Genomic DNA, 139796 nt, shown 5'->3' with positions numbered 1-139796 from the left:
CCGGCACTGCAGCTGGGGGCCAAAGCTTTTTTGTCTATATTTAGTGCATTTTTCAGATAACCCTCTCATTCTATTTTTGGGCCATGTGCTGACATAGGGCCCCTTTATGCTCTTGTGCTCAGTTGTATCACAGGTTCAAAGCCTTTCCATTTTTGGGATCCTCAGGTACCCAAATGTTTGAAAGGGGTTTGAGGAGAAGGCAGGCAAATGGACTTTTTGGCTTCTTTATTAATATTCAAAAAAAGGTTTAAAAATATTTTTTTTTTTTATGGAACAGCTAATCCTGGAAACCGTGGAAGGTCTTTGCCACCACTCCCTCCTTCCAACAAGGCCTTCAGAGGAACAGAAACCTGGGCTTCACATATGAAAGAAGGGGAGAAGGTGCTGGGGGCATCTTCTGCCCTGTGTGGGTTGGGACGGTTTCGTCTCCACGTGCATCATGGCGAGAGCAGAGGGGTCTGAGAGCAGTTTCAGTGATGGGTCCTTATAAGGCCGCTGTGGCTGGGCTCGGTGAGAGGCACCCTCCCGGTGGGAGAGCTTGGCTGGCAGGACCAGGGCGCCTGCCAAGACCCGATGGAAATGCCTGAGAGCAGAACCCTTCAAAGCAGCCTGTGTTTTGCTCTTTTTAAGGTCAGATCCTTGGAAAGTGCTGTGCTTGGGCAGGCCACTGTCCGAGGAGCGAACTGAGAGGCACACGTGTCCCCAGAAGCCCATGCCGGTGCGACAGGCCCCCCTGCCTGCTCCCGTGGCAGACCAGAGCAGCGTGTTGTCCCTAGTGCTAGGGGAGTTTCACCCTCTCAGTAGCTTGCCGTGCTCTCCTTATTATGTCAGAGCTCTCTAAGATTTCAAAAAGCAGTTATGCCTCCGGAGGTCATGGGGAGCAGAGCCACCACACTTAGATGTGAGGTTGGGCGCAGCCAGTGCGGCACTCCTGCAGGTCAAACCAGACCAGTCCCACCACCATGCCTGGTCCAGGAAGGGCGAATGCTGCAGAGCCATGTGTTGCTGTGTCTCCCACCACACTCTGCACTTGATCTGCAACCGGGACACAGATGGTGTGACCCAGAGGCATGGGGTGACCAGGCGTTGTATGTATTTTAAAACTCCTGTGTCAAAGGCCTTGGGATGCTGCCCAAAGAGCAAAGGAAAAACTTTCCCCTTGTCGTCTCCTCTCCTCAAATTTGGAGTCCCATCTCCAATGTCAATGTGATCCTACCTTCTCTCCTTCAGTGAGGTGCCAAGGTACACATGGCAAGACTCTGCCTTACATCAGTTATCTGGGAGAGGATTTTTGAAATGCCACAGAGGCCTTGAAAATTTTCAGTCCTCTATTGCCGAGCTCTGTGGTGTTTATCACCACCCCAGCCTACACACAGCTGAGCTCAGCCCAGGGCTCATGGAAGGGCAGAACCACTTTCTCTTCCCTGGCTTGGGGGTGACCTCAGTCCCAGCCTGCAGCATCCAACCAGCACTGGAGAGCCCAGCCCACCCAGCACCCAACTGCATCAGGACCCTCCCAGTGACCCCCGTGCTGGGCTGCCAGAGGATGCCCTGCCAGCACAACCAGATGCTTGGCAGCACCTGGAGCAAACGTGGAGGTGGCTTGCCCTCAGGCTTTTAGGAGTCTGCTGCTCATGAAGCACAGCCCCATGCGGAGGGGCTCACTCCTGGCCACACAGAAGGCAGCACAGCTGTGAGGCAGTGGTGGTTTGGCACCTGGACACAGCCAGACCGTGGGAGACGTGCAGCAGGAGGAGAACCAGAGCCAGCATGAGACCAGGACTCAGCCTTTCTGCTGGCCCTGAACATCCTTCACTTGTCCCAATTTATCTGGGACTATAGGCACCAAAACCCAATGCCTATCAACTCATCTTGTGTCAGGCACCAGATGCACAACAGTGGGGTGGGAACTTTCTCCACGATGGCCCCAATGTGGCTGTGCACCGTGGTGCTGCCTGCCCTAGTCCCATGCACGTGGCCGCAGCTCATGACCCTGTGCACGTGGCCATAGCTCAGCCCAAGGCACTAACCAGAAATTTTGAACATCCCCAGGAACACAGAAAATGGAGCATGGGCATTTGCAGCTGGGTTTGCAGCCCCTCTCTCCAGATGCCCATCCCATGGCCAGCTGCCTGGAGCTGTAGTCCCAGATTTCACGCTGCTCTCGTTTAGGAGCCGTGCTCCTCCAGGCCGGGGCCTCGGCCGGGGCTCAGTCAGCGTGCCACCGGTGTTCCCGCCAAGCAGTGTTGCTGGCCTGGCTGAAAATAGCCCAAAGCTAATTTTAACCTCAGCAGTGTTATATTTTTCAGGTCACTGGGGGGGGTGGAGGGGAGGACAGGGCGGGGGTGTGCTAGGGGCATGGTGTGTGCAAGGATATGCACACACAGGCATCTGCATGGACATTAAAGCTGAGGGGAGTCACCCTGGGTATGATAACAGGGGATCTGTTCCTATCGTCTCAGCATAAAACCAGACCGCGGATTAAGAGAAGACTTTAGTGTTCCCTTCCTCCCCTCAATATAGCAAAACCAGCACAGGGCAGGACACTTATAGCTGCCCTCCCTTATTGGGAGTTCTCTTGGGTTTAACTCCTGGGTGACACCTGGGACCGTGCTCTGGTGCTGCTGTAGGCAGCTGAGAGGGGGTTGCAGAGTCTTCCTGCCCTGCACGTGCTGCACAGCCGCCTGGGTCCCTGTGGTCTGGAGCCGGTGTTGTGCAAAGTGAGGGGTATAGCAGTGGTGCCGGGCACCTGCAGTACCCATCTCATGCTCCTCAGAGCCGCCCCATTTCTCTGTGAGCAGCAGGCAGGGGAGGTCTCTTGGCCCGGTATCACACTCTGTTGGTATCTGAGCCATAAGACTCCAAAGACTTTCCTCAGTGCTACCATAGCCTTGACCGCAGCCAAAGGAGCTCAATAAGGAGGAAAAGCTGTCCTTTGGAGAGATGCCACATGCAAACTGGTGAACTTGCTCCAGGCTCTCCATCAGATCCCCAGGTCCCTCCTCTCCATTTTTCACACCTGGCTTTACAATCTTGCTTCAAGGAGGTAAAAAGCTGCTAACAGGGTCCTGAGAACAAGGGGCTCTCCAGGAAGAGATTCTGAGCCAAAGTGTCTCATGCAAAGTGGGCAGGGGGATCCCAAGGCAGGGGTAGGAATCCTCTCAGCATCATGGACCAGCTCATGGGCAACCCTTGGGAAAAACTGCAGGGAGCCAGTCCCTGTCCCCCAGGGAGCGCCGGGCCAGGGCTCGGGGCTGCAGCAGCAGCAGCAGGTCCCTTCCAGCCCCGGGGCAGCTGCAGAGAGCAGGTCCCCAGCTGGCTGCTCTCTAACCCCCGGGGGACAAGGAGTCGGGGGAGGTGGGGGGGCAGGGTGCTGAGACACTGTGATGGGAGCTGCCCTTTCTCCTGACTGGCACCTCGTAGTCTGAAGATACCTTAGAGTCGAGGTGACTTACCGCAAGGACAGCCATCAACACAGCTGAGACCTGCCTGGAACAGATCCTCCAAGACTTATTTAAGGCTGAGGGTCACGGTGAGTGCTGGGTAAGCCTGCCCGTGTCCCAGGAATCCTACTCCAGCTCATACTCCTTAGATTGCAGAAAACTCACTAATGAGGAAAGAGAAAGTAGAGCAGAGCTGGTGCTGGTGACCTGGCCGGGGCAGCTGAGTGTAGCGTGGCCATCCCGAAGCTGCTCCTGCCAGCCACTGCTGGCATGAGGCCCCCAGCCCCTTCCTGGGATGCTCTGGGGAGCTCTTTCTTTCCACATCAGACAAAAACAAACTATAGGACAGAAAACTCCTCCAGAGGGGATGAGGATGCCTGTGACGAGGCTTTGACCAGGCAGTTTGGATGGGAGCATGGCTGTGCAGAGATAAGCCCAAGGGAGCAACTTGGTCTCCACGCCAAAACCAAAGTCACCATGTCACCATAGTGGTGGCCAGCAGCAGTGTCTTCTGTGGACACCAGCTGCTGGGGAAGGTGTGGTGTGACCCTGTATCGTGAGGTGCAGGAACCAAAAGGGAGGGGCATGCCTGGATGGCACCAGCAAAGTGCAGGAGCCCCAATCTGTCTGGGAGATACTGCTCTGACCACTCTCTGAAAAAAACTTAGCTGAGCAAGCAAGGCTGGGCACCCACAGAACAGTGATTTTGTCCCCTATAATTTTCCCACACCCTGAAATGGGAGACTCAGACTTCATTTTATTTGCTCATAATTGTCCTGGCTTGAATTTGAGTGTAGGAAGTTCCTGCCTCTTGTCGTAGGGAGTGATTTAAAATATATTGATACAAATAAAGGGGACTGTGAGCAGATGAAGCTGATCCAGGGTAAGGACCAGCATGATGCCAATGCCCACTGTGGGCTGTAAGCACACAAGGGTGCTGCTGCTGTGTGCCTCAGCCCAGCTGGGGTCCACACTTAAGTGTGTGTTACTCCCAGGGCTCCAGCTTACACAGGCAAGTAATAAGCAAACCTGTACCGAACCTTGGGGCAGCCTGCCCAGGAGATCAAGGGGTTGCTCTTTTATTCAGCTGCAGCCCAGCATCATTTCTGACCCTTGCCTTGGGAGGGCTGAGCCTCCCCTGCCTGGAAGGATCCCTGGGGCTCAGTGCCGTTCTCCAGCGGGACTGACAGCCAAGACCTCATCTTGCACAAGACAAATATGTGGCAGGAGTCAAAAGAGCCAGAAACCCTCTTGTGCAAGAGCTGACAGCTTGCAGGTTGCTAGATGGATCCAGCCTGGACTCACACAGGGCCCCAGTGGCATCCTGGCATGACCTGCCCTGACCCAGCAGGCTGCAGCACCTCTGGTGACTGAGGTATGGCCAGGCTTGAACTTCCACTGGCCCAAGTTCAGCTTAGGCAGGATTTAACCCTGAATTAAAGAGGCCCTGAATGCTGATTCAAACATTCATCCTCCTTTTGGGACACATGGCTGAGCTTGAGGGCAACCCAGGAGCACCCTTGAGTAAAGCATCACTGGGCGGAACACTGGCCACCTCATGACACCTATCTGGAGGGGGTTACTTCCAACCTGGGAGCAGGCAGAAGAGCCAGAGACATGCATGAGCCAACCCCTGGGAAATCAAACTACCCTGATTTATAAAAGCTGCAAGCCCATGTCATCACTGAAGCCACTCAGGGATGTCAGAGGTCTGTTGCACGCCAGTGTCCCTGGCTGCCTGCACCCAGGTCAGCAAGGTTACTCCACACTGAGACACACACCCCAAAATTGCCCTGGGTCAAATTACTGGGCTCATCTCAGCAGCTGCTGTTTCCTTCTGTCCTAAAGCCAAGTGAGAAGCTTGTAGAAAACAAGAACATGTCAGTCAAAGGGCACACTGAGTCAGAGAGCTCCTGGGCTCGGGTCACGTGGGGCTGCTCATAGCAGTGGGCTCTCTGCAGCATCCCTGGCTGGGAGGGACACCTCACCCCGGCCAGGTGCTGCTGTGAAAGGCAGCCAGCTTCTCCCCTTCTCCCCTGACAAAGTATCTGCCTCCCTGCCAGCCCTCCCGATGGGACACCGCTGCCTGGCTGAAAGCCAGTTTGCAACCCTGGTTTCAAAAGATGTTTTGGTGTCTTCTGACAGAAAGCTGCTGGTGACCCAAATTCTAAATATAGAAGCAAGTCCATTCTTTTGTAACAAGTGCAAAACATCTGTACCATGTTCATCTTTGGGAAATAGGCCTTTTTGTCAGAGAAGTGTAAATATGACACCCAGATTTCTTTCAAGTGAGGTCACCTCCTGGCTGTAGTCATTCTCGGAATGCTCTCATGGTTATTTGCTCTAGGTAAACTCCTTCATGCTCCTTCACTGCTGGAAAGCCATGCCCAGAGCCTCCGGCAAATCCCAGCCCTGAGGCTGCAGCTCTTCATGTGACGGACCATCCCCATCTCAGGTGATGGGCAGTTCCTCTGGGACGAAAGTGCGGTGTGAAGCCTGCCTGCTGCTGGCTCCTTGGGCAGAGGAGCTGTGGGAGGCTGGTGAGCCAGGCCCCTGTCTCTCCCCCACACCCTCAGGTGCCATGCAGGCTGTGGGCATCTGTTGGTGGCACAAGGAGGTTTCTTGGAGCTGGAGGGCTGTGGTTGCCCTGTAGGCACGTTCAGCATCCATCCCCTCCACACCTTGCTCAGGCTGGCATCTCTTGTCCAGCCCCAGCAGCACAAAGCAGCTCCTGCCCACTGCAGAGCGTGTTGCTGTCCCTGTCCACAGGCATGTGATGTGTCCCCAAGGGAGGATCTGTCCCCAGCCTTAAAATAATCACAGGTTCCCTGAGTGCCGAGCTCCTTGAAGAACCTGAGGAGCCTCACAGCTCTTCTCTGCTTCATTGGGTCTGGATGGATGTCAGGGTTTCTGGGCACATCCCAGACCCCTGGAGTCGGTGCCCCAAGGGCTCACAGTGGAATGGGGGTGGCTGGGACAGGGTGTCATCCTTCTGGGGAAGGAGAAAGAGCAGCTTCTGCTCATTTCATTTTCCTGTGCTCTATTGTTTCACGCAGAGCATGTGTTTAAGGACTGTCTTTGTATGTCCTACCTCTGTTAACTGCTCTTACCAGCCCCAGCTGATGAGCACACAACTCACAAAATGGCAGCAAGCCACATGGCTCAAATGGATTGTGGCCTGCAGGCACCTGGGAGCTGCAAGGACTTCAGCCTGCTGTTGACCCATACCCCCAGGACATACAGAGTCATGGTTGTGAAATGCTTCTTCATGGTGCTCAGCAGTTACCTGTGTGACCCTAGCATCACCCGGAAAAATGACCGGGGCAGTGCTCCCTGGGATCGGGGAAAAACTCATGCCAGGGATGCCAGGACCAGCATCTGCTCAGGATGCAGTGAGGTGACCCCAGGAACCTGCAGGGAAACCAGAGCAGTCAGCTGGGGCTGGAGGGATGCCCTGGGACCCCCTTGCTCAGTCCATCCCAAATGCTGGAGACGTGTTCTTGGAGGGCTTTGCAAAGATCCAGTCATACTATTATTTCCTGATCTCTTATTTTTCATAAGTTTTGGGTAGCTGGACCCAGCATCTTTTTTTTTTTTTCTTTTTTTAAAGAAAAGACAGGTAAATAATGAGCACCCTGACTGATTTGCATGCCATTTGTTGGGTGAAACGAAGCATGTGCCTTACCTGACAGCCCTGCACCTTGCCACGAGCTATCAGCGCTGCTTCCCAAACCTCTCCGGTGAAGCAGCAGCCAACGTGATCACCATCCTATTTTCAACAGTCACCCAAAGACAGAGTGCTGCTGGTTACGCATCTGAGCAGCAGAGCCCAAGGCACCTGCTGGTACAGACTCATGCTGTGACACACCAAAGCTGCAGCTAACTCCCCATGACCTGCAGGCAGGTGATGTGCAGTTAGCTGCCTGCTCGCCCTCTCTGGGCACAGCCGTGTTGGGCCTTGCAGGTCAGCTCACTGCACCGTGACTTTCTTCAGTGATCTGATGGCCAGGGCCATTGGGGAGCCAAAGCCAGGCCATCCCCTTCGCTAGGATGGGTGTCCCTGCATCCTACCCCAGGATGCCACCGAGAAGTCACTATGGTTTTCTTTCCCTTATTCAGTGTCAGCAGACACTGCTGTCCCCGGGACCAAAGACAGGGCTGCTCCAGCACCTGCAGGCTCCCCCTGCTAGCCCTGTAGCACTTCCAGAAGGCAGAATGACATGGACCCCAGCTCAGAGTGGCAGCTCGGTCACTGCAGGCTCATAAGCACACGAGGGCTGAGCAACCACAGCTTCCTGACCGCTGTTCCCTGTGCTGGTGAGATTAAAGTCACCGTTTCCTGCTGCCACATAGGCATGGCTGTCAACCATCGCTTGAGCCCACCCACCACAGCACCCTGTGCCAGGCCCAGCAACTGCTCTACTGACTGCTCCAGGCTGGTGCAAAGCTCACCGTTCTGCTTTATCGTGTTTGCAGCAGCTTCTCCCCAGCAATAAACCACTGTGGCTAAAAACAGCCCTGCGAGGGAGACTGCCTCACCTTTTTTTTTTGCAGTAAAAGACCAGGGCAGGGTGCGGCAGAGACCAAAGCATTTCCCATCTCCAATGGGAGAGAGGGTCATCCCATTAAACCAACCTTTCCAGGGGCATGCTAGTGTGAATGGGACAATTTACCCTGGGGTAAGTTTAACCCTAGCAAGATTTGTTCTGATGCATTTATTTATATCCACTCCTGTATGGCAGTGGGATTAAAGGTTAATTTCTGCACTCCTGCTGCAGCCAATAAAAGCCATGTTGTACTCACTCTACGTGAAACAAGTACTAATGAAAGCAGCAACATGAAACCCCATCAGCAGCAGGAGCCGTTGTCTTCAAGCGGGGACCAGGCTGGGGGCTCAAGCACGAGTTATGCCATAATTTCTGTGTGTCTCCCGCAGACGCCTCCATCACCGTGCCCAGAGGTGCCGAGCACCTCCAGCTCTTTGTGGCACTAACTGAAACGGCCATTGCCAGCTGGAAATGCCCTTCATGGGACATCCCAAACAAGTGGATTTTTCTGCTTAGAAATGTTTCAAGCTTCACAGGCTTCTGTTCCCCTCCTGGCAAAGAGAGGTAAGAGCTCTGCCAGGTGGCAGCTCTCCTCCTGCGATGGTTTACACCCTTCTGCAAGATCCTTCAATTACAGAAGACTAAATGTTATTTAATTTGTGATTGCAAGTTGAGTAAGACTCAATTAAATTCTGCCTCTTGTGAATTTGCAATGGGGAATTCTCACCTGTGATGCCAGATGAGTCCTAACTGTACCATGCATGACTCAGACACTTAAACGGCTCCATTAACGACTGTTTTAGTAAATGTTCCAGCTTTATGCGGACAATTTCCTGCCGTATGACAAGCTTGGCATGATGTCAAACCAAACCTTGGTCCCATGGTGCTGAGGACGAAGGCGAACCCGGTGCTGCCGAGCATCCTGGGGGCTGCAACGCTCGTGGGACGCCCCCGGTTACGGCCGCTCCGCAGGTACCAGCCGTCCCTCCGAGCCCCTACCCGGTTTGAAGGCGGGGGAAAGGCTGGGGGTCCCGGCCTGGGGCTTTCAACTGCACACTTACCTCCAACCCCCCATTTGTGGCCCATCAAAGTTTCTCTGTGAATGGGGCCTCCCCGTCAGCGCCACGGGGAGATGGGAACGGGTGTTGGGCTGAGGCCGGGGGCTCCCCGGGAACTTCAGGCCTCCGTCCCACCCACTCGCTGCCCGTCCCTTTCCGTGGCAGGCCGGCCAGCGCATCTCCTCGCCCGCACCCTCCCTGCCTCCCCCCGCTTCCTCGGGGCGCTGGGCGATCCCAGGGTGGCCGGGCCTGGGACGGGCTTTATCGCTTCAGCCCTTCTTTTTTCCGTGCATTTCCTCCCTCCGGCCGCTCCCGTTGCATCCCGGCTCCGGAGCCGCCGAGGTTCCCCGGCCTCCCGCCGCCCTCCGGTTGCTGCAGCCCCCTCCCTCCCGCGGGGTTTCTGCTGCGTCCCGCGCGGGGGCGGGGGGGGGGGGCTGGGCTGGCCCAGAATGGGGCGCCCGTGTCCCCGCGGGACCGGCCCACGGCTCACGCCGAGCGGGACCCCCTTAGGCGGAGCCTCCCCGCCGGTGCCGCCGGTGCCGCCGGCTGCAGGGCTGTAACTCCCCCCGCCGGGAACCGCCGTCCCCGTTCCAGATCCCCCCCCCCCCCCGCAACGCGGGACCCCGCGCTCACGTGGGCGGTGTCCTCCCGTCCCACCGACCCCGCCCTCTCAGCGCCGCCTCCTATTGGCCGCTCCCCCGTCGGCGGGCGGGCCGCTTTGTGACGTCACGATCAGCTGTCGGAAGGTCCCGATTTGTGCGGGGGAGCGGCGGGCGCTCGGCAGAACCGCGCGATCGGCACCGGCACTACCTCAGCGCCTCCCGCCGCTCCCCTTCACGCCGCCGTCACGGGCCAGGTGAGTCCCCGCCCAGCCACGTTCGTGCGCTGCGGGGGGGGGGGGCAGCGGGCAGGTCTCGGGTGGGCCCCACGCCCCGGTGTCCTCCCGCGGGGGGGGGGGTGGGGGCGGCGGGGGGGGGGGGGGGGCCCTTTGGGCCGGGCCACCTCCCCCCACCGCCCCTGTTGTTTGTTTCTTCATCACCGGATTAAGATTCGAGGTTGGTCTCCGCTCCCATTGGCTCCGCTATAGTGACGTATGCCTCGTTTGCATATGACATTGAGACGTCATAGGCTGTCCCCGTTGTCCCCCCCCCCGGCGCGTTCCGGGCGCGCTGTCCTGCCGTGACCCGGCGGAGCGCAGCCCCCCCGCCCCGCCCCGGGATGCCCGGGGGGTGTTGTGGGGTGGGGGGGGTAACGCTGCGGGTAACGCCGGGCAGAGCCGCGTGGGCGCCCCTCCCGTGTCCCCGCCGCTCTGCGGCCGGTGTCACCCCGCGAGTCTCGGCTGTGGCGGTCCCCGGGCCAGCTGCAAACGTGGACGCGTCCCCGGCATTTATTAGAGGCTGTTTGGGAGAAAACCGTGGCTTTTTGCAAAGGGAATGTAAATATGTAACATAGAAACGTCATATAGAGGTAGCTCCAGCTACGCCTTCTATTTAACTAACTGCTTTCCAGTAAATACTTGATGCTTTTGAGTACCTCCATCTTTACACCTCGATTTACTTTTTAAGTCCCAGGGGTTTTAATGAGATTTGGTCGCGTGCTTAGACATTTTTATTGAGTTTAACTGTGATGCCCAGGAAGGAGCAGTGGGGCCACGCGTAGCAGGTGAAGGATGCTGGCAGCGCCGGGCGGAGGCGCGTGTCACAGCATCCCGCCGTGCCACTGGTGGGGCACCACCATGTGCCCCTGAGTCTGTCGGGTACCGCACACAGCGGCTACTCTTGTTATTGCTGCTCTAAGTGCACCACCTGCTTTGGACAGCTCAAAAATGGCCCGAGTCCTCAAGGGTCAACTTTCACATGGATTTCATGCCTCTCGCCTGGGGACCTCAGCAGCTTGGCTGAGCCTGGAAGGCCCTGGGCACTGAATCTGCTCCCGTCTGAGGGGCTTCTCAGCTGAAAAACTTGGACTCTGTGGAGTGTAACTGTAGAAACATGTTAAAAAGGACATTCTTGCTTTTATAATTTTTTTTTATACATATACCTATATGTTTATGTCTCTTGTGTGCAGGGGAGCTACAGCCCTGCTTAGCGAGGCTGAGCAAAGGCACCAGCACCCTGGGGTCCCAAGCTGCTGGCTTAACATGATGCTCTTGGGACCAGCAACACCCACTGCTGACAGCGGCACCAGTGAGGGCTGGGCTGGGCTGGTGCCGAGCACTGTCGCTAATTTGGCCGAGGCTTTGCCAGGCCAGAAACAGGTGTTGGGCTGTGGTATGGGACTGCGCTGTACCTTCTTTCCCCCTAGGCTTAGTCTACAAAGTGCCAAGAACATTTTTTTTTTTTCTCTAAAATAAATATTCCCTCTTCTTTTATATTCCTCCCTGTCCCCCCCAAAATAGAGACAAAAGCCTTCTGCTGTAGTCATTAGGACCCCGTTGCATCAAATTGATGCTTATCTGGCCGAACACAAAAGGAAAAATATAATTGAAGTTTTTCCCCACGAGAACAAACCAATAACATCTGCTCGTAGCAAGACTGGAAAAACCTGAGACGTCAACTCTTATCTAAGAGCTTTTTAGCGCTAATTGCACAGCGCGCCCTGCGCAGGCAAGTCTCGCCCCAACACACACGTGGCCCTGGGCAGGCTCAGGACGGAGCTGGTGGGGAGCGTGGGGCTCCTGCGGTATCAAAGTCCAACTTGCCAGTTAGCGTTCAGCCTCCTGCAATGTACGGAGGGTGTAACATGGGGCTCCTCCGCTCTTGATGCACATGCTCCTAGGGATGTTTCACCTAGCACATCCCAGGGAGGAAACTTCTAAAATTTCATAAGACAGCTCATGGCAAATCTAAATATTTCCTGCTTGCTCAGGTCCTGCCAGCCACTGACAGATTTTCCAGGGCTCTGTGTGATGACATCAAATAGAAGGTCGGGTTTGTCCTTGGGGCAAGGACCTTTCCTGCAGCAGTTACACAAGGGAGCGGTGCAGATGGGGACGCCAGCTCCAGGAGAAACATCCCCCTTTCTGCGCCCCCAAGTCTCCCTCCTTCAGGTGGGATCTGGAAGAACACATGGGGACTCCTGTCCTCACTGAGCTCCTGGGCTGGCGAGGAAAGCGCTTCCAGGACCTGGCTTGGTCTGCCGTTAATAATAAGAGTGTCATGACAAAGCGGTTTTTTTCGGAATTTTTCTAACTACTCTCTGCCTTCTCCCCCCCCTCCCTGCTTTCCTGCTCTGCAGCGGAAGAGGCTCTGGCTGTGAATCAGCATCTGGTTGGCTCGAGTCAGTCTGTCCTTGCTGGCGGCAGCCTTGGGGTCCAGCTCTGCCCGTGCAGCCAGCAGTCCCCGGGGGAACCCTATAAACAAGGCTGCTGGCGAAGCAAAGGGATCAGCAGGAGCTCTAGTGCAGTTGTTGAGTGACCAGATGTATTAATCCGGCCCTGCCAAACTGTCCTGGGCAAGCCCCTGCCAGCTCTAGTCCCTTCCTCAACAGGGGGCGGGGAACAGAGGACAGCGCAGGGATGCTTCCCTGGCCTTTTTGGGGTGATGAGCAGGGCCCCCTTCTCCTTTGCTTTGTGTTTCTGTGCTAGGTTTAGGATTTTGATACATAGAGCATAGTGAAAGCAGCTTGTGAAACTCTTGTCTAATTTAGGTAAAATGAGTTGAAAATAACATTTCCCGAGTGGTTGGAGGAAGGCACCTGATTTGTACCTCCAACGCCTGCCGTGATGACTGCACGGGGTATTCTTAGCTCTGCCGAGGAGCGACCGCTTCTGCTGCTTGACAGCAGCATCCCTCCTGCTGCCAGTATTTGTGGAAAGTTTGAGGGAGCCTGTTGCCATTTCCAAGCAGAGTTGCTGCTGTTCATGCAGGCTGTGACTTTTGGGAGCTGCCAGCCCTGTGAAGCTGTGGCTCCTGCCCCAGCAAGCTGCTGGCACATCCCAGGGCTTTGCTGCCGATCCTTTGCCTATTCTTAGCTTAGGTTATTTGCAGTGATGGTGACTCAGAAAACTAATTATTGTGTCAACGTTTCTGAAGGGGGAAAAAATAACTCAATGCATTATGGTTTCCTTACTCCTACTTTTAATATTTAATACCCTCTGGCTAGCTTTAAAAGGATTTTTGGGAAGCATTCTCATAAACTTCAGTCATGAAGAAACTCATCTGCCCAGAAATTAGTATTACCTGTGGGCTGTCCCCTTATGCTGGCAGTAGCCTGGGATGGGGTTGACATGCCCAGTAAGGGGGCTTGTGGAAGCCTGGGAAGGTGGCAGCAGTCCCCTTGTGCCCCAGCGCTGGCCAGACCTCCTCCACAGATGCGGCACGTGTGGCAGATACAGGTGGGCCGAAAAAAGGCACCAGACGTCTGACCGGCCCTGGCCACTGGAGGGGCAGAGGAGCCACCTCCTGGTCCAGACTGCTTCGGTGGGCACGGCCCCTGCCTCGTGACAAGGCAGTGCTTGGGCAGCGGTCGCCGAAATCCCCCGGCAGGGACACGTTCGGTCCCTCTCGCACTGCAGTTCCCGTGAGGTTGCCAGCCCCAATTCCCCTGGTGTAAATGGGGCAAACATTTACTGCAGGGAAAGCAGAGGCTTTCCAAAAACCTGGAGCAACTCAGGAGGTTGATCCGCCAATGGCTGTGGGCTGTTCCAGCCAGGGAGGGGCTTGGTGGAAACTGCAGGGGCTGAGGTGGTGAGTGGCCATCTCGCCATCTGGGTGCTGTTGGTAGCAGCTGGCCGAGGAGCCTTTTGTCATGTGAAGAGCCAAGAGAGTCACCCCCAACCCTCCATGATGGTGACACTGAGGAACTGATGTTCTCGGTGGCTTGTGGGGAGGGCCTGGAGTGACTCAAGGACGATGAACTGACCATGTTGGCCAGGAGCTGCTCCCTTCTAGTGTGGATAGGAGATCACAGACTCACAGATGGTCTGGGTTGGAAGGGACCTTCAAAGACCATCTAGTCCAACCCCCTGCTGTGGGCAGGGACATCTTTCACTAGAGCAGGTTGCTCAAAGCCTCGTCCAGCCTGATCTCAAACACTTCCAATAATGGGGCAGCCACAGCTTCTCTGGGTAACCTGTTCCAGTGTCTCACCACCTTAATAGTAAAATGTTTCTTCCTTTATGTCCAGTCTAGCCCTACCCTCTTTCAGTTTAAAACCATCGCCCCTTGTCCTGTCACTACAGGCCCTGGTAAAAAGTCTCTCTGTCTTATGAGCCCCCTTTATATAGCAAAAGGCTTGCAATAAGGTCTCCCTGGAGTCTTCTCTTCTTGAGGCTGAACAACCCCAGCCCTCGCTGCCCCTCTCCATAGCAGAGGTGCTCCAGCCCTCTGACCATTTCTGTGGCCGCCTCTGGACCCACTCCAACAGGTCCGTGTCTGTCTTGCACTGGGGACCCCGGAGCTGGGCACAGTGCTCCAGGTGGGGCCTCACCAGGGCGGAGCAGGGGGGCAGCATCACTTCCCTGGATCTGCTCGCCACAGTGCCAGCGATGCAGCCCAGGAGATGCTTGGCTTTCTGGGCTGCGAGCACTCATTGCGGCTCACATCCAGTTTGTCACCCACCAGTATCCCCAAGTCCTCCGCAGGGCTGCTCTCAACCCATCCATCCCCCAGTCTGTGCTGGTACTGGGATTGCAGGACCTGGTTGAGCTTCATGAGGTTCACATGGGCCCCCTTCTCCAGCGTGCCGAGGTCCCTCTGGACGGCATCCCTTCCCTCTGGTGCATCAACGCACCACTCAGCCCGGCATCGCCCGCAAACTCGCTGAGGGTCCATCTCAGAGATAAAAAGCCTCTTTAACACAGTGCTGCTGAGGATTTCAGAGCAGACAGGGTAAAGCGAGGGTGAGGATTAAAGCTCATTTTGGTCCTTGCTTGCCAGGGTTTAGCTCCTGCCTCCACCCGGCAGGTTTGATCCTAAAGGCTTTGCCCGCTGTGCTGGCAGGAGCTCCCCTGCAGCTCCCCGAGCACCACCGGGGCCAGCCCTGGCACGGCTGCTCTGATTCTCAGGAAGACTTTGCTCTCTTCCCACGAGGCCTGTCTGATCGCGCTGTCTGTCCCTCTGCCCAGCTCCTGCTCTGGCCAGGACAGGCAGCCAAGGCAGAGTCTGGCCAAGCTGCCCTGGGCAGCCCTTCTGTGAGGGTCACGGCCCAGCTCAGCACCCTGGCTTTGCTGGCTCCATCCGCGCTGCCGCTAACCTATGGCTGCTCTTGCAGGTTTTACCAGCGAACCGACCTCCCCAAGGTCCTGTTTAGGATTGTGGTGTTCCCAGGCAGTGGAAGCTTGTGGGGTGAGGCAGGCTTGATTTATCCAAGGGGCTGATCCTGCAAGCTCTGCCCTGCCCGCGTAGCCCACCTGTGCACCATGGAACACCAGCGGGAGGTTCAGGGCCACGCCGCGCTCCCCGGCATGGAGAGGGGAATAGCTGGTGGCTTATTTAAGTTCTCTGGGGAATGATCCTTTAAAATAATCCATCTCAACTTTTGCTCTCGGGGGAGCTTTTAACTCTTTCCTGCAGCCCCCGGAGTTATCACAGCTGCCTGCAAGCCCCCTTGCCCTCTGCCCCAGCCCTTCTGGTGCACCACGGGTTTGCTATGGAGCAGGATGGCCCCTGACAGCCCCTTATCATGGGGTTGGCCATGCATGATGGGAGTGTGGTTATCCCAGGGCCTTTAATTATGAAGATAAGGAAAATGAAGTTAAATTTGGGAGAGAGGGCAACTGAAACAAACAGTGTCTGCTGTCTTATGTCTTCAGGAGAGGAAAGTTATCTTCGGGTTAGGGTGGGCACCTGTGAAGTCCAGACACTTCAGCTCCTGACTTTCCCGTTGATGCACCCGGTGGTTTTTGGGGGACTAGTCTCTAGCAGGCAGGTGCTGGGGGAGTGAGTGCTGCTTGCGGGGGTGCAGAGGGGGAGACTGGCTTTGCTACTGTTCAGTGAAAGCTGCTGTCAAGTATAAAAAAAAAAAAAAAAGAGGTTTCCCGCCCTCTGTTTTGATTGTGTAATTTGTCATTTGACTTTGAACTTGCTTGAGGACGAACTCCTTGCTGGGGGTTCTCCAAGCCAAGCCTGCAGAGTGGATGGGAGCACTCTGGTGCTGGCCGGGCAAGGAGCTTTGGCAGCGCTTTGCGTGCTGAGTCCAGCACAAGTCTCATTCTAGGCTGGCTTTGCTGAGGCAGCAGGGAAAATCTCTGCCTGGCTTAGACCTTGGCCTGCAGTAGCTGCTTGGGTGCTTTTCTGGGTGACCTTCCCCTTGCAGCTGGGCTGGGGCCACCAGCTTCCTCCTGCCCCCCATGTGCCAGCTCTTGTCCCCAGCTCTCTGCTGTTGTGTGGCATGTATGTCCAGGGGGGAAAAAAAGACTGAGATTTGCATGTAGGCCACTGGCCAGGGCAGGCCAAGAGCGTTTCCCCTGTCCTCGCTGGTGAGGTGGGCTCAGGGTGCAGTACAGGGGACCTTGGTGTCCCCAGCCCCCTTTGGCTCTGTGTGTCACCCTGAGAAGCTGCACAGTGCCGCTGGGGTCGGCCTTGGCTCAGCACTTCTGCTGTCCTGGGGATGCTGCAGGCAGAGCTGCCCCAGCTCAAAAAGCACATGAACCCACTCCTGGCCTTGCACCAGGCCAGGGCCACGGTGGCCTTGGGGGATGGGGGTCCCCGGTGCCTGCCACGGGCGGCTGGGTGCTTCCTGCCCCTCTCCTTCCTGCCTGGGGACCCGGGGAAAAGCAAAGAGTGGGAAGCCCTGAGACATCACCAGCAGGTACCTGCGAGCAACGGGGTTTCTGCCACAATTAGGTATTTAATAAATTGGTTAAATAAATAATATTAATATAATATTAAAAGATATTTAATAAATAGGTAAGGTCTCCAGGCAGCTGCCCGATTTCAGACTGCAGGCAGGGAGAACTGGTGGGTAATGAAGCCATGGTTGTGTACCGCAGCCTCCAGGGCAGCCTTTGGGTGCTCTTTGCCAGCCTGGCCTGGGGGAGGATGGCTGCGCCCATGGGAGGGAAATCTCCGCTGTGCTCAGCACGGAGCAAATGAGAGAGCCCCATGGGCCAGTTTCTATTCCTTGCCCAGCTGGATATCGGCACCTCTTCATGTTGTTTTCTTAACTTATTATGCTTTAATGCTCCAGGAAAGGGAGGTATCTGGATAATTTAAATGTGAGCACGCTGGGGGGTAACAGAAAGGCCACGCCTTTGCTATGGTCGTGGTGGGATGGGGGCTGGGAGGTGCGAGCTGCCTTAGCTGAGCCTGCAGCTCTCACTGCAGTCAGAGGAAACAACTCTGTCATGTCTCAGTGCCCCAGAACCCTCTGCTCGGTGCTTCCAGGGGAAGCCAGGAACCCGATTAGGGCCCAGAGCAGGGAATCCTTGCCGACCTCTGATTCATTGTGGTGAGAGGCTCCTTGAGTCTCATCTGGGACCCAGCTCATTTAGGTGCAGCCGCTCCCTACGGATGGATCTGGGCACAGGATAGGAGTGGAAAGAATGAACCACGGCGGTGGGGGAGAGCCATCCCCGAGGGAGTAGGAAGCATGCAGTGCTGTAGGGGCCTGCGCTTCTAGGGCAACTAAAGTGACCTGGGGCTTGAGACCTGCTCAAGGGGACAGGTAGTGTCATGCTGCTGCCCTGGCTGGGCCAGGGAGGGGGAGCTGGGTGGTCTGGGGTGGCTTCATGATCCAGCAATTCCTTCTGCATCACAGGTCAGCAGAGATGCAGGATGAGCACCAGAAGCCCAGGGGATCCCACTCGTGGGGAAAGGCTCCCCTTGAGTTTTCATTTTCTGCCTTGCAGAGCAGCTGTTTTACTTCCTGAGGCACCTAAGAGAAGGCAAAAGGCACAGACATCCCACAATGGATAATAAATACAAGCGTGCCTGAGCCCCAGAACAGCAGTGAGGGGCCAGGCCAGCCGCCCTTCCCAGCAACACTGAGGCTGGAGAGACCGCTTCATTGCAGGGAGGGGTCTGAGCTAGAACCTGAGCTGTTGGAGAAGTGGCACGTGTGTAGACCAAGCCTCAGACACATCGTGCCTCCCTGCACCCTTCCCATTCCACATTGCCCAGAGCAGATGGCAATTCACCAGGGTCCAGGACCCCTTGCAGGCTCTATGTCACCTTGCTTGACAGAGCCATGAGCTGCAGGTTTGCCCTCTAGGTGCATCCACAGCAATGTGCCAAGCAAGGCAGCACACAGCTGGCCCCCCTCCCTGCATCTAGCTCTTGATGGCATTTAATGGACATCTCTGGACCAAAAAGCATTTTCTCTGCACCTTGTGGCTGCCATCTGTCTGCGCCTCTCTGAAAGCTTTGCAGTCATTAATAAAATTAGTGAGTCCTAACCTCCTCAGTGAGCTGCGGGGAATTTGTTTCCTCAGGGTTAAACCAGCGATGAGCGTAGATGGAGCAGAGGTTTGCCTGGGGCTGGGACAATGCCGCCCTTGCCCTGCCCGGCTGCGAGGGAGGCAGCATGCTGGCTGCCGCTCACTCCTGCGCACCCATGCCTGCGTGCTTGGGTCTGAGACATAACCCATAGCCAAGCGCTTTGCACCATGGCCTCTTGTAGGGTCCTCAAAGGACCAGTAATGACACATGCGACAGTGTCATCTTTTGGGGCTGGAGGGTGGCAATGGATTGCAGCCGCATCAGAGAGCATCCCTGCGGATACACGCGCACACAGAGTGACAAAAACAGTAACGACTCAAAATGAAACCACCCTCAAGCAGGCAGGCACAGGCCTGCACAGGCACGGCTCGGACAAAGCATTAGCAAGGGCTTCTTGGGACCCAGCTCGAGGAGGGGAGGGCTGCCACGCTGGTGTGGCTCTCAGTGGGCTAGTGCTGGGTTTTAGGGATGGCTCGTACCATCAGTCCTCAGATAGGGTAGCAGCTTCGCACCCTTTGCCCTGCCCTTCCAGCCAAGCTTAGTGCTGCCAGCCACACTTAATGCCATTCGGCGCCAGGCAAGGAAGGGCCCAGCCTAACTTTGGGACAGTGTCTGGCTCTGCCCCTGCCAGCCCTGGTGGATGGGTCCCCCGGGGCACACTGTCCATGAGGAAGGGGACTCAATGTGGGGCTCGGCGCAGATGCGGGGGCTGCAGGGTGCAGGCACCCAGTCCTTCACTGATGCTTCCAAACATGGTGTGTGATGCCCTTGGCGATGCCAGCAGCTGGGACAGCCCACAGCAGAGATCAGTGCCAGAGCCACCTCTTCACCAGCCCCTCTGGCCTGTCTGAGTCCCCGTGATGCAGGAGGGCCATGCTACCAACCAGTCCAAATGCATTATTCCTTTTTCTTTCCCTTTTACAGGCCTTTGCACTGAAGCCTAGTGAAGAACCTCAGAATTGCACTACACGCTATTTAACTGTGCTACTATTTCACTAGCAGAAAAAGCACCTCCACCACCACCAAGACCTTGAGTGCTGTTTTTTCCCCATCCCTGCCCATCTCTCCCATCTCCCCACCTGGAAGCCAGTGCTCAGCAGAAGCCCTAACTCACCGTCCGTTGCGCTAGACCAGTCTCCGCCATGTTTCAGCGTCTCACCAGCCTCTTCTTCAGCGACAGCAACACACCGGAAGGCCTGGAGGAGCCCAAACCCTTTGTCGAGGAGGAGGAGGAGGAAGATGGCTGGCTCATAATTGATCTTGCAGGTGAGTAAAGCAGGGGGGGCTGGTTTCCCACAGCCTCTGCTGCACCCTGTCTCTCCAGAGCTGGGCAAACCCCTTGAAAGGACAGCAGATGAGCTTCCACCATGGGTGATAAGGACTGCCCATCAGCCCTTCTGCCCTGGTCCCCCGGCCCTGCCTGCGGCACCCAGCCCTGTGATCACTGCAGCAGGCCCCAATCTGCTCCTCCTTTTTCCCTTTCCTCTCCCAGTGGTGGTTCCCAACTTTCCACTGACATGGGAGCAGCAGCGGCGGCGGCCCCAGCCGGGGCTACTGCTGCCCTGGAGCCTCCAGGTGCCTCTGCACCAGGGTGGGACTCTGGCACAGCACGAGCCCAGAGGGGTCACCCAGGGCTTTGGTGTGGTCCTGTCTGCCATGGGCTTGGTGGGGGATGCCAGCCCACGTGGGCTGTCTGCCTGCAAGCTGTGGCAGTGCCACGGCCTCGGCTGAGCTGTGCCGTGGGTGGCACTTTGACTGGAGGAGCTGGGCTTGGCTGCCCCCCGCGATGCCCCTGCTGAAAGCTAAGTGGGGGCCTGTTCACCTGGAGGAAACCCCAGTCCCTGGGTGCTGGGGGGGACACTGAAGTTTTCCACATGTGATGGCAGGCAGTGGCTGTGCCTGCCTGTCCCAGCTGGGGACGTGCTGCTGGTGATCTGGCCATGTTTGTGTCGCTTGAGTCCTTCAGAGGAGCAAATCTCAGCTCCAAAGGGCTGATCTTCCTTTCAGTCATTCCCAGTGCCCATGCCAACTGCATTCAGACAAGGCATGTTTGGCACAAGGTCCCCATACCTAGAGATCCTTCGAGGGTTCCCTGTTCCCAGAGACAGTGACAACCACCCGGACCCCCTCTTTCACACCAACCAGGCAAGCCAAATTCCTTGTGTGCCGAGAGCTTCTCCAGCTCCATTAAGACCTTGGCATTGCTATTGTAGGGTCGATGACTTAAGCAACTGCAATAATTTTATGACCTTTCGCTTGCAAATCGAGCAGTGAACTTAGACATGTTAGTGCAGGAGCTCATCGATGGCTGTGGTCTGCTTAAGCAGCCTTTGGTTAGCTGTGGTGCCCCAGCCCAGGGGATCACAAATGTATCCTGCAGGTTTGGGAGGAAGGTTTTGTCCTCCCTCTTGCAGGCATCTGTTCTCCAAGCAGATGCTCCCTGCCTGTCCCCCATCCACTGAGCCGAGCGCGTTTTCATGATGCAAGTAGTTCATTAGGGTTTTTCCCCCATGTGGGGAGCTGGAGAGGGGACCAGAGCATGGACAAGCCTGGGATAGGGGACAGGGACATCCCTGTGCCTGGTGGGAGCGCTATGGAGAGCAGTGGAGGTGGCTGGGTGGTGTAGGCACAGGCAGCCATGGAGGGTTCCCTGTCCTCTGGGCTCTCTGGTGACTGTCCTGCGGGGGTCACAGCAGTGACACAGGAGGGGGCTGGCTGCAAGGAGGTCCCTGGAGCAACAGGCATGCAGCTGGCACATGTCAGGGCCAGCTGGCAATGGCTGCAGCATGCCCAAAGCATGCCAGAAGGAGCCAGGAGTTTCCCCAGACAGAGAAATGCTCCCTTTTTTTTTTTTCCCAATCAAGCAGCCAGGCTCTCCATACAGATGCTGTTTCAGCAGTGTGTCTGCCTGGGACCCGCCACCCCACAGATAATCCCCACTAGCGCTGCCACTCCCTTTTCCCATAGCATTCCCTGACCAGCAATGGACAGATTTATTTCAGCCCTATTTCTGAGGCTGGAGTTATGCAAAGCACTTTAAACCCGCTGGCTCCAGCCCCCATTCTTCACCTTTGAGCCACGGTGACCAGCAAGCATCACACAGCCTGGCTCTCTCCCACCAGTGGGACAGCATAGCGATCCTCTGAATTCCTTCCCTCTCCGCCAGGTCTTTGACCCACATGTTGCAGAAATGCATCTGAATTAACCAGATCTCCCAGGAGTGTTTCAGATGCCCCTCTCACCCCATCACCCAGCTTGGCTCTGCTCAGCGCCCAGGGGGGGAGCAAAGAGCATTTCCCAGTGCTTGGTGATACAGCTGCAAGTCACCCAGGGATTTGGGAACCCCAAAATATTCCTTGTGACATTAAAACCCACCTTGGCAAAAGATGGAGATAGGTAGCCATGGACAGCTGGGGCAGGATGCAGCCACGCTGCGTCCCCTGTTCCCCACTCCCACAGCCCCCTTGTTGCAAGAATGCTGCTGGACCAGGAATGCTCCAGCCAGGCTCAATGGCTGTCTCCAGCCTGGCATGTCAACAACTATTAATAGCTGGATATCCACTGACCTGAAGAAAGATGCTTTCGTATTCACAAGGCTAATTGTGGCCTGCCCTAAGCCCCAGGGTGGGGCATTGGCTGCAGGAGAAGCCGGGGATATGCCAGGTGGTGAACGCTGGCCCCATGCGTCACGTGCTCTATTTCTCCACAGCAAGAACACATTCACCTCTGAGTTCTCGTGCACCCTCACCCAGCTGCGGGGTCTCATGGGTCCATATAGATACTGCACTGCATCTCCCCCTGAGACCACTTTCCTTGAATCCCCTGAGGCTGGGAACAGGTCTGGGTATCCCGGTGAGCCCAACATTAGGCACAGGCTCCCTTTCCATAACATAAGCAGCAATTCTAAGCACAGGCAGGAAAAGCACCAGCCCACAAGCTTTTGCCAGGCGGAGGTGAGGAAGGCTGGGGTGCTGGAGAGGTGTGGGAGGCAGCTCCTGGCTCAACCACCCAAAGCTTGGCTGCTAATGGACTGAAGCTGAAGGCACAGCAAAAACCTTTGTTGAAGAATTTATTCCCCTGGTTTCTTCCATAAAAAAAGGTGTGAACTGTTCTTTTTTTTTTTTTCCCTCTGAGTGTGCATGGTTTCAATGTTTGCAAAGTGCTGGGCAGTGTTTGCCAGCACAGGTGGGCCGGCATTCCTCTGGAGCGGCACAGCACGGCTCAGGTGCTGTAAGACCAGGCAAAAGCAGCATTTCTTGCCAGCTGAATTTCATCCTTCATTTTGAGAAGGAAAAAAAAAAAAGATTGCTGTGGTAAACTTTTCTGGTTTCCCCCACATTTCCGTTAAACTGCCTAACCGGAGCCATTTCCATTGCTTGCTGGCTTAGCAAAGCCAGCCCCTGCAGCACAGCAGCCGCCCCGGTGCGGAGGGCGCTGGTTGGGGTGCGGTGCAGGGCACTGCTGGCACCTCCTTCCCCACAGGGTCCCATTGACGCCGTGCCCGTCTCTAGCAGTGGTGATGGTGGTGGGGTGTCTCTTGCACTAACGATGCCCCTTTCTCTTCCCCCTCCCCTCCCCACTGTACATGGTGTGTGTGTGTCCCCGCTGCACCCCGCATGGCTCTGCACCCCCGCCACCTCCAGGCAGCCGTGCCCGCCCCGGCGCAGCCCGGCGAGTGGGTGCTGGTGGTACCGGGCGCTTGGCACGATCCCGCCCGGCACCCCCTGGTCCACCGCCGCTGCCAGCCGCTTCCCTGGCTCCGGCCGGTCCCTGCTTGATGGACGAGAGTTGGTTTGTCACCCCTCCCCCCTGTTTTACTGCAGAGGGGCCTAGCCCCGGCGGCGTGGGGAGCAGCCCCATGGAGGACCTGCTCATCGAGCACCCCAGCATGTCCGTCTATGTCACCAGCACCCTCGAGGTGGATGGGGAGGGCCCCGAGGATGATGCTGATGGGTGAGTGTGGCTTGGGGGGTGCTTGCTGGGGTCTGCCGGCCCCAGCACCCACTGGGAGACTGGGGTGGATGGTTGGTCCCGGCGTCCCAGATCACCACGTATGCCTGGGAGTGTTTCGCCCACGCTGCCCACAGGTGGAGTGGGGCTGTGGGGAACCTCAACGTCCCCACATCCCACCTTAGAGAGCACTCTGCAGGCCTGGCAGGGTGTCCCTGCTGGTGCTGTGCAAGGATGGCAGCCTCCATGGCCCATAAATACTCTGCTAAGGGGATCTCAACGCCATGTTGAGACAGCCATGGGTGCAGGACCATGACCTTGCCACTGAGCTGCAGCAGGAGAGGGCTTCGTCCCCCTCCCCTGCCCCAAGCAGCGACTCCTGGTGTGGCTGCCCATGCTGATGCTGCCTGTCACCCCTCCACCCATCCAGGGTGGGTTTGCCAGGCTGGGCTTAAACATGGGGTTTTGCACAGATATGGCACAAGCAAAGCAAACCCAATGGGACAGGGTGACCTTTGGGGACAGTGGTCCCCCTCAAGACCCCTGGCTCCCCCAGGCAGGAGGGTGCTGCATGCCCCCGATCCCCCTCCTGGCTCTGTGCTGGCCCAGCACAGGGGTGTCCTACAGCTGCAGGGGAGCAGGGTGCCACCAGCCATGGATGCAGACATTTGTCCCTGCCGCAAAGTACAGCTTAGCAGGCGGTGAGGGGGAGGAGGTTAAGTAGAAATACCCTAAATGGCCCCACTTGCCCTCTCCTCCCCTAGGAACTGTGGGCTGGAGCCTCCCCCACCTCATTCCCTGGGGCCACAGCCTCACTGCAGCCCCTGGGGGAGCTCTGCCCTCTCCCCCTCGCTGCCCCGTGGCACCCCGAAAGCCCTGACCATGCGCACACTCAGCCCTGCTGCTGCCAGCCGAGCCCCAGGTCCACGATGCCCTCCAGTCCCGGCCCTCCAGCATCTCCCCTGGGATCCCTTCACTGGGGCAAGGGACGAGGAAATGCCTCCCCCCACCCCAGCGTGGTTATTTACACACAGCACATGAATTTGGGGTGAACCTCCACCCAGGCTAGGGGACACCATTTCTCCAGGGCTTCTCTTTTTGCTAAGTCTCCCTGAGGGCCTCCGCTTGATCTCCAGAGCTTCAGAGGAACCTCAGCACTGGACGGTGCAGAAAGGGGACCAAAGAGAGCTACAGGCCAGGAGACCAAACGGGTCACAAGCAGGATGGAAGTGGGACAAGGGCTTGGCCTCCCTCCATGGGGCTCAAGGGACTTAGCCCCTGGGGGGGTCTGTGGGGACAGCCCCCTTTTGTGGTGGTGTCTGAATTTATTCTGGGTGTCCCGGGGCCTGCCTGTGCAGGCTGCTGGGGTGGGAGGGGGCTGGGTCCGTCCTGGGGGCATGGCACGATGGGGAGGGGATGGTGGGCCCTGTCCCCTTCTTGCCGGGGTGGGCGAGGGCTGGGTGAGAGAGGCTGCTGACGGCACCTTTCTCTGCAGGGAGGTGCCGGAGCCCAGGCTAGAGCGGCATGTGCCGCACCACAGCAGGTCCCTCTCCGTGAAGGCTGCTATCCTGGAGAAGGTGGGGCAGGCACGGCGGGTGCAGCGGGCCAAGCAGCTGGCGGAGAAGCACCGGCTCAGCCAGAAGGCGCTGCAGCGGCAGAACCGGGTCCGCCAGCGCCCGCTGCGCCGGGCCAAGCAGCACGCTGGAGCCTTCGTCCACCAGCCCTGCCAGCGCCACTGCAACTACTGACCTCCCTGGGACACCCACGCCGGCGATCCCCCCCCCCCGCTGCCGCTCCCCCGGCGGAGGGAGACCTCACCCCTCGCACCAACACCAGCCGCCCTGGGGAACGCCGGCCCTGATGAACACCCGTGACGCCAGGCTGCAGTTTCACTCCACACTCCCACACACACCTGCGTGCCCGGCCCCCCCCCCCCCAACTCCTCGTCTTCCTACCCCCCGCCCTCCGCTGCTCCCCTCACCCTTCATCCCTGACGCCAGCCAGGCCGGCAGCCCCCAGCGCTGCTGACGTGGAGGGCCCTGCTGCCCCCCCTTCCACCCTTGCAGCCATGCCAGCCTTCACATGGGAAATCAGTATTCCTGGTGAAATCACTCGTTTCTGAAATCCACAGCGAAGCCTGTTTGTCCTGACGAGGCTGTGACATCAGTGCCTTTCTTCATGACGTCATGACTCCACTGGGATGTCACAAGCAGCAACACTAAGCAGCAGTGAAAAGAGCAATGAAGCAGCAAGAGTTTGGATTTTTAGGAATATCTCATCAATGACACTAAATAATGCTTCCTCCCCCCAAAACCAGCAAATACCCCGCCTTGATTTCCTAATTGCATTTTTTACCATGATAGGACAAAAACCCCACTGTCGGTCCCAAAAGGGCTTGTAGTGGGGAAGAGCTGGTGGAAACCTTCATGGCAGGGTCAGCCGGGTGGCTCGTGGTGCCTCGTGGCGTTTTTTTTTTTAAAGACAACCTTAAAAGCAATCTCAGGAAACAACGCACTGTCCCAGCACCTGCCAGAGCCCTTGGCTGCCCCGCCGGGAGGGGGGGTCCAGGCCAGGGCTAGCGTAGCATCACTGTGGCTAGTGGTGCCATCGAGCTGCTGGCTGCCTCCTCCGAGCAAGCCCCCTCTTCCTGGAGCCACTCATCTGCCCAAGCCGCACATATATATACACACACACCCCTATCTATCTATCTATCTAGATAGATGTGTGTGTGTGTATATATGTCTTTATATACCTATATTCTTGGAAAAGACACTATATAAGCCAAGGAGCGTCAGCTGCCCAGCGTTAACCCCTGGGAGGGGAGCAGAGGCAGGTACCTGCACAGCTTCCCCAAGGTGGCAAAAGCACGACGAAGCTGGTGGCGAAGGGATGCCGAAGAGGAGGCCAGAGGGAAGAGGCTGAAGTAAGAAGACAGACCTGGGCACGGCTGCAAAGGGACAGGCCTGGGCAGTGGGGCTGTGCAAGAGGGTCGCTGCAGCGGACCCATAACAGGAACGCCTTCCTCCCACATTAAAAATAGCATCCTTTCATGTAAAGGGCCAAATTCCGTCTTGGGCAGCGCTGATTTGTAATGCAAATCCCTCCCCTCCCCCTGATGGACTCATTCTGCCTTTCGAAGGACACGGTCCAGACTTTTCGCCAGCTGAGATGGCGCCAAACCCAGCAGAAATTTGCCGGTGCCCCACCCTGCCTCCCTCCCTTTAGGGACTGGTTTTACACCCTGTGCTCCAAGGAAGGTCTGGCCATCGTCTCCTGCTCGTGGCTGGCTCACAGCCTGGATTCCCACCCTCTGAAAGAAATACCCCCACCCTCCCTAAAAAACCACTGATTTTGCAAGATTTCTTCCATTCACCATGTTACATCCCTTAATACCAGCTTGGGACCTCGGTTGAAGGAATCATGGTAAGGCCAACCTCAGACAGCTGATATTTATTAATTTTTTTAATTAGACTAAAACCAAAACGAACCCTCTTACGAGCACAAGCCCCCAGCTCTGTGCCTGGGAGCCTGGGCCATGGGAGAGCCAGCTGATGAGGCTTACCTGCAGTGTTTATCTTTTGCTCTGATGACATGGCATTCCCAAAAGCACAGAAAGAATGAAAAACCAATTTCAAATATCTCTTTTTAGCCTTTCCCTTTCAATTCTGCCAGGCCAGTTTCTTGTTTCAAGTCCTCCCAAGACCTGGCATCCTCATCACGTGAGTGATGGGATGCCTCCTGCCCCCCTCCCTGGCTTCAGCAGCTGGTGCCCCCCAGGGTGCGGTGCTGGCTGCTGTGCCAGCGGAGATGCTGGGGCACATTCTGCACCTGCCACACTGGTTTGGTCCACTGCTTTTTCAGCCTTGCTGGTAAACGTGGCGGCATCGGAGCTGATTTTTCACAGCTGGCGGTTCATCAGCAGAGAAAGAGCAGGCTGGGGAACCCAGCGTCACCCCCCAGCCCTTGGCATTGCCCACCACTCCTTGGGCCTCGCCGCAATCAGTGTCCCTCGCCACCGAACCTTAGGCCACGCTGGAGATCGCCCTATTTCATCTCTGGTGTCTTCTAGGCGAAGAGACTGACAATTCTTTGACTCAAGGGGAACGTTTACATCCTTTGGCTTCCTGGGCTTCACATTAATGCCTCCCCCCCTCCCCCCTGAAGAGACGCCTGGTATGTACTGGGAGGGTGGCACTTGTAGGGACCTTGACAAGCAGGGGCTGAGCCCAAGCTCTCCGATGGATGTCCGATGAGGTGCTGCCTTCCCTGTGCTGCTCTTTCCCACGTTGCTGGATGATGTGCTCTGTGGCCACCAGGCAACAGCATTCGAGGAAGCATTTTCTCTCTAGCCCAAATACACATCAAGAAGTGGACAAGCCAGGCAATGTCCTGCTTTCATTGCAAATTCTCCTCCTGTGCATCCGAGATGCCAGCAGTCCCCCTGGAGTGCACCCACAATCGGAGGCTGGCTGCGACACCGTCACCCCCTCCGCAGCTCCCAGGGGAGGACGGGCTGGAGGACAGCAAGGCTGGCTGGGAACGGCATCCCTGGGGCAGAGCCTGCCGTGTCTCACCTACCAGGCCTTCCTGTGCCCACCAGCCTGCTTGCAAATGGTACTCCAGTAGGAGAAATCCTTCATCAAAATCCTCCTCCACATCCTGCTCATCTGCCGTGGGCCAGAAGCCCTGGCCGTGCTCCCGGGGGGCTCAGCGCAGTCGTGGCTGCCGACCGCCTGCTCCCAGCACCCATTTCAAATGGCTGATGCTGTTATTCCGTCCTAGTTCATAGAAGCAAATGCAAACTGTTTTCTCTTCCTTTCTTCTTCCTGTGCCAGTCTGAGACATCTTTCATCACACTGTGCCCAGCCAGCACAGGACATGAAGCAGAACTATTATCACACTTTATATCAAGAGTATGTTTATAAAGGGTTAATAAATTATTAATAATGTTTTAATGAAGAGGTTAATCCAGACTCCTAGCATCTGCAGGTCAACAGAGCATGCTTACCACAGCATATACGGGCTCCTGCGACCCCCTCCCTCTGTTGTTTGCACACTTGCTCGTGTATTAACGTCTAATAATCACCTGTTAACCACCTGCAAAGTGACTGTCGATCCACCAGTGCGACCAACCCTTCTTATGCTGCGGCAAAGGTGTGTTCAAACTGCGCTTTGCAGAAGCCCTGCAATGCTCCTCTCCTGCCCAACGGTGAGCACAAGACCTGGCCTGATACCAAACCTCCTGCCCAGTGTTGCCAGAGCAAGAAAACTCCTTTACACTGAGGTTACGAGTCTCCTCTAATCTTAAAACAAATGAAAGGTGCTTAAAAACTGAGAACTTTTCCTGTGTGTGCACAAGTGTGCATGTGTAGATATTTCACAACACGGCATGGGTGTTTGGTAGGTTGTTTCAGGGTGCAGGTTTTAGTTTTTTAGGAGTTGGTTAGAATTTTATTTTTTTTTTTGCACCCAGTATTTTCAGTTTGTGACTAGTTGTGCTATGCCCCTGCTGGGAAGGTGACGCAAACGTGGCGCTGGCTGGCAGGGAGGCCCCACGGCTGGCATCCTGCTTGAACTGCAAGGATGAGTCTTGCTTTCTTTTCTTTACTTGTGTATGGGGAAACTACAGCATGGACTCAGGGACAAACAAATATGCTGGGGTCTTTAAAAATGTGTTTTTTTCTGGGCTTCTCTGTTCAGATGTGGGGTTTGTTTCTGTATGTGAGGCCTTTGGTTGCACGATCCTGAAGGTTGCTGCAGGGATGTGGCCGAAGCCTTTGGCACCACGTGTCGATGAGAGGCTGCACAGGCTGCTGCGTGTTGGAAGAGCTTCTGGGTTTGATGCTCCGACATAGTACCTGAATGGAAAAGGGGCTGTGGCTACTTGTGGTGAAACCATCCCTGAGCAGCAGCCCCTCTTCATTTGGCCGTGTCCCGAAAATACACCTTACAGCTGCTGGAATGTGGCTGGTCCCTCCTTGGACTTGTTTGTGAACAACCAGGTATGGATCTTAAGCAATGAGCCGCTGAGGATTTGGGAAGTGAAGCAGAGCTGTGCTTTCTGCATCAGCCACAGCTGGCCTGGCTCCCCCTGCGACCCTGGGATCAGAAGGCAGCTGGGATGGGGGAAGCCATCAGAGCAATCCTGTGGAGAAATGCTAATGCAGGTGACAGGCATATTTGTGAGAGGAAATTTTTGTATTTCTTGCAATGAAAGCATAAAAAAAGAGGAAAAATTCCCTGGTAGAGAGACCTGGGCAAATCTCTGTTCAGTAAATGCCAGCTTTGCCGGGGTGGTGTGGTAATGCTGCGGCCTTGGCTGCTGGGGCTCGGGTGGGCAAGCCGGCCCCAGCCCCGGCAGCAGCTTCCCAGCCCCGTGCTGGTATCGCAGCAAGGAGCCGGCACGGATGGGCAGGCCTGGGGGCACGGGGACACTGCGGGCAGGCTGGGGCAGTGCTGGCAGCACTGCCCGGAGCTTGGGGAAGCAGCAGACCCCGATGGTGGAAAGATCTGTTCCACCACTCCAAGTCCCCGTGGATCCTCTCTGAGCAAGGCACGAGAGATTCGCATCTCAGTTGCCGTCCTTCGGCTCGGGGCAGGGCAGCCTATCTCCGTACCAGCGCAATGGCCAAACCCCATGAAGCAAGTGGCGAGGCTCCCCCAGCCATCAGGACAAGTCTAGGAGAGGCAGCCCTCCTGGAGAAGTGCCAACTGTCGAGATGAAAACCAGATCACGCCAGGACACGTCTAAACCCACGTACCCCCGTGCAACCCACCTCCCAGGGCAGGTCCCCGTGTGGCTCTGCTTGCTGCGCTGTGCAAGGCGGGCTAGCAGCCATGGGACACACAGGACACCTCGCTGGCAGCCACGTCAGCCGCAACAAAGTCCTTTCACCAAATTTTGGCTCTTGCCTGCACTGCTAGGGGAGGTGGGGCAAAAGTCCTTCTCACCTGATGCTCTGAAACTTGCACTCACAAATGTGCTTTCCAAAAAACCCTGCTGTAAAAGCTTGATCTCGAAGAGAAATGATTCTTTCCATGGGAGTCAGCGTTTCTTTTTCATCATGGATATCATAAATGCATGGTGCATCCCAAAGATCACCTCTGTGGGAATCTCCACTCTTTCTTTAGGCATGTTTTTAATCAATAGATAATTTTACATTTACATCTTACTGATACCTTTTCCTCTTCCATCCAGCTCCACTGGGAAGAAAAAAACCCACTAGATGTCATACCAGTCATAACAAAAAAAAAAAAAAAGATGAAAAAATACTCCAGTGAGGTTCTAGACTTGAATCACACAGCTTTGCAGTCACTCCTGTGGAGGATAAATACCAGTTCCAGAGCCTTGCGTAAAGTGGAAATCAAATTTCAGGTGAATTTATTGACAAGCAAACAAGTCCCCAAGATTAAACCACGCAAAAATTAGAAAACAGCCAGTCCAAAGCAATAGGACATCTCAAGTCAAGAAAAATGGTTCTCAGCATCTGCCTGTTGCTGCCTGCCTGAAGGCAGCACCAAGCCCCGCTCTCCTGTGCTGAGGATGGGATGACGGCAGTCTCCGCATCTTCCATGAGTGTCTGGGTTTAAAACAAGAGGCCACCTGTGTCCAGCTGGTGCCACCGGGGATTGTCAACAGCCACCGTTTCCACAAGTGGCACAGATGTGCCTCCAGTTTGCTGCACCTCTTTGCTGTCTGCACTCAAAAATAGCTGCTGGGGGTGGGAGGGACGGACCAGCACCCCAGCATTCCACCCCCAGTCCTCAGAGCTTCCCCCAAGTCCTTCTCCACCACAGGACTGTGTCTGGTGAGCTCCTCAGCACAGCTGCTCACAGGGACCAGAGCCTGCGGACAGACACCCACCACACTTGCAGCCTCTCCACCGCTGGGGACTCCCACCACCAGAAAGGGGACACTAAAGGGCCTTAAATGGGGTTTTATTGCCTCAGGGCTTGTCTTCTTCAAGGTGGAGCTTTCCAACTCTGCCCATTTCTCTCAGATCCGCTCAATACAATGTCAAAGTGATGAATAATTTCCCAGCACCCTCAAGGGCTCAGTCCTCCTCCCATTAACATGCGTGGCTGTCACAGGTTGCATGAATGTGGCTGCAAAAGCTGGATGAAGTGGTGGGAGAGGTTCTGTGTGGTTGGCAAGTCCCTCTTTTGGTGAGGGGTGTCCACAAACCTGTTGGAGATGCTGCCATCTCCTCCACTCAACTCCAGGCTGCCAGTGGTGGGAGCGCTCATCAGCTGTGGGCTCTGGCCAACCAGACATGGCTTGGGCAGGAGGTATCCCCACCACCCTCTGTTTCATGCCATTCATCGATGCATCATCAAATCGCCTTCCTTTTTGCTTCTTGAAAGAGATCTGTGTCATTGACTAAATCTACAACTCTCTCCCTAAAAGCATGAGGATGACAAAGACGAGCAGCTCCATTTAATAACAAAGATGGCTCTTATGTGTACTCCTTTTATAAAGTCTTCTTCACAGAGGTGACAGGCGGGTGTCCCGCTCTTACACTCACCCTGAGCTAACACCTCCTGGGCTGGTTGGTGGGGTTGCTTTTCCAGCCCTATACCCAGAGTAAGTGCAAAGCTCTGCTAGAGGGGTGCTGCCGCGTGCCCCGGAGCATGAAAACACTGTCACGAACGTTTGGCTCTGTTATAGCTAACCACGAAAACCTCTCTACCTTCCACTCTGATTGCATTTTATCACCTGTGTGGGGGAAAGATTTTGTTCCTTGCAAACGGAGGGGGAGACCAGCAGAGTAAACTATAAGCGTAGCTTAGAAGTGGGTTGCACAGGGGAGCCCAAAGTTTCTCTGCTCTTTCACACTCACCTCACGTCTCCATGTCAGGGAAGCCGGGAGCAGCTCTGCCCAGCGCTCTCTGAAATCTTATCCTCAGCTTTGCATCGACACAATTGTGCTTTGGGAAATCTAGGGATGAGGGAACAGCACAAGGCATAGCAGTCAAATAGTAATATTTTGTCTTGTATCATAAATATAACCATACAGAGCCACTAAGCAATATTTTATTTGTATGTATGAACCCTAGGTATTCTGCTTGTAAAACCTATCCATGCGCATTATTCCTCCCCATGCTGGACTGACTGTACATGTGCCTTTCACCCTTTTTCATGGTTTGTCATCTTTTTTTAACACTACTGCAGAACTTGAATAAATCAGTGAACTATAGTTAAAAGTCCTATGCAAGAGATGACTGGGGAGTCAGTTTTCAGTATTTCTGTGATTCTATGTTGTTTTAAAAGTAGACACTGGGATTTTCAGAGAAGCCTAACAGAATTAATGTCCTAAAAAGCATTTAGCTTTTTTATTAGCTAAAAAGCAGTTAGCATTTCAGATGCTAAATCTCTTAGGCGGCTTTGAAAAGCTCAGCCTAAACCCCAGTTCCTCACTGGTTTGTGCGTGGAGAGCAAGCAGTAGCAGCAGAGTGAGCACCAGTGCTTTGCCAGGTCGGACAGCGTCTTCAGTAGCCGGTGTTTCCTTTCCATGGAATGGAGAAGAAAGTGCTATTTGGTTGGAAAAGGTTGCCTTAAGCCTTCCCTAAAATGTGTGTCAGAGAATGCCATTGTCCCTGGCCGCCAGCCCTGCGCCCACCACTGCCGGGGCAGGGCAGCCGTGCAGCTGGCGTGGTTGGGGTGTTGCAGGGGACCCACGCCACCAAGCAGAAGCCCACGCAGCAGTTCTCTATCAGCCGTGCTCTGCTGAATGCCTTAAACAGTGGGACAACTTCCACACCGGGATTTTGAGAAGAGGAAAAAAAAGCCCTGCGTTTTTTACATCACCTATGCTGTAGGACTGAAACCTTGTCCGAAACTGAAAGCTAACAAAATACGTCCTTTTTGTGTGTTATGTGTTAAATTGGTGTAAGCAAGGTTAGTAGAGAAAGGGTGTCTACTCGTAGGACATTGTTGCAACATTTGCTGTGTGTCAGCAGACTGACGGACACGACTGCCTGGAATATGTTACGTAGTGTGCCTGTGTGTATGTAACCCGGTTTTGGTTGTTAGGTTGTAATGCTGTCTTCTGGCTGAAAAAAAAAACCACCTAATATAAAGAAAAAAAAAAAAGAAATAAAAAAATATATATTTAAACTCTATCTTATGTGCATTCCTCTACTTGCAAGTAAACCTGATTGGTTTTTGAAATAAGCTTTTAAAAGTCAATGCCTTAACTATCAGAGAAAACTCCATAGAAAAACGTCTCCTTTGAAGACAAGGCTACAAAGGGGAGGGGATGGTACAGGCTGGGGTGTTTGAGGGGAATTTTTTCCTCCCCATTACCAAACCCTAAACTTCAGTAGATGACTGCAAGGGCTAACGCAGATGCTGATTGCCCTGAGAATGATGAGTCCTACATCGGCTGATCTCTACAGCATCAGCCGTTTCTCCAAGCACATACCCAACAGCCTGATATGTTCTTACCACCCACCTTATAACTGAGGGGCAGAGAGATGCTGCTGAGTAGGGGCCTGGAGCATCCAACAGATGAGGAGTGGCTGAGAGCCGGCACTGCTCAGCCTGGAGGAGAAGGCGCAGGGCGATTCCATCCGTGTGTGCAGGCACCCGAAGGAGGGTGTACAGAAGATGGACCCAGACTCTTCTCAGCCCAGGGGCAGGATGAGAGGCACAAATTGAAGTAAAAAAAAATGAGAAATTCCTCTTAAACATGAGAAAATACTGTTTTACTGCAAGGGTGGTTGACCATAGAAGCAGGTTGCCCAGTGAGGTTGAGGAGTTTCCATCCTTGGAGATACCCAAAATGAGAGCAGACACAGCCATGAGCAGCCTGCTCTGGGCAGGGGTGGGACAGGGCTTTCTGAGCCCAGCAGCCCAGTGCCTACGCCAGCATCTCCAGCAGAGGAAAGCCAAGGGGTTCTCCGGTGTTACACCTTGGATCCCCAGCTGCTGGGAGAAGCACTTCAAGGAATGATTTTCTTTTCATCAGGAATGAAAAAACAGGTAAGAGCGAGCTTTGATAAACCTTCTCATGGGAAAACCGAATTTGGCAGCAGAAGACAAAGCACAGGGTCATTCGGGCTGGGATGGACCTCAGGAGGTCTTTGGTCCAACATCCTGCTCACAGCAGGTTAAATACCAAATTAGACCACGTTGTACAGCCCAGCCAGCTCTTGAAAACCTCCAGAGAGATCCCACCACCTCTCTGAGCCCTGGTCCAGCGCCCAGCTGTCCTCAGGGAGAATTGTTTTATCCAGCCAGAACCTCCTCCTTCCATTTATTCTAGCGAGGTCCCCTCCTCCCAGCACCCACCTCCGTAAGGGCCTGGCCCCATCTTCTCCAGTACCTGAAAGGGTAATGAAGCCCATCTCCCTCCATCTCTTTGGCCAAGCGTTCCCTGCCCCGGCCATCCTGGCAGCCCTCTACCGTGTCCCCTCTGTGTTTTCAACATCTTTGTGTGCGTGTTGGGGAGGACGTGTCATGGAAATGAGGCGATACTATCCAGATGTGGTCTAACAAGTGCCAAGAAAAGGGGAACGATCACCTCCCTTCCCCCCTGGCTACGCTTCCGACAGCACAGCAGCCTCTCTCTTGCGTTAAGTCAGGCCCAGCTTACTCTCTTTGAGGGCTCTGACTGCAGAGCTGCTCCCCAGCCAGTCGCTGCCAAGCGCCTCTGTCGGCACCAGTACAAGGTCCTTGGCTCCTTCTAAGGCTCCTTCCCAGGTGTAGGATCTTGCCTTCGTCCCTTCCCAAGGTCTGTGTCCCCGTAAACGGTGACGCTGCCCTCAAGCTCGCCCACTCCCCGCCATGTGGTGTTCTTGGCAAACCCAAGTGCATCCCCTCTCCTCCCCTAGTTTATTGGGCCTTGACTGTGAGGACAACCTTCCAGTTCTGTGGACTTCGTCCAGCTCCTCATTCTCCAGAACCCGCCAGCTGACCTGGCCAGCAGCCGCAGCAGCAAGGCCAAGCACAGAGCAGGGTGAGCGCCAGGTTACCTGCACCCTCGCCCTTGCATTTCGGCAGGCTCGGTGGGTAGGACATCAACACCACCGCCACAGGAGGGCCCCTCCCACCCCACCAAAGACTTCTGACGGGTGGGGGGCAATCCTGGCTCGTCCTTAGCGCAAAAACTGACTCTTGGAATAAAACCAATTTTGTGAACTGGCCAACTAAAGATGAGGGTTAGCAAACACAACGTGGAGGATGGAAGTAGTAAAAATGGGCCGTTTCAGAAACTGCTTCCAATTGACTGTACTCGTGTGTGAGTGCATACAGAAATCTATACGTGCATACATAAAAGTGCACGTACGGATCTATAATCCTACAGGCATATATTAATGTGTATGGATGGTTCTATAATCCCAAAGGAGTAGATGCTTTTTGTGGAAACCACCTTCATAGTAACCGTCCCCACCCCCCGTCCCCCGTCCCCCCCAAAGTACGAGCAGTGTGAGGGCCCAGGGGAGAGCAGGGGTTCGGGGACCAGGGGCTCTTGGGCGCAGGAGGCGGCAGCATTCCTGTACCAGCGTCTGACTTTTTCCAAGCAAAAGACACAGAGCATCCAAACTGTGACAGCAACGAGCAGACGGTAGCCTTGCTCAGTGTCTATTACCTTGCGCACAAATAGGTAATTTCTGTCATTATAAAAGGTGACAATTTACACTTAATGACAGTTTATATTTAATCAGCCTTTGGACGTACAGATTTTAAAAATTCCACATGAAAAGAAAAAAGGCAAAAGTATCTATTTGTGCACAAAGCAACAAGCAATCGGGAAAGACTGGCCCCTCTGTTTCTCACCACGAGAGCTTCCCCGAGCAAAGAGGCTGACCTACTTTCCGCAGCAGTACGTACAAACCAGTCGCCACTGATGGCAGTAGAGTTATCCAGATAAATGTATTTCAGGCTACCGCATTTCAGAAAGTCTTCAAACCCCTTAATACGGCATTTTTCTCTGCCGTGCTTTCCTGCTGAGCAGCTTTATTTGTGGGGAGCGCTGACTTCTGGGCTTCCTCACCCCACAGTCACGGCGCATCTCCCCAGGGCGGGAGGGCAGCCTCGGCGTTTTCCTCTTGCTTTGCAAGAACAGCTGCATCAGTTAATTCGTTTGTGGTTCAACAAATTCCTTTCTAAAGCTCCATATAAGGAGCTTGCAGGCCAAGAGCTCTAAATAATCCCCCTTCAATCTTCCTGTTTGGAATGATGCCGTTGTTGCTGCTAATAATAATACAACCCAAATTATACGACAATAACATTTATTTAGAACTTGAGGGATTCCACATTATACAAACCCTTAAATTTACTTTTTTGTTTCACTGGTCCATTTCTACAACAAATACATCTGATCTACTATATAATAAAATTATTTACATTTCCAAATAAGATTGGGTTTGTTTATAAACCCTCTTACTGCTATTCACATACAGTACTTAAACAACAGCACAATACATTATTTTAATACCTAAAAATGACAACCCTGTATTCTAATTTGTTTATGAAAAGTGGAAAGAAATAAATTTACAATTGTCTTCCCCTCCCCTTCCATTTCATACAAACACATTAATCTAATGTGCTAACCCTGGACTTCACTTTGTAAATCCAGGGGGTTTTAGAAGAACCCAGTTTTTATATCTATTTATCTGTTTTTTAGAAAAAAAAAATCATTTATTGGGAACAGCATAATATTAAAATGACTTACTGTACAGAATTTTATTTAAAAAAGAAAAATCACAGCTCAAAATTGCTATTGGTAAATTCACACTCATTTACAAGTTTCATGTTTCCATGCAGTAATTTACTTGGATTTTCTTCTTTTTGACTGCATTGCACTGGCACTCGTTTCTGAAATCAAGAGAAGAAAAAAAGCATGGATACGAAGTTGGTAAGCCATTCACCAGAGGTGCACAGAATGCCCTTTTATTTTTCCAAAATCATACCAGAGTGGAAACCTCTGGAGACCAGGATTTCCACGGAACCAGGACTGACTCTTCACCAGACGTAACACAAATGGACCCTTCACCCCGATGACAGCTGTCAGCAGCGATAAACACAAGGTTCCCCCTAGCTTCTCTGAGGGCACTATTTCCGAGCGTTGCAAGTTTAGTGTTTATGAAGTCCTAATATAGCGGCCTTAAAAATGAGAGTCGTGTATTTTTAACTGGTCTTTAGCTTTAGTTCCCCACAGGCCACAGCTTGCTCAGCATCCGCGAGACAGCAGTACAGCGCCGGGCACAAACTGCGCCAACCAGACCCAAGCATCGTGGAGATGGTGTTACAAAAAAAGACTTTGGAAGATATTTTGGAGCCTGCCACGCAAGTTAAGAATCTAGCTGTTTGAGTCCTTGGAAAGTCAGGTCATTTGGAAAGAAGTCTCTTCAGTGTACATTGTGATTCACAGAAAAACAGCTTATGCAGAGACACAAAGCATTACGCGCACTGCAACCAACAACCAGAAGCACTTGCAGAAGCTACAGTGAAAGCAGACATTTTCAGTGCACTTACCAAGGCACTAAGTTTCCATTTCAAAACAAAAAAGGAAAAGAGTAAGGACCACGGGTATTTGCATCTTTAGATTTTTTTTTTTAAAATGTGATTTTAAATGTCGGCAATGTATCTTTGGCTCTTTACAATATTTTCCAAAAGCTGTTAGAGCTGTGTGTATTTTAAGAGTCAAAAGGGAAAAAATTTCCAAGACATCTAAGACTAGAAAAGCAACAGCGTAAGTCCATGGCTGTTAGATGCTGTATTAAAAAAAAAAAAAATTAAAAAAAATCAACATTTCAAAATTTAACAAACTCGAGGCTACAGTAAATGCTGAAACAGCCCTTGCTGGAAAGGTATTCCAAAAAGTGAAAATACCGATACAGTACCATTTTTCATAAGAGAAATATCTCCACAGGCATGACTTCCAGCCACCGGAGCTCCCACCGAGCAGCAATGCTGCTTTTAAGTAGCTTGGCCAGCAGCAGCATTAGCTGTAGCCACCCCTGCTGCTGCTGAAGTCTCCGTGTTCGGGGGAATGAAAGGGTCAGCGGTCAGCAGCGGTCAGTACCTGCCCTAGTCCCCAGGCCCTTGTGAGCATCACCAGCGTTTCCTTGCCCACTTCTACCCAAAACCTGCATGCAGAAGCGTGCCATGCACATATGGACACGGGCTGACTTTCGCTGTGCCCTCTTCTCTTCTGCCTCCTCCTCCCTGATGCTCAGCAAGGGAGTTCCCACACGAACTGGTCAAAGTCTGCTTCTCTCTCCCTGCTATATGTCAGTTTTTCCTAACTGCCATTTTTATAATGACCTTAATCAGCCTCTATCTCAAAAGGCAACTTCTCCAGCCCCACACTCTCTCTAACATGGATTAGCGAGTTTCTCAGGACACGGATAAGGTAACCACGGATGTGTAAGAGCAGACCAGGAGCATACAAAACACATGTGCTTTCTTAAGCTACAATTCACTGATAAATATGTAGAACAGAGTAGGCACAAGCGGCAAACCTTGTTACTCTCCTTCAGCTACCTCACTAATCCTCCAGCCTGTCCTCTTCCACAGAGAGCCTTGTCTCGCTCATTTTCTCTGCAACTTGGAAGCAGGCAGTTGCTTGCATGGAGACAAGGCAATCAAAGCCTATGCTCCTACACAGTAAGCTGGACCTGCATTTTCAAGCAAAACCCTTAAGATACTGCAGTAGTTTCAGATGCATGTTTTAAAAACAATGATTTTACTTACAGAGGTAAACGAATAACACAGTCAGTACAAAACCCCTAAGTGAGTTCTGATATTATTTAAATTGGATGCACTTTCACGTTCCCATATTTTCAGAATTTGATGTGCCACTGGTTGTCATCTTTAGGTTTATTCATTACAGTATGTGGGGCAGGTCATACGTTTCAGATCCCCTTAAACTCAGGAAGGTACCACCAAATCGATTTTACATTGGCTTCACATTTGTCAAACTTCTCTTCACAACCATGAAAGATTATTTTTACAATACAGACTTAGACTCTTCTGCACAATCCTGCCACAAGAAGTAATTTTAATTAAATTCAGCAGCCACAAAAGCTCAGAACATACAGGTCCCTCCATGTAATCTTTGAGTCAATACACAATTATGAATAGCTGGAAGTCTTCTCTGAAACTCTTAAAATGCAAATATTCTTACCATCAAACTTTGGTATCTTCAGTATGGGAAAATGGTTGCTGAATTCAACTTTATTTCCTTTTATAATAATTTTATATTAATAGCTCTTTGTTCTGTACGTTATCTTTAAAATATTGGTCAACTATTGCCTCTTGGTGGTCTCTCCCTACCCTCTCACACAACTTCCATCCACCAGAATTTTTCTGACCCTTAAACATAAGGAGCTGACAAAGCTTCAGAAACCCAGAAGGGCACCACGGACTGTGCATTCCAGTAACAACCGTGTGTATCACACAAATGCTGCATACTTTGTTAAAGACTGCAACCTGCGTAGAAATAAGGCATGTCAGCAGCTGCTAATGCCATGGGTTAATATCTGTAACATGTTCTTGGAGAGACCAGCTGAGGCTCCGTGTGCTAGCACACAGCGCTCCTGGGTGCTCCAGGCGGCGTTCTGAGCACGCCTGAACCACAGCATTTGGCTCCGCAAGAGCCGACCGTGCACTTGGGAAGACTTAAGCATTTGTCTCGTGTCTTTCAGGCTTCAGGAAATAAAAAAAGTCACTTTTTTACTTGAGTACAGTCCTTTCAATGGCAACACATTTCTGCCAAGAGAATTCAGCTTCAGCTAGGCAAGCTTGCTGAACACTACGTTGATGAGTACTGCAGAAAACAAGTTCCACAAATTTAACAACGGGAAATTCATACAAGATTTACTGCTAGTACAGGTGTCAGCAAATACTTCAACACCAACCTGTGTCTAAATCGTTGCAACTAGAGTTAAAAGCACACAACATTTACAAGCTGTAAATCATTGTTACGAGCCAGTTATTGAAAGGGTTATTATCTGGGGGAGTACGTTACTTCTTGCCCTCTCCAGAGAAATGATGGCTGTACATTTTACCTTTTGCAGTGCTGGATGCAGATGCTGGTCTGGAGGACCTCTTGCGCTGTCCATTCTCTACACTTTCTTGTGAAGCAGCAGAATCCTCTGTTCTTGAATTTCTTCTATTTGGAGTTTTAGACTTTTCACAATTCTCTTTTGTCTCATTACTAATAAAGTGGGACAAAATATTTCTGATGAAGTGTAAGAAGAATTATGTTTTTCTATGCAACTCAGACAAGCTGGAGGATGGACCAACACAGGTACCAGTTCCGGACTATTAGCACTGAAGATATGAAATGCTAGAGATACCAGAAGTTTTATCAGATGAAGAATGACCTGAGTAAGCCAGAGTATAGTCCATTTCTATTAAAAATTATCAGAGGATACAGAATTGAGAAGTCCTCAAAGAGAATATTTTCAACATTAGAAGACCAAGAAATTAGATGCATTATAAATGGTCTGCTCTGTTTTCCACAGGTGCCACCATTACTGAAGTCTAGGAAAAGCAAACAAGTTTCATTAGAGACTGCTACGATATGGGAATACAGAGTTGACATTGCAGATGAACATAAGGAAGAATTATGAACTCTTCAGTGAGTATGCCAGCTTTTGTTTTGACTACAATGACCCACTCCATTGATCCAAGTGATTTCTTTACATATTAAAAGCTTACGGTTTATTTAGAACTTTCTTCAAGCTTTAAAGCTTGAAGTTAAAATACTTTTTTCTTATAACAGAAGGCTTTTTTCTGCTGTAAAAAAAATAATTTTAGGTAGCGTGGAAATCCATGTTTCCTGTCACTGAGACAATAAATGGAGTCCTGTATTTTGTAATCAAACTCCTCTTTTATTTTACCACTCTCAACCCTGTAAACTCATCCTGAGGTTTGGGTGTTTTCTCCTTAATGCACTAACTCTAGATAATTTCTGACGACTACGTGGTTTCTGAAGATTAAGCTAAACTTATCTCTTGTGAATTCAAGGGGAAGTAATTATCAAATACATTATTCTGCTGATAATGCAAAAGGAGAAAGAAAACTCATTTCATGCCCTTTGGGGGTCCTTGCAAGACTTCATGAAAGGCTGCCTTAATCAGAGAACTGACTAAAACCACACAGAGCAGACCTGTGCGTAAACAGAGGTTCCACTACAGTGTCACTGTTTCAGAGGAAGTCCTGCTTTGAGAGGAAAAACTACTACAAATACTTATAGTTTTAAGTAACAGATAACTGAAATAAAACACAGTTTGTCAATGAAAGTAGAGACAAACATTCTCAAACAAGGGAACACACAGTAGAGGAGAATATGGAAGCACGTGGCTTGGAATGTATTTCCTTTCAAGTCAGTATTATGGGCATTCTCTAAACCAAATCCCCAGACAGGTCACAAACTGGTCCTGCGCTAAGTAACCTGGGCAGCTGAAACAGCCACCTGCTTCAGAGGATACCTGGAGGTAAGCAAACAGGCATCAGCAGCTGAAGTCCAGTTATTACAGGTATTTTTTACAGATTCTAGTGACTAATCCATAGCTTGGATTGTCTCACAGGAACCAACATACCACTTTTTTACTTTTATAATTGGCCGAGTAAAAAATACTTCTAGCGCTTTGAAGGTTGCAAGGTTCCCCTAAGGTTTATACTGCACGGCATTTAACTCCAGTTGCTCAAAGCTGACCACTGTGAGTATCAGCCACCACTAGATTCACAGTTTGCCTGAAAACTTTCTTTCTTTTCCAGTCTTGCTTGGAAAAGCACCAGTCCAGAAAAATCCAAACAGAAATGCACTTGTGGTAATTTGATGGGCTGAATGAATTGGGAGAACAGTCTCGCAAGGACACTTCATTTGGAGAATCTGTTCCTCCGCCAAGTGTTGCACTTCAGCTTTTTAGAAAAATTCTACCCTAAAAAAGCTTGAAGTGAAATTTCAGTTCATCTTTGATACAACTAGAAAGATCCCAATCCATGTGAAGGTAGATAGAGTTGAATATTCAATTCAGAGTCACTCCTGATCTGAGAAAGTACATTGCATTACCCCCCTCACAAGAGAAGGTGCTACCTTATTTGCTGCTGAGGCAAATGAGTGCACCGCACCTCCGACCCTGGCTTAGGGGTATCGCTCCACTGACGAGGACATCAAAAACCTGGCCAGTTGTGCCAGCAGAGTTATCCAAAAGCCTTACAAAGGTCGGTCACTACAGCTGCCGAGACTGAGTTTAAGAGCCCAGTGGGTTTAGGATCTAACAGAAATACATCTTGGAAACCATACTTTCTTCTGACAGAACACAATCATTTGAAATTCGATCTTTTAAATACTGCATGTCTTAATCAGAACACGATGAAGTTTCTGTGTGGCTTTCCTATCAGGTTTTGGCAAAGTGTCAACAAGCAAACACAGAGAAAATCTAGAGAAAACGGTCACAACGGCAGAATAAGAATGAACTTTAGAAAGACTTACTTCCAGAAAACAAAAATTCACATGAGATCTAAGATGCAAGCTTTGGGGGTTTTAGTTTGGATTTGCTTTCAGGAAACATCGAACAGTGGAACCATTAAGACCCTTCCAGGACAAGAAACGCTCAGGCCTGAAGGGATAAAAGGAAACACTGCCCCAGGCACAAAGACAGACTTGGGAAAAAGTTACCTTACATTCTGCAGTTCAGCAACGTTTTGAAACATTCAACCAGCCCAATCGCTTAGCAGGACAGAAAGGGTAGGGACAAGAAAATGAAAAGTAGTAGCATAAGTTGTGCAAGTGAAGCAAAGCGAAGGGGACTTCCTCCCATGAAAGCTATATCTATTCTGAATCTACTCAAACTATCTCCTTACCTTTGACCAGCAACTACTGGAGCATTTGTTTCAAGTTCTACAAGAGAAAAAGATAATTTTAAAGTCTGCTGTAGAAGTACATACCTGCTGACAAGACATGACTATCTCATTTTTTTCTCATTATGTATTAGGTCTGAAGAATAAACTTCTCTCGTTTATCGCTTCTCTCAAAGAGAAGCAAGCTAACATCAAACCAAGCACCACATCAGCCAAGCGCTCTTTCTGGTTATGGCCTGCACCAGCTAAGGCAGAGAAAAGTGAAAAGGAACCCTGCAGAAGAAACATGTAGAGAAACTTCCTGAGAAGGGCTACAGTCCTCTCCCTTTTTTAACTTCCGTTTTAGACAGTTTACTACTTCTAAAACTTCTATGTTTTATTAGTTTTAAACCTTAAAAATACTAATCTGGACCTATTATGCATGTAAAATTTTGCCATAACCCAACCAACTCCTACAGCAAATCTTCTAATGCAAAGGAAGACAGTTTTCTGAAGCTCAATTATATTTCTACTGAATTGGAAAAGAAAAAAAAAAATCTCTCGGGAGATAATGTACAGAGAAGTCTGACCTGCCCTCTTTCTGCCTCTCTCATAGTGATTTTATACATAGAGGTCAGGTTTCCTTTTGTGTCTTCAGCATAAATGAACAGCTCTCCTTTTCATTATGTAAGATTTCTAATCTTTTTACTGTCCATCTTTTAATTCTCCCCACGTCCACCAGATCCTTCGTTGAGAGGGGATATCTATACCTAAACACAGCCCCTCTTGTGAGAAACTGCCCCTGGTTTAGGGATTACCACTACATTGTAATGTATTAACGTTACATGTAAAGTTTATTTGCCACACTGCCTACGGTGTACGCCATCTCACCCTTAAATACCCTCCAGTCTTTGGGACAGTGGTGCACAAACCTGTGGCTTTGCCTTTAAGATCAATTTACTACCCCAAGTTTGCTAGAGTGTGCACAAGGAATAAAAGGTGTAAAAAAAAGTACGAAAGCAGGTAATATCTGTCCCCTTATGGTAAATACTGCTTACAATTTGTATGGTTGGAGCATCAGACTCTTCAGCGTAAGTGTATATAGCACTGTCTGGGAAAAACAGAACTCTTGGTAACAAAAGAAAAATAGACTACGCAACAAAAGGAAAGAGTTACTCTTCTTCCTACCCAAAATTTGAAAAACCGATAATGTTGGTGCTTCCCCCCCAGCAGGAACTCCTTAATACAGCCACTTCAGCACTGGGGCAATAAGTTGGATGTAAATCAACAGGGCGCATGAACGTCTTTGTTTGAGTGGAAGTTCAAAGAAAGCAATTTGGTACAATTTCTACTTTCTGAAAGCACTACTTCTAATCATATTAGAGACGGCAAATTGATGGAGTGTGGCACTTTCCATGCGCAAGGCAATGTCTATCCATCTTCCCTACTCATCTTAGAAATTACTTTTCTAAAACACCACAGAATTGATGGTGAAACAGCATGATAACGGATACTGACAACAAAAAGTCATCTGCCAGGGCTCCGTCCTTGAAACGCTGCTGAGGATTCATTAAAAGCTGAACACAAAAAATAGGATTACAACTCTAAAACTTAAGTTCCCAGCATGGCTTTTGAAAATATTTTCAGAAGCATCCCATATAAAAGAAAAACTCCTATTTGCTCTTAACAAAACTTCAAAACTCAAACACAACGTACCATTACAAATGCAGTCCCTCCAGCTTATGACTGAGTATCTAAAAACTGCCTTGGCGATTTTTCCATTTGTTTTACTTGATCCCATACTGAATCTCCAACAAGGCTCTGGAGACTTCTCAAGCACAATGTATCTAACAAAGAAAAGCAATCCCAAAAGCACAAATAATAAAAAAACCCCAACCCCCAAACTACCAAGCATATTAGTGACCATTAAATATGCATTAAAATAAGTGCATTTTCAGTTACAAACATGAAGAGTTTAGTTCACCTATATTCTGCTTTTCCAAAGTAGGATTTACCTGCTCTTTGAACAGTACTTTCTGATGCTGCAACTGAACTTTTTTTCTGTGTTAAATGTTGAGAGGACGCTAGAATAAAAGTGGAGGGAAAAAGCATTATTTTCAAACGGAGTGACAAGAATTTTCTGATTTGCAATCGGGCCGCTTTTACAAAATGCTGTCTCTTCCAGCTTACTGTGTTTTTTCATTTACAGATGCAATTTTTTTAACCTACCCTCCACTTTTCCCCCCATCACATGCACCTCCCCAGTTTAAAAAACAACAACAACAAAACCCCAAAACCAAACCAAAACACTTTGGCAAAACTATCCCAAGCAAGTTTTCTCAAACTAGAAAAATTAGAATAAGTGATGAAATTAGGTATCATAAAACACATTTTTAAAGGTAACAGTTTTTCACCAGCTAAGAATTTAAATAAAGTCCTAGAAATTAAAGAGTTTAGTCTCTCTCAGTTTAATGCTCATTTCAACACAGGTTCTGGGGAAAAACAGCATCTTTGTTCATGAATCAACGCCCTCACTCTTTCAATTAAATTGCAAGAGTGAAAAATGTGCTCCAGAGGCTCCCTTGAAGTCTTCTGGCAGTAAGATGATGTGACGTAACATGTCTTGGGTTGCCAAGTTTAAAAAAAAAAAAAAAAAAAAGGAGATGGAAAACCAATTCCTCTTGGGCTAATGCTTTCAAGTCTTCTGTTATATGTGATAATGAAATTAAGAACATGAAGACAAAAAGTTAAACATTCCTGTTTAAATAAAGAATATCCACTTCCATTTTTTTCCTAACAAACCAGAATTCCTTCAGTGAAGCTCAAAGTAAACATTTCCATTTTCTAGTGGCACAGTTACAACATGCACGTAATAGCCACGTGGAAAGTCATATTCAAGCTGAAGTTCTCAGATCCACTGTCTTCTGTGGATTTTATCTTCCATTATTTTATCTTCTGTGTCTAAAACCATGACGTAAAGCACAACTGGTATTTAGACAGCTTACCTGAAGAGCGATGGTTTTTTTCTACCACATTTTCAATAGATTAAGAATGGCATCAAGAAGTAGCAGCAATATCATAAGTCTATCAGATGCTCAAATTAAAATAGTAAAGGAGAAAATAGTTCAGATGTGAATGTATTTTGTGTTTTTGAACTGGGTGCAATTCACTTATAAGCCCTTTTTCAGGTATTTCTCTGAAATGTGCCTTTTCATTTTTCCCTAGACATAAGGGGTTTTGGTGTTTGTTTGTTTTTTCCTTCTGGAGGTTATTCAGCTATTTCCCTAGAGGGTTAAGGTTATTCAAACAGGGAACTAGTATTATTAGGATTAACTTAAAATATCTTAATTAAGTCAATAAACTAAGTTACAAAAATAATGTCTCTGGCAAGACCGGAGCGGAGTACCAGTATATCTATCAGTGTGAAAAGCACCTTAAGTATTACTTTTGTCATTACTGATACATCCACATCTTCTTCCCCCTTCTAACAGTTACGTGAAATCACTCCTCTGTTATTGCGTGTGTTCATGACAAATGCCCCATTTAAGCAGTAAATGGAAACTGAAATGAAACATCTGGAACGTGAATCTTAGTGAAGTGCAAGCCTGTGTATCACTCAAACAGAAAAGCAGCTGTCAGCCTTGGCTACAGTGTCTAGATTTCATCACGCTCATGGAAGGAGGCACCTGTAAGTTTACAAAAGCAATCCCGCTTCTTCCATTCGCGCACAGCAGCACTGGACTTACCTGCACTTTGTAGCAGTTCCTGATGTGCTCCTGCTTTTTCTTCCACCACACCAACCCCAGTTTGCTCAGCTGGTAAACTGCCATGGTTACTACCATTAGTGCTTGGTGCTGTGGGTGCGAGGTCTGGGACTGCGGGAGTGGCTACAACCGACAGTATGCTCGTAGGAGGAGTGCTTGTTGATACGCTTGGAGACGAAGAGACAGGAGCAGGAGCTGCAGTGCTGACACTCAAACTGCCAGGCCCAGAAGTGCTCTGTTTTATAAGACTGGGTGCTGGAGGTGTCACAGTTTTATTATCCAGTTCTGCTGGTGATTGCTCTGTTCCCAAAGTATTTAGGACCGACGTTTCTAGTCCCTGACCTTCTGCTTCTCCATCCAAAGCATATTGCTCTTCCCCTTTCTCAAGGGAACCAGTGACTTTCTTGCATGCTTTCGTTAGCAAGAGTTGGCCAATCTTGTCTACTTTTCCCTTTCCCTTACTCGATGAAACAGGACTGCGTCTGTTCCCAGACCCTGGACTACTGGTAAGAAGAGGTGAAACAACAGGTCCAGACTGTGTTGCTGTAACTGAGCACAGGTCACTCGACCCACCACTTTGAGAAGTCGTCTCCTCTGGGCTGAAGTCTTTGACTTGCTGAGCAGGAAGATGTGAAGGAACATTGGAAGAAGTTGTAGCGGGAGAAGGCAGCTGAACAGGAGGTGCCAAGGGATTAAGAACCAGTGGCCTGCTGGTGGGAATACTAGAAACAGGACTGCTGGACGTTGTGCTGGGAGGAGCAGGCCCGGAGGAGAACTTTATATTCTGCGGTATATGCAAAGGACCAACAACTGCGACTGACTGAGGCATTAGACTAGAGTTAGAAGTCATCGGGGCTGCTGGAATCGTACTTGATTGAGAGCCCTTCATAACCTGAATTATTGATGATGAGTTTATAAAAACAGGTGTAATAAACTGTGGCCGGGCGTTAGACTGAGCTGCTGACTGTCCCTCAGAAACCATAACTTTGTTCCCTACGTTGGGCATTGTGACAACAGTCGACACTAATGCAGGTTGCAAGTGAGATGGCAACGGTGTTGATGTATTAGCAGAAGATGTAATAGGGTTTGAAGTTACAAAAACTGTTATCTGGTTGGGGGGTAAAGGACCTGAAATAGAAGAAGAGCTGACAGGCCTTTGCATTACCGGAGGAACACTCTGTGCAACGTTTGAGTTTATTTCTCCCAGTTCCTGGTGCCCTGAATTTGAACAGGGCTCATTATTTTGAGGCAAGCTAAGGGCGTTAGATGGCTCTTTGCTTGAGGATGCATCTTGCAGCGGAGGAATGACAGCTATCTTCTTTAGCTCCTCACCAGTGGTGACTATTGGTGCCATTTCAAGACCAGGCAGCCCAGGGGGCTTAATGGTTACGTTAGGAGCTCCAGAATTATCAAGAAGTTGACTTAAAGAAGTTGGTGCCTCCCTCATAGCTGGAGATACCATGGTTTTACTTTCTTCCAAGACCGGAAGCTTACTGGTATCTAAGGCTTGCCCATCTTTTTTTGGCTGTTCTTCTGTAACCAACATTTTCATTTCTGGAGTAGGGATACCTTTTAGTTCAATACTGGGCTGGTCTTTGTTACCTTGGACACCTTGTGCACTTTGACACTCATTATCTTGGGGCACACTAAGGCTCTCTTTATTGTCTTCAGGAATGCCTGTCATAGAAGGTACAGAAATTGCAGGGTTCTGATTACTTAGCACATTATTATTTTGAAAACTTGTGGTCACGGGTGTTGGCAAAGAGGGACCAGCCATCACATTTCTTTGTAATTCCATGTTCTGCAAGAGAGATGGATTCTGCTGAGATGTCAATGACAATTTAGCTGCTTTTGAATTCTGTCTGCCGGGGCTTGGTGTAGTTTTCCTACTGGATCCAGGACTGGACCTTCGACTATTGCTTGGACTTGCTCTCTTTGTTCCTCCAGTGTTGGTCTGTTTTCCTGAATTAATGACCACGCCTTCCAATTTGTGTGACTGTGGAGCAGCAAAACTAGATTGATTGTTTATTGTGAGATTTGATGGGGCTTGTCCAATGGCCTTCAAAGTAGTCGGATTAAGACCCTGCTGATCAAATCCTCTATTGAGATTAGGCCTGGGAGGTAAAGGAATATTAATCTGGGGAGGGAACAGACCAGCTATAGAAGCATTGAGTCTCTCTGGAGACAAGCTAATTTCTGACGGCTCTGTGCTAGGTGGACGGTTATTAGGAGTCTGGGGATAGTATGGCCTTGGGCTTGCTCTGTTTGGGGTTTTAGGCCTTGAAGTTTGTGATGGGGTGGCAACATTTGGAAAATGGTGTGTAAGAGCGCTAGGCAGAGAATTAGACTGTTGCTGGGGACTTGCACCTTGGGCAGCTGAAAGTGGGGATGGGCCAGGTTTAGGTCCTGCCATCATTAATTGGTTCTGTGAAACTACTAAATGAGACGTCAAATTATTCTGAGCTCCTGATGCTGGGGGGCCTTCAGCTCCACCTCCTTCTGGAAGGGAGGATACTGCTGAAACCTCTCCAAGGGGTGAGCTGGAAGGATTCTGTACATTATCTTGATATACCATTTTTCTTGCATTATTTCCCAGAGGAGGATTGCCTGGCAAGGAAATTCTTTGTTTATCAGGAGACGGAGGCACTGAACCAGGACCTTGGAGGTTAACCATGACTGGCATGTTACCACTCTGCTGCGCTGGCATTCGTTGCGCATCTGGATTCAGAGGCCCTCTAGGTGGGTGAACTCCTTGTGGTACAGGAAGCCTGACTGATTTGGGATCCTGCTGCATCATAAGCATCATCATCATCTGCTGCTGCTGCTGCTGCTGCTGCGGTGTTTGCGGTGGTGCCTGGGCTTGCTGCGGCGGTGGCTGCGGCTGCTGTGTATGTGACATGAGTTGAGGTGGCATCTGCTGAAGTGGCCTTTGTTCCACTGGCTGAGATGGATAACCTAAGATGACAAGATGATACATTCATTAAAACCAATCAAAGATCAGAGAAAGCAGAATTTTTGTAATGAAAAGGATCAGACAGAAAGTACAGCCAGGAGCCTGTTTATCTAATGTGACAGCCACATTAACGCTTTACAAATAAGGACAAAGATTATACTTAATTCTTAAAAAAATTTTTACTTAATGTACGAATGACTAGCATGACATTTAATTGGAGATCTTAGTGTATCATAACAGCTACTAGCTATTATTCCAGATTCATGACACCTGAAAAGTCTCTGCAACTGTGCATGGGCTTGCTTTCACTTACAAATGCAGAGTTGGACTTTCACTAATTAATACTCCTTAAAACTTAAGTGCCTGACAGGCCCTGTGGGACATGGACTAGCATACCTGCTACAGATTTGACATTTTCTAGTGTACAAAGTAGAACATGCCATGTTTTACTTGGCCAAAAACAGTGCTAAGCACCACCCGCATGGCTTATAATCTAAATTCCTTTGCAGACCTCGTATTTAATCCTCCCTAGGTAAAAAGAATAATTCCAACTGCAACCTGTTTCTTAATTCTAAAAAATAAGCTATTGGTTAATGCTAAATTTTTAAGGCATCTGTCTGTGCTACAGCTAGAAGTACAGAATTTTTTATCAATTATGTTATTGCTGAATAACTCTACAGTATTCAATATGATACCTGCAGGATGATACGTGAGAATGTGGCCACATCTTAATTTTGAGATAATTAAAATAAAACATTTAAACAATGGTACCAGTTAGTTACTAGGAGGAAAAAAACACTTTGGACTTGAATGTGTGATAACACAAATAAAACAGGACTGTCACAAAGATCAGTTAAAAGTTCTTCTATAGTTATTACATTCAGATAATCCACAGAAAAATCCTACTACCTGGTGGCCTACTTGCAAACTCTGAAAGTTTAGGGCCTGAATTATCTAAGTTCATTCCTTGTTCTCCAGATGTTGAAGACTGATCACTCTCCTCCAGGCCAGCTGGACGTGGTTCTGAAGAACTGAAAGAAAAATAACTGCAATTAAGATCCAGTCCTCTCATCAGTGTTTGACTTCTGCTTCCATAACTAAGTATTCAAGTAATTAATTCCTAGCACTTTTCAGAGTCCTGCAAGTAACTCACCAAAATGCACCACTACCTCCAGCATGACATGACAAACTTGAACACAGAAGCCAGGTCTGCTGACAGTCACTCCTGTGCCTTAAATACAACTAAAAAGGAAGCAAGTTGCCTAGTACTCTATTCGTCTTAAACATTTCTTTCCTTTGTTTCTATCTTGAATCTGAGAATGAGAATCTAAGAGAATGCCAATGGATATTCCAAATTATACAGATATATGTATTTAAACTAAATATGCTTCCCTCTAGTACTGCTGTGACATCTGTATAGATAAGTAGCATGGGTAGAGGCATAGAAATTTATTTTAATGGTAGCACCATTTCATCCAGTATCATACCCAGAAGCTCATGGTATCAGAGCCTCTCTCTGTTAACATCACAGCAAAAATGCACTGACATATCAGACATTGTAAGTCATCCCCCAGAGCACAGACGTCTGTGGGATACTGAGGCTCTGCAAATGATCATAGAATGGTTTGGGTTGGAAGGGACATTGAAGATCATTTAGTTCCAACCCCCTGCCATGGGCAGGGGCACCTTCCACTAGACCAGGTTGCTCAAAGCCCCGTCCAACCTGGCCTTGAACACTGCCAGGGATGTGGCATCCACAACTTCTCTGGGAAACCTGTTCCAGTGCCTCACCACCCTCACAGTGAAGAATTTCCTCCTGATGTCTAATCTAAATCTATCCCCTTTCAGTTTAAAACCATTACCCCATATCCTATCACTACACTCCCTGATAAAGAGACCCTCCCCTTCTTTCCTGTAGGCCCCCTTTAAGTACTAGAAGGCTGCTATAAGGTCTCCCTTGAGCCTTCTCTTCTCAAGGCTGAACAACCCCAACATCTTTCAGCCTGACCTCATACAGGAGGGGCTCCAGCCCCCTGGATCATCTTTGCGACCCTCCTCTGGACCTGCTTGACCAGGTCGATACCTTTCTTATGTTGGGGGCCCCAGAGCTGGACGCAGTGCTCCAGGTGGGGCCTCACAAGGGTGGAGCAGAGGGGCAGCATCACCTCCCTCAACCTGCTGGCCATGCCGCCTGGGATGCTACCCAGGAGACGCTTGGCTTTCTGGGCTGTGAGCGCACATTGCCAGCTCATATTCAGTTTTTCATCCACCAGTACCCCCCCAAGTCCTTCTTCCAGGGGTACTTGATGCTCCAGGAGACTTTCGAGGACAACTTAAAACTGTTCTGATTCAGTGCCCAATACTTCCACTGAATCAAGACAGCTTTTGCAGACTTAGAAAAAAACAAGTTTATATAGCTATCAATGTATATCGTCAGAGAATAGAAGACAGAGATGAAGAGTAAGAGACCTTAACTGCTTATCAGCTTCATGAATATATGAAGGCTGTAGGGAGATCTACACAATAAACGCTCTTAGTTAAAGGCATCAAAATAAGGCCACTGCCAACAGAGAGAGGCAGAATCATGCAGAAATACCAACGACAAAAGAAATTTTCAGCAAAATAAGAATTTGAAGTACATAAAGGCAGAGAGATCTGTCATTTAATTTTACTTGAGAGTAATACTTTCTGGCATCTGAAGAGCTGACATGGAGAGACCCAGGCCTAATGTCCCATTAACTACCTAACCAATGTTCAACAAACAGTGTGTGCCTTGAAAATCCCTAACTCTTGCGGGTCAAAACTGGGGAGAACATAAACCAAGGGAGATGAAAGGTAAGAAATGGGGCAAACACAGAACTGTTCCAAGCACTGCTGCTGAGCAGGCAGGTGTTGCCAAGGGAAGCATTTGGAATGGAATCTTTTATATAATCCACCAATTTTTGTGATGCAGTTGTTGCAGGCTTACATGCCTCTACCAATAAATTTTATGAAAATTGCAAAATGCATACATGTGCCCCAGAAGCATTACACTAGCAGCCACAAATGAACAAAAATTCTGGCAGCAAGATCACCCAAAGCAGCTGCAGACTTTCAGTCAGGTGGCAGCAACATAAACTGAAATAACTGCCTAAAATTGTGAACACATTGCCATTTATGATTTCTATATAATGGTGGGAGATTAGATAAAAAGCTGATGCAGAGCATCTATGCACAAAGAGGTTTAACCTAGAAAACAATCGTGGTGCAAAACTGATTCTTAGAAAACATCATCTGGGTCTAAACAGGCAAGCTGTACAAACCTTGCAAAACAGGCGCGAGTTTTGCTTGCTAGCAAAGAAAAGCCGTTATTGTAGGAAAGACTGCTGCTGTAATTGCTGGAAAATGTAAACATACCTTGAGTTTTGAATGTAGCTGGAATTCACTAGGCATATTTAGCAACAAGCACACATCAAAAAAAACCACAACAAATTCTGAATACAAATAACAAGCAAGATAAGAAGTTTGAGTGAGAGGGACAAATATTCCATATTTGTTCTTCTTTTGTATTGCTCTAGATGTAAACAAAAAAGCAAAACACCAAAAAACCCAAACTGTACATTAGGTACAGTATGGATTGTCAGAAGTGAACCCTTTGCTCCACCAGCTGCATTCTCCAGCAGAACCTTTGGATGCAAAATCCCTTATCAGAGTAGAAAGAGAACTCCAGAAGACAAACAAAAGAACCCCAAAACCAACAACCCCAAGAATAAAAAACCAAAAACAAACCAAAAACAAGCCTAAAAAACAAACCCAAAAAGGGCTGCAGATGCTGAAATAAGGTGTGAAAAAGTAAAATCACAGTACACAGCAAGCCCTGCCAACACGGTGCAGCGCTCTGCAACAGCTTTTGCTTTTATAGAAAGGCACTTAGAATCACAGAATCATGAAGGTCGGAAAAGACCTTTTAGATTGAAGTCTGACTGTCAACCCAACACCCCCATGCCTCCTAAACCACATCCAAACATCTACATGTTTGTTGAACACCTCCAGGGATGGAGACTCCACCACCTCTCTGGGCAGCCTGTGCCAGTGCCTGACCGCTCTTTCAGTAAATAAATTTTTCCTAAAAGCCAATCTAAACCTCCATGACAGAGCTTGAGGCCGTTTCCTCTCACCCTACGGATAGTTACCTGGGAGCAGAGACCAACCCCCGCCTCGCTACAGCCTCCTTTCAGGGAGTTGCAGAGAGCGAGAAGGGCTCCCCTCAGCCCCCCCTTCTCCAGGCTAAACCCCCCCAGCCCCCTCAGCCGCCCCCCAGCACACTTGTGCTCCAGACCCTGCCCCAGCCCCGCTGCCCTTCTCTGGACACGCTCCAGCCCCTCAAGGCCCTTCTTGTCCCGAGGGGCCCAAACCTGAGCCCAGCACTCGAGGTGGGGCCTCCCCAGGGCCGAGCACAGGGGCCCCATCCCTGCCCGGCTCCTGCTGGCCACCCCAGGGCTGACACAAGCCCGGGGGCTGGTGGCCTCCTTGGCCACCCGGGCACTGCTGGCTCATGCCCAGCCGGCTGTCAGCCAGCACCCCCAGGGCCTTCTCCGCCGGGCACTTCCCAGCCCCTCTGCCCCGGGCCTGGGGCGTTGCCTGGGGTTGGTGTGACCCAAGGGCAGGACCCAGCACTTGGCCTGTTGAACCTCATACAATTGACCTCAGTTTAATCAATCCAGCCTAGCCAGATCCCTCTGCAGAGCTTTCCTACCCTCGAGCAGATCGACACTCCTGCCCAACTTGGTGTCATCTGCAAACTCACTGAGGGTGCACTCAGCCCCCTCATCCAGAGCACTGATAAAGACATTAAACACGACCAGCCCCAACACTGAGCCCTGGGGAACACTGCTCATGACCGGCCACCAACTGGATTTAGCTCTGTTCACCACAACTCTCTGGGCTCGGCCACCCAGCCAGATTATACCCAGTAAAGTGTACATCTGTCTAAGCCATGAGCTGCCAGCTTCTCTAGGACAATGCTGTGGGGAGACAGTGGCTTTGCTGAAGTCCAGGTAGACAACACCCACAGCCTTTCCCTCATCCACTTGGTGGGTCACTTGGTCATAGGAGATCAGGTTGGTCAGGCAGGACCTGCCTTTCATCAAGCCATGCTGCCTGGGCCTGATCCCCTGGTTGTCCTCCACATGTCTGGTGAGTGCACTCAAGATGAACTGCTCCATGATCTTCCCTTGTACCGAGGTCACGCTGACTGGCCTGTCGTTCACTGATCCTCCTTCCAGCCCTACTTGTACATGGGCATCACATCGGAAAGCCTCCTGTTGTCTGGGACCTCCCCTGTTAACCAGAACTGCTGATAAATGATGGAGAGTGGCTTGGCGAGCTCCCCCGCCAGCTCCCTCAGTGCTCTCGGTTGGATCCCATCCTGCCCCAAAGACCTGTGAGCGTCCAGGTGGCTCAGCACGTTGTAAACTGCTTCCTACTGGATTACGGGGGGTTTGTTCTGCTCTCCGTCCCTGCCTTCCAGCTCAGGGGCTGAATACCCTGGGGGTAACCGGTCTATTAGAGACTGAGGCAAAGTAGGCATTAAGTACCCCAGCCTTTTCCTCATCCTCGCCGGCAACGTTTCCCTCCGCGTCCAATAGAGGATGGAGATTCTCCTTTGCTCTTTTTGTTGTTAATGTATTTGTAAAAACATTTTTGTTATCCCTTACAGCAGTGGCCAGACTGAGTTCTAGCTGGGCTTTTGCCTGTCTAATTTTCTTTCTTCATGACCTAACGAAATCCCTGTACCCTTCTTGAGTTGCCTGCCCCTTCTTCCAAAAGTGGTAAACTATCCTTTTTTTCTTGAGTACCAGCAAAAGCTCCCTGTTCATCCAGGCTGGTCTTCTGCCCTGCCAGCTCTGTGCCTTTAAGGATTCCTCCTTGAAGAATGCCCATCCTTCCTGGGCCCCTTTGGACTTGTCCTCTGCTGCTAAATGAGTTTCATTTCACAAGTGTACAGGGGGACCGTAACCTCCAGACCTACAGTTGAAAGCCCTCTGATTCTGGCTGAGAAAAACTTCTTTGTCCTGCAGTGCTGTTCCCCACCTGCACATCACACTTCACACTGGATGCTGCAAATGTGAGTGCCAGCAGTGATTCTGCCGAGTGTGTTATGTCTGTTCTACCAGTACACATGATGTTTATGGTCTGTGCACAGGGGAACATTAAACAACAGTTTGTTTGTGCGTGTATTTAATACTAACATGTTTTATCTATGATCGCATTTCATCCAACATCTTTTTCCTCAGTTTACATCCCATTACCTACAGTCTTCAGGACCAGAACATAGACGCAATCACTTTTAAACAACCTACTTTTCCAAAATGTCTTGGTTTTCATTCCAATGCTGAGCTGCTCAATTAAGCAGACCCTTAAAACTATTTCAGATTCAGCTGATTAAACTCTTCCAATAGCTCACTTATCCTATTTACATTCCAGTATGGCTCAGTCTACAAAGCGTATTACTAACGGTACTTTTGTTACTGTAGTATTTCATCTCAGAAATTATTTTGAAGAAATAAACAGAATAATTTTCAGCGTGTTTATCAAATTAGCTCTATTTCCACACAAGGTTTGCTGCTCTGAATTCAAAAATTTCTGAGGAAGAATGACAGAGAAGCAGCCAAGGTGAAAAGCATCCTATTTGCTTCTGACACAAAAGAGAGTGATCCAAATCAGATTTAAAAGAACCAGCAACTCCAAGACAGGAAATCACTGAGCTCGCCTAATGATGGCAGGGAAGCAGAGAGCGAATGAGGCGGGAAGGTACTACAGCCAGCTTTCCTTGCAGTTGCCCTTCTTTTGCTGGAGAATAATCTCAAAAGCATTTATGAGCATAGCTCCCTTCTTAATGTTCCTGGAAGTATAAAGTGATTAATCTACAGCCCATTAAGAAACAAAATGCTAATCCATATCAGGTGCCAAAACGGCATTCTGCAGGTGGCAATGGCAAGAGAATGTTCACCAAAAATTTAAGTGACAACATAAGTACGAAGTGGTATTTCCTCTAAGTACACCGAAATCTGATTAAAAGCCTTATTTAAGAGCTAGGAATTCTTTTGAGTTGTCATAGCTCAACAGAAAAGCTGTAATTTAGGCTTCTTTCATTGTGAGAACTTTTTAACAAGCAAATAGTCTCGTGGGGCTTTGTAAACTCAGAGGACAGCTTTATATCCACATCTATTGATACTCCCAGGCCACAACGAAGCTGGGTGACCATCAATTAAGAACAATGAAAGCAAAATCCTAACAAGGCTTTTCTTCAACAATTAACAGATTTTCTTTTCAGAAGAGAGTGCCAACTCCCTCAGAATCCTTTGTCATTTCCATGGCAAGACAGCTTGCTACAGTAGTGGTTACTGTTATTTTATTGAAATCTATTTAGAATTGAAGCACTGGGGGTTTTATACATAGCACCAGATCTTTTCTACCTAGAAATACAAGGCCATTTTTGACTTTGTTTTTTTGGGGGGAACCACAAACCAAAAAACTTTCCGTGAAAGATACAGATGACTAATAGTGACACAAAGTTTGCATATTTTACTTCGCTGCAAATTATCAGCAGTGCCTACAGGTACTACACAAATTGCTGTTGGGTGATGGCTATGCAACATGAATGTTCTTGAAACACAGAAAAATAAGACATTGTTACTGTTTGAAAGACATCTGGAAAGCTTTGAATGTCAGGTGAACAAACAGGAAAACATCTGCTTGCTATTGAGTCTCTCTGCAGGATATAACATATCAAAATGAGGCAGATGCACATTGTACCATTACACTAATACTATTTTTTACAACAGCACTACGTGACACTACTGTGTGCAATATACTGTTAGAACCCACTCTTGCCCAATTACTTACACTTAAAATTCCCGGTGAATGGCAAAATGAAGACACCTATATGCCCTCATGTATCTCCCTTCACGTAGCCAAAGACTGCCGAAGCTAGGAAGCTTGGCACGCCATCACCGGCAGCCCTCCCTGCAGGCCTGCCCTGCTCCTGGCAGCAGCGCTGCAGCAGGGTGGATCACAGCCGCCTGTGACCACCCCCTGGGCACGGAGGAGCCCTGTTGTACACATTTCAGAAGCTGACGAGCCACAACAAGTTAGGCACTGCAAGAGAGGAGCTGGTATCTCAGTTACGGTTTCCAAGTCACACCGAAGTTTCAGTCTACCCCCACGTTGGCCGCTTGGTTCTAGCTGAGTTGCTTTAACCTGGTTTTCACAGCTGGCCAAAGACTCTGTACTCCTTCAGATTTAATCTGAAATCATATGGCCTGTTTTGCAGCAGTGTTGAGCTGATGGGCCATATCATGACCATATATAATTATATAGCAGGTATTTGAAAGACTTTTTTCAAGGCTATTAAATTAGCATGCTTTTCTTTACCTTTGCTATGCAGCATTTCTGCACCTGTAAAATGCACGTAACAGCTCCTGCATTTTATTTTAGTACTAGTTAAGCCAATTAACGATTGTCACAAATGAGTACTTGCTATAGATGATGCGAGTCATTTCAGTCCAGACCTAAAATGTCCATGAGAAAATTAATTCCGTCTTCATGAAGGAATCTTGACATTGTGCAGAAAATGCAGGCTGGGGCTACACACTGAATAACCAAGGGAGAAAATAAAATACTGAACAGTTGCTTAGTACTTGAATGTCATCCACTCTGCACCGAACCAGACATCTGTCTCTGGAGAAGGTAGCGTAAACTTCAGGTTAAAGACTTATAATGATTATTCAAAGGAGTGGGACTGGTGGTACTAGAGCCACACCAGTAGCTTAATGTGCCACAGCTACCTTTTTGTTTGTTTTAAAGAATTTAACTTTAAAATGTGGATACTCCTGTGTTACCGTTTTTTGTGCTAAGTTTTTCCATTTTTTTTCTAAAGCAAACTGGAAACAATCCCCAGAAGTTCCATCAGGTGGATTCCTGTCAATTCTCCTGTGGCTCACCTGCAGCATTAGAGTAATTAGATATAGCTTATCTGCCTTTGCCATGTTAGCTGAATAACGGTACAGCAGCAGCAGCCTACCACCCTGTGCTGGTATTAGTAGACTGTCAAAGCAAAAGGTTACAGGACAGCTGGCCAATGAAGACTATGCTGGCCAAAGAGGAATGAAGAGATTCAGCAATCTCATATTTCCACTAAACAGGTACATTCATTCATTATCTCTCAATATTACCCATTTGCCTCTTCCCTCTTAAGAGCTGTGGGGTTTTTTCCTTCCTAATCTCTTCTAGGCCAGGAAGACCAGCACTGCTTGGACATGTTATCCTCATACCCAGAAGGTACCAGATTCCTCCCTCTAAATTCTAGCTACAGCTTCAACTTAGAGTGAAGCCCAGCTCAATTCCAGACAGAAACGTGTCAGGACATACATATAATTCAGGAAACAACCTGCCCAAAATCTCTACTGCACATGTTATGCAGAGGCTTGTAATTTTTCTGAAAGTACTTCCCAGCCTTTGGTCGTGGCTGTCAGACTGCTTAAAAAAGGCAGCCTCCTCGTTCCAGGGCTGTGGCACCACGTGCCACATTCTACACTTCCTTTACCCAGTAAATGTAAGGAACGGTCCTGTGGTAATTGGGTTTATAACTGAGCTGGGATGTTTGCATGGTTTTTTTTTAATCTTCAACAAACTTTCCAGTGACAGAGTTGCCAGTGGGTTATCATTTAACTCTTGAGAGAAATTGCTACAATATGAAATACTACAGGTCCTTTCTCACCCCATACTTGCTGAAAAAATATTGACAAGTTGCTTGTGGAGATTCCCGTGCCCCTTATAAAAACAATGTAATATTAAACCTACGTTGTTTGTTCTAGTTGTTGATTATTTTTCTTCTTCCTTGGAGGTTTCTTCTTCTTCGGCTTGTTGGCATTCTGATTATTTTGTTTGTTGTTCACACCAAAGTGTCCTGCTGATATATCGCTTTGTAGAAGGTTAACCAAGAGTGGACTTGTGAGCGTAACATCTTTATTGACAGGAAACACAGGATTCTGCCCACAGGAAATCTGATTCCCATTTGGCGTTCCGCTAAACCCCGTATTGAAAGGCAGCCCATGGCCAGAGAAATGACTCCCTGAAGCATTGTTGTTTCCTTGCATTGCTTGCATATGAGAAGGCACCATGTTTGGCTGCTGCACAGGAACATCAGGTAACATCTGTGTCAAGTTCACATCGTTATTTGTTGTAGTAGTATCCCCAAGTTGCTGAGATATGTGAGGACCAGGTCCAGCAGGTCTTAAAACTTGCCCTTGAATTCCCATAACCTGAGAAGGATTACCATTCACAGGGCCTTGCTGTGCCATCATCTGCCCAGTGAACTGCACCATGTTTCCTTGCATGTTTGGGGTTGGTCCTCTCATCAGTTGAGCTGGCCCCGTCATAACATTGGACTGGTTTTGAGTACTAAAAGGCTGTTTATTTCCTTGCATCTGAGTGGTCATCATCTGTTCCATCATGGAGTTTTGCTGTAACAAGACCTGGCCCTGAGGTCCCATCATCTGATTGTGTGTAGACATCATCTGTTGTCCCTGCTGGGGAATCATCTGTTTGGGTGGGGTCATCCTTTGGGGAGAAGGACCAAGATTTTGGTTTTGTGGTGTCACCATCATTTGGCCTTGCGGCATGAGCTGAGTTCGAGAAAGTATCATCTGATTTTGAGGGTTCAGTGATCCCTGAGCCTGAATGTTTACCATCTGTCCTTGAGAGGATACAATTTGTTGATGCATACCCATGAGCTGAGACTGTGGTCCTTGCTGAGGCTGTCCCTGTATGTTGCCCATGTTAACTTGTGGCACCCCACTAGCACCAGACTGCTGGTTGTTCATATTTCCATGAAGTCCCATTAGATTGGTCTGCATCATATTTGGTGGGCCATGTGGTGCTTGCATCTGATTTTGAGGTCCAGATCCTTGGCCACCTTAAAAAAAAGAAATTGCCAGTAAGAAACTGATTGGAGTGGTAGAAGAGTTTTTACAACTTTTGATGTTGAGTAAGCACTCCAAAATTGTTTTCCTCCCTTTTCCAATGAACTGGAGTATCTGACATATTTGCAGTCCTGGGATGCAATGTTTGATACTACAGATTCATGTTAGCCATCAAAACAGAACATCATACCTCTCAAACACTTAGGATGGGTACTTCCTGTGTACCCTACTGCAGAAGACATAACAAAAAATTTAATTTCTGTTATAATCTGTACCTAAGTTTGAAAAATATTCCATAATATCACCTAACTCAACAGAATAATTCCTAACCAGGTTACTTTATAATGGATTAAAGAAATAAATACACATGGCGTACTGATGAAATGACATTATCAGGGTAACCATAACCCAGAAAAAAGACTAATAATCAAATTGTTAAATGGAGACGTTTGTGAACTAAAGATTTAATTTTTACAGGACTGACTGTAAGTAGACTTCCAAAGCTTTCAATGGAACTAATAATCTTTTCAAAGCAGAACAAGATTATTTTGTTGTTCTGCTTCTAAGGTAACAACATTTTTTTTTCCTGGGCAAGAAGTTCCTTTTGTGTTGTATTACCCCTAGCCTCCAAATTGCAGTGCTACTTCCATTCAATTTCTTAACAGATACTTCTGGATCCTAGTACCACAGTCCTAATCAATAATAATTGGGTTGTCTGGAAAAACATGAGCAGCCTCCTGCTTTCCTCTGCCTCATTTAGCAAAACGCACAGAATGCCCCTGCAGCCCCAGCTAGCTAACTCCCTATTAATGACACGAGTTTAGTGTGTTGGTATCTGTTACACAGGTAAAGGTGTAATTTTCTACAGAAAACAAAAACCACCACATTCCAAACAGACCTGTGTGCGGCACGTTTTGGCTAGTTTGCAGCTGTGGCGCTCCACTGTTCACTGGTGTTGCTGGAGCTGTGGAAGGCACCTGACCTTGCATGAAGTTCTGGTTAGCCTGGCCTGCAGGGAACCCTGGTGGGAGGCGCTTGGGCATTCCTGAAGACAATAATTTTCTTATTAGTAAGTATGGAAAAGAGGAAGAAAAAAAAGAAAATCTCTAATTGGAGTATGATAGGAAGAATGTCTTTGAGTCTGTACTGTCACATCACAGGTTTAGGCAGAAAGTGTTTTTTGCCAATGCACAAAACCCACTTAAGACATTTATAGTTCTTATCCGTGCAATAATTCTGCCTAACAAGGTACTATGATGCAGTTCAACCTGCAATTTAAGTACAAAACTTACCCCACAGAGAAAGCAAAAAGTCTATGTTTGACGTTTTAGAAACTAGAAATTAAAGTAGCATGGTTTCCTGTTTTCTTCCCTACTGCATCTCAACTCTAACCAGGCCTTACGCCATGCATGCAAACACAAATAACTTGTATTTGTTACACTGGTGTGCCCCTCTCAACAACTCTCACCATAACACACCAGTGTGTGTATGCACACTCAAAGTAACTTCTCAACCCAGAGTGGGCTGAGCAACCTCATGAGACAGCGTGTCCAGAGTCCAGAACAGCTGCTCATTCAAGTAACGCTGCAATTCCTACTGCAACAGAAAGTATTTCTATCAAGCCCCTATATGGCATAACGCCTACACTCTGACATCGAAACATCACTGCTGCCCTGAGACAGAGAGCAAAACCTCCCCTCTACCTACCAACGTGAGCAGTAGCATAAATGGATTTAACAGAACCCACTTTTTTTTAACTCACTGTCAGATGATGCCACAGACCTAGAAGCAACCCTGACCTCCCTTATTTTTCTGACCCATGACACACAGGCAGAATTTGACTTTGGCTCCTTCTATAGTTACAGCTTTCTTGCACACTTAAGTGCATTGCTTGTGTTAATTACTCTGTTCTTAGGTTTGTAATTAATCATAGAATGCCCTGAGCTGGAAGGGACCCACGAGGACCATCGAGCCCAGCTCCTGTCCCTGCACAGGACACCCCAAATTCACACCGTGTCTCTGAGGGCCGTGTCCAAGTGCTTCTGGAATATCGCCAGGCTGGTGCCGTGATGCCTCCCTGGGGAGCCTGTGCCAGGGCTCCACCACCCTCTGGGGGAAGGACCTTTCCCTAATGCCCAGCCTAACCCTCCCCTGGCACATCTCCCTGCCATCCCCTCGGGGCCTGGCGTTGGGCACCAGAGAGCAGAGACCAGCACCTGCCCCTCCTCCTGCCCTCGGGAGGGGGCTGCAGAGCGCCATGAGGGCTGCCCTCGGCCTCCTCTGCTCCAGCTGAACAAACCAAAGGACTTCAGCCGCTCCTCGCACGGTTTCCCCTCTAAACCCTTCACCAACTCCGTGGCCTCCTCTGGACACTCTCCAGTACCTTTATACCCTCCATGTCCTGCGGCGCCCAACGCTGCCCACAGCACTCGGGGTGAGGCCGCCCCAGCGCGGGGCAGAGCGGGACAATCCCCCCCTCGCCCGGCTGCGATGCAGGGCTCGGTGCCCCCCGGGGCACGGCTGGCCCCCTTGGCTGCCAGGGCACGCTGGGGGCTCGTGTTCAACTTGCCATCTAGCAGAGCCCCCAGGTCCCTGCAGAGCTGCTCCCCAGCCCCTCGCACCCCAGGCTGCCTGTGCAGCCAGGGCTGCCGCGCCCCAGGGGCAAAACCCAGCCCTTGCCCTGGTTAAGCTCCATACGGCTGGTGACTGCCCAGATCTCTCTGCAGGGCCTCGCTGCCCTCGGGAGTGTCAACAGCTCCTCCCAGTTTTGTGCCGTCAGCACACTTAGTAAGTATTGCTTATTCACATATATTTCAAGACAATCAAGTTCACAGGCCAAACAATAAGAGACATCTGCAAATATGGAACATGTACTTCCTGAAACATCACATCACAGGACTTTAGGTATAGTTCTGCTAAACTTTAGGTAAGTTTTGCACGTAGGAATGCTTGAACTGAGAAAAAAAGAAGTGCTAACATGACCTAGTCCATATCTAATATAAATTCTAATTTGCTAAATTAACTAGGTGAAATGGAAAGCATCTGAATATATTAATTTACCCAAACCTTTAAATGCAAGATGGCTTAAAAATTGAAAAATCTGTAATTCCAACTTAACTAAAATATAAAATGCAGCAAGGAATGAGCATGCACAGAAGCCAGGCAAAAATCCCAGCAAGTAGAAGCAACACAGCTTTGCCAAAACCAATGGAATCCTGTCTTTTTATATCAGGTAAGGATGTAGCTCACAGCAGGATTACTGATTTTAGCAGAAATGCCTACAGTGTGTCCAAATAACATATTTAGGTATTCGGGGTGTCATTTTTAACTCAAACAAAGTAGGGTTTTGTTTGTAGTAGGTTTACTTAGAAAGGAAGGAGAGTACAGAGGTTATGCTATCTAGAGATCTTGGCTATGTTACCTAGAGGAAATGATTCCTGATGGGTGCATACAGCTGGTGAGGCAAAACTGTAGGGAAATGTGACTATAATAAATAATAAACAACTGCTTCCAGATGGAGATAAGATAAGACATACTAAGTGTATCTGGCAGATCCTAAGAGCAGAACCTTGAAACTGAGACAATTCGTTTGTATTAAATTCATCTGGATTCAAATGAGACCATGGTACAAAGTGAAAACAAGAAGCTTGTCCAGATCAGCAGACCAAGAAACAGGTATTCCTGACAGCTTTTTGGACAGATTTCAGATGTACAATGTGAGACTGCAAGAAACTAGAACATATACATGTGTGTTCAGGTAGACAAAGAATATGGCTTATGTTTTATAAGTACAGAAAGAAAATATTTCAAAGGCTTAAGCAAGAGCTTGTGTATGGGTATCTGAGAGAAGGCCATTCAAGGAAAGATGAACAAATGAGTGAGGAGAGAGAAATGCTACAAGTCTGGCACAGAACTACAAAAGGCTCAAGAGATAAAAACCATCAAGGACACAAAAGAGATATTGGGATTAACAAATGAAATTCCTTCACTGTTACAGAAGAATTCTAGGAGTAGTAAGTAAAAGATGTGAGTGCAGAGGTCCAAGGAGAAAACTAAAGACAACACAGCCAAAGGGAGGTTAAAACATCCCTTGACCTCTTAATTTTAGAATAGGGAGTACAACAGCATGGCAATAATAGCTTAATCTTTCTTCTCTCCCTCTTTTATATTGGAAGAAACTCATGACAAATAAAGGCAGGGCAAAGAAGAGACATCCAAAACTTAGAAAGGAAGCTGCAAAATAATGCCTCACTTCTGCAGTAGAAAACGTAAATGGTGAGAGAGGAAGCTGAAGAGAGAAAGAAAAATGTTCATTTGTTCTTATTACACTCTCTTTCTCGAAATAAATCCCCTCCCCAAACCAAACCAAACACCCCACATCATCTCTGAATATCCTGAACTGTTGCTTAAAGGCAAACAGAAGAATTGTCAAGAAGACAACTGGCAGTCATAACCAGCAGCTGCATACAGCGATTTTCTGCAGTGGCCCAGAGTCTACTCTTAGGTTACCACTGTGACACCGCAGGACAGACACAGGTAGTAGAAATGAAGTTATGCTGATCCACCCACACCCTTTATACTCAATCTATGCCTTTATTCTGTCTTTTAAAGGATCTTTTCAAAACTAACAGCAACATCAGTTCTAGCCATGTTATGTTTCTTTTCTTTTTAAAATAAAAGATCTCAGTACTTCTTACCTCCTAAACCAGGGTGTAAACCTTGTGGACCTTGGTTTTGCTGCTGCATCACCATGAAGTTGGGGGGTACATTCCCTTGTTGCACCATAGGATTACGACTAGGAGAACTGACAGGCTGCTGAAATCCCTGGGGAAGCGTGCTATTCTGGGGAGGCCTTGGTCCCATCTGCTGCTGCGTCTGGTTAACTGTTGGAGATGATGCAGGAGATCCCTGCTGGAAGGAGGAGGGAGAGGAAGCAGGAGACTTGTTGGTCAGGTGGGGTTGTTGTAGTGGCGTAGGAACCCGTGAGGGCCCTCCCTGAAGACTTTTCATTTGAGGAGCCGTAAACTGGCCAGGATTGCTCATTTGGGGAAAGTTTGAGTGAGCCTGGGAAGCTTGCTGGCTTCCAAAAGGATATGGAGGTGGAGGATGAGTAGGAGTTTGTACTGTTGCTAGAGATGGTCTTGCTTGAAGTTGCTGCTGCATTTGTCCAGGCAACGGGGCCTTTTTCCAACCCTGGTTTACTGTCAATGTACCCAATGCTCCCTGGGTTGGAGGAGGCTGAAGTGCTCCAGAAGGAAGCTGGTTCCAGCCAGGGGGAACTGGAACCTGTGCTGGTGAAGTAAATGAAGGTCGAATACCCTGCTGTGGCTGCTGATGTGGCTGGGGAGGACGTGTCTGCAACTGCGTCTGCTGCTGTAGCTGCTGAAAGTTGGCTGAGTTCATCTGCCTGTTTACAGGAACTGACTGCATTGAATGGAGCTGGGGAGCTAAAGATCCAGATGGATGATTTTGCTGCTGGATATTTAGCCCAGATAAGAGTGGGTCCATTGCATCTATTAAAATAGCAAAGAAAAGTAAAAAAAAAAAAAAAATAACCTACTGTAGACAAAACCCACCCCAAAACAAGAAAGGGTAAATTGCTTGCTTGCATTTGTTTGCGTAGGAAATTCACACTCCAGTGTTCCAATTTCTCCAAGAGACAGAACAGGTGACGCTCTAAAAGTTTTCAAAATGTTTAGAAATCCTGAGAAGCCAGGTCTTACCACTCTATAACCTCTACAATAAAGCCCAATAGCTCCACAGCATTTGTTGTTATGGACTAATGTAAGCCCCTTCGAATTGTAGATTCACAGAATACCTCAAGTTGGAAGGAACCCATAAGGATCATCAAGTCCAACGCCCCACTCCTCACAACTATCTAAAACTAAACCATATGACTAAGACCGTCGTCCAGACGCTCCTTGAACTCTGACAGGCTTGGTGCCATGACCACTTCCCGGGGGAGCCTGTTCCAGGGACCGACCACCCTCTAGTGAAGAACCTTTTCCTCTTGTCCAGCCTGAACTTCCCCTGACACAGCTTCATCCCATTTCCTTGCATCCTATCGCTGGTCACCAGAGAGAGGAGATCAGCACCTCCCCCTCCGCTGCCCCCCTCGAGGAAGGTGTAGACTGCGATGAGGGCACCCCTCAGCCTTCTCTTCTCCAAGCTGAACAAGCCAAGTGACCTCAGCTGCTCCTCGTAAGTCTTGCCCTTGAGACCTTTCACCATCTCGGCCGCCCTCCTCTGGAGACGCTCTCATAGTTTGATGTCCTGTGTATACTGAGGCGCCCAAAAGTGCGCACAGTGCTCGAGGTGGGGCCACACCAGTGCAGTGTTGGGTGGGCCAATCCCCCCTCCCTCAGCCGGCTCGCTGTGCTGTGCCCGATGCACCCCAGGACACAGCTGGCCCTTTGGGCTGCCAGGGCACACCATTGATTCAACTTGCCATCAACCCAAACCCCCAGATCTCCTTCATGGGGCTGCTCTCCAGCCTCTCATCCTCCAGTTTGTGTGTGTAATCCACTTGTTGGGGCTATTATCCGTTCCAATTAAAAAAGTGGCATAACGAGGAATTAAGGTGGTATCACAAACTAATATTCACAGAATATTTAAAACAATTACAAAAAATGCTGTCTGTAAGAATAAATAATGCAGAGATCTACAGAAGTTGGCAAGTACTGCAACCATTTTGTAGAGGGACAAGTAATAACCCCTCTCTTTTTCTGTAGTCCCAAAATGCCAGTAACTAGTACTGGTAGAATGTGAATAATGAACCCTAAACATTCACGCCCCCAAGATCCCCAATCCTTAAACTTCCAGTCTACCAACCCCTCCTGAAAAGCACTTGTGCTCAGTCTGGTACATTTGCTTCCTACCAGAGACATCTGCCTCAGTCAACCAATTCTTCTCTTATCTAAACCTAAAGCTCAGTCACAATGATTCTACTGCAAAAATACCACTGTTGCTTCTCAACGCATTTGAACAAAATACCAAGCAAGCTGGTGACTTATTAGGCACCCACATCATCTGAAAAGTATTACCAGATTAATGGGGGCAAGGAGTATTCCACAGAAAGAGTAACTCCCAGAAAGGGCACGGGAAATACTCCAGGACAATTCTGGAGTACTCTTATGAGCACACGCTCAAGCTTGTGTGCTGAAGAATAAAAATTTAGGAACATTTTCAGGTCAGTACTGTGACTAAATTTTACCACCTGGCTGTGAGGAAGGCCGAGGTGTTCTTGGCTGCAGCTCAGCACTAGCACCACTTGCCACCATAGAGGAGGGCACATTTCCACTCTGGGACATCATGACAGCTGCAGCATTGCTCATTCTTATTAAACCTTAAAAAATAAAAATAGAAATTATCAAGTCTTGCAGTTTTTACATAGAAAAGTTTTTTTTTTTTTTTACAAGAAAAAATGTATTTGTTGATAAAACATTTCTTTAGACTTTAAGAATTGTTTGTCCAAAATAATCCAAGGACACATATCTCTGTCTGAAAGCTTAGGACTCCCTGGTATAAAACAAACAAGTTAAGGAAGGTCATGCTGGAGCTTTTCCTTTAGCACCAAATCTTTAAAAAGGCTATAGAAGGAAACACTACTGACTCATGAATTCTTTAAGTCTGACTTGCCACTAAAGTCACCAGGTCACAAGACTGTAACAAAGCCATACATGTACCTGTATCAGATTTGCAAAATCTGATGCTAGAAAGTAACTGAGGTGTTCCAAGAGAGAAAAATGTCACTGTTTCGCTTCCACAGGCTGCTATTTTATAAAATGGTTTACGCTGTTGACCTGTCGGTTATATTGTTATACTGTTTACATTTACAGTGTTGACCTACAGGCAGGAAATGAAGCTCACGATCATCGCAGTGAAGATTACAGCAGCCGCTTTCAAAGTAATCCTTTCTTGAAGTGTTTTACACTCCTTGTTAAGCACAATGATTTAGGTGCTGTTTAATCAGGTTTCTACAGAGGGCAAATGTTCTTTCCATTCCTTCTCACCAACAGCCACACACGCATCTTACATTAACTCTAACAAAAAACACTCCCAGATTTTTTAATTGCCTTAACCCCTATTTATTAAGATACTTATTAGTTTATTTTGCCTTATGATTCAGCTATTAAGAAAAATCACGTAGTGACTTACTTTTAACTCTTCATAAAAATCTGACTTTTGTAGTTAAAAATTACTGACCATACATATACAAAGCTCTAAAATGTAAAGTTTAATAAAACTACACCTCTCCATCAAAATTAGTTCTTTATGATCAGATCTCAAATTTTATCAGAAAATAAAGAGACTGACAGTGTCCTGTCCTTCCCATAATTATAATGGATTTAATCTGAAATAGTTTAATATTGTACACTGAAAGGCTTATGCTCATTTTCATAAAGGTAGCCAAACAGAAAACTGTGATAACTTGTATACATTTCAAAGTGAACTCACTGTACTAGACTCAGCTGCTTTAACAGTCTTTATGTGGAAAATAAAGCAAAACCAAAACCCAAAACCAAACAACCCACCCAAACACTACAACCACAACAAAAACCCAAACCACTGAACCCTCAAAAAACCCCCAAACAAACCAGTCTGCCCCACCAAATCACTCCAATGTTTGTGGGACAACATGCAGCCAACTGTTTAGTTTACATAATGTGGGACATGGTTTGACAGTACAGAAACAAGAACACACATTGATAACGATGGCAATATAGATCTGCAAACAATAGCTGCTATTATCAGTGGCATTTTTAGGATTAGCTTAGCAACAAATTTCAAAGTGTATAAAACTAAACAAATAGCAAAAAACCAAAGGAATTTACCTTGTCCCCCTTGCATGGGAAACCCTGTTTCCATTCGCACCGAGTTGCTTGCTCCCAGGGGCCCATTGATTCGGACATCTTGGCTTCTGTTTTGAGCTAAAGCTAAATTGATAGCACCTTCCCCTAAAAGTAATGCACATTTTGGGTAAACTGATATACAGAAAATCAGAACACAGACACTTTCAAAAGGACGTTTAAAAGACATCAAGGAAGGAAGAATACACTTTACCTACGATGCGCACTTCAGGACAGTTAAGCATCATACTATGCTTATCCTCTGGATTTCAATTTTAAGAGAAACAAACACCATGACAAGCATTAAATGTCCTTGGTTTCATCCTGAGCGCGCTCTTGGACAATTGTCCAGAATGGATATTTTGATGGCGAAATCCACTCAAAACTTATTTTTAAGAAAGCGTCATATGAAACAATTTGGGGAAAAAAATACTAGGGCTCATTTTGCTAGCTAACACTCAAAAAAAATATTTTTCAGCAAGTTTCCTGATGCTCAGAGGATTTTCAGCTATCATTTTTATTATTAAGCCTATTCTTGAAAGAATAAAAGTCTTGAGCTACCTTTTCACCAAAGCCATGTTCCAAATTACCAAATCAGAAGTTTTGCAACATTAACCGAGTACACAAACTCAAATTTTGAGTATACTTAAATTTTAGCTGAATGCCTTTGAGAGCAAACTGGATGTGAAATACCTTCAATTTGAACTGAGAGAATTCCCAGGTCACGAAGCTGTTGGTTATTATTCTGAGCCAGAATTCGCAGCCGCTCAGCAGCTTCACGGGGTATATTGAAGGTCACGCGGACACTGTTCCAAGGCTCTATCTTCTGCAGTTTTAACTTGTTGGATTCTTAAAAGAAAAACGGCCAGTTTTCAAACACGTATGATGAAATAACATTGGTAAAAAAGTGCAGCTGAAAAAACTGAAACAATTATCTGGCTTTGAAAATTATCAGTGGTTAGTCTCAGGTACAGGAGATTTCTCCAGCACAGGTGTACTGTGACTGATACTGCCAAACCACTTCAGGTGTTTTCCAAAACCCAGCAATATAAAAACTACCCAACTGATAACCACTGCAACAGCCAATGTAATCACTTGATAATATTACTCAAAAATTGGAACATTCTGTGGGTAAAATACTTCGGAAAGATATGAAAATACCTAATAAAACAGATTCAGTAAATCTGTTAATGAATCAGAGGAATGTGTGAAAAAACTGACTACAAGAATTAAACGCTCATTCTTGAAATTTGTTCTACAATTGCTTGTGATTGTGCAAATTATTTTTTTTCAAGAAGGCCAGTGCTAGCAGAGTCCTAGCACTATTTCATTATTTTCTACCATATTAATTAGGGTTTTTTAATAGGTATGTTCAATCCACTGCAAAAAAAGCATATTAAAAGTTGTGCAAAATATTTAGCTGCAGGTTTCCTGAAAACCTATTCCACATAAAGTTTAAGTAGATCAGTTGTTTTAAAAGTAAGAGGTGGGAAAGGTAGGGCAGTGACATTGGACGTATCTGTCTGAAGCGGTACCTAACAAAATTATTGCTACAAAATGCATTTAAGTATAATTGAAAATATATTCCTAACACAGGTTTATAAGCCTCCAGTTTCTAGCTTTCTGAAGAGGAAGTCCCTTTTAAAACAGTAAGCATTGGCCCAGATTTTAATCAGCCAGTTCCTTCCTCTGTAACATCAGATTTACTAGAAGTTTGCTAACTTTTTGGTTCTGAAGAACATCTTAGGAATGCCAGTAATTCATTCCTACTTTAAAATCTCTAGTCCTTAATTAATTCACCAAGTCCCTTCTACTGCTACAGTAATGGTGTTATTAAATTCATCCTCTCTCTACCTATAAACACTTTTTTGGCTGGAAACATGACAGGAATAGTTTTTAAACCTCCATTTGTGGAGGTTTGAACAGTCCTATATTTACTGTTATTAATGTTCCAATATTTTACATATAAAACCTGTGTTATCAGTTTCTGTATTTCTAGATATTAGTACCAGAGTTTCTCGATTTTCAAACATCCCATCTGCTAAGTCTAAACTAATGTTATTTACTAACTCAATATTCTGAATATCCTCGTTTGCTCTGAATCAGTTTAAATAACTTGTAACATGGATAATTTTCATATTAATTTGACACTGATTTTTAAAATATGCTTTGTTTTCTCAGCTGAGATCTGAGCCGTATTTATTAATCCTACCATTAATACTTATAACAAACCCAGCATGCAGATGCCTCCGTACAACAAAGGCAACTCCGTACAACTACAGATTGAATTTGTTTCCGCTCAAAAACAATGCAATTCATCTATGGTACTAACACACATCCTTTTACAACAGTAACTGTTAGTTTTATGTCTACTTCTGACTGTTTGTAAGATACAGTGCAAACCAGTGTCATTTCTCCATAGTATTTTTATCTTATCCCAGATTTTTTATCTCCCTCAGAGATGATGGCAAGGAACTGATGCCAGACCCAACTCACTACAACTGGACAAAATGGAAAGAAAAGAACAAAGTGACAAATAAATTCAGTTTGGTTATTCAGAAGTCAGGTTAGTTTTCTGAAAAGGTATTTTACGTTACTGAAAAAACAAGCAATGCAACGAACATTTTAAAACCTCATCTAGAAAATTATTTTTGTTTAAACACAAAGACTGCCTGTCTGAAGAAGAAAGGTGGATTCTTCACGGTACGGTGTGATTTCAAAAGACCGTGCAACAGAAGAGCCCCATGCTGGGATGGTGACCTACAGCTATCAGGAAAAGCTTGGTTCATAAACAGCAGAAAGAGGGGGAGAGAGAGCGCTTATGAGCAATACGTGGCTTTTAGACTGCAGTTATATGACCTCATGTTGAGTCAGATCAGCGCTGCTGTGGCCCCAGTCTCTAAGGCTCTTCTGGTTATGTGCTCCTGCCACCAGAGTTAAGGCAACCCACCTGGCTTTATCTGTTTCTATAGCAAACTATACTAATAGCAAGAAATTAAGCCTTTAACCTGACCATTCAAGTAATATCAGATGAGGGGCATTGCTGGGGAATCTGGCAGCGGGGAGAGCGAGCATCATTGATCCCGCCACACTGACCCAAACCATCAGAGCACTGCAGCCTTACCAAGGGAGGGCTGTCTACTAAGAAAGGTTGTACCTGTACAAGCAAGACTACAGAACTGAACAGCTACAAGCAATCATCATAAGACCCTTTGCAAAGATGCTCAGACAGAGGACGGATGTCTTTTACGAGACCTAGACGTGCTGGTAAAAGGTGTTATTGTCCCAAAAGCCTGTTATTGCTTACTACCTACGCAGCTGTCCCCATGCGTCCTCGGTGGGCACACCGGGGTACATAAGAGTACTCCATGCCCACCAACAGAATAAGAAAATAAATCAGGTAGCATAGGTCAACATAGCAGCAAAGGGGCAGTAACGTCTTGAACTGACACAGTTACTGGAGAGTGAACCTATTCTCAGATAATTGCAGTGGTTTGAATTGGATGACTATGGTAGTAAAACACATCTCCTGTGTAGACAAGCCTGTTTTTCACTTTCATATAACAGAGCAACGTGTAACAGAGGGAAATGAAAGAGGAAAAAAACCAAATAAAACACGGGAACTGAACAGGAATAAATGAACTCGCTAATGAAACCAGTTTTAAACAATAAAGCAACTGCAGAAACTTGTACTCTGTGTCTCTTAGAACAGCTCCCAACCCCACTAAGAATAACCCCAACAAATCTTATTACAAACTAAGTAACTTGAAAACAGTACAATCTATTTCTTTGTACAAGCACCCTGACTACATAAATACTTCAAGGACAGTTGAAAAACAACAAGAGGGTACGTTACCCATGTGTAAAAGGCCCGGCACATTCTCCAGTATAATATCTAGTTTCTGTTCAAAGTCTCTGTCACCTATATTTCCTTTAAAAGCTACAAAGATTGTAGAATCCTCAGGAGCAGCCTCCTGTTTCAGTTCATCTTCCTCCAGTCCTGAATCAAAATCCACCTCGAAGTCTTCCATAGCTGAGGAGTACAAGGAGGCATATGTATCTTTTAAGTTAGGTAGATCATCCAAAACCATTGTTTCCAACAATGGGAGCCTGTCAGACGTTAAGATGATGCTTGGGAGGAAAAAAAGAATTATAATAAGTATAAGAAGTGTGTAAAGACATTAACAACTGCTTTCAATGGCACATATCATCATCGACAGGAAAACCTACCAGGTGGCTCAATGCTAGGGTCTGCAAGATAAACTGTGCAACTTTGAAAATGGTGGCCATTGCAGTATCCAAGCTGTTCCTCCACTAGAACAAACAGAAGTGGTTTCCTGACAGAATCCTGCTGCGCGTGACTTGAGAAGTATTCCAGTTGACCTAAACAATAGTCAGGTATAAAGGGGGAGGGGGGGGAGACCCAAAGAAAATAAATTACATTAATCTCCACATTGCACAGAGGATAAGCAAGCACCAAGTACAAATTCTGCAGTGACTCACAGCAATACCTGAATTATAGAAAACACACCAAATTTAGTTTTAGACACCGCAGACGCAATAGGCACTCCTTTGTCCAGCAAAGCAGCAGAGAAGCCATAGTACATTTTTACCAGGAGAAATTTAGCGTTTGACAAATATTTTACTCACATCCAGGGAAATCTCAGGCATGCTATGCCTTCTTTCTAGAAGTTTGTAAAGATTTAGGTGTGTTCAGCTGCTTGTGCACATTACAACCGGAAATGTGCTCCCCCTGTGCTAGCTCACAACTCCCCCCATGCCCCTATTGAGCTTGACTAAGAATGAATTCAGTAAATTCAGTCACACACCTGATGTTTTTTACTTTATAAAATGTCTAGACTTTGCAATAAATTTTACTTGATATTATGATAGTAATCTAGGCTTTTTACGTGTAGAGAGCCATAGCCTATGATAAAAGTTATCCCTACATCTGTGGTCAACAATACCAATGTTTAGTTAGGATGCACATTTTTCCACTCCAACATGAGCCTTACAAGGGCTATGGCACTAACTCCTCCAGGTGAGACCTCTCTTCTCACACTCAATGCTTTTCAAGCATTGCTAGAAGATTTAAACCATCTACACTGAGAGCCAAAGCTGATGTCAAAACCAAAAAAGGGACCTGCTCCTCACCGTCGCTGTCAAAAACAAATCAACTCAACAGCCAGGACTGTCAAGACCTCATAACTCCAAAGCTGTCTATTCAGCCCAACCCACCCAAAACGTTTAGTCTGGGATGACATTCCCTTGAATAGGATACAGATTGGGTTTCTGGCGGAGATTCAAGTTCCCAACACAAATTAAAACCACAACTCTGAGATTAAAGGTGAGCTGCAGATACTGGCCAGGAACTATGTTAGACAAGCTTAGACTGTTTGCACACTCGCATAATGCCGCTGAAGGGACAACATTACAAATTAAAAAACAAGGACTCAGAAGTCACAGAATACCCTCAGCTTTTGGTCAGGTCTCTACGCACACACTTACTGTGTTTTTAGAAAATATGTTTTGGGTTTTTTTCTCCCTCGCAACCCTATACGACACTAGGCAGGCTAAAATGGCATTAATGAGTAATCACCTATTGCACATATAGTTACTCTCCTCATAATGCAGCACCAGGCCTTCACTCTTCAAACACAACTCAAATCATGGATTAAAAACAAAGCTAATTTTGTCTCACAAACTCTTTTGCAGTCCTGCAACAGAACGCAAGTGAAAATGTTTCACAGTCACCGATCTATTTCCATAGTGCTTTCGTAAGTTACTTCTTATTACCATGGAAATTTTAAAGATGCAGAATGGAGACCAAAATTTTAAGAAATCCATTACCAGGTAAACATGGAGACAATTAAATCTTCTTTTTCCCCAAGATTCCTTGCTGCTCAGCTCTGTATATAAATTACAGGTCTGAGTGTTTGGCACCTCCACGAAGTTAAACTACTCTGTTTCATGTCAGGTGCCCAGAAAATGAGAATGACAATTAGCAAGCACCTGTGAAAAGCTGTTTTAATTGATTTTCACACATAATTTCTTGGACAGGGAACTTCCTTACCAGCACTGACTTCAGATCAACCAGGAGAGAATTCCTTCTCCTTCTGCATTCCTACATCATTTATTACACATACACTGGCTTTAGGGAGAAAGAAGCTGGGAATCTTACACAAATAATCTTTTTAACAACTGAGCGCAGCCATTCTGTGTACTAAATGAGCCCAAGCATCCTGTGAAATATAAGCACTGCATTTTGAAGAAAATTACACAGAAAATTATTTATCTTAAAATCTTCGGTAAGATTTTCAAGGAAAGAAATCTCAGCTCAATATACAGGTTCTTACATGTTGAAAAATCACAATTATTTGGAGGGGATGGAGCATTCCAGCTGCAGCAAGAAACCATGAGTATTTCTGACAACGCCTGACACCAAAGAAATAAAAAATTATCTATAAACACAAACGTTTCAAATCTTTTTTTGAATGGAAGTGTCTGAAGCATCCATCTTGTCTGTGCAAGAGCAGAAGACTCCCAGACTGCTTAAACTGTCGTTTTAAAGACTTCATGAAAATGCTGCAGCGTAGACCAGATTCCACCAACCTTGCCTCAACGTGCCACAATCTGACAGGCCTTCTTATAATTATGGCCCTTCGTGAACACTAATAAAATATAGTTTGCTAAATCCCAAAAGGCCACAGGCCTTGTTTCATCTGACTTGGAAGATCATAGGACTTCAGGGAAAGCTTGAATAAAAAAAACCCACAAAACAAAACAATCAAACAAAAAAAAGATTGAGCTTCAAATTTTACTTTCCGGATAAGAACATGTAGCTACAGGTCCCTTCGCTTTTTCTTTTTTTCCTTCACCTTATGCTCCTTAAGGATCTCTGCTACATCCATCTTCCTGCTCTCCCTCTCAAATGCATGCAGTTTAGTCCGTTCCTATATTCGGGTATAATTTATCTCAAGTATGACAGGAGGAAGTAATGATTTGTGAAATCTTCCTCTTCAGGCAGAGCACAGCACGCCATCCGCCTCAAACCAAATGAATCCCAGCTGCATCCCTCGTCCTAACAAATTCTGTAATCTCCTGGTTATAGGGTTGACTACCATAAATCACAAGCCAGCACGTGACCATAATTAGCGTGTACCTTTGCTCAACATTCTTCCACATAAACACAAAAGGCCATTAGCACAAGCGCACACAGGCACAATTCTGGTCTTTCAACAATTCCTGCAAACTACAGCAGCTCCCAGCAAGCTACAGAGGGTCTCTGATGAGCAAGAGCCATACCTGAATTGATCTGCATAACCACAACACATTTCATGAACTTGAGCGAATGCATGGCAGCACAAAAAGGTCTCTGAATATCATCCTCCCTTCAAAGAACATGCATGGCCTCCTTCCTGCCCCTGCACCCTGTTGTTTCAGATTTTCCAATTTAATATTTCCCATTACACAATTCTTTCTGGAAATTCAGAGCAAGTCCAGCGCTACCACGTGGCAACTACCTATCCATGAACCTGGCCTGGGACAGGCTACAGCCGCATAAGAAGTGTTATGCCTGTTTATAATAAAAGTTGGTCTTATTTAGTATAGTCTAGTTATTAAAAATATGTAACTGAAGTAAGAGAGGTGGGGATAAACAGCCAGATAACAGCCTAATAACCAAAATGCACCTGCAGCATTGCATGGGGGTGGGCTGTGGCAGAGGACAGCCCATGAAGACCAGAGTGTCCAAAGTGAAGGATACAGGACACACCCCTGGCTGCTGGAGGCTGGAGCTCCCAGGTAGACACTTAGCGCAAGGATAAAACAACCGATTGACTAAAATGTGCACAACAGACCCCCCAGAGGAAGAATTCATGTAGGACATAGTGATGCCACAGTCTGGATCTGGGCTGATGGACAGCTGGGACCCACCGCACGCCATGGGGAGCCTGGAAAGCAGTTTGTCATGCCATGTGTTGTCCCCCACCAACAGCCCTGAGAGTAAAAGGAGGCCTGCACAACAAACCCAGCGCCATGTGATGGGCAATACTTAGAAAATCCTGTCCAGTCCCTGGGAGAGATGTGATTAGAGCAAAATCTGCAACAGCCAGTCGTCACTAACTGGGGAGCAGCTGAACACTGGAAAGCCAGCAGATTCTGGAGTGCCAGCACCACCAGATGGAAGTACTGGTCTCTGGGGTTAAAAGAAAACAAAGAAAGGAAAAAAGAAAAAAAGCTGATATCTTGCTATCCTCGACCCAAGATCTGCTCAACTGATCCAAACTTAAGGTTATGTCAATTTGTTTCTTAAACAGAACCTGAAGCCTTTTTTGTTGCTTTCCTGTAACCATTGCACTACACAAAGTGAATACACCAAAACAAGGCTTTGTCTCCTAAGTAGTCTAGGTTTACTGTGACACAGTCTATTGATTTACAAGCTGTTTACACATTTCAGGCAACTCAGAATAAACACTTTCACCACTGATGTCACACCAGAACATGCACCCTCTCAAAACAAATATGCAGGGAGCCCAATTAAATAAAAAAATACTGAAATCCTGCGTACTAAGTACTAAAATTTCTACGCCTGAAAATGTACTCTTCCAAATTACACAGAAGATTGGAAAGGGTGAGGGGAGAAGGAAGGATGGATTAATGTCCTTCAACAGCAGATAGCAGAAGTTAGCACTGAGCAGGGTCCTCATCCTCACACTGACCATTATTTAAAGCTCCAACAGGGAAGAGGAAGGAAAATCAGCCCAGAAACAAGACCACAATCAAGTCCCTTGAGGAATCCAGAACTGGGAGTGAGGAAAAGAAGTCACTGCAGTAGCAACATAATCTCTGAAGGATACAGAACCCTCCTTGCTTCTGCCTTCATTGAAAAATGGTTTTCAAGCAATTTAATAGGGGGGAAGAAAAAAAAAGGAAATCAGGAAAAAAGCATGTGATAAATAATACACTCAAAAGTTTTCTTGTTTCCTTTGTTGTAGCTGCCAGTGAGAAAATATGTAAAGGTATTTATTGAGTATGGGGACAGAGAAGGTTCAGCATTGCCAGAATACTGCTGAGAAGATTACTTTCTTTTAAAACCTAACATATGCACACGTGCACCTACACAAGCATACTTTTAAAGCATACCACCTGTAAAACCCAGACATGCTCTGACTGCAAGACTTTTTATTGCAAATTTGTTAACAGTGGATTATCTTCCTGCAACTGTTTCTACCGTTTTGTTGCCTAGCATAGTGATCTTGGAGCTTGTTTGATCTGACCAATGAATAAACGCATACACACGCAACCATTCTATGATACAAAGGTTAAAATGACATAACTGTTTTGGGCAAAAATTCACAAAAAAGACTTTTAAACAAAGTCTAGACAAGTTTCACATTGTTACACAGGAGATTAAATAAGCCTAAGAATCACTGTTAAAATACAAAAGAATACCTAAAAATAAACATGCAGTAAAATTTCCTCTGAAATTACTTAGCTAGGGGTAGTTCCAGTAATTTGGAACTGTAAACTTTGGCATTAAAGAGGGACAACATAACAAAAGCGTCTCAGCTGTACTCTTTGGGAGGAATGTCTGAGAACAGCTATGGGCCTGACGGCAAATGCTGGTAACCCTCCATGGCAGACTGAAAAGTCAAGCCTGGAGGCAGCCCAGCCCTTCAAACACACACCAACATTAGAGGCAAGGACCTGTTAGTTGGACACCTAGGAGGAGAATATATAAGAACAAGATATTCAAATGCATCACATGCTTATTTTACCTACCAAAACAAATTCCACAACTTCACTATTTTGTGGCATGCAACGGATCTTCAGGTAATTCCAGACTGGCAAACATGGTTAAACAGCAACTCCCAAAAATGTAATCCTGAAAGAAAGCCATCATGTTTCATCAGACAATGATGCAAAGTAACAAAAATACTGGATATAACAGTGAATACTTTGATTTTAATATGCAGTTCTGCACCAAATCCAACTCTCTCCTTAGTCATGTAAAAAGCATGTGTTACGATATTCAAGTCTTAAGAGCCAAAACTGAGGATCTGGAAAAATCCACCTTTCATTAGGGGCAAAACACTGAATACTCCGTTTGGCTGGAAATAACATTTTATTCTTCTGAACAGGGCAAGTTTTATCTAGAATAATGTATTTAAGTCTTAAGATAAACTCTTCTAGATTAAATTCATATTCAGAAAAGAGAAACTGGCACAACTAGGATGCAATTTAGCTCATCCTAAGCAGGTGCCTAAACTAGCTCAGGTTAAGCTCATTCCAGAAACACGTTACGAGCCCGCACGACCACCTCAGACAGATATTTTTATTGCAGGTGGCCAAAGTGAGGTGAACCCACCCCCAGAACCTGCTTCTGCTAACGGCCTCATCAAGTTGCACTCAAACCTCTCAGGGCAAGGAAAACGCAGCAGTAAAGCCCATGGCTTCAGTGAAAACAAAATACCACCCCTCAAACCAAGATGATTTGTATTAAACATCCCGGTGCTGTTTTTCCAGCACATTTTCTGCTTTCATGCCAGCCTGCTCATCAGTGGGGAAGGGGACCACCCAAAAATAAACTGGGGAAGCAGAAGAGGGAAGACGACTCAGCAAGACAAAGCAGAAATTTGCTGTCTTCTACGTAGACGACAAAGTAACATCGCTTTGACAGCCTTAGTATTGTGCCATAGCCTTTGCACTTCTGCCAGCCCAACAACTTGAAGGGAAGGAAAGAGTACTTGCACTAAATCAGATCATACATGCTTTGTGGCACTTTTAATAGTCATCTAACACTTTTCAACCTCTGCTATCTTCTTGTATTTCTAAATAAGCACTGTAATTCAAGAAGCAGTGTAGCACCACGTAGAAGACCCGCATGGCTAAACCATGAGCAGTAACTTTGCTGTTTCCAGCTATATGCAAACCCGCCTAAATACCATGACCAGATACCAAGCCGACAGCAAAACCAAGACCTGAAATACGAAATTTTAATGTTGCTTAAGTGTAAGTCAAAACTTAAAAAAAGCTTTCCATGTTCAACAGCAGATACTGCATTGATTCTACCTTTTCACCCTTTTTATAAAAGGATGTTCCATGGACTATTTTAGATGGCCTAAAATTGAGTCATGTAACAAACTGGCTGGTTACCTCCAAAGTCATGCTAAGAGTTTACATGAAAGGACAGTCCTTACTTGCCCAGTGGAAGCTGTTTTTAAGATGGTCTCAAAGCTGACAAAAGGCAGCCCCCATTCAAACTGTCCGTGCCTTAGCAAGGGAGGGCTAAGAGTTGACATTTGGCTGAAGGGTGGTGAATCAGAGGGAAAATCATCCAAACTCCTTGGTGCAAGGAACCGAGGGGCTTTCTGTTCCTCCTGCTGAGGGGAAGGGTGACCTCCCTTACCACAGGTGGAGGGTATGACATGGTCTGCGGACGCCCAATTGCTCCAGAGAAGAGAGGGCTGAGAAAGACAGGCTGCCCTAGCAAGCTCCAGTAAGAAACTGAGGATGGTCAGCCTGGGCTATGCGAAGAAAAACAACAATTAACTGCTGCTGCCTCCATTCCTGTTGTACGCGTGAGACAATGGCAGATTTGGTTAAGGGAAATAACTAATCAACATTGGTTCATTAACTCCAACTTTCATTACAATAAGCTGTCTGATAGAGACCTTGGAAATGCCTAGAGACTGAAGGCATACCTTAGCACACACCAAGGAATCCATAAAAAGCCCTGTGAAGTGTTCCACCTACAGAAGGTTTTGTTTAGAGTTTATGATTTCCCAAACATAAGAAAACAAAACAAGTAAGTTTACATGAAGGCAGGCTTCATTCACTTGTTCTGATAAAGAACTCCCTGCTGCTCTTCATACCATTCTGCTGCACTCCCATAGCCCTCAAGCAAACAACACCTGAAACCAAGCACTTCCGACAAGGAGAAAATTACAGCTTATGACCTTTCGCAGGGATATCTTGATGTATTTTGACAGCAGGTTTAGTGGAACATTGGTTTGTTAAAGTTCCATAAAGTTTGTTGAAACTCCACAACTCATGCCAAGCTGCAACGGACACATCTCAACCGAGCCATTAATTTGTATTTCAACAGAATCTGACTGACGAGATCACCAGGGTTGCTTTAAAAGAGCAAGATAACTCCAGAACAAGTTTCAACTGCAGTGAAGTTAGCCATGTAGAAATTCCCACTTTCGTCAGCTGAGGTACCAGCACAAGGTGGCTGCCCATCATCTTCCCACATCTCAAGTTAACTCAGAATCAACAATTTTCCTGGAAGCTGTAGACGACAGTCTAATATTTGATCAATCAACTCCCATTAGCTGAATTATTAATTTCACATGTTAAGGATATTTCCATTTGGAAGAAATACACCATCACTTATAACGGATGAACACTATGACAGAGCTTTGCAGAATGTAAGTTTTCACAAAGATCCATCAGTGCGATCAGCAAACAAGTAAAATGAGATGCTACTTAAAATCAGATACACCTTTACAAGAAACTATATTTCATCTTGCTTTCCAAAGGCTATAAGAAAACTCCTTTTCAAGTAGCAATCTATTCATTGCTTGTGCTGCAACAAACTTTTTATTTAAAGTTGAATTTAACCTCTGACAAACCTTTCTGTGCTGACATGCCCCAGGGGTGCTCCTTCATCACCAAATTCTCACAGAGCTTCATAAATACCGACGTAGCCAGTCCAGGTATTCTTGTGATTACCAGTCCTGAACTAAGATTTGACTGAAAACTGCACCTCTGTTTATTCTTCCTTCTTATGTGTAATAAAAGTCTAACAAATGTCACTTAAGTTTTAAAAATTTTGATGTGTTATAAAGTATGAAGAAAAGGTTTAAGGTAAAAGAAACAGCTTAAAAGTAATTCCTTTGATATGAGGCACGCAATAATTAGACTGTTTTCCGTGACCAAAAAAAAATAATCATCTAGCAGAAGTAGGTATAGCTTTTGTTAAAATCAAGACCATTCAGAGAGCTTCCTGATTGTATAAAAACTTGCAGCTTACTTTGTGCTGCTCTGGGATTTTGGAAGAATCAAATTTCAAAAGTGTTATTTACTGTCAGTACTGCTATTAAGAACCACATTATCACTGGACAGCCTTTCACCTTCTGGTAAAACTAGGATGTAACAGAACTAGACAGCAATGCATCCTTGCAGGGACCGAAGAGCGCTCCAAAAAACCCTTAGAAGGAACACCTTCCCATGCTGCAGCCAAAAAGATAAGGCACTATTTCTTGTCCATTGTTGTTCCTAACTAAGCCTTACTAAAAAAAAAAAAACTGGAAATGTTTTTGCCTCGGGAGGTTCAGCTCCTACAGCCATAGGTCCCAAGACGACAACTGCTAACTCCTCAACTTCTCTGGGAAAGAGAGCCATCGGAATTGCCAGTCTGTGCCTTCTATCTCACCTCTTAGGTGCTCTCCACTCACTGCCGGGAAAAATAATGTTATTACAGACACCAAAACTTCCAATTTATCAGGAAGCAAAGCAGAAATAACTCCTCACATTTTTCCTTGTATCATCCAGCAAGGAGGGAGGCTTGCGCAAGCGTGCCTGCACACGTGTATGCAGAACACAGAGGCTCACATCTAATTCAGTCTCTGTAAGTACTACCCAGAAACCATGACAAGAAAAGCAGTGACAAAGCAGCTGCACAGTCTTGGTAGGTGGTTTGATTTATAAAAGAATAAAAATTATGAAATAAAGATGATATGCACAGGACTTGGAGAATTTAATGGCACACATCTTTTGGCAGAAATAACTAGCTCATTCCCTTCCAAACATCAAACCTAATACTCAGGTTCCCATATATGCAACCAGCAAAAGCAACTTCCTTCCCCAAATTACCAGTTTACATGAAGACAAATTTATTTAGACAAGGCATCATTCATCTCCAGTACTTTCCAGTTTTCACACAAGTCTGATGCCACCCCCCATGTAGGGCTATTCTTCAAGACTACTCATTCAAGCTGGAGAAACAGGCAACTGTCCTCCCAGTTCCAAAAAGACGATGGCTGTCACAAACTATGGAGTCCCCCGCTCACCTCCCTCCTCCTCCCCAGCTCCTGAACCAGCTACGCTGTGACACGCACTGGTCACCTTTCTTTTTTCCCAAATACATAAAGAAGGGTTCTTTACTGTGACACAACCTCAAGGCTGCAATATATATGTGACAGAATTAACTTCTTGTTTCTGTTTTTCATTATGACAGGAGCAATTTTTGATGTGCTTGCTATTCAGGGTGCAGGTGGGATGCTGTTAATAGCATCAGCTAATGACAGAGGCCACACTGGGCAGAAAATGACCGCCAGTGCCCAGTGGGCTGAGAAAAAACCCAGGCTCCTGGACCTCTGGAAAACTTCCACTACTATCCTCCTTCTTAACCCAAAACTTAGGTGAACTTTCCACTCCAGCAGCATCACTGAAAAAACTTTTTCTCCTTCCTTCTAATTAGCCAGGACACCAAACAATCTGAGTTTCATACACTGCCTTGAGCCAAACCTTCAGCTATCGACGCGTAGAGCCTAAGGAACACACTGACTACACGGCTGAAATGCACAGTTATCTGCAACGGGTAGCTCCTGCTCAAGAACATCCGTGATCTGCTCTGGAGTGGACAGCAGAGTTTGTAACAGTGTCAAGACAAAGCACAAAACATCCATGGCTTCAGCAAAGCAAAGGTGAGCTAGTCAGCTGCAAAATGCAGTTTTTGCAACATGCAGGACTTAGCCTTGCTGTTCAGCGGCCCACACACGAACAGGCGTTCTGCTCCCTTGTATTCTCTCTGTGCCACAGCGTCTGTCTGTCTCAACAGAAACCACATGATTTTGAAACAGACACCACCATCACGCCGCCTGCCCTTCAGAGGTACGCTAACAACCTATAAAATTTCACTATTCCCTATACAATCTGTTACAGCCACGTTAACTCTTCAACACCTTCAGCAGCAACACCTTCATCACTGCCAATCTATTAAATTTAGCACGTCTGTTTAACTCCAGCTTCCATCCAAAAGACATCAATATGGTACCAGAAAATAAAAGTATACTGTAAATCTGTTTAACAGTTTAGTCATCAGTTATTATTTAGTTATGATTTAGTTATCATTTAACGTCTACTACAAAAGCACGCAATCTTTCATGGTATCACACTTAAACAGAATGAAGAGTAGCATTACGACTGTTCAGCAAACTACCTCTACACTCCCATATTTGAAAGTATTTCAGACACTAAAAAATGAAAAAAAAAAAAAGAAAACCACTAACTCTTAGTTTAGAGATGAAAGCTGGATTTCACAGGTTTACACACACACACGGTTCTGTTTTATTTTAAGGAAGCACCTATTTTTTTTGCTAACTAGAACAGTGCAAAATTACTGCATCAGTTGGAAGCCTGCTGTAAAGAACTCCTCCCTCCAAGTCCTACAGAAAAACAGGCTTTCTGGAGAGAATGACTGGAGAGTGCTGCTGGGAGTTTTTCCACCCAAAATCCAAAGCCTAACCGAATACCCTTCTGGAGGTTTAAAATATTAAGAAATGTCATTTCTCTACAGGAGATCAGGTCTCTGTGCAGCTGCTCCCGTTTTGATTTTATTTCTTCTCTCATAAGAGAGTCAGGATACAGTAATACTGTGACAAATTTCCTGGTAAGGCCAGTTAACTTTCAAAGGAAGCCACGTGGCTCAGCAACTGTTTGAGGAGCGCATGAATTTCTAGCAAACACTGTGATGTCTTGCTGCAGGTAACGCGCTTAGGAGAGAGGCTCGTAGGCCTGGCCATTTTGGACATGTGCCTTGAGACCTTTGTTTGCCTCTCCACAAGAAACATAGAAGAGCTGGGAACGCTTGCTGTAACCAGCAAAGAGCTGCTAAATCCAAAAGCTGTGGTTATTACACTTGGTGACTTTTTTTTTAAATGCCACATATGTTCTCTGCGGTTGCCTTCTCATATGGCATATACTGAAACATGCTCTGGCTAAAAAAACCAGCCAGGAAGACTGCAATGCACAACAATGGTAAAGATAAACACCAACATGAGGCACCGTGTTTCCTCTAATAAAATTCAAATGAGAAAGGTTTTAGTGTAGTTTTCAGTTAGGGGGAATGAGCACAAACATGCGTGTCCAGAAGCTGAGGGGTTATGAAGAAGACAAAGCTCGTAAAGCTTGGGGGCAGCTTTCAGAACCATGCCGAGGTGAGCGACAGAAAAGCTCTCCGCTTCCCATTCCCCAAGGAAGCCTGAAGGAATCAGAACCCCGAGTTTTCTGAGACATTCTAAAAGCAAACAAAGCCTAGGGACACGCAGAAATCAAACTGACAAAATACGTTAAGAAGCCTTTCTCTGACTATTTTAAAGAGCTGCAAAAGAAATAAAACAAAACCTTGGGTTACAAAATGTCAACGCATCCTCACTGACATCTTACGCAGACGTCACCGCCCGCACGAAGTCAGGGCTGAGGAACTAAAATCAGAAACAACGTCCCAGGTCGAGAAGAAGCTGACAGTCCCCCGACTGCTTTCCACGTCTGGGCCAGAAATGTTTTCCCCCCCGGGACACGAAAGGCTGCCCGCGGCACGGAGCCCAGCCACGGCTACTCAGCCCCGGGCCGGGAGCGCGGGGCTGGCTGCGGAGCTTACAGGTTGGGGCGAAACGCGGGGCCGGGAGCGCCAGGGGAAGCGGGGCCGGCCGGCCGGGCGCCCAGGCCAGGGGCAGCGCGGCCCGGCGGAGCAGGGCAGGCTGCAGGCCGCGGCCAGGCGGGCTCCCCCGGCGCCGGGGCCCCAGGCCGCGGGACGCTGACGGGCTCCCGCCAAGGAGCCCCGCGGCCCCCCCCGGCCCGGGCACCCCGGGCCGGCCCCGCGAGGCGCTCGGCCGGGCCCACGCACCGCTCCGCGCCCCCGCCAGGCCCCGCTGCCCCTTCCCGCCGCCGGCCCGCCCCGCGCCGCCGGCCCGGCCTACCTCCCTGCCCGGGCCGCCGCCGGCCCCGACACCCGCCGGGCCGCCGCTTCCGCCCCACCGCCTCTGTCACGCCCGCCGCCCGGCCCCCGCGCCCCCGCGGGCGGCGGAGAGGCCCCGGCCGCAGGCCGGGCCGGGCCCGCCCCGCCCTCACCTGGCGCCGCCGCCGCTGCCACCGCCTCCGCCGCCGCGCCCGCGCGCAGGAGGGCGGGGGCCGCTTGGGCAGACGGGGGCGCGCGCGTGGCCCGCGGGGACGGGGCGGGCGGACGGGCGCGGGGGCGCGCTCGGCCCGGGGGCGCGGCCCGGGACAGCCCGGGGACACGGCCCGGGGACGCGGCCCGGGACAGCCAGCGCAGGCCGCCGCCGCCGCCGCCGCTCCGCCTCCGCCGCCCTCCGCCGCCGCGGCACGTGACCCGGCCCGCCCCGCGCGCGCCTGCGTCCGAGCGCGTGCAGTGGGGGGGCGGGGGGAGCTGCGCCCCCACGCGTGGTGCCGGTGCGTGGGCGGGCGGGGCGAGGCGGGGCGTGTCCCCCGCTGAGGCGCCGGGACCCCTCCCCATGCCGGAGCCGGGGGCTCCGAGCCCTCAGCCGCCGCGGGAGGGTGGGCCCGGTCCCCGTGGGGAGGTCGGGGACCCTTCCCCGCGTGGGGCGGGAGGGGCCGTACCCCCCTCGGAGGCCCTCCCGCGGGGACATCTTGGCTGCCCCACCCTGCCCGGCCTGTGGGGCGGGCCTGGGCCGCCGGGAGGGGGGAGACTCCGGCCGTGCGGGAGCCTCCATCCCCAGTGGGAGCAGGGCCCTGGTGGGGCGGGCCCTCAGGGCAGGGCCCGAGGGGGGTCCCTGTCTCCCCTTGAGTGGGTGCCGGCCGCCCGAGGGGTCGGCATCCGCCACTGTAAACACGTGAAAAGTATTTTCGGGGGGAAGTTTAAGAAAAAAATAATAATAAAGGCCTTTATAGGAAAAGACTGGGAAAGGGGGTTTGATTCAGAGGAGCTTTTCATCTGACGGTGCGGGACTTCACGAACACCGAGGGATTACACTGCGTTTAGTCCCACCGCTGGGGATGCGAGTCACAGAATCACAGAACGCTGTGGGTCGGAGGGACCTTCAGAGGTCACCTAGTCCGCGAAGCCAGAGAGTGACCCGGTACGCGCTTGGCAAAGGCCGCAGCGCTGACTTTTCATTAAAAGTCTGTTTCTCTGGTTAATGAACAGGCCCGTGCTGTGCAGCGGGCAATGCTCGCTCCCTGAAAAGACCCCTCGGCACGCAGCTGGGCTTTACAGCAGCTATGATCCCCGTGGAACGGCCTGCAGGACACAGCCCTCCAGTCTGCGTCTTCCTACAAACCGTTATTAATATGAGAAATGATAAATTAATATAAAAAGGCAGCAGCACTGCAGAAATGTCTGTTTTTCTTTCTGCCAGTCATCGCTTTAAGCACAAAACTATTGCCTGGCAGCGGTAAAGAAAAGGAACACGTGGCAATCGCTATTTCAGGCTAGTAAAATAATCAGAAGTCCTTTGCGGGAAAAGCAAAGGCTTTGGTCCTGCAAAACTATGTGTGATTAACGTTAGTACCTCGAGCCGGTTCTGCTGGCTTTGGAGGGGGGTGCAGGCCCCCCGACATTGGCTTTATGCAGATCACTGCTGATTAAATGACACGAAGGGAGCGAGACGGTTTTTTGTTTTGCAAAGCCTTTTAAATACAATAATCGCACATCTCATTTGTCACTATAGCTTGCAACGCAGAAGAAACAAAATCTCTTTTTTTCAAATTGATGTATAAATGCATTCCATAAAAAACCCCAAAACAAAATAATGGATATCATGGTTCGTATGACTTATCTTAATATTTAAATATTGTCGGTGTGTGGAAAGCTGCAAGCAGACTGCTTGTTTTCTTTGTGTGTGCAGCTCTAAAGCTCGCTGCCGGCAGACAAGCATTGAGTAATTCTTTACTAAACAATTGTTCTCTTCATACCTGTTGCGATTTATGTCTTCCGCAGTTCCTGGGAGGGCACCCCAGCTCCAGCACCTCTCTGTCTGCTACAGACGAGAGAAAAGCCTTTCCCCAAGCCCCGGGGGACCCTCAGAGGTGTCAGCAGAGGAGATGGGGCATCAGCCACAGGTGTGGTAAGGAGGAACATTCATGACACCTGATTGTCTGTCAGGCGGTTTCTGTTCGCATTAGCGCAGGCATTTCCCCTGCTCCTGTCCTTGGGACAGGCTGGAACCTCAAGGAAGCTGAGAGAAAACTTCCTCCGTACCTGAGAATTACCTTTTTTCCCCACTTGTCTTCGTGCTTTCCTCTAGTTCAGGAGACACTTCTTAACCCAGCTGCATCTAACATCCTCCTCCAGCCTGAGCTTCCCCAGAAGGCTCACACATTTCCCGCTCCGGCGCAGTTAGATCAGAGTGCCCCTTCCAAAAAATCCCCATTTCCCACCAATGCTGCTGTGCTTCTCTTGCAAGATTGTGCTTCAGGTATTTTTGTTTGCTTGTTTTTGTATGTATTATCTACATTAATAGTGGGCACATCTCGTATACCAGAGCGACAAGAACAAGTAGAATGCTACTTTTCAAAACCTGAGTTTCTGGAAGCACAATATTGAGGTATCTCACTAAGATCTGCTCAGGCCGTCTAAGTGCTTTGACTTTCTGACCTAGGCTTGAGAGGTCCCACACGGATAGCTTTCCTGTGCCTAATCACACATGGAGTTTGCAAACACGCCCTTCCTCCATTAGCAGCTTGGTCCCTTGTACACCCACTCAACGCTTTGTAGTGCGCTGCTTCTGATGGCCTTTCCTCGTGCTTCTGCTCACTGTCAGACCAACAGCTGGAGGAACCCTGTGGGTTTGCAATCCTGCATACGGCAGCCAGCGAAAGGCATGCACCTCACCAGCTGCCCACGCGTTCGGCAGGAGACCGACGGGCACCTGGCAGCGGTGAGAAGGGAATAATGTGACATGGAGGACTGCGAGAGGGAAGAAGCATGGGACAGCTCAAGCACTACTGCCCTGGTGTCCTGCTGCCTGCAAGCGCAGGCGCGTCTCTGCGGTGAGATGCACGGTAGGCAGGTCTCCAGAGCTGTAGGTATTACACAGCCTGGATCAAAGCTGTGTAGCGTAAATGTTTCTAGATCTTGCCTGGCCTCTGTACACCATAACCAAGACAGGAGATTTTTTTGGGATCTAGATCTGTCCTGTCATTCTGTGTTTCTGGAGCCCCTCCATGAGCAGACCCTCATTTTGGTTTGGAATCTGAAGCTTTGGTGCAAAACAAATGATAGATACTAATATGTCACCTGCAGAGGAGGGCTACGTACAGCACGCAGAGACAGCTGTTTGAGCTGCTTCATTGCCCGCAAGCAGAACAGAGAAATGCATCTGAGATCACGACAATCAAAGCTGTGGTTATATTTACATGCATTTTCATATGACAGTATTTTTAAAGGAAAGGTATTCTACAGGAAAAGGTAGACTCATGACCAGCTTTAGATTTTTCCAAACTTAAATATTATACAATGGCTTGAACAAAATCATTTCTCCTCTAATACCGTTACGATGTTCACTTAGAGAAAAGGAAGGGAGACCTGTTGCATTGCAGTCACAGTCACTTTTGATCTGGGATTTTGTTAAACTGTGAGTGCGGTGGACAATTGGCTACAGACGTGGTAGGTAGGGTGGGGGTACAGAGGAGTCATCCCCTCCTTCTCGGCCCCAAGGAGATGGAAAGGTGAGAGCCACCGGCTGGGGAGCCCTGGCTCTGCGGGGGCCAGTCCTGGTGGATGAAGGGTCACGGCTGCCAAGTGGCTGTTGTGAAACGGGCCATTCCGTCCAGGCAGCAGGTCAGCTTTGCGGGGACAATCTGCACCTAAACATGCTGTGGCCACTGGAGGGCCCTTCTTGGGCAGCGCGTTTCAGTGCCCGAGCGCGCCTACTCCAAAGGCTCTTCTGTCATCCGCACAGATGTGTTTCATTTTTAGGCAGTGCTCTGCCTCTCCAAAAACCAGCTCTGCCTGCCAGAGCTCTCCTTTTCCTGGCTAGCATGCAGATGTCTGTCACTGAAGTATGGAAGATCTTTCTGCTGTGATGAAAATACCCCGGTGCTACAGGAGCATTTCCCGCTCCACCTGATTCTTTGCAAAATCTCACAAATCTTCAGTGTTTTTGAAGTGTTCATGAAAGAGATGCAGGTTTCATCTCAGGGTGTTTACCAAGGCCTGACTCCCCTTTCTCTCCGAGTTAGTGCCTGGGATCAGTCCGTGGAAGCCTGTCGAACTGTGCAGCGGGTAGAAGGAAGCTCTGGGATGGGCCAGCCAGGGGGATTCAGGGGGACCCGTCTGGAGAGTCCGGCTCCTCCCTGGTAGCCAGCCAACCAGCTGACGCTGAAAGGTCAGACTCACCGCCCCAGCTTAGGGACCCCTCAGAGAGACACTGGCAGAGCTGCAGCAGGGCTGTAGGACAACTGTTGTCATCCCTGGAGACTGGGGACCTGAACCTGCTGCCCCACCTATGGTGGCAGCGGCTGCTCTCAGCCCTCACCTGCCCCTGGAAGCCCCCAGGCCCCTGAAGCACAGCGGGAGGCACGCTGCCAGAGCTGCTCGCTGGAGTGCAGGAACACCCGGTGTGCCCAGTGCCTCTCTTCAGCTGGTCTCACACCCGTGCCCAGGGGCAGCAGACGACCCCCAGCCCTTTCCACCCCTGTGCTGGGTGCTGCGCCAAGCTGCACCGGCAGCGTGGCTCTAACCACCCCGACAAGCCCAGCAGCATCTGCCCCCATCCAGACCGGTGGGAGCAAGGCACGCTCCAGCCCCTCTTGGTGTCCGGGGCTGAACGGGACAGTGATGGGAACAAAATGGCACAGCCAAAGGGCCGGAGCATCCTCAATCCCCCAGCTGCAGGATGGAAGCGCTGACTTCTGCCTCGGCCCCGCTTCAGGCTTTTATACACAGCTATCAGCTTGTTAAGCTAGTGAGCAGCTAGCAAAACACTGCTCGTCATCTGTGCCCGTGAACGGCACTGAGCCTTTGCGAGAAATACTGACAAACCGAACTAATGCTTGGCAGCAGAGCCTGTCTCCAGCTTTTCCCAACGTAAAAACCAGTATACGACGATGGGGAGCAAAGCAAACGTAGGCAGAGACAAGCTGATCGCGTTCCACATCATAATAGCCACTTTTGGCAAACGCATCTCTTTTTTTTTTTTTTAATTTATTTTTATTGGGTTTATTTTGTTCCTTCAAAATTTTTCTTTATTGTTTTTCTCAGCCACTTTATAATTTGTATTTTGTGTTCTGGGCTCCTCATTAACATTTTCATGTAAAAGTTTCAGGACAAATTCCGCTTCAGAGCTGTTAATACATCTGCAAGAGCCAGACCAAAAACAACGCAGTTACTCTGCACACGCACATCTCCAGAATACGGCCCTTTATTTCACAATGTCTATCTCACCTGTACAGAAGGAAACATGGGGTATTTCTTGGTACCTCACATTAAATTCATTGGATCTCATCACAACAGATGGACTCAAAGTATCAGAGACACTGGGCCAATTAGCAGATTAAAGGTTTCCATATCAAATACATCTGTGCCATACTGATGCTGGTTTTAAACAGAGAAAATGGGAAATAACTCAAAATATCTTTACTTCTCTTATCCGTGACCTAGGGGCCTAACTCCCATCTTCCAGTTATTTTAAATTTTCTCTTTTTTGCAACATAGGCCATGATCCAGCAGAGCACTTAGGAACATGCTTTATTTTAAAATCCTGAATAACTGCTGTGAAATTGTACCTTGGGGCCTGTAAGTGCTCTTCTGAATCAAGACGTGTCTTTAACTCCCAAATGAATAGTTTCCAGAACCAGAAGCGAGTAGGTGAATTCAGTTAATAAGCAGAAATTTTATCTTTCAAAGTGTTTTGTGTTATTCCATGCAAAGTACTGAAAGCGACAATGACTTGACCACTTACTTTACAGCTGTGCACAGTAAACCTCTGTGCCCGAGGGACAGATCACTGCTGTACCATACCAGAAACCCCCGAATTTCCACCAGTGAGATTCAGTGCAGAAAACGGCATCCTTCCCTTCCCGTGAACCCAGAAGAGTCTGCTCTAAGACACGTAAAGTTTTATGAATCCTCCCACTTCTGGGGCTGCTGACAGAAGAATAAATAAATAGATTTGATGTCCCTATGCTGAAGAAAGTCTCCTCTTGCTCTACGGGCAGTGTGGTGGCACAGAAGACAACTTCCCAATGACAGCATTGTACTTCCCGACTCTTGGCTGAGGCCACTGCTGCATTCGTAACAGAAAATACCATTGATGTTCCTGTGTGCTGGGGAGCTGCCATGCTCTTCTCATGGGTGGCTGCGCTTCAGCGGAGCATAAAAGCATCTCTGTCCTTCCTCGCCACAACGTGCAAGGCTTCACGTAAGATGCTTCGAGATCCTCAGCTGGCAGGTGGCAGGAACGATTAGAGCGATTATCTGCCACGGTGCCCTGACCGCCCCCAAACGACCGGCATGCTCCCCGTGTCAAATGGCAACGAGTATTAGAAGGTGTGCTACAAACAGATGGGTGTTACGGGGTCCCTCAGGAGGAGGGGTGGGCGTGACCCGTCTAATCATCAAATGAAAGACCAAGACGACCATAAGCAGACATACATATATAATATGTACAGTGGCCATGGATGCATTTGCACCATGAAGGAAATAATCAAATTTTAGACGACAGAAAATGATCAAATTCCAAAATTTTTTAGTGCCAGGTGCCTCTGTCTAACTTGCTAGTAAAAAGAGAAGGAAATGTCCAAATGTGGGTTGAATGAAGTGCTGCAGCTGTGAGATGTGGTATTATTTCTTTGCTCTATTTCAGACAAGAAATGCAGAAGTATTCTTGTATTTTGTACTACATGCTGCAGACTGAAAATTATCTCAGTACTGTTGGTTTGTACCTCTTCTCTCACTGTCTTCAGCTTTTCCAGTAGAGCCACCAGTATCAAAATAGGGAGCTGAAGTACAGGCATGAATTTAGTAAGCAGAAAATCCCAAGCCCCTCTGCAGGGATTACACGATTCAGGCTTTCAGAGCAGACTGAGATAAGGCAGTGTAAGGAAAGCCCTGGACCTACCTAAACACTCTCCGTGTGGTTTTCAGCCTGTGGTCTGTGGATTTTTACAAGTCTGTGGAGTACTGCTAAGATATCTCCAAAAAGTATCTAAGAAAATTAGGCCCATTACCACTAAGCTTAAATTCACCATGGAGGAGGCTGAACCTCTGTAAGAAAACTGTGGGGTGGTCCACAAGTTGTTGGAAGTAAAACCATTGCTCCGGTTACAACATCAGACTTCCAGAATGCAAGGTGTGTAGGGATGTGAGAAAAGGAACTACGCAGGAGGCTGCATGCTGGTAAAAATCAGCTGGCCCGTACGGAGTATTAAAGGACTCCCTGATATTCTAGCTACACGCACCTACAAACACTACATTAGGCTGTATTAATCGCTGGCTTACAGAAGAGGCAAAGAATGAACTTGAGAAAGACAGGGAGATGAAGACGACAGTACTGTCATCAGCTCTTTTTTTCCTTTGCTAATGTTCCTTCTCACTGAAGTTAAGATGTGGGCTAGAATTGGGATTTTCAAAAGACTGAAACTATTAGCAAGACTCTGAGAAAAAAAAAAAACCAAAAAAGGCTCCCTGCACTCATGTAACAAGTACTGGGCTGCCTGCAATTCGAATCATTTAAAAAGAAAAGAAAAAAAATCAGAGCGCTGTATGTTGGTGCTGCTAACCGCTCTGGTATCGGCCTGGGTGGGAAATGCAGAGTCTGCTCAGCAGTGTGTATGCAGGGCTCCTGCCCTGGGGAAAGGGAAGGGGCCATTTCACAACATGCATGTCACTTGCGGTGATTTGCCTAAGCCTTGTTCAGTGAACACGTCATCAGGTAGGTGCTACAATACTGTGGCTCCAGCAGCATCCACGCTCCTGGGGTCCTTCAGGCCAATGATGAAACTGTTGGTTCTCCTGGCCCCATGAACTAGGGAGACCACTTTGACTTTATCCACTTGATGGCCCCTGGCTACAAGGAATTCAATATCTTCTTCAGGAAACTCACCTGTAGGGATTTTAAAAGAGGAGTTTGTAACCGAAACCACTGTTGCCTTTGATGCAAAGCTCTGTTCTAACCCTGCTGGGATGTGCAAGTGTGAAGTAAACTGCCTGCAGCTCTCTTCAGAAGATGTCCCAGCTAGAGCGAGCCAAGCGGCCAAGGAGGACCCGCGTTCGCCGCTCCGAGGAGCCGCCTTTCAGCTCTCAGCAGCAAAGGCTGTTCAGAGCTGGGCAGTGCTCTGTGCAGTGGGGGAAACGAGAGGATTCGGAAGCCCATTTAAAGGTGTGGAAGACCCTCCTCTGGAAAAAGGGGAAAACATGTTGTTGACACCTATTGTAGTTATTCTCCTTACAGAACGCGAGGCAGTCCCCACTCTTAGAGCTTAGTTACAAAAAACAGTTATTAACAGTCATTAGTTAAAATAAGACACAAGGCAGCTCAAAACAAATGGTAGTAGAACAAGTTGCCAAATGACAAACTTTGTGATAAACCTTCCAACTTCCCCTTCACGTATTTCTTAATCTTCCAGCCATCTACCTTAGGTTCCTTGCTCTTCTGTTTTTGTTTCATTTTATGTTTTGTAATTTCTGTATGAATAGAAGTGCCTGAGGATACGAAGCTGGGGGTGCAGCTGGACAAACCGAGCAGGCACACAGAAACCCCACGGTTATTTAAGCTATATACATTGCAGATGTGTCTCAATGTATATCTTGTTGCCAAATGTCCAAACGCACAAATTAGGACCTTTTGAAGTTCTGGATTTGTTTTAATTACGTTCTAGTTTCCAAGTCTGCAGGTCACACTCACCAGACGTTATTAGATTTTCCTCTGAAATGGGAAGGCCTAGAAACTTTGCCTGTTTTGTGTGAAATGGGAACCAAATTTCACTTAGGGTTCACTCTGGTAAGGTATGGGGCTTTGCGAAAAACACCAAATAGACCAAGACTTGTAATAACAAGGACAAGAGCTGGCAGTCTCCAGAGCGTCAGCACTGAGACTGCATTTCCAGCACTGTCAAGCTACAAGCCTTGCCACACGCCTTGTCTTCTCCTCAGCTGGTGGAGTTAAGGGAAAGTGAAAGAATATAATTCATGGCAATGGTAATGAAGTGTAGGAAGATCTGCTGGCTTTCAGGACCTGTCTGGGTGAAGCTGTGGTTGCAACCTTGTTTATTTGGATATCCTCAATGGCATCAGATTGCCTAAAGGTTTTAAGTACAGGACAAGGCTGCTACCAGGTGAGCTGGGACAGAGGGAGGGTGGGGGAGAAGCACCTGAAAGTGTTTGGCTGGTCACCTGATGGCCAGGGAGCATTCCCAAGACAAGAGGGAGAGGGCATTGCTCAGCAAGGGGTCCAACCTTCAAAGAAGCTAGGTTGCTGCTTTTTGTCCTCCCCAAAACCCTCTGCACCCACTGGGGACCCTAGAACATGGTGAGCTGTGCGCTGGGCTGTTGCACTTCCACAGCGGCATGCTAAGAAAATCCTGCTCCTTTTCTAAACACACTAGGTCTGTAGGCTGCACCGCACTCAGCGTCCATACTCACTGTCAACCTGCAAGGTGTTGGAGTGAAGCTCTGGGTGAAGTCGACCAAGTGACAAACTTTCACTCAGATTCTTGTTAAATGTTAAAACATTGACCAAAACCTGCAAAAGAATAAAAGATCCTCAATTATAAAAAGCGTAATGAGAATAGGAGAAGCCAACTTCCTGAGCATCCCCCTGTTGGTGGCTCCAACATCTGCAGATGCAGCAGGCAAAGAAGATTTTGAACCGTTTACCAAACCACATGAACTAACGCAGGGTTTTGCATATACAAAGAGGGCCTTGAAGTATGGTCTGTATATTGTTGGTGGAAAAGCGGTACCTTTTCAGGATGGCATGGGCTTTTTGTCACATAGTTCCTGCTAAATTAGGAGAATTGTGCGTCTGGAACGTGATGTAATCTCTAAATACACGTTTGTTACAGCTAAAAGCTCAGCATGTGACTTCTCCAAACAAAGCATTAGGAAGCAATGGTTGGCTTTAGTTCTGCTCTGAATAATGCCTTCCAAAAGGTAAGGAAAATGGGAGCCATTCTGTTCTGTTGTGCCTTTCTTTTTAGCAATCCATTGCTGTTGTGCATGCAACTAAGCTATTGGCAAGTACTTCACCTCATGACAAATAAAAAATTGGGAAGAGCTGCCCAATTTATAGCAAGTGCTGAGTAGGGAGGAATTCAGTCAGGAATGCACTAAAAGGAGCTTTTCACAGGGAGAAGGGCGAAAGGGTTGCCAGTCTCCTGCAATTCGCTGAATAAAAAATGCTCCTTTTTTTTCCTAACGACCCTTAAGCAAGCTTTGAACAGGTATTAGAATGACACAAAACCATTACAGATTTTGCCAGGATGCTTTTCCTCTACAATTATGAGCAGTGCCACCAGGAAAAGTGCAAGAGAAGTAAACTAGCAGCTCTTAGAGATTTGAAAAACCAAACGTGTGGAACTGGTGACATCAAAGACTGAGCCAGTAATCCTGTGGCCACCAGTTTCAACACAGCCTGGGACATTATGAAGGGAAAGCCTATACTGCATGAGGGGACCCTACTCAGCGTTGAGCTCAACAGCTGCTCTGAGAGGATGGATGCCTGGCCACAGCACCAACCTGAACGATGCTGCTCAGGGCTTTGTCCCCGTTGTTAGCTCCCAGACACAGGTAGGTCCCGCACATCCCCTCGGATGGTCTCACGATGGTGGGCAGCAGGAAAGACAGAGGCCGTTTCCGAGGCTGAATGAGATTTTGCTGCAGTCGAAGAAAAGACACACTAAAATATTTCAACAAGTTGACTAAAGCTTTGCTGGTGCTCAAGTTGCACAGGCTAACTTCTTACCCTTTATGCTTCAGACAGCGATTGTACTTGTGTAGTTTTACACACACTGCTATGATGATGCTCGCTGATGTTAACAGGATCTGTCCCATTTCATGTCATGGCATTGTTTTACAGAAGGTATACGGAGCCATTCACCCACTTCTAAAGTGCCAACCCAGCAAAGTGGGGTGGTTTTACAATACACGGCAAGCAGAAACAACAAGGCAGCACTGGAAGCCACCAGTACTGGTCTGTAATTGTTTCTTTCAAAGATCCAAGGGTTTTTTTTTCTGCTATCTGTTACTTTTAAATGTGCAGAGCAGCAATTCATAGAGAGAGTCCTTAATTCAAGTCCACAGAAAAAGACGGTTGCTTTAAAGTGCATCTGGACTGCAGGGAAAATAGGTAGCTGCGATGTGCAGTGTCTTTTGATAAAACTGCATTATAATGATAACTGATACACATGAAGCCTTCTGTTTACTCTGTTTCAGTGGCTCATATAATGAAAAAATAGGACCTTTCTACAGACTGTTGTCTCTCAGTTATTAATAAGGCATTAAACAGCCTACCTGTTGTGAAGATGAGAATAACATTGAAAAAAAAATGGTACAGACAGCTCAAATAAAGAATTTGTCACGTTGTTCATTACCGGCCTGGGAATGGAGTGGTTCATTGTTTTATTTTGCCAGGAGAAGTCCAACATCTGGCTGTTCAGGAGGACTCCAGATGGTGTTATTATTCCACTGCCAAAGGGACGATTCAAAGAACTGAAAAGAAACATGAAGAAATCTCATTAAAATCCTCCCAGAGATTTTTGTATGCCTCAAGGCTTTCAGGGCTCCAATATTCTGTCCCATCCTGGCTTGATAGAGACTCTTGGGTAGTTCTTTAGGGCTGGTTAGATGTGAGGAGTCAAAGTCTCCATGTACGTAGGAGCAGGAACCATGTGGGCAATAAGCAGCTCTGCCCCTCTCTGTGTTTAAGGATTCCCTCAGGTGATGGATCTGTCTCCATGCCCCTATGAGTCTTCAAATTTGCCCATCACCGCTTCTCCAGGGAGCAGATTCAGGCCAATCCAGACATGTTTCACTGTGAGAGGGCTGTAGGATTGCACAGGGCAGAGCAGCACCAGCTCACACATCTCCACCCCGTCTTCCCCATTTCTCCTGTTGCAGGACTAACTGGGACACAGCAGCCCAGCTGCTCCAGGTCTGGTCCCACCCTGTCCTGCTGAACCTGATTTCTTCTCTCTGCTTCCACCCTCTGAGTACATTATGGAGGGAAGAAGTAAATCCTTTACCTTACAACTGCAACAATGAAGTCATCAGGTCCCATAACAAGGACCTGGCTAGCAGCAGATCCACTCTCCACAGAGAAGTGAGGCATGTGGAGATCGGATGAGAAGGACTGGGAGTCATTAATCAGCTGGCGCAGGGAATTAGCTTCTGATTTGCTTCAGCAATGAGGAAGGAAAAGAGGAAAGAAAGCCATGAGCCTAGGAAGCTGAACATCTCTTGGTCTCTCTGTGGGGGTACACCTACACAGCTACTGGTGGCATCTCCCTGAGGGGGCTGGCACTGAGGACAGGGAGCTCCTTCAACTCACCCGATGGAAGGAGACAAGATGGCTCAGTCCACACAGAGAGGCAATGCCATGGATCTCCCAGGCTCTGTCTACAGTGGTAAACTCACTCCCGATGGACAAGGGATGGCACCACCTGGCTGAATGACAGTCCTCCAGGAGGAGGGCAAGTCAGGTCCAGCTCTGGCCACCAACTGTGGCTAAACCTGGCTCTGAGGTGGGAGGCTGGGCTGAAACCCAGGCCTGGCCTCTCCCGCGTGTCTGGGTGTACTGCAAAGCCCTGTGGTGGGGAAGAGACAGAAACTGCATGTGTGGTCATGACCACGTGGATGGTCATTTGTCTGACTTGCTGAGAAGGAATATTTAGGCGGGTGAGAAAGTGGGAGGAACCCTCAAGATCAAGGTGGCTTGAGGAAACCTCTGTGTGAGGACATCCCATGACCCATGCCCAGAGCCCCATGGTATCAGCTAACCCTTGTGAGAAGACTGAGCCCTAGGAGGACACTCAAGGACTGACCTTTCCTCAGTAAAACAGAGGTAGAAAAACCTCAGGTTTCCCTCTACACTGAAAAGAGCAAATCCAGGAATGATATCCAAACCACACGTCTTGCAACCGTCACCATCCCTGTCAGGCTTAGACCTACCTCACCATGCCTTCTGCAGCGTGAGTGATGGACACATCATCAGATGGGTCTCCCAGGTTGCTAGCTAGACTCAGGGCTATTTTTAATGTCTAAATGAAAGAAAGAAAGTAAAGAAAGTAAGGGGAGGGAAGGGAGGGGAGGGAGGGGAGGGAGGGGAGGAAGGGAGGGAGGGAGGGGAGGAAGGGAGGGAGGGAGGGGAGGAAGGGAGGGAAAGGGAAAGGGAAAGGGAAAGGGAAAGGGAAAGGGAAAGGGAAAGGGAAAGGGAAAGGGAAAGGGAAAGGGAAAGGGAAAGGGAAAGGGAAAGGGAAAGGGAAAGGGAAAGGGAAAGGGAAAGGGAAAGGGAAAGGGAAAGGGAAAGGGAAAGGGAAAGGGAAAGGGAAAGGGAAAGGGAAAGGGAAAGGGAAAGGGAAAGGGAAAGGGAAGGAAAGGAAAAAGATTTAAGTGGCCCTGGAAATACAACTTTTGAAACTCCAAACAGGAAAAGGTATCTGGTCTCCTGGCACATTGGCTAAAGCCTATGAAGAAAAATGTCTAAAAGCCTGGTCCTGGGAATACCTCAGTGCAAAGGGCTGCCACACAAGTATGGGGATCAAAGGGCATCAGTTTGGCGTGGCAAACTGTGCGCTGGGAGAGCTGAGTGTATCCAGCAGTGTGCTCGTACAAGGTGGAACATGCCTGGCAGGAGCTGACCAGCTGGCTCAGCCCAGCTCAGTGGTACCGCTGCATTGCCAGCTGGCAGACAGGGTCACCAGGATTCCACTTACTTTCTGTCTCCAGTCCTGAGTGGTCACCACAACAGCAGAGATCACCCAGTCCCACCCAGTGGGACAGGGGGTCCTGGGCTCGCTGTTGCCTCTGGACGGCAGCTCCACTGGCACAGCACCACTGCCGAGCAGAAATGAGCTACTCTGCTCACCAGCTGCAACCCATGGTCCTAGCTGTAAGTCATTCAAAGTGTTTGAACAGAAAGTGCTAGTCCCAGCACACATAAGGGAATGATAGTATAAAAAGAGGAAGGGATCTGGTTTCTCATACGTGCAGAATCCTGCCTAAGCCAGCTCATTAAAAATGGGAAGATGCAATTTTGTAAGACACAGTTTATCCAGCCCTGGTTTTACAGTGCGTAGCCAGAGGACAGGAGAAATTTGCTCTTCAATCAAGCCAGCTTCTGCCTAGCAGAAACACACTAGACTTCCAGCTTGCAGGTCATGCCACTTTCATTCAAGATTCAAGACAGTACATTACCCCATAGGTAGATAGCTACATATGACTTCTGTTTTGGTATGTGCCACACATCAACAACTTCTCCTGAAGTGTCATCATTTGTCTTCCGATTTACAGTGTAGAACATGATTAACTTCTGGAGAAGGTGGTGTTTCCATGAAACAGTCTCCTGACCACCATACCATATGGAGGACGTACAAGAGGCTTGGTGGCCAAGGAAGAGCTCCACTGAAACAAGCAGGCCTTCTTGGTCATGGCTGCCCCAGGGCTGGACTATCTGTGCCTACCTAGCACTCAATCTCAGCCATGTGATCCCAAATAATCAGGGTTACACCTCTGAAGTGACTGCCCTTTATCTGGAGGTTGCTGTTCCTCAGCTGGGACAGGATAACCAATGGGTGAAACTTGGCCTGGTGCAAATGCAGAGCAAATAGATTCCTCCAAAGCTTCCTGGAAGAGAGCTCAGAAATAATTTAGGTGAGTCAACCTTCCCTGCCTCTGCACAGGCCTAGCAGCGTGTAACACCTCCAGTTGCATTTTTGCTGAGAGGCAATAACTTCCAAGCACTCACTCTCCTGTCTGCTACAAGGATGTGGTTATACCCTTGCTTAAAATTTCCAACTCATAAAACCCAGCTGTGGATCTGTTAAGCATCCAAGAACATAACTCTGCTGACAGTGCAGGAAATGGAGCACTTGCTTGACTTCCTGGGAAGCTGCAATGTTTCAGTAGGGCTGACAGCCCTAAATACTGGAAAAATCGTGATCTGGACCACTGAGATCATGAGGTGGGCTAAAATGTAAAGATTAAAATAAAACCAGTGTTGGGTCAGTTTTCCTTGTCATCGCCCCGCACAAGGTTTTGCTTGCAGCAACGCATTGCTGACTCTCCTTGCAGTGCCCTGCCAGTGCTCTGGTATGGCCGGGGCCACTGGAGCGTAAGAGGTGGCGGAAATAGATGGGAGCACCCCGAGCTGCTGTGGGGTCGTTCTGAAGGGATGTTCACACACAGGAAATGGGAAAAAGCCACAGTTCGTCCTTCTGAAAAAGCTCTGCCTAAGCAAGAAAGCTCAGCTGAGCAGGAGGCTCCAGCACCTGCACCTACCTGAGGCAGCACAGTTCAGATTCACACCTTAGCAGTCTATTTGCTCATTCTCCTGCAAATTACCTACAAACATTTTTGTGCAACCAAGGAATAAATAAATTATTCTCTAGCAGCCCAAGAGATTCAGCCAAATATTGAACCTTCTCTTACCTCTGCCATCCAGTGCAAGATATTCCCCCTGGATACTTGACTTGTGATGTTAAAGCCCTCAAGGATGTTCAGTGCTGTGATCAGTGCAGGACCTGCATGTGGAGGTGGGGGACTGAAAACAAGATGACCTGTGAAAGGAAGATGAGAGGAATGAAGCTGCTTTTGTCAGATACTGTCCAGTTATAATACTTTCCCATAAGCTAGTGTCCTTAAACCTTTCCAGATTTGAGGGGAAATAAAGGAAAGCAACATTATTTGAAAAGGATTTCCCAAAATCTTTCTGTTGTATTTTGCTGTTTCTTTACGACAGATGAAAGAAACCCAAAGAGGGATGCTTTTTTTTACATCTGAAATTCAGTTCTTGTTGGTTGGCTGGTTGGTTTCTGGGCTGCAGTATGGAAGAACAGAGATAAAATAGGTTTGCAACTTTACAGCTATATGGAGAGTAAGTACAGGGATTTCTATAAAAGAAGGACATTTTAGAAACTTTTTGCATGAAGTAAGTTTTTCTCCCTTGTAGATCAACTTTGGGAACTGTCTTCAGACATAGATGCTGGCCTATCGTCCAGCTTCTACTAGATATTGCATCAATATGTGATCATGTTGCATTTTTACACTCTAATACTATCAAAATACCACCAGTCACTATCAAGGACAAAACCAGGCCTGTTTCAAAGTGCTGAAAAACTCCTGAACTGCCTACGATGCATCAGTGTCAGCAGGCAATAGCAGGAAACTCCCTGGAGGGCTTTTCTGCAGACACCTCAGCGCAGCTTTGATTCAACGCTGTGCGCTGGAGAAATACTGTCACCAGCTCTTGCCAGGTGAAGCAAACGTTTAACTGGGGTTGCACGGCAGCGGGTCAGGCATTTACCTCGATAGACTGTGTGGACAGGATCCTCCACTACAACACTGTAATTGCTGAAGTCTTCCTCCACCAAGACTCCTCCATAGTTGTGGACCTGCACAGGAGAGCAAAGCAGTGCACACTGAGGTCAGGCTTTCTCTGTTCCTTGTGCTGGTCCAGGTGAACACACGCCAAACTGTCGGACTTTTAGTCCATTGAGATTCCCGAGCCAAGTGCCAGGTTCTTAAGGATACCCTGAAAATCTGTGCTTTCATGGCCTTGGTGGCCTGGCTCACCGTTCAGCACCGCCCTGCACCTCACCTGCAAAAGCTCACCCACCCCACAGATGCTCCGAAGACATTCTGCCTACAGGTGAGGGTGGGGACTGGCATTGCCTCGCAGCCAGGGTGGCAAGCACGGGTATATTAAAGGCAATGAAGCACTTGAATACTGCCAGGATAAAAGATATATATGGATCCAGGAGAGAAGGAACCTGGGTGTAGCAGGTCACCATCACTAGAAATTTTTAGCACACAATTTTCACCCTATTTTTAATTATTTCAGGTGACAGTGGGTCTGCTGTACCCTTGGTCTTTCTCTTAGACTCTCCTAGAGGTACAATTTACTGGACTTGGTAATTTTTGTGAACACAGTAAAGAATGATAATTCCCTCCACTGCAGGTCTTCTGTGGTTGTCACAATGCAGATGAGGTAGGAGCATCGTAACTGCACTCTGCTGATCTTAAAAATCCCCTGAAGGAGGTAATATTCTCAGTTAGCATACAGGCGCTACTGTGCTTAGGAGCCGACTCTTTCCTTTTACCCAGGAGAAGCCACACAACCCGGTGAGAGGTTCTGCTGGGGTGAGTTGCTGCTAGGAGTCCTCTGTATTTCCATCCAAAAATGGGCAAGAACAAATAACCTGTGCATGGGCTGATTTCTAAAACTAGCCAGCTAACTTGGCAAGAAAACTCCTTCTCTGGCAGAAATGGATGAATCACTGGAGCAGGAAAGGTAATGCAGGGCACGTTGTGGGGGAGAGCATGTCAAACCACCCCAAAGCTGCAAAAGAAGATGTATCCCCTACTTGGGATCCCTGCCCCCTTCCCAAAGCAGTCCCAGAGAACAGGCCAGGTTGAACCCAACGGCTGAGACAAGCAGGCAGGTGCCTGTGCCAGGAGCTGGCTCCCTGGAGCTCGGCCAGTGGAAAGCCTAGGCAAAGCAGCTGGGAGTGGGGCAGGAGGAGGCTGATGGCACAGAAAAGGGAGAAATCCTGGTCAGCCACACACTGCAGACACCGTCTCAAATTCCCCAGCGAGCACTTTTTTGCACCTGTGCCTTCCGCCACGGGACGGAAACAAAGGGTAGGGTGTTTTGGAGCTTCGCTTGATTTCACCACATTGATGCCCTCCTTTTTCTGGAACACTAAACACCGTGGGAAGCCAGCACTTTGCTCTGCTCTGCAACCAAAGCTGGAATTGCACACTTGATCCCAGAGCTTGCCGGGGCCTTTGGTGTTGCAACCCTGGGCCTTCCTCCTCCACAGAGAGTTTGTGCTTCCTTGCGGCAACCCTCGGGTCAGGGGAATGGGGTGATAAACCAGGGTTTAGCTGTGGAGATGCACCACAAGCTTGGGACTCTTCCTGTTCCTCATTCTCCACCTCTGCTGTGGTCCAGGTTAACCGTAGGACATTCCCAAACACAGAGCTCACAAATGTCTAAGGCTTGAGCTGAATGAACCCATTACTGATGACATGTTGAAGATGCATCACTTGAACCATGGTGGTAGGGAAAAATGGTGCCACAACCACCCTGACTGCAGCTACAGAGGTATAAAAGTTGTTTGGTTTATTTTTACCAGAATAATTACTTCGTTTGTTGTTGCTACTTTTTTCCAGAGCACCTCTAACAACAGGAGTTAAAGTAGGGCAACCCTAAATGGGATCGAGCCTGTCTGATCCTCTGCCACAGGGCTCACAGTTTTATTTTTAAACCATCCTCAGGGAGTCTCTATCTTACATTTCCATTAACAACAAAAAATTGCTACTCAACAGTGGGGAACTGCTTGTTATGGGGAAAAAGGTGCTGTCACTAATACTAACACAGCCCAGAGGAGGTCTTGGAAATCTAATTTCTTTTTCTTTCGAAAAAACAGTCTGTCCTGGTTATGGAGGAAATGGAGGTTTCACTTCTATAGGCTGTGGAAGTGACACGTATGTCATTTACACCACTGCAGCGACAGGGGCAGGAAAGCAAAAGAAGGCTCCACATATTTGTCACCATTATTGTGCTGACACTTGGCTATGGCTTATCTCCAGGTTGTCACCCTAAGCAGGTGACATGGCATGTGGCATCCCCAGCCCAGGCGGTGCCGTGTGGTCTGGGGTGGGGACAGGGACAGACATTGCTCACCTCAGAGACGATCTCCTGGGTCAAGTTTCCACTGTAGAAAGCTGACACCCCTTCTGCGCCCACCAGCTCCAGGATGGCCGCGAGGTCCAGCCGCCTGACGAACATGCCAGGCAGCAAGGGCTGGCCATCCGGCAGGAAGATCTCCCGAAATTTTTCAGAGTAGTTCAGGTCCTTCAGTTCACTTATGGCTTTGGCTGTGGGTGAGAAGGAGGACATCCAGAAAAGCCATGGTGTGGGAACGTGCAGGGGACCTGGAGTCACTGTGCGCCTGATGGGGATGTTGGAGACTTGCTGCTGCCTCTTGCTCTACCTCAAAACTAGAGGGAGGCTGGATCGTGCACCCATTACAGCTGGTAAGGAAACCCAAAGAAACCCCAGCGCTCTTCCCTGGGAGGCTGCCCAGGGTCGGCTACTCTGACCTGTCCCTGACCTGCCCTGGGAAAGGGCTCCAGTTTTGCTGCCACCACGTTCTCCCCTTGCCGACTGTGGCTCACACATTGCTCAGCTCCCAACACCATCCATCTCCAGGTCCGAAGAGCCTTAATTTCCCATGAATAACCATCTACACCCCCAGCTGCCTCACACCCGAGTGCAGTGGCCAGTGTGCTCCTTCATGCTAAGCAGTCACCCTTGGGTACCCATCAGGCACTCACCCAAATCGTGTGTGACGTTAAACCCATCCTGGGCGACACTGGCAGCGAGGCCCAGCAGCTCGGACCACAGGAGTCTGCCAAAGGAGAAAGGACAAGAAGAAACGTGCCTTGGAGCGGTGCAGCAGGGCAGGGTAGTGGGGAGCTCAGCTCTGCAGTTGGGGGCTCCTGAAAGACCAGGCTAGTGGCCGAAAGGAGCACTGAGCTTTTGGTGGGTTGTTTCTTTTTAGCAGGATCATCTCAGTGCTCCACAACGTGCACCAGAGAGGAATGTCAGTGCAAGGACAGGGGAAGGAGCATCTCTGCAGAAAAATCTCAAGCCAAGCCCTGGCCCTGAGCAAGTCATTCAGACCCCTCCCTCCCTGTCCCAACAGGGCACTGCGGACAGCCACACTTCTTAGGGTCTAGCTAAAGAGAGAATGAAAATACACAGACACGCATTAAAATGTTCTGTGCCTATTTCTAAGAGAACATTTATTGTCTGTCTTGTTAGCCAAAAATGTTGCTTTCCAGATAACGTGACCAAGCAGAATTATTTCTTTTGTTGCACAGAGTACCAAAAAATGAACATATTTTTCAATATAAGCCTCCAAGTACCCTTTAGCTAATGATTTTGACCGGTGGCTGAGAACATGATCTGATGGCAAGGGCTCGTGTGCTCCCAGCTCCCCTGCAGGGACCCCAGGGCACAACTTGTGCAGCGTGAGGACAGCCTGCCTGTGCCAGCCATGTGTCTTACCTCCCGTGTAACTGGTGCGCATGGTGCATTCCTTGTATCATACCTGGCACCCCCACCAGCAGACCTGGCTGTAAAATAGGAAGGACAAAAAGGAAGAGTAGTCTCCTCCCCATGAGGACAGGGGATGTGGTCCCCAGTTGCAAGTAAAGGAGATGCAAGTCATGTTCCATGGGAAGTCTCTGCATACTCTTTAGGAGAGGGAAAGAGGTCTGTAGCAACACACTAAATTAGGGAATACAAGATTTTGGAAGGAAAGAGGCAAAAATTCAGTCCTGGTCTCAATCCAGTTTGTTCAGAAATAACTCAGCAGAACAACATGGGATTGTGCTCTTTCCTGGGTCTCTTGTTGTCCTGACTCCCCACTGCCGGAGGGACATGCCTCTTTAGTCGCCAAGCCTGGAGGCTCCAGGCATTTTGGGGCTGCCAAAGAAGTATTTTCCCTGGACTCCCCAGGTCTGTAGAGCCTGGGATCTCCCACGGTGGGAGAGGTCTTCTGTCACTTCCCTGGGCCTCAGAGTAGTGGGGAGAGGAGAACTGGAGACATCCAGAGCTACAGCCCTGGAGGGGTCAACTGTGGGACACTGGTCCTCACCTTGGTGTCCTTCTGCAGGTCCCACTCCAGTGGGATGCCGAGGGGAGCCACCTCGCGGAAGTCGATCACCCAGCTCCTGTTCTTCCGGATGTCATGGACCAGCATTACCCCACCCCTGCAGCGAGACGGGGGTCACGGCGCAGCACTGGCTGCCCCTGCAACAGCTGCTGCCGTAAAGCCGAAAGGAAGACAGCGGGTGCCAATGGGGCTCGGGCCAGTCCCAGCATGATGGGGCCATCCTAGCAGGTCACCAGCCTCAGCAGTGACCCAGGGCCAGCCAGTGGCGTAGGGGAACGCTGCTGCCCTTCCCCAGAGAGCAGATCTGGACAACCAAGCCAATGCCGGTGTGGGACACAGGCAGCCCCCATGCTGAGCCTGCAGCACGGCTGGATCAGTCCCTGTCAGCCTGGCCAGAGGGCCACTGGCTCTGTTCCACTGCCAGGCTGGGACTATCTGGGATTTTCTTTCTAATCCAAGCAGTTTTGCAACAAAACAGGGTTTTTGCTTACAACAGCAATCCGTGGCACAGCCTGGAGAAGCTATCAAGTGGCGGTGTTTTATGCAATGCTCCCAAGACCTCCTGCAGAGCTGAGAGCACCAGGTTCACGTAGATGCCACAGTGGGGATGAGGGCTGGGAGGAGGCTACCCCTCGCCGCCATGCCTCCCCTGGCTGCTGGCTGGAGCCGGGCTCGGACCTCAGCCTCCTGCTGCAGCAGAACCAGAGCTTATGGAGGGAAGGACTCAATCTCTGAAAGCATTGGGACTGAACCCAGGGTGTTGCAAGCTCCTGGCACACTCGCAGAGGTGCTTGGCAGCCTATGGTCACTTTCTCAAACCTCCAAGCCTAAGGCTTGGACTCTCCTAGCAGCCACTATAGCAGATGCAGCTTTTCCCTCCCTGGAGGGTCTCTGTCCCTCGCTGTCAAGTCAGTGAACAGGAAGAGTCCCCGTCCCTGTGCAGACGTGGATGCGTCCACTGCCTGATGTCAGAGACCTGGTACCACGCGCTGGGACTCGGGCTACCATGAAGCATGTCTCAGCTGGTGGGGGAACCACCTGCCTGAGGACAGCCACAGACAACAGCATGAGGGTGAGCGATCAACACTTACCCGCCGATCCCTGATGTGTGGGGGTTGACGATTCCTGCACAGAGGGCCGAAGCGATGGCTGCATCTACTGAGGAGCCCTGCTTGTTGAGCACCTCTATGCCCAGCGCTGTACAGCGGGCAGCATCCGTGACCACGGCACCACGATGGAAGATCTGCCGGAAGAGGACAGTGGTTGTGCCCAGGGAGGGGTGCTGGGGCTGCCCAGATCTTCGCCTAGCTCTGTGGGACCTAATGCCTGAGGCCAGCACCAAGGCTGCGGCTGATCTGCATTTTCAGGTACCTCCAAATGCTGGTGGGAGCAATATGTCCCTTGGCACGTCCCTGTGCCAGGGCAGCTGTGGCTGCTCTGCATGTAGCCATGGCCATCAGCTCAGCCGGCTTTCAACAGTAGACATGCTAAGCTGGTGGGCCATGTCTCACCCTGTCCTCCACAACCCCACAGCAGGATCAGACTAATCCTCAAGAGCAACGGGTGACGGTGTGCTGTCGCTGCATTGCAGCAGCGTGGTCACTGGAAATGGGACTACAGCTGCAAAGAATGCAGCACCCCCCGAGTACCACGCCTTGTTTTCATCCTTCACTGGTGCCAGTGCCAGTGATAATACAGTCACATGAAGTTTTAAAATGTTCATTTTAACCCCACGGTACAAATTGCAGCATCTCAGCATGAGCCAGAGCAGCCTTGGGAAGTGTGAAGATGGACGGGCCACAGCAGGCTGGTGGGCAGGACCGGCCCTTCCAGTGGTTCCACAAAAGGGACCGCTTTGCAGAGCCTCCCTCCGGCGCTGCATCCCAGCCAGCCATGGGGCCAAGCCACTCCACTCCCAATGGCTGCGTTTTGCATGCCAGTCAGAGAGCAATAAATTAAAAAAAAAGGCAAATCTCTTCCACGTAGACTTGCAGGAGGCTCTGCCCTGCTGGGCAGCATAGGAGAAGACAATGGTGACTATTGGCTGCCCCTTGGCCCTTCTCAGGCTGGAGTACTTGGCAGGAGATGTTCTGCAGGAAGATATGACCCCACAGCTGTGCTGCCTTTGCTCTGAAATTTAGCACTGATTTGTGGGACAGGTTAGCAGGAGGTTCAGCTCTGTTTTCAGCTATTCCCCTGCTTGGTCCTGGATGGATCCTTCCAGAGGTCAGCCTGGGCATATAGATCTACAAGCTCTCTCCAAGTGGAGGGGTACGAAAGATGCCCACTGCTTAACTACGGATTGCTTTCTGATAGCACTCATGTCTGGCTCAAACCACAGCTGAAGCCACAGCAGTGGGGCTGCCTGTTTCCCCCCGGCAACACCCCCAAACCTGCCAGGCACAGCCACTCACACCCTGGCCACGGGGCAGGTGCCGAGAGCACAGCTCGCCTCTCCCAGCACAACCGCCAGCCACAGGAAAAAGCGTTCAAGACCATTTGGGGTGGAATCACAGAGAGAGGCTCGGCACCCAGGGTCTCACTGACACTGGCTGGGGCTCACCAGTGCTAACCCCCCTAAACTGCTGGCAAGGAAGAAAATTAGGGAGCTTCTCCTAATTTCAGAGACAAAGCCCAGCTGCAAAGCCACTGTTTTGTCTTACCTGAGGGTCCCCAAAGTATATCTGCATGATCAGGGCCACAGTGACCCCCGTGGCAAAGGTCAGGCAGGCGGTGATGATGACAGTCAGCCCATCCTGCCGGCAGCTGCAGTCTCCAGAAAAAGGGTCCTTGCTGGTCTCCCGGAGAGGGGACACGTCCTGGCTTCCCATCTCTGATGAGGACGAGGGCAGGCGCTGGAGACGCGCAGACTTTAAGAAGGAGTCTGGGTCTTTGAGGGCAGCAGGGAGAAAACAAGTGTTAGTTATTGAGCAACACTGGGCTCTTATTGCTGTGTTTACCCAGCGCTAACATTACACCATGCCCCCTCCAGCAAGGCTATTACCTTCCCTATTGATCCCAGCTCTCAAGAGACTTTCTGGCTCAGATGCTGCTTTAGTTCATTTTACTGATCCTTTCCTTTAGCTCTAGTAATTCCAAACTACTTTCCTGGAGATTAAGAGGGGCAAAAAAACCTGAATTTTGCTCCATTTCAGTCCATTCATCAGTCTTCAGTGATGGGCCCACAGCTACTGGAGGTGTTCTTAACACAGCACTGACTTGCAAACAGGTCTCTGAAATGCAGCAGGACTGAAGAAGAGGAAATTAAGATATAAAAAAAAAATTCCAGCAGCCTTATTTGGAGCTATGCTTGAGCTAAAGCACCTGAGCAGAACAGAGGCGAAGCAAAACATGTGGCCCGGGCACAGGAAATACCTCTACAGAAGCACGGCAAAGTAAGGGCAGAGAGGAGCAAACCTGCAAACCGGAGGGGCTCGGGGCATCCACCCATTCTGATGGCAGGAAAGGCTCTGCTTTAACTTCTTGCTTCCTCCAGCTGACGAGGCCCACTGTGAAACCAAGCTGCTCGCTGGATGCCCAGCTGCAGGATGCCAAATGCAGTGGGGCAGGGTTTTGCTGGGCATCCACCAGAGAGCAAACAATTCTCAGAAGGATGAAAAAGTCTCTCTATTGCTCTGAAAGATGCCTTGAATCTCTGCTTGCATCAGCTACTGCCTTTGTGGCGGGGAGGACACTGGCTGAGCATGCTCTGCCTGTACGTGGGCACTGCTGGGCACACAGAGCTGTTGGTGCAGCCATGGGGACATGCCGTCCCTGCTGGGCACCGAACGGGACCAAGCAGCTCAGGGCATCATCCAGGGCTCCTAGATGAATTTTTTCAGGGGCTGCCGAGAGCCAGTGGGGGCTTCAGTGCCCGCACATCCACGGTGGGAAGAAGAGGAGCAGTGAGGGCAAAAGACAAGATGAGAAGCCTGTCCCTCCACACAGAGGATGTTTCCTGGGTTTGGGGTAAGGGAGAAGGGAGCAAGAAACTCCACATTGCCCATCACCCCGCTGTGCCTCTCCATCTGCTCTGGCAGACAGCATCTCCCTGGGGATTGCCAGCCCTGTCCTTGCCACGACATTAAAAAGACCTCCTGGGTGCAGCTCTCCTGGGGCCAGGCAGAGTGTTAGTTTTAATTTCAGTGATGCTGCAACCAGGAGTGAACCGCCTGCAGCCGGGGAATCCCCTGAGGGTGAATTTAATCACATTCATGATGCAGTGATTTAGGAGCTGACTCAGCCTCCCTCAGCCCAAGCCTGCGCCTCTGAGCATACACAGACCCCCTCACTGGCATGTCTGGTCTGAGTGAGCTGGGCCTGCAGCATATAGGCAGAGTGGGAGGAATGATGGGCCTGGGGTGCCCATGGTGGGGCCCACGACTGGCCTGGCAGGGGATGCCATTGAGGTGGGGTGTCACATACAGCCCCTGGCACCACACCAGTGGGGCACCAGCCCCACCAGTGGGGAAACAGTGAAGAGTAAGCTGGGCTCCTCTACTCGACCCCTCCAGGACGCCGTCCCTCTGCTCTGCTCCTGTAGTGCCGGTGGCAGGCCAGCCCAGCATGAGGGGTCATGAACATCCAGGGAGCAACCATGGGAGAGGACAGGCCATGGCAGGAGATGCAGATGTCCCATCATTCTCTGCCACAGACATCCTGCATGGCCTTGGACAAGTCACTCGGTCTCTGTGACCACTGGTGCTGCGTGGGGACAGCAGGGCTGTGGTTTAGGGGTGGGAGTGGCCGAAAGGGGCCAGTCAGGAGCACAGAGGGCAAGGAGCAGCCTGCGAGGCCAATGCGCAGGTGTCCATCCCACCACCAATGCCCACGCTCAGATTCCACCAAACCCTGCTTGGCTTCCATGGGTGCTATGAAGGAGACATGGCTTCACGGGGAAACCAGCACTTTGGGGAATGAGGGCCGCCTCAGCTCTGGAGCCACTGCAGAGGGAGCACGGGCTCTGGCAGGAGCTGCAATGTGGGACCCTTCAGTCCTCTGGGGGGTCCATCACCTGCACCAGCAGCAGAACAGAAGCTTCCTCCTTTTAATGAGATCTTCTGGGTGGTAGAAACCAAAGGTCTGGGTTTCCTCCCTGCCAGTCCAGCAGATAATGTAGCATGGAGAAGCACAGCCAGCTGTTGCAATGCACAAGCAGCGTTGGATGAGCACGTGTTTCCACGTGTCAGGAGAGCAGCAGCTCCTCCAGCCACCCCGGGAGACAGACACCGCGCCTGGCAGGGCGCCGGCACAGCCGAAACCACACCAAACTCTGCTCGTGCTCCGCGTGTGAGACGAGAGGCCTCGCGCTTTTGGAAGAGCTGTTCCTGCAAACCTGCATGTGGCAGCTTTGCCCTGACAGTGCAGGACGGCGTGGGATGAGGACGGGCAATGGGAGCTTCACCTGGCGGTCACAGTGGCACAGGGCAGAGGACAAGGGGCCCGTGGGTCCCGCTCAAACACGGGCCTCAGGGTTTTGGGGTCGCAGGGCAGAGACCTGCCCGCAGGGTATGAAGCAGCCCCCGGGGGTGAAGGGCAACACTGCTTGGAGAAACATGACATGGGGGAGAAAAAAATGTTTCTCTGGACTACTGAGAAGGAAGCAATCAACTGAAAACAGGCAAAGGGTTTCCGCAAGGATGGAAGGAGCACCTGACTTTATTACGGCCCCGCGCCTGGCAGGAGGGATCACTAGCGCCAGGTCAGACCCGGGTACCTCTGGCTATGTTCCGTGCCCACGGCCCCGCAAGGTAAAGCAGGGGCCGGGGAACAGCAGGACGTGGGCGCCAGGGGGAGGGAGCCCTTCGGCCCGGCCGGGCAGCGCCGGGGAAGGCGGCTGGGAGGGCGGGCGGGGACTGCTGTCCGAGGGGACCCCCGGGCCTGCGGGAGGCCGCGGACGGAGCGGGGGCCCAGGGGTATGGGGGGCGCGGGGGGCCGCGGGCGGGCTCGGCCGCCGCCCCTCACCCGTGTCCTGCTCGCCCAGGAACGCGTCCTCCTCCTTCCGGGCGCGGAGGCCGCCCTCGGCCGCGCTGCCCGCCTCCTCCTCGGGCAGCCGGGGGAAGCTGGTGATGCTCATGTAGTCCACGGGCGAGTCGGCGGCCAGGGCCCGCTGCCGGCCTCCCCCCGCCTCCGCCGGCACCGGCACCGCCATCGCCGCCGAGCTGCCGGAAGGGGCCGGGCCTGCCGGGCGGCCGGGCGGCCCCTCCCCGCGGCGGGAGCGGCCGGTGGCGGGCCCTTGAGGAGAGAGGCTGGAGCCGCGGCGGGGCCTGCACAGACGGGAGGCCGGAGCCGGCCCTGGGCTCGCTCTCCCCCGCCCTGCCCCGGCTGCGGGAGGGGGCAGCCCCGCGTGCGGGGGGCCCGGGAGGCGGCTCGGGGCGGGCCGAGGCGAAGGGCCGCTGGGGTCTGGGCTCCCCAGCCTCCGTCGGGGAGGGTCGCGCTCCACCGTTCCACCCATTACCACGGCGGCAAGGGGGCTCCGGGAGCCAGCGGGACGCCATCCGCAAGAGGCACGGCGGCCTCGCCCCAGAGCGGGCCGTGCGTTGTCCCTCGCAGCCGGCTCAGCCTTCCAGCGTGGACCCATCGTGCGTGGCCCGGCTGGGGATAAGAGCTGAAGACCGCGGCCCTCCCCGTAGCACAACAGGTCTCGGTTGGTGTTTTCAGCCCTGGCACCGGTGGCTCTCGCTGCTGCTGGCTCCGGCAGCACCGGCACGTGTGTCAGGGTGGGCTGAGGCTGTCCAGCATCTCGGAGCCAGGTGGGTGCAGGCAGGGCCCCAGCTGGGGGCAGAGAACCAGCCATGCCTGGGGCAAACCTGAGCTGTGCTTCCCAACAGCTCCCATTTCGCAGTTTTGGTTGACATAGATACAGCAGGGGAGGCCTGGTTTGTATGGACGTTTCTGAAATCAAGCTGGCTGAAACATTTCATTTTTCCCCTGTACACTTCTTTCAGAGGTTGACCTAAAATATACCAGTAAAATAACTGGGAGATGGAAGAGGTTCTTTCATTCTGGGCTGCACAAAATGCTTCAGGTTTGTGCAAATTACTTCCCCCTACAATGACACTGGCCTCTCCCTCCCAGCTGGGCAGACGCACTTAGCTGTTTGGCTGCCAGATCTGAAAAATCCATCCTCTGCCTTGATCTATGCTAGACATCTGTCATTTTGGGAGAAAGAGCATGTTGAGTGCTGGGCTGTTTGGCTCTGGGAAGTCACCTGAGAGGTACATGTCCTACTTTCTCATCCTCCAGTGAGTCAGCTAATGCCCCCTGCTCTTCCCTATGTAGGCAGCTCCAGTAGATCACTCAATGCGCCTTAACACAGGGACATGTAAACCTTCCTTTGCTGTGGCAGTGGTAAGGTTTCGCCAGTGCTCTCCAGCAGCCTGAAGGCATAATGAGCGCTGCAGGTTATTAACTATATACTCGTGGGAGGATAGTTGGGCTTTTGCAAGCCAGTCGTCCCAGTCTGCTCCGTTTTTAGACATCTCTCCAGCCTTCCTATCGCCAGCAGTTGGAGGTGGTCCCTTCCCCACCAAAGCAGCTCCCTCATGGCCAGGAGCTTTGTGTGTACTGCGTCCTCCTCCACCCATTTGCCTGGCAGAGTATTAACAGACATCCTTGAAATGATACACCCTAGGAAGTGTGGGCAGGGACACTGCTGTCCCAGAAGGTCTCAGCTGTCAAATACACATGTGACTTAACAGTGCTTGAAGACAAAGCTGTTCTTCCTGGTTCCTGGGGTTTTGAGACCCTGCTTGCCCCAGACCAAGCCAGCCTCTACTACTCTTGTGTTTCTGGCAAACCAAAATGAATCAGCTCTGTCACCTGTGGGCAGCTGAATCTCAGCAACTGCAAGCACAGCCTTTGCAAGCTTGGAAATCAAGCTGAGGGAATGCAGAGGTGATGACACCTGCACAGAGGGGACAGAGGCTCCTCAGTGGTCTGCTCCCAGTCCCAACAGGCACCACTCACTTTAAGGACATCCCAAGCACTGTTAAAGACAAATTATGTCAGCAACGTTCCCTTGCTGGCCCAAAACCACAGGTAACCAGTTTACATCATGCTGTGTGCTCAGCCATCACAGCTGCAGAGTTACCCTGTGGCAGGCAGCAGCTGTTCTAGCTGGGGTCTGACAACTGATGTCACCGAGACACAAGGTGCCCAGCTGCACAGCCACCTCTCAACACCTGTTTGCACACCTTTGCACCCACACCGTTTTTCCCTTTAACACCAAAAACTAATCTGCATTAAAATTTTAACAGATATTATGCTTCAAGCCCAAGACTGACCATATGAAATTTCTCTGCCAGTTCCACACCAGAACACACTTGCTCCTCTCCCCACAAGGAGGTTAAGCCAAAGAATATCTCAGTTTCCTTCCTGCCAGAGATTAGCTTCTTTTTGCTGAAAGCCAAAGTGATGTTCCTCCAGGTCTGCAGCTAGCAGCGAGCTTCACAGAGCCTGCAGGCAGTACTGCCTCTTCTCCGCAACGTCATGTAGACCCCATAACGATGCAGCCTTCTGGTGGAGCCATAACTTGATGGCTGTGGCTCCTGCAGCTCAGCTCTCCAGTGCAGGAAAGACCTTTTTCTCCCAAGTCACTGCTCCACGGTAGCACAGACCCCCTGCCAGCCATTGGTTTAGTCCCCTGCCCTTCAAGGAGAGGAGAGTGCAGAGCCAGCATGCTCATTGTGCCAGTACCAAAACTGCTGAGGACAGAGGTGCTGCCCAAGCCCGTTCCCCCCACTGCAGCCCATACTCCTGTCAGCTGCTGCTCTTTGGTCCACCTACATGCGCTCTGCTAGACCATCCCTGTGTCAATCTCTCAAGTATCTGAAAAAAACCCCCTTGTTTTAACACTGCTCATCACTGCAAGATGCTCAGCTCCATTTCACAGGCTGCCACAACCCCTTGAGCTTCTTAAAATTAAACTAATTTCTCTGGGGGCAGACGCCATAGTTCTAGTTCTGTTGGTGATCAGCACAGGGGAATACCTGCTTCTAGCCATTGAGGCACCCCGTAAAACAGAAACCTTAAGAAATTAAAAGCTTGCAGCTGCGCAACTGCAATCACTAACTTATTTACCAGGAGCCTCAAGGAGATCCAGAGACCAATGTCTCTTCCACATGGTCACGATGCTCCTCAACTCAGCTTCCAGCCACTAGAGCTGTCAAGAACTGCAATGACCAATAAAATCAGCTGGTGGGAGTACAGGAAAGCAAGGAATAAAGCAAAAGGGCAGGTAAGCAACTCTCCAGCTCTGCATTCTCACTCTGGTCTCTGGACCAGACTTGGGAACTCTGCAGTGCAGCAGTGGCTCTGCCACAATTGCATGTCACGGGGCAGGGACAGCTGCTGAAGGAGAAGAACACAGCTTACATAGAGACAACGCTTGGCTTAATCCGCTTAATTACCCATTAAAGCACAGATCTAAGCATTGGCTACTACTTCCACTGCAAATGCTTCTGGCCCCTTCTAAAAGTGCAGGACTCAAGCCTGTAGCACAAGAGACTTGAGAATCCCAAAGAGCTGCTGGCTTAGATATTTACCAAAAATCAAACTCTTAAAGGAATCCCACACTCCCACCATTTTACAAAACTTCAAATACCAGAGGCTACAGAAGCTGCACAGTGGATTATCCAGACAACATTTATTAGAGCATTTCAAGTATACAATGATTTTACTGATGGCTGTGAGCAGCTAAAACACAAACAGATGCCAGTAGGAAAGGGTGACCTAGAACTAGCAGGCTACGCAATCCTCTTGGGAAATTAATGCTTTCAGCTGAAAGAAGAGGAAAAGAAAGTACCAGACTAAAAGATTGAGCAAGTTTGGGGATGGGAAGGAGAAAATGTAGATTTTTTTTATTTGAGATCACTTACTTAAATTGGCAACTCACAAGTAGCAGAAGCTATCTGCTATTGCACTCTCCCCTTGGCATCCCAAGGACCTAAATTAGCCAGGTGCGTTTTTTCCACGAAGGACAGCACTTTCCCTGGCAATGGAGGCCTGCACCGGTGGGCGATTCTGGAGCCCTAGCTCAGCACTTAAGAGATTTAGATCCCTGGCTTTGCATACTCACATATGAGAACCAGGCTGTTGGACTTCCATCAGCGAGGAAGCAATGCAGACTTTCAGCATGAGCACATTAAAACTATCAGCTCCTCACTATAAGGCAGCTTTAGGTCAGGACTCTTTTCGGGTGCCTGAGCTGTTGTTTAGAAAAGCAAGGACCACATGGCAACAAGACTACGAGGTCCTCTGACAATAACAAGGACTGTGCGTGTTTCCCAAGAACTATTTCTGAAAGACACATCTTTAAAAGTATCTTAAAGCAGAGACTCCCCCATTGATGCACAAGAAGGGCATGACTACGGAGGAACCGAGCTATGAAGTAACCAACTCATACAACGCACCTCACAAACCAGAGGCTATGTACTTCGCCTGATTTGCAAGTTAATAATTCTGCATTTAAGATAATAGCTGCCTCAATTGTGTCTTAGTGTCCTGCATTTATTAACAAGGAGCAGTTGAATTCAAGAGCTTAAAAAAACCCCAGAATTTAAATGCTTAACATTTAAAAGGGTATCTCCAGAATGACTGTCCTTCAAGACCACTAAGCTCTGAGGTATGCGATGGCAACTTAGTAGTCAGGCTAGCAGAATGCAGCAGAGTTTCTAAGCCTCCTGAATACACCTTCGTTAACAAATGAATCACAATTCTTTCTAGCAAAATTGCTTAAAAATTTGTCTTCGGCAAAGACCATTTAAAAATTCTGGTCAACAGCTGATTTGCAAGGAAAACAAAAAAATATTAGAAATGGTAACAATACAGTCTGTTTAATCAAATCAGATCTGATTACTCCGAAAACTTGCTAAGGACAGCCACTCAGCTCATATGGATACTGCAGTGCCTTCTTCCCACTTTTTAAAAACTGTTTGTCTAAAGGATAACAATGGAAGACAAGTCAGGATTTAATGACAGATTTCAAACAGAAGGGCATACATACATTAAATTAACAGATTCAACCTTCAGCACACAGGAGTTTTATAGGGTTACTGGCTAGAGTCACAGAAAGTTCCAAGTTTGAACAGTCTTGAACCACTTCCAAAAATTCCAATGGCTTTTTAATAGTTCCGACGATTAACGGGTATATAAAATGGAGACAGACTTCTCCAGCAGAAGAGTTGGGGGGCTCTTCTGGGCTAATCAGACCACTGGTACAGAAGGGAGTTGATTTGACTTCCTCCACCTTCCCACCAGTTCACTAAAGACTATGATTTATTAAAACCTTCTCAATTTACTGACAACTGATGTAACAGGCAAAAGCTGCAGGCTGTGTCAATCATAGTGGATGGCAGTATAGAAGATTATCCAAACAACCTGTGGAGAGGAGAGGAAAGGAAGTGAAAGTTATTTTGATGCCTGTGGAGAGGGTTCAGGCACAGAAAACAAGCCTCACGCCTTGCTCTCAATAGAGGACTGGGGGCTGAATTCCAGCTTTGAGATGATCTTGGAGAGATGTTATGATCATCACGTGCCACAAACGGTGGCACTCAACTTGCTTGCTTTCTGGGGTGACTAGCCTCTCCACATTAAAATCCCACCACAGTCCCTCTAGTGATTTAGAAACACCACCAAAGCAAGTGCTGAGTGCATTCAGAGAGCTGGGGGAGGGGAGAAAGGGAAAAACAAAAGACACCCAAAACACCAGTTTGGGTATGACTAGCTCTAAATGAAAATCCACCAGGATAATCTGGGACAGAGGATGGGAAGACATAAAAGTTGAGTGGTAGATGCAGAAGTATAGCTGCCTGTTCCTACATCCTATCTGGCAGAGAAATCCCAGGCATTAATACTGTATTTCATAGCCAGTAGCCATCACTTTTTGGGATTTTTTTTTTCCAACCAACTCCACTTATTCGATGATGTTAAAACATCTCTTTTCCACCAGTGCACCACCTCACCTGCTTTTCTTGGAGGCCTTTTCCCTCAGAAAGTGTACCAACACAATTCACTAATCAACTTAAAGAAAGCAAGAGGCATTACCAGAAACAGTGCAAAAGATGTCATGAATCCTTCCTTTGTTAGCTCCCATGTCCCGCCATACTCCTCCTCATCTATCTGCTGGAAGCTACTGAAGTAGAGGTACAGAACACCAGCATTGATCAGGCAGAATCTGTAAGAAAGAGATTACTGTCAGTGCAGTGATACAGGGTGCAGGTATCCAACGTGTCGTATGGCAATGCAGCAGTGAAGCATCTTTCATCTGCAGCACAGAAGCAGCAAAGAGGAACACTGTTCCTGCAACGCTTCCCAGGCAGCTCAGTCACTTCCTTAAAAGAGCACCTCCAGGTCTGCTTGCCATAGCACCCTCCTCCTAGTAAGGCTCAACAGACAGCAGTTGAAAGCTGGAATTATCAGCAGATCTGCAAACCCTGCAAGTTTTCTCATCCTGCACATCAGCAGCAGTCCTGCTCCCACACAGAATCCGATTTCCTTGTGTGTGCTATTTGATTTTGAGGCTGCTAAGAGGGCAGACTGTAAGACTCTATGCTCAGTGTTAGATCCCTGTTAACATCCCATGACCAAATGCAGTGACTTAGAGATGAGAGCCAGAGAAGACTCGATAGTACCCCCAGAGCCACAGCACTGAGGTTCAACTTGAGACAACTCTCAGGGCTCTCTAGTCTGTGCCAACAGTTACGCTGCAAGGGAGAGAAAAAACGTGACCTCCTGTTTGTCCTTAGACACTTTGGGCTCTACACCACCCCAGCTTAGGGCTGGGGCAACCTGGGGAGTGACAGGTACATTTCCTTGAGAGAAGGCTGCATAGGAAGGGCAATACAGGAAGACATACACAAAACTTCAGTGACTGGCAGCAAGCTGTGAGCAGCTGCGTGACTGCATACCACAGAGAAACCACGCACACAGTTCTAGAAGCTTTTAGTTTTCCCACTGTACACCAAACCGCTTCTATTTCTTATTAACGTTTAGCACAGGAATTGGCCTGGGTGCCTGAAGGTGCCTTGTGAACTAATGGATGACTAAGTAAGAACAATGCTTCTCAGCTACTCCACATCTGTTACTGCGAGCACTTTACATTTAACTGTTTGCATGTAGCTATCAAGTTGCTGTTGGAGCATCACTGCTTTACAGCCCTTTTTCCCTATATTTCAAACTCCCCCCTGCCTTAGAGACACTTGCTGCTACTCCCTCTACTTTCTTGCCACTGCAGGACACTTCAGAGGAGGGACAAGATGACAAGTCAGTTTTGCCTATGAAAAGCTGTGAGGTTGTGAGCTTGACTAGGCAGCGACATTTGCAAATAGGGACTCCTCAGAGCAGACGCAGCATCTTCCCATGCCCAGTGTTCAGAGCAGGGCTGTGTTTCCCGTCCCTGGTGTCCCTCCAGAGGCCTTCAGGCATGTGCCAGGACCCAACAAGTTTTCATTTCATAACAGAGTGCTCACTGCAGCCTTCAGACACCTGCTGGGAGGTGACCTGAATCCCACGTCTCGGTAGGGATCCAATGCATACATACCCTTCCAGGCACTGCTTTTCCCCCACACCATGGCTGAAAGAACAACTTCAGCAAGCTGAGAGTGCTGCAGGAGTGCTGCCAATGGCGCCACTTTGCCAGCTTGTTACCTACCGTCTTTGGTGTTTTGCAGAAACCTTTTCTTTTTCAAAAAGAAGCTGCCCCTCTTGTCTACTAACAGAGCCTCCTGTCTGAGGAAGGCTCCTGACTCAAAGGGGAGGACTACCACACCTTCCCCTCTATGGGCCTTACTCCGTAGGTGGCTGCACCAGGCACTATACTGAGCCCCTATTCACACATGCAGGAACTGGCTACTTCCCAAGTCAATTGAACCCCTTGTTCCCTTCTTCTACCCCAGCCCCCTTTAATAATAATAATAAAATAAATAATTTTTAAAAGCATTAATCAGGCTGAGGAGAGAAAAAGAAGCCGATGAAGACATGATTTGTATTAATTTCTTGATACATAACAGTCTGGAATGCTATGCTGGCTTTAAGACACATGGCAGACGGAGACTGTGTTTGACCAGCCCAGTGTTTATAGCACAGCTTTAAACCAGACACCAAGTAAAGTCCAAATGTGGGAAAGTACATGAGACAGAAAAAGAAATAAACCTTACACTGCTATTCCCACGAATCCCTTCAGAGGAACTACTCCCCAGATGATTCCCAGAATAACTGCAATGATCTGCCGGAACCAGTAGATGACATCTAAAAACTCATCCTGAGGAGATAAAGCACAAAAAAGATTTTGGCATTTACTATGTTTCCTTTTTTAAAGCATCAGATAATTAACAGGTGAAAATTTAACACAGTGAACACTTTGTTTTCCATTCAAAGTACAAGATACTGTACTCAGTGGCTGAAAGCAGCTTATGGCATCACACACCCTGGACTTCTCTGCTTCTAAATTAAATACGTGGCCTTGTCCTCCAACGGGCTAGCTGCAGAGGCAAACCAGTATCTAGTTTACTAAGATTCAGTTCTTTAAAAATTCACTGGAACAAAAGTTTAAAGACCTATTTATGCTTTAAGACTGCTACAGCCACCCTCAGTGCCCCAGGCCCTCCCCTACCCAGAAACAAGTGCTACCAGTAGCCAGTACTCAGGCCAACGCCAAACCACAAACCACCTCTCACACATACTACAAGCACATCTGCGTTCTTGCAGAGCAGCACTGAAGTGGTCATTCCTGTTCATTCGTAGGGCTGATACAACGGTAGGTGTTACAGCTGGACAATGCTAACTCACACTTTACATAAAATCCACTTCTCCTTGCATCTTTTTTCCTAGCCTCCCCAAGGAAGGGATTGCCCCAGCATACGCCCAAACGGCCTTAGTGATTTTACTGTAGAAGACACAAAGTTGTTTGGCTCCGTGCGGAAGACTATGTCCCCATCAGAGATGGTAGTTTCTCTCAGTCACTATGTTTCTCAGTCGTTTTAGCCTTTGGTTCACATCCTATTGTGTCAAAGCATTGGCACAGCCCCTCATCACTCCCCTTGCTAACGCGGAAATTTCTGCCGAATTTGTCAGGGGGGATGAGGTCAAGTACAGGAGAGCCCCACCAGTTCTGTTAGCAACAGCAACTGATAAGAAAAAAGCAGAGATTCATATCTGGCCCCAGGGAAAAGCAGGACAGAGTCCACACCTTCTCCACACTGAAAGGCAAAGCCAGCAAAACCGGGGAGCAGCTGTCCTGCTCCATCCATGCGGCCGCTGTGCCCGGATCATGCCAGGGATACGGCAGGACCTGGGATGAGCAGGAGCTCAAGAGCACCTTGCAGGTGTGCTGCTGGGGGCAGCAGCAGGAAGAGGCACTGACCAGGAGCGTTACAGCACATAGGAGATATGCACAAGAAAAAAGGCTTCACTAGTGCTAAAAACACTGTGAAGTCTGCAGCTGCCATGTTTTCACTCACACGTGGAAGGTTTGCTGCCAAACGTGAGCAAAACACGCAAGTTGAGCACACAGAGGCAATTCTGTAGAAACCAAACCTCTTTTGCATGAGATGGCGAGGCTAGAAACAGTAAAGCAGGCTGCAAACAGCTAAGCAACCACCACAGTGTTACTCTGCTGTGAGAGCGTACCCGTGCCGCGACACTGTAACGGAGAGGCTCTCACAGGTCTGTTCCTGCTGCTGCCCTTTCCCTTCAGGCCTGGCAGGTCAGCCTGATTTGCAAATACATTTTTTCCCCCCAACTTCTTAACGTAAATTGTATTTCTAGTTTTCTTTAAATTACACAAAGTAAATTTGTATTTATTCCCGGAACAGTTTAATCCAAAAGCCAAATTTAACTGAAGTATCGTAGTATAAACGCAGCTTGTGTTTTCTTTGGCTCCGCACCCAACTAGCGGAGGAGAGCTGGGTCTGCCACAGGCTACAGCACCGCAGGCGTGCCACACCTGCCTTCAGGAAGCACTCGGAGGGCAAGTTCTCTGCCTAAGAAAGGACACAAAACACCCCGCACTGGTTGTCCCAAGTGTGGAAGTCGCAGCCGGATTTGAAGAGCGCTACGTTCACCGGGACGCCTGCCAGGAAACAGCCCTAGCCTCACCTACGGAGCTGCGAGCCGCAGGGCGCTGCCGAGGCAGCCGCTCGGCGACACCGGGCTGGCGCAGGCCGCCCCGGCCGAGGGCACCGGCCCTCCCGGCCGGGCTGGAGCACGGCGGGCACCGCCGGCCCCTCCTGCGAAAGGTATCATTTAGGCAAACTTCGGAAACGCGTGCGCGGGAGACCTCCCCGCACCTTCCCGCAGCACGTCTAGGGCCGCCGCAGCTCCGAACAAGACCGGGCCGGACCGAGACGCCGTGCCGGGCGCTGCCCCCCCACCCCGCTGCCGCCCACTCTCCTCCTCCTCCCTTCATACGCGCTCCGGGGCCAAGCCCCGCGCCTCGCCGGCGGCGGGAGGCCGCTCCCGGCCCCCTCCACGGAGCCTCCCCCCGCCACAACGCCCGAAGCCCAGGGACCGGCGGGCAGGCCGCGGCCGCCCCGGCCCCGGCGCCGCCGGGCGAGAGCAGCCCCGCCGGCGGAGAGCGGGGCGGGGGCGGCAGGGACACCTCAACCCGCCGGGCCCGCGCCTAGCGGCAGACCCCCGGATCCCTTCCGGGCCGGCGCCGCCGCGGCCCCACCTTGTCGTGCCAGGCAGAGTCGCTGCGCAGCGCCTTGCCCCACACGGAGCCGCGCCCGGCCGCACCGCCGTTGGCCACCGCGTGCTGGTGCGCGTGCGGCGGCTCCTCCCTGCGCCGCGCGCCGCTCATCCTCCCTCCCGCCCCGCTCCGGTCCCGGCCACGGCCCCGGCCCCGCCGCCGGCCCGGAAGCGGCCGCCGCGCGCCGTCACCCGCCCGCGCCCCCGCTCCGCCAATCGCAGCGGCGTCTCGCGGCACACGTGACAAAGGCGAGCGCCGCTCCCCGTATGGCGGAAGGTAGGGGTCGGCCGTCCTCCGCCCGGCGGGGTCCGGCCCTGGCACCCGCCCTTGTCTTAGAGTCCTTAAGTCATGAAGGTTGGAAAAGCCCTCTGCGATCATCAAGTTCAACCGCCAACCCGACACCACCATGGCTCCTAAACCATGTCCCCAGCTGCCACGTCTACATGATACTCGAACACCTCCAGGGATGGAGGCTCCACCACCTCTCTGGGCAGCCTGTGCCAGGGCCTGACCGCTCTTTCGGTAAATAAATTTTTTCCTAAAAGCCAATCTAAACCTCTCCTGGCAGAGCTTGACGCCATTTTCTCTCACCCTATGGATAATTACCTGGGAGAAGAGACTGACCGCCGCCTCGCTACAGCCTCCTTTCAGGGAGTTGCAGAGAGCGAGAAGGGCTCCCCTCAGCCCCCCCTTCTCCAGGCTAAACCCCCCCAGCTCCCCCAGCCGCCCCCCAGCACACTTGTGCTCCAGACCCTGCCCCAGCCCCGCTGCCCTTCTCTGGACACGCTCCAGCCCCTCCAGGCCCTTCTTGTCCCGAGGGGCCCAAACCTGAGCCCAGCATTCGAGGTGGGGCCTCCCCAGGGCCGAGCACAGGGGCCCCATCCCTGCCCAGCTCCTGCTGGCCACACCAGTGCTGACACAAGCCCGGGGGCTGGTGGCCTCCTTGGCCACCCGGGCACTGCTGGCTCATGCCCAGCCGGCTGTCAGCCAGCCCCCCCAGGGCCTTCTCCGCCGGGCACTTCCCAGCCCCTCTGCCCCAGGCCTGGGGCGCTGCCTGGGGTTGGGGTGACCCAAGGGCAGGACCCGGCACTGGGCCTTGTTAGACCTCACACAACTGCCCTCGGCCCATCGATCCAGCCTGTCTGGATCCCTCTGCAGAGCCTTCCTGCCCTTCAGCAGATCAACACTCCCGCCCAGCTCAGTGTCATCTGCAAATTCACTGAGGGTGCCCTTGATCCCCTCATCCATATCATTGATAAAGATATTAAACAAGACTCATGGGAGGGGGGACCCTCGGGGTGCAGGGCAGCCCCCCTGGCCAGGCTCCCCTCCTCCCAGGATGTTCTGACTGCACTGTCTGCTCAAAATCCACAGTCATGCCTAGCGCCTTCTGTAGGCGGGCTGCAGGGCTGGAGGTGTTGGGAGTGGGAGAGCCTTTAGGATAAAACACAGCTGTGCAGGGCATTGCAGCTTGTTACCTCTGTTTATTCGAGCAGACATTACAGCAGCCAGACATATGCCGTCTGTAGAAGTTATGCCCTTGGAAGTGTATGCAAATAAAATAATCACATGTGGAGTCCTAAAGATTCACCTGTTTTTTTATATTCTTGCCTTACAAGAGCAATGGTATTCAACTTAGACACTCCTCATGAAAAAACATGTTGGGAATTACTTCTTCAGCATGGGGTGGGCAGGGTGTTTGGTTGGGGTTGATTCACCATTATCCCCTTCAGGGTGTGCTTATGTGGGCAGGTGGGCAAAGGCTGGATTTGTGACGATAAATGATCATATTTCCTGTATGTGCGTGTGTGTGGGTATAGATACCTCCTCCTGGCGGGTGGCATGATAGGTCGTTCAGGTCCATGGTGCTGGGCGCTGCTCAGGGCGTTGCTGGAAAACCTTGACCCTGTTATGAACCTTGCTGGTGGTGGTGAGGCCCGAGTCCTGCAAAGATAGCTCGTATGGAGCCGTTCCTTCCTCGCTTGCCCGTGCGCATCCCCACTGGTGCTGATGCATGATGAGGTTCGCTGTTTCGTTTCCCCATTAACAAACCCCAGGCCCAAGGTCCTGCATTTCTTTCTGTTGCACAAACTAGCAACCACGTGACGTGATGAGCCTCTTGGGAGCCTTACTGCTCTGTGTGAAACGCTAAATACTTCAGTAGCAGCCACCTTGCTGTGGATTTCAGCAGGACCTGGGAACCTTCAGGAGAAGACTGGACCTACCCGAGCTGTGTGTGGTTATCACGGAGGAGAGCAGGCAGATGAGTCCTTGTCCCAGACCTCCAATCACTTCCAGACAAGGCCATGTAATTTAAAAATTTAAATACAGATTATGCAAAATTACTTTTGGACTCCAAAAGTATCTTGCCCTGCTCCAGGCCCCTGAGCACATGTCCAACCCCTTGGGCATTTGCCACAAGCCAAAGGCTGGTCCAAGTCAACAGACCCATGTTGCATTAGCAGGAAGGGGACGGACATTGCTGTATCTCCAGCAGGACCTTTGCCTCTGACACCCCCACCATCACAGGGCCCTTTGCTGAGGGGCCAGGGTTCACATGTCCAGCCCCAGCCTTGCTCCTGGTGTGCTCCTCAGGTGCTTGGGGCATGGCAGCCCCTCTCCTGCTCCACTCCCTCCACTCTGTGATGGACACAGTGGGACCCCAGGCCTGATCTCTTCCAGGACTTTAGGCTGTGTCTTAGGCATGTGCGGAGTCTTGTTGTCCCCAGCTCCGTGCTCCTGCCCCAGGCCACTTTGCTGGGGTGGAAGTGCTTGCATGATGATGAGACACCTGGATCAGGGAACTGATCTAAAATTCATGTGCTAAGAAAAAAACCTGGCTTGTTTTACTCCATCTCCATTGCCCAATCTACTTCCCAGAGAGAAAACAAATTAAACTGGGGCTTGAAAGAACAAGGAGGAGGCAGGAGAGATGGCAGAGGATGTCACAGAGGTACAAACAGGCCCCCGGTAGGGGATGTGGGTTGGCAGGCACATGGAAGTAGGGGAGGAGGATTACATGGGGAGCCCTGGGCACAGGCAGGGGAAGGTGGGAAGGGCTGGATGGGGCTCAAGGGAGAGCCTGAGGGGATGTGTGAGGTGTTCCAGCAGCAGCCCCTTAGATCCACACAGCTTCAGAGGCTGTAAAGCATGCGAGGAGCTGCCATGTCCATACTGCCCCTCCTCACCAGTTCCCACCCTGCAGGGCGCAGCCTGACACCTGCCCAGTGGTGAGGAACGGGGGCTTGGAGAAGGACAGCGACCACCCCAGAGGGGCTGGAGGGGGGTCCTGCCTCCTGCCAGGCTCCCGGGGACCACTTGGACACAGTGGAGGCTGGGGCTTCCCTCCAGCATAGGCAAACCTGGGACCAGCCACGGGGTGGCAGCTTCGGCTGTCTGACTCCTGGGATTTTTTTCTTTTCTTTTCTTTTCTTTTCTTTTCTTTTCTTTTCTTTTCTTTTCTTTTCTTTTCTTTTCTTTTCTTTTCTTTTCTTTTCTTTTCTTTTCTTTTCTTTTCTTTTCTTTTCTTTTCTTTTCTTTTCTTTTCTTTTCTTTTCTTTTCTTTTCTTTTCTTTTCTTTTCTTTTCTTTTCTTTTCCTTCTCTTCTCTTCTCTTCTCTTCTCTTCTCTTCTCTTCTCTTCTCTTCTCTTCTCTTCTCTTCTCTTCTCTTCTCTTCTCTTCTTTTCTTTTCTTTTCTTTTCTTTTCTTTTCTTTTCTTTTCTTTTCTTTTCTTTTCTTTTCTTTTCTTTTCTTTTCTTTTCTTTTCTTTTCTTTTCTTTTCTTTTCTTTTCTTTTCTTTTCTTTTCTTTTCTTTTCTTTTCTTTTCTTTTTTTATTAAAAAGGCAAACCTCCTTTGGACCTCCTGGCCAGACCATGGGCATGGCAAAGGCTCTGCGCTCTCCCTGGCTTGCCGCTGCCTTGGCATAGCACTCAGCAGTATTTCCAACCCCATCTCCACGTTTGGCCAGCTCCTGATTCCTCCCGCAGCACAGCCTGTCCTTTGGAGGGGATGCAGGCAGGACACATGCCTCCAACAAAGGCTGAATGGCCTCCATGGCTCCCCTGCTCCCTGGAGGAGGCAATGCCCTGGCAGGTTTTGTCCAAGCAGCACAGGGACGTGGGTAGGATGTACCCAAGTCTGGCAGGCTGGTTTCTGGTCTTCTGAGCCATGAGGAACAAAATCTGTGCCCTGGGGAGGGGCTGGGCAGGGTGCTAGAGGGCAGGGCCATTGCTTTTGTGTCAATGATGAAACAGGGTTTCTTGACTTTTTAACTGTTTTTTTGTAGTGATGCCCCACAGGAGAATGGCATCTAAAGATTAATTTGTGTCACTGCTAATTTCTGCTCTTCACCTGTGTTGCTGCGAGTGCAGCCCAGATGCCGTCCCCTTGGCATGGCTCTGCCACACTGGGAAGTGCCCAGGGGTGACGACAGGGTATGGTCTTCATCCTTGAGCTCCCATGTCTCCATGGGCAATGCCCGAGCCATGGGCAGTGCCCGGGCAGAGCAGACCCAGCTGCCTGCTCCAGGGTTGGGTGAATCCCCCTCAGAAACACACCTGGTGTCTCCCTTTCCCACTTGCCTACTCCTCTGCAGGCTGGATTCTGGCCCTAGTGTCATGGGGTCCTGCAAACCAAAGATAAATCCCACCTGGGATGAAGTACGAGGGGTGAGCATCACCCTCCTGAGGGGGACCCCACAGGACTGGGAGCTCCTCTTGGCGACTGCAGGACTGGGATGAGGCACAGGGTTGCTTATGGGGAGGAAATGTGAGCAAGACCTGCTGCCCTGGAGAGGTGTTACAGAACTGGTGCCTGTGTTGCCTCTGGTGAAGGGTTGGAGCTCCCCATGGCTCCAGACCCCAGCTCGGGAATGGGGCAGGTCCCTGGCTGTTCTCTGCTCCAGGCCACTTTTTAAAGGACCTTTAAGGGGCTGGTTAACCGGGTCCTTCTGGGGGCTCGCAGCCCAGGGCAGGGGCAGGGCTCACCCCTACAGTGTGGTCCCACTTGACCGCTCACAGAGGCTTTCAGCCAACTTCGGTGCAGCCTTTGGGTGCCCTCGAGGCCTCTCCATGTAACCCAAGCCTGCTGGCAGGGGCCTGCCTCGGCCACACTGCTGCAGCCAGAGCTGCTCCAGGAAGCCCAGGGCAAACCGCCACCCGTGGGCCCCTGTTTGGGGTCACCCGTGGGTGCCCATGGCTCCGCAGGGCATGGTGTTCCCCTGTGTTACCAGCCTGGGAGGCGCAGGGACGCCGGCGGGGACCTTCCCAGCCCCCCGGGCGCTACCCCGAGCTGCGCATCTCCCCGCGGGAAAGCGGACACGCGTGGGCCGCTCCTGCCCCCCCTTTCGTCTATATAAGGCCGGGAGCGCCGTCCCACGGCCCCGGCCCCGCCGCATTCTTCTGCCTTGTATGGGCCGAGCCGGGATGGGCGGGCGGCACCGCCCCGGTCCCCGCCGCCCGCCCCAGGAGCCCCGCCGCCGGCCGGGCCCCGGCAGAGCAGCGCCGGCCGCCCCGCAGCTCCCCCGCTCCGGTCCAGGTGAGGCGGCTGCGCCAGGGTCCCGGCCCCGCCGCTCCCCGCTCCGCTGGACGGGACGGGACGGGAGCCGAGCGGCCACGGGGGCGGCCGGCACCGGGGGGAGCGGGGCGGCCCCGGTGGGGCGGGAGGGACCGGGCGGGATGGAGCCGGCGGCGGCCCCGGTGGGGCGGGAGGGACCGGGCGGGATGGAGCCGGCGGCAGCCCCGGTGGGGCGGGAGGGACCGGGCGGGATGGAGCCGGCGGCAGCCCCGGTGGGGCGGGAGGGACCGGGCGGGATGGAGCCGGCGGCGGCCCCGGTGGAGCGGGAGGGACCGGGCGGGATGGAGCCGGCGGCAGCTCAAGGGGGGGAAGCGGCAGGATGGGAGGGGGCGGCTGCCCCGGGGAGGGCGGGAGGGAGCAGCCCCCAGGCGCCCCACCACTGCTGCGGTGCTGGAGCTGGTGCCGGGGTGAGCCCTAGGGAGGGGGCGACACGGGGGTAGGAGAGGCCCCGGGGCGCCCCTGCCAGGCACCCCTCTGCCCGGGCGGGCGGGGAGAGCCTCTCTCCGGGGCCCGGCAGGGATGTCCCAGCTGGAGGCGGGGGGAGAATCGGCTGGAGCAAAGCTCTCGGTAACTGCCTGCAATGACTTGGAGCTGGGAGATCCCGGCTGCCCGGGATGGCAGTGCTGCAAGAGTAGGACCTGTTGCCTGTGGCTTCACCCGCCTCCTGGTTTGTGAGAGCTGTTCATGTCTGGAACATCTGCTTTTCCCCCAAGTCTTTTTTGCTGATGGCCAGAGCCAACATCCAGGCGCATACATGATGCTCCAGAGATCTCCCCAGCGACTTGTGAGCCACTTCAGTCAATAAACTGTTGTAAGGCAGAAAAGCTTTATCTTAGTTCCCTCAGTGTTAAATGCAGAGGAACGCTATGTTTTGTTTAGCCTTGCCCATGAAAACTTGAGGTCCTCTTGGCATCCCTCCCTGCATGCCCTTTTGGTAAAAAATTTTATGACTGTGATAAAAGCCAGGGAGGCTTTGAAACATGGATGTGTAGGAGAAGGTGGCAGCTGAAGCAGCATTCTTTGGAGAGGAACATCCCCAAGTGTCAACAACCACTACTGCTGACCAAAGATGGTTGGGTTTCTTTAGTCACTTGAATTTTTTTCCTCTCGTCACTGGCAGGCTCTGTGCAGCTGTAGGAGGAGTTTGCGGTCACCTCCCCCTCTGAGACACTGCAACCAGATTCCCCCACTGAGGTGAGCCCCTTAATTCTCCTGGGAGAATATCAAACCCAGTCCAGGGCATGTTATGCTGGTGGTCTGAGGTCATGAAGACCTTCTGCCCCATGGTCCTGTTTCCCAGCCTCCCCAGGCATCAGAAGGGTGTGAGGTGCTGGGTCCTTTGTGTGGTGATGGTGTCTGTGCATGGCCGTCTTGTGGTGGCCCCAGAAGCTGTGTTTTGGAAGGGTTTGCATGTGCTACATGGGCATGGTGAGGTCCTTGTCCCCTAAACTTGGTGGGAAGGAGATAGCCCAGAAACCGTCTTTTGAACTTGCAGCTGAGCCTCACGGCTGCACATGGGCCTGGCCAGGTCCCTGGTGTGCAGCAGGAGCCATGGGAGCGCTGGGATGAACTCTCCCTCCTGGGAGCTGCTGCACACTTACCTTTGGCTCCCTGATTCTACCCTGCTCCTTCTCCTCTGCACGTGAAACCTGCTTGCTGGCTTCAGTGCTGGTAGCTGTGGCTGGTCTGCGGACACAGCCCAGTGCTCGGGTTCTGCTTTCCCCTTGCCTCCAATCTCCCTCGCCCACATCCATCTCTAATAAGGCCAAAAAAGGAACAGGATGGCAGCCCGCCTCCATTCCTGCAGTGCCTCCTGCAGCTCCTGGTGCCTTTGGCCAGTGGTGCAGCTTCCCCGGCAGCAGGGACGGAGCTGAGCAACGCCACATCCCCAAGGGCATCCTGAGCAGGGCTGTGCTGGAGGAGAGGGATGGTTTGGCAATAAAATAGGCAAGGAAGATGAGCTGCTCCCTGCTCACTCCTCGAGCATACGACAGCCTGGTCCGTGTGTCCCGCTGGTTCTGGAGGCGGGATGTCTGCTCCTGGGCAGACAGAAAGGCTTTGCGGGTGGAAGGATGCCCTGGCTGCAGCACTGCCTGCAGCTTCCTGTGCCAGTGTGGGATGCTGCAGGACATCACCCACGCAGGCCGTCGTGCCACCGTGGGAGAGGGGATGGGAACTGCTGCCTGTGCTGAACTACAGGACCTCCTGTGGCACTGCAGTGTGTCGAGGTGTGGCTGGCCATGCATTGTGGAGGGCCAGTGCTTGCCTGTTACTAACACAGCTCTGTTGTGGCTCGCTGGTACTAGCTGCTAACTTTGGGAAGACTATTGGGCAGAGATTTAACCACAGTCCCTCCAAGGGCCTATTGTTCACCCTGCAAGGGTGTTCTCTGGTACAGCCCAGGCTGTTTGAATTGCTCTTTCCCTACCCTGACCAAAATCATCTCGCTGCTGGGATCTTGTGGCGGAAAGGAGCTCACTGCAAGCAGTGATGGTGTCTATCTCCAGCTGTGCTGGACACCGCAAGGCAGCCCCATGCGGTGCTGGAGCCTCGTCAGCACTTTTAAGAGGTGGCTCCTGCAGTTGTATGGCCAACTTTGGAGGGGCCACCCTTGGGAAACCCTTAGCAGCATATCCTGGGAGATCATTGCTTCTGAATACACAGGAACACCCTGGGGCCTGGGGCCAGTCTGCTGCCATCACAAGGGCAGCTGCCCTGTCCCCCTCGCCGCCCGGGCACCCCTCCTTCGTGCCAGGCAGACCTGCCACAAGCCTGCTCAGCCCACTGGCCCAGCAGCAGCTCCCCTGTTTTATTTTTCAGCTGTGATAGTGAGCTGGAGCAGCACAGGCAAAGATGCGGGGTAGGGAAGGGTGGAAGTTGGCAGGAGGGAGGAGGACGGGGCTGGGACAGGACTGCCTGCCCTGGCAGCGCTGCGATGTCCCTTTGGCTTATCCCACCCTCCCCAGCATACTTAGGAAGCAGCACCAGGATGGAGTTTGGTTTTTACCAAGTGAAAATACATGGTCATTTATTTTTCTGGTAACTGTGGGTATTTGCTCTTTCTCTTTAAAATGAAACTATTTTCTTTACTAACTTCTGAACTTTTAAAGCCAGCCCTGTGGCCCCTTGGCTTTGACTCTAAAGTGGGGAAGGCACAAGTCCAGTGGTGCAGGAGGCAGGGGGATCATCTTGGCAGGAGCAGTGGCAGAAAGATGAGGGAATAAGGGCAGCCTGGTCATGGGGCGAGTGTGGTGATCAGGTTGGTGCATGGCCTTTGTGCCAGGCTGGCTGGGGTCTCACCCCGGTGCTAACCTTGGCTCTGCTGCCTGAGATCAGCAGCTCCTGGGCTGGAGCAGTGCTGGGTTGGGCTTTCAGCAGGAGGTGGCAGGAGCAGGACCAGCCTCTGTGGGTTTCCTTCTTGCCAAGCAGGAAGCTGGAGGTTTGGTGGCTGCACCCACTGGCTCAGCCGAGTCCACCCCAGCGTGCAGGACATAATGGCTGGGCATTCCCTGAAATGGTCTGAGCAGCGGGTTTTTGGGAATCCCAGAAAGCATGGGCTTGAACACCAGGAGTGTGGCCGCTGAGCTCTTGCGCAGAGCACGGTTTGCCCTGTCAAATCCGGCCTTGCTGCAAAGCACTTCTGTCTCACGCAGGAGGCACCTTTCCCTGCACTGACCCAAAAAAGTCTCTTCCATTTCCCAGGCAGCCCAAGGAGGTCTGCTCACAGCAGAAACAGAATGATTAGGAGATGACCAGGCCAAGCTGGACCTTGGGACCAAGCATCTTTCCAGGGCATATTTTGCATCAAACAGCAAAACCATGTGCTGTCAAAATCACACTTAATCCCCTTAACGAGAACCATCTCTCTGGAGGGGGTGCCAAGCTGTGCTTCTGCTGCTGGTCACAGCCGGGACAGGGTAAATATTTAGATAATATTAATTCATGTGGTGAGAGCAAAACTCCAGTTTATTTCTCTAGTCTTCTGCTAATAATTCTGCTAATAATTCAGCATGTTTTGAAAGCTGAGCCCAGTGCCATGGGCCAGCAGCAGAGCTTTTATTGCTGGCTCTGGCCCGGCACAGCAAAGTTGTGGTGTCCAGCTGAGCTTCCCCACAGTGCTGCCTGGGGGACGGTCACAGGCCGGCCGCACGCGCTGGTGTCTGGCAGGGCACGCGGAAGGAGGCTGTCTATTGCAAGGAGCTTCATGGTGCAGCAGTGCTGGAGGAAGCAGCGGGCAAGAGATGGGCTGCGGGGGGTGAGATCTGCCCACCCAGCTGTGGGCATGGCTGGGCTCTCCGGTCCTGCCGCTCTCAGCTGGCTGGTGACAAATGTCTCTTTCCTGGTGGGCACTGGGAAGGGACCAGGTGTTTGGGGGATGGTGGGGTGAGTTGATGACTGCTGTTAGGTGCTGGGTGCTGGCCAGGGCAGCTGGGGCAGTGCAGGGCAGGGGGCTGACAGCAGTGTGGTTTCTATCCCAGTCCTGCAGCCACTGGGGCTCATGGGGGATGAGGTGGGGAATGTCTACCGGGGGACATGGAGCATGTTCGCTGCAGATGAAGGGCCCAGCTTGGGCTCGGTGGGTGCTGCCAGGCTTTCTGGTGTGGTGCACCCACAGTGGGGGGGTGTCAGGGTGGGGGGAGGGTCCCCAGACCCCTCCGAGCTTGAGTGGAGACCGTGGTGCCAGGCAGCCGTGCTGGCACTGACACTGTAGCTGGTATTTGGCACTTACCACAGGCGCCCCCTCACCCCTGTGATGTCCTTCCAGCACAGCTAGGGAAGCCTGAGGACTGCAGCTGCTTAGGGAACCTGTTCCAGCCCCCACATCTGCAATGCCTTGAAAGAGGGATAGCAGGAGGGGAGGGAAAGAGCTGGAAAGCAGGTACAGTCTGGGGGGGGCTGGCAGGAGCTGTGCAGGAGATGGCTGTTTGCCCCAGTCTGTGCCAGCACTGGGGTCCCACTGGGAAGGATGCTCCCCAAGGCCCTGCAGTGTCCCGGGGTGGGTCAGCATTAAGGACCCAGCTGGGAAGCAGATCCTGGAGCAGCATGCCCAGGGTGGCCAGACCAGCCAGGCACGGTTGCTGGCACGCAGCTTGCTGGTGGTGCTGCTTTGTGCTGCTTCTTGCAACATGATGTTGCTCCTTAACTGCTCCACATCCCCTGCCAGAGAAGGCAGGAACCCAGGCAGCCCTGCTGCCCACTGTGGCACAGGGCACACAGCACAGCAGAGTAATAATATTCTGCTCTTCTTCCACAGAATTAATTCATTAACCATTAATTTAATGTTCCCTCCCCAGCTGCTCCCCATGCCAGATGCTGACCCAGATGGGGAAAATGAGGCACAGGGCTGCATGTGAGGAAGAAATGCTTGCAGTAGAAACATGAGGGCTCTGAGCAGCCTCTCTCCTTTGGGCTGACCTCGCCCCAGACTTTCTCTCAGGGCCGTGCTGAGCTGGCAGCCACCACCATCCCACTGCCAGGCTGGTCTTTGCTGGCATCTTGCTGAGTTACCCTTGGCAGGATTCGACTGGGAGGGGTCTGAGCATCCACCTCTCAGGCACCATTGGTGGTTGCTGGGGGTGCCGAGCACCCTGTATAGATCCCATTTGGGTCCCAGCAGCCATGGTGCAGGGTGCCTTAAGTACTGACTGCATCCCTCAGCCTGGCAGTGGCAGGGGATATCACCAAACCCCTGCTTGGAGTCTCTGAAGGTGCTTGGGTACCTCCTTGGGGTGGGAACGGGCTCTCTGCTCCAGCCCAGCTCTGCTGGGCGCTTGCCAGCATGGGCTGGGGGCAGGACGCCCTCCTTTGAAAGACCAGGTTTTCCTGCCAGGGTCCTGCCTGGTGGTGTTTGGGGTCCGTGCAGCCCCTTTGCCATTCCCCATGGGACATGCATTGCCACAGCCATGTCCCCAAAGGTCTGTCCATCCCACTGCTGTCCCCCTCTTTGCCCCTCTGGGCTGTTCCCTTCTCCTGGCATTCATTACCTGTAACAACAGCACCAGACCTCAGCATGCCGCGGTCTCAGCATTGTTTGGCCGCTCTCCCTCTGCCACGCAGGAGCTTTGCAGCCCCTGGAGGTCCACTAGCCCCCTCCCCTCCACTTCGGTGCCCTTCCCTTGGGCTCCCCGGGCAGACCATGGGGTGCATTCAGGCCATGGCGGGGAGGGAGGCAGCGAGCGGCCTTTGGCCCGGCAGTGGCAGGAGGTGGGATGGATGGAGGGTGGGACGGAGGGGGAAGGGAGGCAGTGGTATGTAAGGAATGTGCCCGGAGCAGATAACCCCTTCCTGCTGGCTGGGTGCTGGGTGCTGCGTGAGCCCATCTCCTGGGATGCAGCTGGGGGCTGCTTTTGCCCAGGGAAAGGGAGGATGCTGGGGAGACCTGTCACCCTGGGAGCTGGGCCAGGGATGGCCGGGGAGAGCCTTGTCAGAGGAGGAGGGGAGGCCTGGGGGTGGGGGGTATGGCTAAGCTCTGCCTAAAATACTGAGGCACCTGTCCCCATGGTCCCCCGGGACTGTCGCCAGGAGGGGATGCTGGGTGCTGGGCTTGGCATCTCTCCCTGTGCCTGGGATGCAAAGGGGACAGGTAGCAAGCAGGTTTGGGAGTCTGGGGGCTGAGGGTACAGGCAGGGAGCCCTGTCTGCAGCCAGTGGGGACAGCCCTGGGAAGGGGTGCCAGTGAGCTCTGCCTGCTCTTGTTACTTCCCAGGGGACTCAGAGCTTGAGTCTCACCTGTCCCCATGTCTGACCCTGCAACTGCCTTATCTCACTGTTGCCGAACTGTGTGACAGCCAGGGGATCTGAGGCACAGGACTGGAGGTGCCAGCAGTTGTGTGTCCCTGCCTCTGCTCCCACCCCCTGGGCTCTGCCTGTCCCCAGCCCTCCTGACGCTCCTGCCTGCTGCCCTGCCCCTAGCTACCGCCCCAGCCGCCAAGATGTCCAGCAAACGTGCCAAAGCCAAGACCACCAAGAAGCGCCCCCAGCGCGCCACCTCCAACGTCTTTGCCATGTTCGACCAGTCGCAGATCCAGGAGTTCAAGGAAGCCTTCAACATGATCGACCAGAACCGCGATGGCTTCATTGACAAGGAGGATCTGCATGACATGCTGGCTTCCCTTGGTGAGGAGATCCTTCCCTCATGGCTCCATGTGTCCCTTGGCCCTTCTGCCCCCAATGCCTCCTCGGCAAGCGGGGCAGCTGCTGGGTGACTTCGTGCCTCACACCCAGCATTGAATACCGGCTTTGGTGGGATGCCATTGAGGCACAGCCCTCCTGCTTTGGGCCAGCCCAATCCATGCTGGCTGCAAAATCTGGTGGGGGGAATTTCTCTGCTGACACCAGTTGACTGTAGAAGGTGTGCTTGCGGGGGCACCCGAGGGCAGCATCTTGGTTTTACAGCCATGCTCACTAGAAGGGAAGAGACCCTTGGGGTTGGAGAAGCTTTGCCCCAGGAGCAACCACGAGCTGCAGCCATTGAGTATTTGAGTAGCCTCACTCCAATATTGTCTGGGATTGTTCCCTGCAAGACAAAGCCCCTGTTGCTCTCAGCCTGGGTGACAGAAGAGGCCGGTCCCTGCACCGGCATGATACCTTGGCTGGTTGAGACTTGCAGGTCTGGCTGTGCTCCCCACCCAGAGCCCATTTTCCTTTGCTGCAGGCCACAGCTCCCGCCTCCCACTCCTGGTACCTCTACCATGCTTTGGGAGGTCTGTCAATGATTGACCTGGCCACCAAACCTGTTCTGGAGGTCCTGCCTGGCCATGGGAGGGACCTCCCTCCTCCGTGTGAGCAGTGGCTCTGGGAACAGAGAGGGGCCAGGCGTTGGGCGTACACAGACCTCAGCAGGGGATGTTAAACCATCCTTGGTGCATCCATGGTAGGAGTGGTGCTAGGGACATCAGCAGCACAAGGCTCCCGTGGGCACATTGCTGCCCCTCTCCTCGGGTGGTGTTGGGTGTCAGCTGCCACGGTAACAGGGAAAAGCCATGGGTTTAGTACCCGGTAACCCCCAGATGAATTCCTGCATCTCCCTTAAGGCTGAGCCTGGCAGAGCTTGGTTCCAGGTGGCCTCCAGCATGGATTAAGGCATGGGGAGCGATGCCAAAGCGGGGAGCCCTGGGCACTGCGGATCCCCCCTTCCCTTGTTTGTGGGGTGGGTGAACATGTGCCAGCAAATTAATTTGCAATGAAAAAAGACCCAGCTGGCTGGGTGCGTGGGCTGGCCTTGGGGATGGGAGCTGTGGGGAGCACAGGGCCCTCACCCTCACCCCTGCCTGTGTCCGGCAGGGAAGAACCCCACCGATGAGTACCTGGAGGGCATGATGAGTGAGGCGCCTGGGCCCATCAACTTCACCATGTTCCTCACCATGTTCGGGGAGAAGCTGAATGGCACTGACCCGGAGGACGTCATCCGCAACGCCTTCGCCTGCTTCGATGAGGAGGCGTCAGGTACGGGCACTGCCTGCACAGCCTCATGTTGCCTGCCCGGGTGCTTTGCCCCTCGGGCATGCAGCCAGGATGAGGGCTGCGGCCAAATCCCTGGGGACAGTCCCCAAGCAGCTCCAGAGTGGGAGAGCTGGGCAGGGGTGTCCTTGGGAGAGGTGGAGAAGATCCTGCTGCTCAGTCTCTCACAGTGTCCCCAGCTAACCCCCCCCGCACTGTCCCTGCAGGCTTCATTCACGAGGACCATCTGCGGGAGCTGCTGACCACCATGGGAGACAGGTTTACTGACGAGGAGGTGGATGAGATGTACCGGGAGGCGCCCATTGACAAGAAGGGCAACTTCAACTATGTGGAGTTCACCCGCATCCTGAAGCATGGGGCCAAGGACAAGGATGATTAGAGCCTGGGGCCGGTCACCCCCTCTGCTTCCTCCTGCACATGCTCCCCACCCCTCGGCCCCCTCTTGCTCTCCCACAGCAGGCTCCCCCCGTGGGAAATACCTCCCAGGACCAGCACCCCACATCGGGTCACGCTTGGAGGGGAAGCGCTCCTGTCACTGTGCTGCTGTGTGCCCATCCATCAGCCCCAGACCTCCCCTCCCATCGCCTCTCCCACCCACAGGCTTGCCCTGCTGGGAGCCCCAGCCTTCCTGTGACCCCCTCCCCAGCAGCTGTTGACCCCCTTGAAGCCACCATGCCGCTGGTCCCTGGGGCCAGGGTGAGCATCCCAGGTGAGCGCTGGCCTGCAGGCATTTTGGCTAGCTTGAGCCCAAGCAATCCCGGTCTAGGGCTGTAGCAGAGAGAGAAAGCATCTCTCCCCTCTCCTCCCGCACTCCCTTCTTTCATGAAAGAAAAAACACTGTTTCCTTCCCCCTGGCTGTTTTATGGCTTTAGAGCCTGTGATCTGAGAGATTTGGGAAGCTGAAGTGGCGTACAAAACCTGATGGGTGTTATATAGAGACGTGCCATGTGTGGCTTCCTTGTGGATGGGTGCCATGCTGTGCCGTGCTATGCTGCCTGCCTGCCTGGTGGGTTTGCAGGGCAGGTTCGGGCACTGCATCTCCCCACTTCACTGCCATTGCCAGCCAGGGACTCTTCCAGCAGTGCAGCCTGTTTTCAAAGCCAAATTGCTCCTAACCCATGTAAAATCAGCTTGACCATAATTTTCCACCTTTGCTGATGGGATGAGGGTTGCTCTGCTCAGCCCCCGTGTTGGCGTGGGCAGACAGGTGGGCTGAGATACGCTTGGCAAGGTGCTGGCCACGCTCCCCTCATCAGCTGGTTTGGGGTCCCAGGGGCTCGGCTACCCTTCTGCATCACCCTGAGTGGGCCGGTGGGGGGTAAGAGACAGGGAGGGTAAGAAATAGGAAGGAGGGTTGTCCCCTTGGTTTGGTTATCACCACCTTGACAAGGGTATGGGAGCGTGGGGGGCTCCTGCCTTGCAAAGGTACCGTCTTAAGTACTGCCTGAAGTCAGCCCATCTCCCTGCCCGAAGGAT

The 139796-nt window shown here is 50.1% G+C and overlaps 5 protein-coding genes and 1 long non-coding RNA gene across 17 annotated transcripts; 3 read left to right on the top strand and 3 right to left on the bottom strand.

Annotated features, from left to right (window-relative positions):
- The first annotated feature begins 9778 nt into the window (after positions 1 to 9778).
- TP53INP2 (tumor protein p53 inducible nuclear protein 2) lies at positions 9779 to 29628 on the top strand. Of its 2 annotated transcripts, none has more exons than XM_064465077.1 (4): positions 9779 to 9904; positions 19353 to 19694; positions 23252 to 23381; positions 24874 to 29628. In XM_064465077.1, exons 2-4 carry the CDS (start codon positions 19571 to 19573, stop codon positions 25124 to 25126), a joined length of 507 nt encoding a protein of 168 aa, XP_064321147.1. In that variant the 5' UTR covers positions 9779 to 9904; positions 19353 to 19570; the 3' UTR covers positions 25127 to 29628. The 2 variants fall into 2 exon arrangements, with proteins under 2 accessions (XP_064321147.1, XP_064321146.1); XM_064465076.1 differs by having other exon boundaries at positions 23072 to 23381.
- Positions 29629 to 36597: 6969 nt separating this feature from the next.
- On the bottom strand, positions 36598 to 87088 carry NCOA6 (nuclear receptor coactivator 6). 6 transcript variants are annotated; one of them, XM_064465064.1, is made up of 16 exons: positions 86849 to 87087; positions 79493 to 79595; positions 73940 to 74092; positions 73566 to 73840; positions 70403 to 70558; positions 69695 to 69817; positions 68077 to 68205; positions 65558 to 66373; positions 61759 to 61905; positions 59740 to 60853; positions 50806 to 50927; positions 46926 to 49898; positions 45195 to 45263; positions 43204 to 43240; positions 40398 to 40570; positions 36598 to 37200 (listed from the first exon to the last, which is right to left on the bottom strand). In XM_064465064.1, the coding sequence occupies exons 4-16, from the start codon at positions 73798 to 73800 to the stop codon at positions 37154 to 37156; spliced, it is 6141 nt and encodes a 2046-aa protein (XP_064321134.1). In that variant the 5' UTR covers positions 73801 to 73840; positions 73940 to 74092; positions 79493 to 79595; positions 86849 to 87087; the 3' UTR covers positions 36598 to 37153. The 6 variants fall into 6 exon arrangements, 5 of the variants coding, with proteins under 5 accessions (XP_064321134.1, XP_064321136.1, XP_064321135.1 ...); XM_064465066.1 differs by having other exon boundaries at positions 40398 to 40546; XM_064465065.1 differs by lacking the exon at positions 86849 to 87087 and adding an exon at positions 86698 to 86839.
- LOC135315652 (uncharacterized) lies at positions 86979 to 93592 on the top strand. 2 transcript variants are annotated; one of them, XR_010375134.1, is made up of 3 exons: positions 86979 to 87187; positions 88695 to 88816; positions 92666 to 93592. It is a non-coding gene; the product is annotated as an uncharacterized LOC135315652 (long non-coding RNA). The 2 variants fall into 2 exon arrangements; XR_010375133.1 differs by having other exon boundaries at positions 88695 to 88821.
- GGT7 (gamma-glutamyltransferase 7) lies at positions 93340 to 113781 on the bottom strand. Of its 5 annotated transcripts, none has more exons than XM_064465072.1 (17): positions 113564 to 113694; positions 111017 to 112737; positions 110734 to 110848; positions 110263 to 110489; positions 108691 to 108842; positions 107582 to 107696; positions 106990 to 107057; positions 106254 to 106327; positions 105601 to 105794; positions 103216 to 103303; positions 102342 to 102469; positions 99864 to 99952; positions 98939 to 99091; positions 98288 to 98405; positions 97434 to 97571; positions 96339 to 96438; positions 93340 to 94800 (listed from the first exon to the last, which is right to left on the bottom strand). In XM_064465072.1, exons 3-17 carry the CDS (start codon positions 110747 to 110749, stop codon positions 94637 to 94639), a joined length of 1824 nt encoding a protein of 607 aa, XP_064321142.1. In that variant the 5' UTR covers positions 110750 to 110848; positions 111017 to 112737; positions 113564 to 113694; the 3' UTR covers positions 93340 to 94636. The 5 variants fall into 5 exon arrangements, with proteins under 5 accessions (XP_064321142.1, XP_064321143.1, XP_064321141.1 ...); XM_064465073.1 differs by having other exon boundaries at positions 112614 to 112737; XM_064465071.1 differs by lacking the exon at positions 111017 to 112737 and having other exon boundaries at positions 113564 to 113698.
- A 3444-nt stretch (positions 113782 to 117225) lies between these two features.
- Positions 117226 to 124476, bottom strand: RAB5IF (RAB5 interacting factor). The gene is made up of 4 exons (XM_064465063.1): positions 124269 to 124476; positions 121756 to 121859; positions 119645 to 119774; positions 117226 to 118978 (listed from the first exon to the last, which is right to left on the bottom strand). The coding sequence occupies exons 1-4, from the start codon at positions 124395 to 124397 to the stop codon at positions 118937 to 118939; spliced, it is 405 nt and encodes a 134-aa protein (XP_064321133.1). The 5' UTR covers positions 124398 to 124476; the 3' UTR covers positions 117226 to 118936.
- A 5232-nt stretch (positions 124477 to 129708) lies between these two features.
- MYL9 (myosin light chain 9) lies at positions 129709 to 139478 on the top strand. The gene is made up of 5 exons (XM_064465062.1): positions 129709 to 129822; positions 130982 to 131055; positions 136773 to 136976; positions 138144 to 138305; positions 138527 to 139478. The coding sequence occupies exons 3-5, from the start codon at positions 136793 to 136795 to the stop codon at positions 138697 to 138699; spliced, it is 519 nt and encodes a 172-aa protein (XP_064321132.1). The 5' UTR covers positions 129709 to 129822; positions 130982 to 131055; positions 136773 to 136792; the 3' UTR covers positions 138700 to 139478.
- The last annotated feature ends 318 nt before the right edge of the window (positions 139479 to 139796 follow it).

Source organism: Phalacrocorax carbo, chromosome 14, assembly GCF_963921805.1.
Source record: "Phalacrocorax carbo chromosome 14, bPhaCar2.1, whole genome shotgun sequence".
Classification (NCBI taxonomy): domain Eukaryota; kingdom Metazoa; phylum Chordata; class Aves; order Suliformes; family Phalacrocoracidae; genus Phalacrocorax; species Phalacrocorax carbo.
Note: the sequence above shows the minus strand (reverse complement) of the source record. Positions and strands in the feature narration are given on the sequence as shown.

Bases quoted from the DNA above. Each gene is read 5' to 3' on its own strand.
- TP53INP2 (XM_064465076.1), top strand. From the start codon at position 19,571: ATGTTTCAGCGTCTCACCAGCCTCTTCTTCAGCGACAGCAACACACCG. The intron at 19,695-23,071 runs GTGAGTAAAGCA...CGCCACCTCCAG, and splicing joins GCTCATAATTGATCTTGCAG to GCAGCCGTGCCCGCCCCGGC. The intron at 23,382-24,873 runs GTGAGTGTGGCT...CTTTCTCTGCAG, and splicing joins CCCGAGGATGATGCTGATGG to GGAGGTGCCGGAGCCCAGGC.
- NCOA6 (XM_064465064.1), bottom strand. From the start codon at position 73,800: ATGGTTTTGGATGATCTACCTAACTTAAAAGATACATATGCCTCCTTG. The intron at 60,854-61,758 runs GTCTGTTTGGAA...CTTTTTTTTAAG, and splicing joins CCAAAACGTGCCGCACACAG to GTGGCCAAGGATCTGGACCT. The intron at 49,899-50,805 runs GTAGTAGGATTT...TTGTCATCTTAG, and splicing joins GTTTGCAAGTAGGCCACCAG to GTTATCCATCTCAGCCAGTG.
- GGT7 (XM_064465070.1), bottom strand. From the start codon at position 113,750: ATGGCGGTGCCGGTGCCGGCGGAGGCGGGGGGAGGCCGGCAGCGGGCC. The intron at 108,843-110,262 runs GTAAGACAAAAC...CTCTTCCGGCAG, and splicing joins TATACTTTGGGGACCCTCAG to ATCTTCCATCGTGGTGCCGT. The intron at 96,439-97,433 runs GTTGGTGCTGTG...ATTCTTTTGCAG, and splicing joins CCCTGAGCAGCATCGTTCAG to GTTTTGGTCAATGTTTTAAC.
- RAB5IF (XM_064465063.1), bottom strand. From the start codon at position 124,397: ATGAGCGGCGCGCGGCGCAGGGAGGAGCCGCCGCACGCGCACCAGCAC. The intron at 121,860-124,268 runs GTGGGGCCGCGG...TTATCTCCTCAG, and splicing joins ACTCTGCCTGGCACGACAAG to GATGAGTTTTTAGATGTCAT. The intron at 118,979-119,644 runs GTAATGCCTCTT...TCCTCTCCACAG, and splicing joins CATCTTTTGCACTGTTTCTG to GTTGTTTGGATAATCTTCTA.
- MYL9 (XM_064465062.1), top strand. From the start codon at position 136,793: ATGTCCAGCAAACGTGCCAAAGCCAAGACCACCAAGAAGCGCCCCCAG. The intron at 136,977-138,143 runs GTGAGGAGATCC...TGTGTCCGGCAG, and splicing joins TGACATGCTGGCTTCCCTTG to GGAAGAACCCCACCGATGAG. The intron at 138,306-138,526 runs GTACGGGCACTG...CTGTCCCTGCAG, and splicing joins CTTCGATGAGGAGGCGTCAG to GCTTCATTCACGAGGACCAT.